At 40.6% G+C, this 144,179-nt stretch overlaps 1 protein-coding gene across 3 annotated transcripts; it reads right to left on the minus strand.

Annotated features, from left to right (window-relative positions):
- Positions 1-9,664: 9,664 nt before the first annotated feature.
- SNAP25 (synaptosome associated protein 25) lies at positions 9,665-93,826 on the minus strand. Of its 3 annotated transcripts, XM_004751557.3 has the most exons (9): positions 93,651-93,801; positions 84,943-85,011; positions 37,892-38,027; positions 35,949-35,990; positions 29,957-30,005; positions 22,998-23,115; positions 19,230-19,355; positions 16,220-16,364; positions 9,665-10,971 (listed from the first exon to the last, which is right to left on the minus strand). In XM_004751557.3, the coding sequence occupies exons 3-9, from the start codon at positions 37,961-37,963 to the stop codon at positions 10,903-10,905; spliced, it is 621 nt and encodes a 206-aa protein (XP_004751614.1). In that variant the 5' UTR covers positions 37,964-38,027; positions 84,943-85,011; positions 93,651-93,801; the 3' UTR covers positions 9,665-10,902. The 3 variants fall into 3 exon arrangements, with proteins under 3 accessions (XP_004751614.1, XP_004751615.1, XP_004751613.1); XM_004751558.2 differs by lacking the exons at positions 22,998-23,115; positions 84,943-85,011 and adding an exon at positions 23,290-23,407 and having other exon boundaries at positions 93,651-93,826; XM_004751556.2 differs by lacking the exon at positions 84,943-85,011 and having other exon boundaries at positions 93,651-93,825.
- Positions 93,827-144,179: the final 50,353 nt, after the last annotated feature.

Here is a 144,179-nt window from a genome sequence, read left to right on the forward strand (position 1 = left end):
TACCAGAGCCACCCAGGAACCCCTGTCTCCTTGATTTTTAATTCCATTTCCAGCCTTGTGACTCTGAACCCCTTCCCGCCTCCTTTTGTCCACAGGACTGTTAATGAGAGCATTCCCTGCAGCCACAACAGCCTCCATATTCAGAGTGGCCAGAGGGAGATGCCTGAGGGGAGAAAAATGATATCATCATTTCCTCCTCCAAACCAATGCCCTTCCCTTCTCTGCCCTTGTGTTTCATGGGGGCTTTTGGTACCAAAAGGGGGTTTTATTAAAGCACAGGGATGAGACCACTGGGCAGAAAAAGCTGTCTCGCAGGGCAGCTTGTGTGAACTTCACCTCTTCCCTTCCGCTGGCTTCTGGTGAAGTTCAGCATATGGGAAACATCAGAAAGGCCAGGGTTGGGAAGGTGGGAGGGAAGGAAACTCTGGTGTTTTATCTCCTGTTTCCTTCTACCACGTTGATGTAAGTTAGCGCCATCTTCACCCGGCAGTCTTCTCTGTGTAATCCAGCCACCCTTTCCAGATTCAGGGAACTGGTCCCTCCCCTCCTATCTTTGGAACTAGGGTTGGGAAGGACCCCTTACTGATGCTAGCCCCAGGGGGCTGCACTCTCCCTCCTCGTTTCCCTAAACCTGCTCACACCTTCATAAATAGTCCCTGTTATTAATAGTCCCTCTAGGATCCTGACTGTTGTGGGAAGACAGTACACCAGAAGAGAGGGATGATCTTGAACCCTGAACTGGAAGGACAGGAACTGCAAATTTGTGCCTGATAATTACAGACTGCCAAGCTGCACTACTCCCAGAAACATTTTTCACATCGGGATGGAATTGTGTGAACTATGCTCCCACTGACAACTGCACTTTTCCCCTTAAAATATAAGGTAAAGTCATGCTGAGAGAGGAGGAGATAAAAGGGTGGTGCAGGAGGGGTTCTTTTAGATCTGAAAGACCCCAGCAGTGAAAGGGAGAGCCTGATGAAGCTGGGGACTATAGCTGGTTGTTTTTACAATCATTTCAAAACTTCTTGTTGTGGTACAACGTATATGCCGTAAAGTGCACACATATCCTATTACATAGTTCTGTGAATTTTTGCAAACTGAACACACTCGTGTAATCAGTACGCATGTCAAGAAACAGGACATTTCCCATGCCCTAGAAACTTCCCTCGTGTCCTGGTTAACTCACTAACCCTTAACCCCACGGTTAAGGTAACCACTATCCTAAACTCCAACACTATTGATTAATTTATCCTGTCCTTAAATTTTATATTCATGGAATCAAATCAAATAATACGCTCTTCGTATTTCGCTTCTTGCATTCTACATTGAATTGGTAAGGTTTACACATGTTATTTCAGCATGTAGTTGTGGTTTCCTCATTTTTTTTTTTTAAGGATTTTATTCATTTATTTGACAGACACAGCGAGAGAGGGGACAGAAGCAGGGGAAGTGGGAGAGAGAGATGCATGCTTCCCTCGGAGCAGGAAGCCCAATGTGGGGCTCAATCCCAGGACCCTGGAATCATAACCTAAGCCAAAGGCAGATGCTTAATGACTGAGCCACCCAGGCACCCCAGTTTCCTCCTGCTTGTTGCTGTATGTACTACATGTATAAGCAACCATAATAGATTTCTTCATTCTATTGGTAATGGGGATTTACCTAAATTTCAGTTTGGGTCTATAATGAATATTTCCACACTGAACATCCTAGTACGTATGTGTCTTTCGGTGAACAAAAATGCACATTTCTGTTAGGTAGATACTTAGAAACAGAACCGTAAGTCTGTACACATTGAGTTTTGTAGATGCTGCCAAATGGTTTTCCAGAATGGTAGTACCAATATACATTGTCACCTGCTGGGCATGAGAGTTCCAATGGGACCATATGTTTTTATTGGTGACAGTCCAAGTAATTGTGTGATTTTTAAGCTGTGTTCCCAAGAGTCCCAGGTACGGGGGTAATCAGGCAGTTTGGGGTTTGTAGTCCAAGGCTGAAAGGTAGAAAATTGAAGCTGCCAACATAAGAGTGGAAACAGTCATGCCCTGGGGCTCTTGCCAATCTTGGAAGCTGAAGTTATTTCTAGAGAGCTTAGAAGAAGGAACTAGAAGTTTAGATGAATTTGAAGGACACAGGGAGAGATGTAAGCCCGTGAGAGAAGAGAGGTGTGAAATATTCTGTTCAAAGAATGAGTTTAGAGAAATGTTGGATGAGTTGAGACTGAAGATGAACAGCTTGAAAGAGAGTAGCCTCAGGCTGGAGGAACTTGTAATCAAGGTCACCTTGATGCCAGCCATGAGAGAAGAGAGGAGGGCCAAGGAACACAGGTAGGATTATTTCGAGATGATGAAAGAGAAGGAGCCTGCAAGTGGCTTGCCCCATGTCCTCCAGTCTTTTCAGTCACTATTTCTATTTAAAAGTTTCCTTTTATATTTCTTTCTTGTTCCCTTTTAACTAGTTGTGTCAATTCCGCCTGCATTTTCTTCTGTTACGACTTTGCTGGAATTGCTCAACCTTATCTTCTTTGGTGTTCCTTTTTCCCTTTCTTTCTCCTCATGCTGAACTTTCTAGCCCTCTGCCTCTGGGTCTTCAGGACTCAAAACGACAACAACAAAAAATGAAAACAAGTCTTCCTTATTACTTTTCTGCTATCATCTGAAACCTTGGCTCTGCCACCAGTATTTAGAACTTTATCTTTTCCATCTATTCTACAGTTGGCCTTAGCTATTTGTCCTCCAACTTATTCTGAAATGGTGGCTTTTAAAGGTTTTCTTTTATTTTTTGTTGTTTTGTTTTGTATTTTATTTTTTATCATTGGAAGGTCTTTCAAACAAAATCTCGGTTGAAACCCTATATAGGGAGCAGGAGAATGTGGAACTGTTGTAATGTTGTGAATGATGCTCCCTAGGGTTGAGCAGTATGCAATCTGTACAACTGTATGCAGTGCATGTAAGACATTTCTTTCTTTTCTTTTCTTTTTTTTTTTTTAAAAGATTTTATTTATTTATTTTTCAGACAGAGATCACAAATAGGCAGAGAGACAGGCAGAGAGAGAGAGAGGAGGAAGCAGGCTCCCTATGGAACGGAATGCCCAATATGGGGCTCGATTCCAGGATCCTGGAATCGTGACCCGAGCCGAAGGCAGAGGCTTTAACCTACTGTTTGGGAACCAGTTTTATGCAGACTTCAACCAGCTTCATACAAGTGTGAACTGATGGTGCCTTACCTCAGCCCCACTTCTCACTTCTGCCATAGAACTTCTTTTTCCTTGAGAAGATCCCCTTGACATATGTGTGCACAACCCAGAAACACAGGGCTGTTCCATGACTGAGCTTGACCAAAGGGAGATGAAAGTGGCTGGGTAAATCTCCCTTTTTTGCCCCCTGGAAAATTGTCCTGATGTGCATTTCTCAAGATTTATCAGTTGCTTCACAGGAATTAATCACCCAGGTGCCTAATTCATGCATTGGCTAATTCATGCATTCTTGCATTAGCTCTCCCTCCTTCGGCACTTCCCTCTCCTGCCACTCATTCCTGCTCCCTGAAATCACACTCTCAAATTAACTCCTTTGACTTCTTCCTCTGTCTGAGGCTTTGTTTTCTGAGGAACCAGCTGGTAACACCTCCTAACTCAACCTGCTGGGGGAGGAGAAAAGTACTTCCAAGGCACTCTGGTGATTCTTCTTCGTTTGAAATGAGTGTTCTGGAAGAAAGTTATATTGAGACAGTTAGTAGGGATATCTTGACTGAAGAACTGCTCATTATTCTTGGAGCTGGACACATTATTTATATTTAGGTGCATACATGAAAGTTCAGCAGGCAGAAATGGAAATGGGCCATTGTCATGGTCAGATCAATAGGTGTGGAAAACAAAGTAGATTTATAGTGGGAAGGTATAAAAGCTCTAGTCCCTTAGAGAATCTGCTTGGCCTAGATTGGAATTTTGCCTTTAATAACAGATGAGAATAAGGGTTTAGGTCTCTAGGGTTTTCTATCTGCACAGCCTCTGAAAGTTTAAAAACACACACCATTAGCACTTGCCTCATCTTTCCTAAACTGGCGGTTGTCACAGTTCCTTTAAAGAAGTAAGACAGTGCCTCGGAAGACAGCAGTCACCTCCCACACCCCCACTCCCCCAGACACCCAGGATACATCTTGTGTATACTTAAGCTGTCTCTGACACACATAATTTCTTTTTCATCCCTGAGTAATCAGTCTTCTTTATCCTCTTAGCAAAGAGAATGGTGTATTTTTGTACAGAAAAGATTGGGAGGAAAGGAAAATAAAAGAAAGCCCTTTCCCCCAAGAAATACCAGTATAAATTCCCACAAGGTAGCAACAAATAAAAGATGGCAAGGAAAAGCCACAGAAGCTTCTCGAATGAGGGTGTTTGTCAAGTTCTGGTTGAGGATCCAGTTCTATTTTGAACATTTTGAAATTGTTTTTTTCAAATTCTGTTGTTTAGGGGTTAATGACGGTACTGAAACCCTACTGCTGTGAATAGGAGGGATTAGTTTCTCTATTTCAGGATTAAGGTCAGTCTTATCATCCACAGGCTGCCACATCCTGTCAGCAATCCTCAATCCTACGATCATTCTGCTCACAGTTCTCAAATCCTCCCTTGGGCTGCTGGCCTTGCAGGGCCCTAGACTTTTTCTTTTGAATATTACTAAACGGGAAGATTATTGGCATGAGTCCACTCTAAGACACATGGGGGGCTCACCCTAACCTTTCATTTCCATGAGATTCTTCTTCTTCTTTTTTTAAAATATTTATTTATTTATTTCAGAGAGAGAGAGAGAGAGAAAGAGAGCACACAAGCAGGAGGGGTAGAGGGAAAGGGAGAATCTCCAGCAGACTCTGCACTGAGAGCAGAGACCGATGTGGTGCTCGATCTCATGACCCTGAGATCATGACCTGAAAGGAAACCAAAAGTCTGATGCTTAACTGACAGCCCCACTCAGATGCCCCATTTCCATGAGATTCTAAAGACACAGAGGAGAGTAGAACTTCACAGGCCTCTTTGAGGTAGCGGTTGATTGACCGTGAAGATAGCCATATTATTCACCCTTCTCTTTGCACTAGGACTTTGAAGATTTCCCCAATAAGAAGTGGAGTATATTTCCCTATATCTTGAATTTGAACTGGTCCTGTCACCAGCTTTGGCCGACAGACTGTGGTAGAAGCAATAACCATTTCCACTCTTTCTGACTTTGTCATGAGAAAAAGTCCCAGCTGACCTCCTGGAGAACATGATACTACACCATCTGCCAACTTCCAGAGGCTGAGCTGCCCAGGTGACCTGTAGTTGACCGTAGTCATGTGCAGAACCCAGCCAAGACCAGAAGAACTCCCAGCCAAACCTAGCTCAAAATGCCAAACTGCAGAACTGCAAACTAAATAAATATTTATTTTAAGTCATCATGTTTTGGGGGCAGTCAGTTACAAAGCAGCAGAAAACTACTACGGAGGGGTCCACCATATTTTATGGATCCTTTGTCCAGTTTGCCTTATTATCATTAATGGTATTGGCAGCCATGAAAACAATACATAATATGAGGAGTACAACTGTAGCGTGTACAGCTCATTTGGGAATAATTCCCATTTTGGACATGAGCAATTGCAAAATCAGTATTAATGTTCTTGACTTTAATGACCTACTAGATGTCAGAAAGACTGGTTGAACTTCAGTTGTGAAAAATTTAAAGCACATTTATCTACAGCAGCATCTTGGGGGAGACACTCAGAAGCTGGCATGTATCATAATGAGAATATATTGCCTGAGGTAGGGCTTCCCCAGGAGCAGACCCGAGACAAGGATTTCAGGGGAAGTAGTTTATTTGAGAAGAGATTCCAGGAAACATAGGTGGTGAGGTGGGAAAGAGAGAAGAAAAGACAGCCAATAAATAGTGATAAGTACCAGGCAAGGTATCACGTGAAGAACTGGAGATTGATTCTGCTGGGGAACTCTGGTAGATAGGGTAGAACACACAGCTCAAGGCTACCCCAATCTGGGGCGAAGGAAACTGGGCATCCATCTACTCACCAATCCCCATCCACCCTTGGTTAAAGACTGCTTCCCAGGGCATTAAAACTTTAGTGGTTCTGATGTTCTCTGCCCCAAGACAGAGAATTTGCTGTGTTCTTCACTGCAAACAACCTTTTGTGAGTAGAGGTAAGTGCTCAAGGGGATATGGGCAAGGCACAAGCAGTGTCTAGTAGAAGGACGATGGGCCACATTTTTCTGAATTGCTTGTGGAGAGAGGATCATGAACTTAAGACAGGAAGTCCGCTGAACAGAGTGGTCTTGAAGCTGTGTTATGGCAAGCAGCTGCAGGAACTAAGGATGGTGAGATGGTGGGTGGGAAACATCAGTTAGGGCTCCCCACCTGGGATTGGGACTCCTGAGTAGATACCTGGAGCTTTGGCAACTCATCCTGGAAGTAGCTGTGGGCTTTGGAGTTCATTGACTTGTTAATGGTTTACTTTTCTTTAGTTTCCTTGTTTCCCAAAGTCTCCTACATTCTAGGAGATAGATTTGAGTTTCAAATCCTAGACGGACAACTTGAGATATATGACTAACTTGCTTGAAGGTAAACTCATATGTCAATGACTGTATGAAGAGCACCCAGAGCAAGGACCTTAAAGTCAACAATTTCTCCTCTCCTAAGAGAAATTAACTTGATGTTCATCCCTTGCACAGTTTGCTACATCCTCTGGTTTGCGTCCTTCCTCTCTGAGCCAAGGATTTTGCAAGTTTCTTCCAGACAGTGTGGGAAATAGTTAAAACTGGTGTTGACTGAGTTGCAGAGGAGGAACTCCAGGATTATTAAATGACAAGGTATAGTCTTTATATTTGTTTTCTCACTCCCAACCCCTGCCTCTCAAATGAGTTCACTCTGGACATATTGCTCTGGTTACTCCAAACCTTGAAGAATTCTCTACTTAAACTTCACTTATCTGTGAGGTCTTCCCCAATCATTCCATCTTAAAATAACACCCTGTACACCTTCTGCCCTCTTTTTACTCTTCACTGCTTACATTTCTGTGTGACACGTACCATCTGATACACTTCATACTTGATTTGTTGGTTTATCTATCTCCCTTAGCTTGAATATAAATTCAATGAATGCTTGAGAATTTTCCCTGTTCCTTCTGCTGCCTCTTCCCCTCCCACTGCCCTGTGTACTCCCACATACTCAGAACAGGATCTGGCCTAAAATATCAATAAATATTACATGAATGAATGAAGGAATGAATCAAAGGTGTTCGCTATGACTTTTGACTAAGAAATCCAGCTTATTTGTCTTTGCTGCTCTTTGTGAAACCAAATAACTCCTGAAGTTCCCTGGCTGGTTGAATTGAGAGAGGCACAATCCTGGATTTCTCTTCCAAGATTCCCTATAGCTTTGAAAGTACACATCTGGTTTGAGTCACATCTACACCACTTACTAGCTGAAAGATCTTGTTCAAATAAACTATTAACTTCTTCTTCCACACAATGGGCTAATAATCCCCACTTTGCAACATTTTTAGGAGTGTTTAATTAAGTTGACATAAATAAGGCACTTAACACAGTACCTGGGATGTAGTAGATGATCACCAAGTATGAATCTTCCTTTTCTCTTAATTTCAAGGGCAGTCATCAATTGGCTGCCCAATCAGTGACACAAAGATTGGTAAAGTTGATCAAAGGAGAGGATGAGGGAGGATGTGAAAGAAGGAAAACAAATTAGAAATGGGAGAGGCTCCATCCTAGGCTGCTCCTAGGATCTGGGACCACCTTTTACCTTTCGGTTGTTTGTAGAAGGGCCATGGATGAGGAGGGCAGAAGATTTAGCCTTTCCCTAATATGTTTCTAATGTACTTCCTGAGTTGGTTCCTACCCAGAGCAGATTCATTCCCAGGGAGTATGTCCTCTTTTAGCCAAAAGGAACTGACTGCATAAGAGTTGAGGCTAGACAAACACAATTATTCAAGGAAATGGTTTTCAGAATGGATTATGTGATGGGCCTTAAAGCAAAATGCTTATATCTCAACTTTCATGTATCCAGTAGGGGGTTTTAATTACTCATACAATGTGGGAAGACACCTGAGAGGAGAAGAAATTTAGGACAGGATTTTCTAATATGACTCATACATTGATCCCTTAGCAGCTCTGACATATGTAAAGAATACTTATCTACTTTATCTTCTAGCAGTCTCTCTATGACTTTAATTTTCAACAAGAGATGTATTGTTATAGTCGTTCCTCAGAATAACTTCCCTGAGCATCTGGTTATGTCTAGAACTTCTTCTGAGGCTTGAGAAGAGGGTGAGGAACTACAAACAGTTATTGAGAGTGATGAGTTTGTCATCACTGTTTCCACTAACTTTTCTAGCAACCCCCCAGAACTGCTTTCAGGGGTGAAATTATCTGGTGGCCGATCAAGGCAACCAGAACAAATTCATCTGTATCACTATTATGGGGTAAAAGAGGGAGGCAGAGGAGGAGATGGAGGTGAGGGAGATGAAGGTGGTGATGGTGAAGGTGGTGGAGAAGGTGGAGGTGAGGGCATTGGTGGTGGTGGCAGGTGATGAGGCGATGCTGGTGACTGGGAAGATGGCAGTGATAAAGATGAAGATGCTGAAGATATTAGGTAAGATGAGGTAGAGGAAGTAGGGATGGTAATTGAGGTAATTGAGGTAGTAGTGGCAGTGGTGTTGGTAGGGCTGGTACAGGTACTGGTGGAGATGATGGCAGGGGAAATAGTGACAGAGGCAGTGATGGAAAAAATGGTGATGTCAAAAGAATTGAAAACATGCCTGTACAAAAATTTGCACATGAATGTTCACAGCAGCGTAACTCATAATAGCTAAAGAGTGGAAACCATCCAATGTCCATCAATGGATGAATAGATAAATAAAATATGGCATCCACACCATGGACATTATTTTGCCATAAAAGGGAATGAAGCTCTGTTACACGCTACAACATGGATGGCCCTTGAAAACAGGCTAAGTAAAAGAAGCCAGACACAAATCCATCACATACTGTATAATTCCATTTATATGAAATGCTCAAGAAGACAAATCTATAGACAGACATAAATCAGTGGTTGCCTATTGCTGGAGGAAGTGGGATGGGAGTGGTTGCTAATTGGTATGGGGTTTCTTTTGGGGGTATTAGAAATATTCTAAAATTTGATCACACAACTCTGCCAGTATACTAACAACCATTTAAGTGGGTGAATTATATGGTACATCAATAAAGCTGTCAAACAAGTGGGGGCAGCAGTGGTATGGTTGTGAAGGGTTCACTTTTGGTGCTGGGATTGGATTTTGGAGAGAGGAAGGAAGAGTTGATCGATACCTGATAAACCTAAATCTTTGTAGGGTCAAGCCTGAGTACCACAGATTTTTTTCCATAGCTGTTTTCTTCTATCTTCTGGAAAACTATATTTTCTCCCATAGCCAACACTGAATCCACACACAGCTATTTCTGAATGAAGCCAAGTGTCACCTGCCATTGGACTTGTGTCTAAGAGACATCTTTTGTTTTTTCCACACAGTGTTCTTAGCACACAGAACTGGCTTCTCAGGAGCAATGGGAGGGAGTGGCCAGACTTCCTCTTTTCACGTGAATGCGAAATCAGACGGAGTCCATGAAGAAATTAAAGCAGACATCTGGGGTCTATAATTTTTAATAATTTTAAACTAGCTACAAAATGTCAATCACTTCACAAACCGACAGAGGAGACAGGAGGAATTTAATATTACATGCTGTAATGATATTTATCTCACAGTTTATCTATATTTCATTCATTTATATTATTTTTTTTAAAGATTTCTTTATCAGCTACTAAATATCTCAGCAATTTGGTGTGCATAGCTCTAGATTAAGCAACAGAGAATTGTACTGATAACAAACCACAGGGGGAAATGGTGATTAGTAAGAGTCAGCCTTATAAAATTTACATCTCCACACGGTTTCACAGCAAGATTGCTTTCTCTGAAACATAGCCTTCAAAAGCAGCAAACAAACCCTATATTACATTCATTTGACATAGTTCAGCCAAACGTCTACTTTGCTGGAAATGATTAAATGGTAAGTGTGTCAAATCCATCTTTTTTTTAAAATTCTTTTTTTTAAAAAAAGGATGATCATGATTAGTAAGTCTATATATTGACAGAAAGAAAGTGACACTACTTCAGTTTTGCTGGTAGAACTTAATCTTGACAGTGTCTCAATACTGAGCATGCTTTGTTGTTGTTTTGTTGTTTCTGTTGTTGTTGTTGTTGTGTGTGTGTGTTTTCTCATCAGTATGCTACTGTCATGGAAAGATTTTGTTTAAGTAGGAATCTAAAAATCTATTTAGTTCTCATGCATAAATGCATAAATCACATCACTTTTAGTGCAATGCCTGTAATGTAATTCCACATTGTCTAATCATGAAATCATAAAGACAGATGACAGCCATGAGGAACCAATGACAGCAAATTTTGGGAGTTTCAGAGCCTGACACCCAAAGAAAGGACAGTGGCAGTAGCTCTGTGGAATGTCACAGTTTTACAAGAAAAATACTGTGTATTGAAAGAATCAACAGCACATTGAGCATTCCTAAATTGTTGTCATTCAGCAAATACCACTGAGGAGAGAAAAGGAAAAATGAAACCCAAGACATCTTATGTAGGGAGTTAGAGCCACCAAATGACTATTATATATAACTTTTGGAAAGAAAGAGACTCAGAAAGAACAAAAGACACATAATAGTTTGGGGAAGCTGATAATGACACAAGACAACATTCACAATGGGGGTGAACTGATGTGTGTATGTGTGCAGACCTACTAGGTAATACGATGAGAAAAGCCTGAAGGTGCTATCTTGCCCAACAGCATTTGGAAGAGAATACAGGTGGACACATTTAACCACTCCCCAGCATCTTTGTTGCACGTTGGTTGGCCTCATCAATTCTGGTTTTGTTGGAATCAGCCTAGAAAAAAGGGAAGAAAACAGAACTCAGGTTACCTTTGGACATTCTGTTCTTCCTTCTGGGTCTGTTCAAATGCCCCCTTCTTGAGTGAAGGTATCTTTAAACTTCTGCCAGAATTGACACTCTCTTCTTCTGTGATCCCAGAAACATTGCTTGTGGTTCTATTTGGACATGGTCCTACATCTCAGTACTCATGACTGTTTCACCCTACCAGAGAGCACCCTTTTGAGGACAGGGTTATATCATTTATCCTTCTGTCCTGGAATGACACCCAGTGATGTCTCTGGAAGGCATTCACATCTGTGGATTGAGTTGAATTACCACCATTTATGCAGTTGGGTTTGAGTCAGTGTCACGTTGGGTCATTTACATAACATCTTGGGGCCTTGGCTTGCTTTTCTCGTGGCTGGGACAAAAAAGAATCCTGCTAACAAGCACAAATATCTATTATATCCCATTCATTCAACCTTGACATCAAGATTGATATTAACTATGCGGTGTATATTATTATTAATTCCTTTGTCCAAATGAGGAAACCAGGCAGCATGGAGTCAGAGTCCACCTAGTAATCACAATGTTAATTATTATAGTATTGATGTCTGCTGTGAAAATGAAATGAGTCTGTACAAATAATGTGCTTGGAATATTTTTTTGCAAAGATTAAGTGCTCAATATATTTTAAGTTGCAATTACTGTTATTGAGTGAAAACTCGACTTTTTTTCAGGATGTTTAATAATTTTAAGCTCCATTTCTAAAGACTCACTCCCATGAGTTTGAGAATTGGCCTATTTGTTTACTTACTTACTTGCTTGCTTATTTAGTTTTAAGGAGGCTCCATAACGAACTGGGGGCTTGAACTCACAAATCCAAGATCAAGAGCCACATGCCCTACTGACAGAGCCAGCCAGGTGCCACTTACCATTTGCACTTTTACCATAATTTTGTGCCTTGACTGATCTCACTCTTTCAGTCACCTTTTTCTGTATATGCAGCGTGAAACCCAGAGCTGCTACCAGGATAGACTTTCAAACCCCAGAAAATGAACTATTCCCAACACCACTGAGAAAGGTATGAGTGAGCAAGCAGAGACAAAGATGAAGTTTCTGTGTATGCTGTTGTTTTTGTCTTATCAAGACTTGTAATGGTGTCTGCCCCTCTCTAGCCTGGAAAGAGGAACACGAAGCTGAGAGCCAGGACAGGGAAACTGAACTGCTTTTTTATCCACCTGCATTTGTTAATGATTACTGATTTTGCATTTACTAGGGTGCTTGGTGCTTTCCAATCTCCACCAAGCTGGATATACTTTATTTAGTTTAATTGTGAATTCCCAGCACATTTAGAATTATCTATATTCAACTATAAATTTGCCAAGTTAAAATAGAAATATTGCTATATTATTCATTATTCTGAATTATCTGGCAATGGTTTCCTACCATCTGTTTGGATAATCAAAAGTTGACTTTCAAAACAAGTTAAGATAGAGCATAATTTTCCTTGATTGTTTTGATCTATGGATTCATATTTTGGACTCTAGGTTCCTGATTTGGAAAATAAGTATTCTCTCCAATTTTATGTGGTTCTTAAATCTTCCCTCTTTAGCTATAAAGTCTATCAGAAATAAGGATACTTTGGTGCAAAGGAAAATTCTAGGCTCAGACCAATGTGAAATGTTTCTGCAGATTTAATTATGCTATTTTTCCAGGCTGAATACTAAGGAAAGTTCAAATGGGAAGAAATCATTAATTTAAAAATGGATGGCACATCTAGAAATGAGAATTCTAGAAACTTTTGCATTAAGAATACACTGGTGAGCATTCACCTGGTGGCGGAAGGGGATATTTTGAAGCAGAGCATGAGATTATTCTCTGGACATCGTCAAAGGATCTAAAACAGACCTATGTCCACTGAAGATCTGTGATTTCCACCTAAATTTTCTCTGAAGCATATAAAAATTCAAGCCCATATACCTTATGCAATAGGTACTACATCTTTATTATGTAACAGAAATCGCATCTTTTAGGAAAGAATCCTGAGGTAAGCTCCTTTTAGATGTCTCCCTGGTATTTGGAGAATGCCTCTGTGTTCATTCTTTTTATAAGCTTTAGGACTGTATTTATGGAATATACCCCACCCCAGTTTCCATATTTCTATTTGGAGAATCTTAAGCTCATTGGCGTACCCAAGATATGCCACATGATTTGCCCTTGTGAGAAAGCAAGGATGATCCCCACAGAGCCACTGAGAGAGTTAGAAGGAGATCATTAGCCCATCCTTCTGAACACTCTGGAAATCTCAACTTCAGACCATGGCAGTTAGCTTTTAGGCCCCTGCTCAGAATTCCAGAAGTGGCTGCTTGTTACCCTATATAGTAGCCCCATTCTTATCTGAGGTTTGAATTGTTCCCTTATTATCTTTCAGATGAAGAAATCAGGTCATGAAGCTGGTAAGCAGGAGGAAATGCCACTGGAACTGAAGACCTTAGTTTTCAGACGCTAGGTTTCCTCATTGATAGAATTCAAAGGAAGGCTAAATCTTCAGCCTCACTGTATTTCAACATGTGTGTGGCATCTACCACTGACAAGTTTAAAATTGAAGTTTGAACATGACTACTTCCTGAACAACATAAAGCAGCTAATACAACTTTCCCCATTTTAGTTTTCTGAAATTATACCATTTCAACCTTAGAAGACTGTACATATATACACCTTAAAGCAGAAAGCAAGACTTTTAAATAGACAAAGTAATTTCTGGACAGTCCATGGGGATGTATTAAAAATTACATTGTTTTGGACTTACAAAACTTTACTATCAATCCAAGTGATGAGAGAGGACGATGATTGATGAGGTAGGTTGAAGATTATTGTCAGGGGCCATGAGAAAATATGGGAGAAACATCAGAACATTTGCTTTGTTTGGTTTTTTTTTTTAATTTTTTAGTCATTTATTTTAGAGAGAGAGAGACAGACAGAGAGAGAGAGAGAGACAGAGATGATGGCCTGAGCTGAAACCAAGAGTTGGATACTCAACAGACTGAGCCACCCAGGTGCCCCAAGATTCTTTTTATTCTTAGACTGTAAGCCTAATTTACTGTTAGAGATGTAAGAGAAGTTTTATCACTGTTTCCTATTATCACAAGTGAGAACCTACATGAGAAGTTCGAAATCTATTAAAAACTGGGCAGCTCATAGGACATGTATCATTTGTGCCAATGCTGGGTTGAACCTGACTCTATCCAATGATGTTCAGATTCTGATTTTGGAGCTACGACAAAGACTAGTTATTCAAAGGCAACTAGACCCCCCTCTCTCACTTCTTAAACAATTCAGCACTTAAAGAATGACACAAACCATAATGGCTATTTCCAAACCACTTGCCTGACTTCCAATTACACATCATAGCTGCATACGTTTTTGCCCTTGTCATAAATTGGGCCCCTCTAAAAGCTCTCTTCCCCAGAGAAGAGAAGTAGAAGTGTGAAGTGGCAGAATTAAGATGCCACTTGCCTTTCCAGGAACACTTTTTTATGCTGAAAGTCCTACTCTATCAATAAAGATTTGACCCCTCTCTCTTAGTAAAATTACTCCTTCTGGAACTCTAATTGAGTTAGAGGTACATTATCTTTCTACATCTGTGAGTAAATTGGGTTCATTGACAGAAAGTGAGTACTTCTTGTTTTTTCAGATCATTTTCCTGATGGAAGATGGTTCTCCCATTGTTTCTTAGCTCATTTTTCTGGGCCGTAATGGGTTAGGTCAGCTTGTGTTGGCTCCAGCCCTTTTTGAAACTCTCAATACTGTCCTACAATCTATTGATTTGTGCAGCTTTAAAAGCTTTAGCATATCAAAGGCTCTTAACAATGATAAGTGTGTCATGACTTGTAAAAGTAAGCAAAGCACAAGCTTTTTGCCAGCAAACACTGACATTTGTGTAACTCCGTATCGATCAGGCAAAATATTATGCGATCAGGTATTTTTAATAGGGAGCACATAGAACACAATAGGGCAAAGCGTTTCCTTTATGTTTGCTCTTTCTGTTTTCAACTCAGGGGAGCATTCTTGGGTACCAAGAAACCCAATGTTTGCCCTTAGGATTCAAAGCATCCTTCTCTGCTTACTAAAGTGGAATGAATTGTTAAAAAAGAAACTCAGGGTTTTAGGCTCTAAACTTCAGTATCTCCCAGGGCATAAACTCATACAATGTAAGATTAGCCAACTAGAATTGATTATAGATGCATAATTGCCAATAAAGCTATAATGTATCTATTTCTTCCTGTTGGCATTTTGACATCTTAGATTATAAGCAATATTTAGGACTCTACTGATTGGGGAGGTGGCAGAATACAAGATCATAGCAAGTATGTCAGATTTGTATAATGTGGAATATTGGGTTTTGGTGTCCCAGATCTTTTTATAAAGGCTATCCAGTGTTTCTTTCGGTTCCCTTCCAGTCTCAAGCCCCTAAACCCACCCCTTCCCATTCTGTCCTCTTCACTTTTCCTTGTGCCTCTTGTTGACACCAGGGGGTTTTGTCTTCGAGCCACATCTGGTGTCCTTGTGTGAACTCAACTTCATCAGACTACGCTTTCTATTTTGAGATCTGGACATGTGAACTGTTGAACTGGAAATGGAATCTGGGCCTTTTTGAACTATCATTAAAGCGCTGGCATTTATAAAATCAAAGCTTATATTCATCTTCTGGTTAAACTAAAATAAGTATTCTTTCCCTTATTTCCTGATTCTATTCCTACATCATCTCTTGACAAGTTCCTAACTGATCTTCAAGACTGGATTTGATTTTTTTTGGAGATTTTTCCATTGCTTAACTCTTGAAATCTTTCCTCCTCTAACCCTACTTAGCATTTTATGTGTGGCTCTCTTGGCAAATTATCTTTCGTGTGGTAGTAAATTCAGCTGGAGGCTCACTGCCTCCTGTAGGCTGTGAGTTTCTTAGCAGTGGGGATGAGGTCTTTCTCATCTTCATCATCTCATGTCCTTTGGAGCCTAGCACAAGTCCCGAAACAGAGGTGCCTCTGAAGAAAACCTGCTAGATTAAATTCTACCTTCTTACGTACTTATATGTTGTGAATTTTTGTCTAAAAAAATAAAGGGGGTAAAAAAAAAAAATAAGGGGGAAATTTTCACCTATCAGGATGCCTGAATCCCATGTCACAGTTTGAGGGACTTACTATGCTGTTTATTTCAGAAGAAGTAAGAAACAATGGAAGCTTACTGACTGCCACAAGCTTACCTTCTCCATGATCCTGTCGATCTGGCGATTCTGTGTATCGATCTCATTGCCCATGTCCAGGGCCATGTGACGGAGATTTCCAATGATACCGCTCACCTGCTCCAGATTCTCATCCATTTCATTTTCTCGGGCATCATTTGTTACCCTGGTAGTTAAAATGCAATTTTTTAGCAGATAGAAAATGTGAAAAAATTAAAATACTATGGACCCAAAGCTCAGGGAAACTCTAGAGACTCATAGGTATCAATCCCATGCACCTCTGTTCAAAATGAGTACATTTTGGCTTTTATACATTAGAAAATAATTTTTATTTATTTAATCATTTATTTAGTAGGCTCCAACACAGTACTTGAAGTCATGACCCTAACATCAAGACCTGAACTGAGATCAAGTCAAACCCTTAACTGACTGAGCCAACCAGGTGCCCCTAGAATATAATTTTAATATCTATCTATCTATCCATTTATTTATTTATTTTTGGTAGGCAGTGAAGCAAAATTTACTGAGAGATAGCAAAATAATAGTACAGAGTTCCCAGGGAGGAATGGGACCTGAAGGGGTTTGCCCTTGGAAAAGAATTTTTAAATATCATTTCTGAACCCTTGCCTTTCTATTTTTAAAGAAGGTGGATTAAATAGATTAATTTATCTATTTCTCTCACTTGCACCAGCGTGTCATTTTCTCTCTGTGATCATATGTTTATCCCAATTTTCATTTTTTAAGAAAAAAATTATTTTAGTTGAGAGGATTGGGTCAGAGAATGAAGATGGGACTACTTAGAAACTGTATTTTTCTTTCTGAAATGTCAACCAAAGTCTCCAAGAGTTAAATTGAGAATCAAAGAAAAGGCTTCCTGTGTTAAGTCAGAGAATTTCTCTGCTCATTTTCTTTCCCATTTGAGACCAAAATCGCTGGGAAGAGTAAGGATAATTACAGTCTGCCCCTTAATCCTGCTTGCTCCCAAGAAACCCAAATGGAGCTATCTATTCAAGATGATTTCTACTTGCTCCAATTTCATTGCAGTGGGGGTGGGTTGGTGGCATTGCGAATAGGTGATTTTGTAGGGAAAAAAATGTGACGAAAGATTATTTTTCCAGTTTGGCAAGGAAGGGGTGGGCTCTCGAAGTGCCTTACCACCTTGCCATTTTTTTCACAGCTCAGCTTAAAAGTTAAGAAGGTAGTGACTCTTTATTGCAAATAGTAAGTATTCATTCTAGGATGTTCTGGCTAAGTATGTTTCCCACTGCAGATGGTGATAGGCTAAAAATGTTCAGAGGGGTTAAATCCCATCCCCCATGGTAACTCCCAGTGTAGACTGGCCCACAAAGGGTTTAAAGCAGCCTAAACCAGGAGAAATTAAACGGGAACTTCCTAGCTTGCTTACCTGCAAAAGAAGCTTATTTAAATGACTATCAACAGCTAAGGCATACTTCTGGTTCCATGATTCTCAATGCTGATTATATATTAGAATCACCTGAGAAGCTTAAAGAGCCCAGATGCTTGGGTCTCACTTTTTTTTTTTTTTTAAGATTTTATTTTTTATTTACGAGAGGGAGAGAGAGAGAGCCAAGCGAGCAAGTGAGTGGGAGGAGGAACAGAGGGAGAGGGAGAAGCAGACTCCCCACTGAGCAGGGAGCCCAATGCAGGATTGTGGGGCACGCCAGGACCCCTGGATCCCAGGATTATGACCTGAGCCAAAGGCAGACATTTAATTGACCAAGCCACCCAGGTGCCCCTCAGTACTGATGTTTTTTAAAAACAGCCTCAGGTCATTCTAATGTGCATCCAGGATTGAGAACCCTTGGTCTAGTTTCCCTGGGAGCAGATAGAAACAAGAATAGAATTGTCATCTGTGAGGCTTTATGTAGCTATCTGGACTTAATACCTAAGTGACCATGATCTGTTACTTGAATCTGGCTTATTGGCTAGTAACATCAGCTACAATGACCCAGGCATAGATAGATATACATCTCTGTACTACTCAAGCCACTAGGCACCCTAATCACTGCTGAGCCATAGTAGTGGCCTCGAAAAAAAGAGGTTTTTTACATTTTCTTTTCTTTTTAACAGGAATATTTGTCATTATTTCCTCTGTTTTCCAGTTTCCCGAAAGCTGATTTTTAGATAGGCAGATTTGTGTAATTTGAGATTTTTAAATAGGTCCTTAAGTTGGGTTTTGCTTCCAGGTCCCACAGGAAATCAGAAGTCAGGGATGCTTGTTATTCTCTATTTGTCTTTGCAGGTCCATTCTCTGACCTGTTTTGCTCTCTGCCAAGAGATGCTGACCTCTCTCAACTGCATCACTCAGATTCTCTTGATGCTCAGGCTTCTAGTAGGCTTTGGCAGATGTCCAGTGACATATTGGAGGGCAAGAGGAAAGAGGAATGGGGGCATTTATTTCCCTTTCTCATTTCCTGCTATTTTGCAACAGCTGCATTTCTCTGTAGTGGTAACTACTGTTCGGTTCTGATAACAGAAACTTCAAGAGTTTTCCTGCTATTGCTAGTCCACAAATGCTTTACCATCACTTGTTATCAACCTGGCCCACACCTCTGTAAACAATGTCTTTAATAAATTCTGTTCAATTCCATCTGTGGAACGAGACACCTGTTTACTGCCACATCGATGCCGGTCACGGTCATGTGACTCCCTTTGTCTGATGAAACTGCCAAACCCGACAAGGCTTGATAAGTGCTTGTACGTTGGAGCCTGCCCCTTTGGAATGCTGCCACCAACATGGGAGAAGCCAGGGTTCTGCTGGAGGAACCACACGGGGGAGAGTGGAGGCGCCCTGCCCTAGAGACGAGTGCCTGAGACCATCTAGTGCCATCGTGCATCCACCTGCATGAAATGAGGGAGCCCAGGAGGGGCTCGTGGCAGAACTGCCCATCCAACATACACATTCATAAGTGACCAGTAAAATGGTTGTTGCTCTAAGAACCACCCAGCTAGGGGTGATTTGTTACTTAACCATGGACAACGGCTATAGAGCTGGCTGCATGCGGCTCACCTCCGAATGAAGCCACCACTGATGGCCATCTGCTCCCGTTCATCCACCACACGAGCAGGCTGGCTGGCCACCACGCCGTCCTGATTGTTGCCCCAGGCTTTTTTGTAAGCATCACTTGATTTAAGCCTATGCAAAAAAGAGGGTGAGTGACAAGGCAAGGGAGTGGAGCATCAAGCTCACAACAATGGTCACCTCTTCAAGCGAAGAACCGAACCAAGCAAATGGGTTTTAATTCGAGGCATCAGAGAATACCGATATATCATGATCTGGACCCAAACAGTTGGCCACCACCATGCCTCAGCTACTTAGCATTTCATTTCCAATCGAGCCAATTGCAATTGTCAAGACTGCAACCTTTGCCCAAAGGTTGTTCTTGTTTTGGTCTGTTTTTGCAGTTTAGTTGGATTTAAGACAAGGATTAAGGTAGCTGGAGGACATTCAGTTCTATTTCAGTGACATGGTTATATTTTGAGACACAAAACACACAGAAAAACATACTGGCAGACAGACACATAACAAGACTGCCAAGTAGAGTGTGTACATCACACCACAGCAACACACTGTTACCAAGAAAAACATACTCGACCAAGTTTTGACACACCATCATGCAAAGATTCCCTGTTTTAATTCTTCCCCTAACGCATGTCTGGAACTAACTCTTCCAACTCTGCATGAAGGACATAAAGGGTTGGCGGTTGGCCAAGGGTGGTGGTCTTTGAGTTGCCTCGAGAATGATTTGAATTAGATAATATATCGGTACTTCCAAACAGTTACCATACATCTAGTTGATGTACAAACCTTTGTCCACAGAGACAAAAAGTAAAAGAGGCATAGTGAAATGAATGCAGGAAAATAGAAGAGAGAACAAGCCATCTAGCACCAGAAAAGGAAATCCCTCTACGTCTTCTTCATGCACCAGCTACAGGCATGAGTAGAAAGTGAAGCATTCTCATTTAAGCCAAACTACTCCAGAAGTTGGCCATTCTCGAGAAAGGCACTAGCAGGACAGTAATAGCCTTCATGTGGGTTTGAAACGCAGTTCAATAGCTTCTTTGTCAGGCTGGGGGACGGGGTGGGAGCGTTTACCAACTCCTATTTCAAGCTATCCTGGGATGTGGCAGGGGAGAGTGGTCTGGAACTGCTGTGGTCTCCACGGGCCATATTTCACTGAGCTGCCTTGGAGACAAACTTAAAATCCAGGCATACCTGTTGTGCCCAATAGAAACATGTGCAGCATATTTTGGTGGGTGTGTTGTAATTTAAGGCAATCAAAGATGTTTTTAGGTTCTTTGCATAGTAGAAACCACATGCTTTTCAGTCCAAAAACAAGAGAGCTTCCTGTGGTCCCATTTTCCTATTTTCTCTTATAAGACACCAGAATTTATGCCCCTCCCTTTTTTTTTCTTACACTGGAGTATCACAGCCATCTATTATAAACTGGCTCTTAATACTAATATTTGCAGATTGGGGACCAAGTAACCCTGGAATAAGCCGGAAAATTTTTACAAATGGAATTTCAGCAACTCCCACAATCTAGTGTATTATGCCATAGCCCTTGGAGCTGTCAGAAGTGTCTCTGCTAAAGAGCCACAGGGCCACTCTGTGGGACAGGATCCAAAAACTAATTTAATAGAGCTTAGAGTCTGGCTTTGTTTTCTTTCCGACTCCCCATTCCCTCCCTTCTCACATTACAAGAAGTTATATGGACCTCGTGAGGTTTTCTGCTATGTAAGATATCTGGTATACCATCTTTGGCAAAGTCAAGGGGGTGGGAAAGTTTGCGTTTCTGAAAGAAGGCGAATCACTGCACCCACAATGCTGCACATAGACTCACAGAACTGCCGTACATCTACCATAGTCCTTTGAAACATGCCGAGACAGGGCGAAGCCCTCACAGAGTCTGGGGCACCACCAGCCACTGCATTGTGACACATGGTTTTTAAAGCATTATTTACACACAATAGGGAACACTTCACTCAAGCTTTGAAGCTCAGTTAGGGTCTCTTGTGCCAACTACTATGTGGAATGCATAGGGGCCATGATTTCATCTGAACTTTAGAATTCATCCTGGGGCGGGGCCTGCCTCCATGCTTTCTCACACAGTAGATGAATGGGGAAATCGTGTCTGTGGGAATTCATCACAAGACAGGTGGAAATCTCACCTGGGGGGCAAGAGGCCACGGAAAAGGATATACAGTTAAGTCTTGACTAACTGGAATGCGTAGCCATGAGTCATTTTGGTGAATGGCACGACTTTCTTAATTAACAGTGGGCCATGGAAGAAAATTAGGTTTCAGGGGTGATTGTTGAACATCTGTTAGATTCTCAAGACACTTTCTTGCCTTAGAGTCTTAGGGTAGTGAACATGACCGAATTTTTCCTTGATTATGGTTTCACTTGGTGTGCCCGATGGCCTTTCCTCTGAGGATCAACCCTTATTGTTTGGTCCCCGTAGGTGTGGAAGTTACAGGATGTAGACTGCGCGATAGAAAGTGAACTGCCTAGATTGCCCTTCAAGAGAAACCATTTTAAGTTCCCGACATGATCCCCCAGCCATTTGTTCAACTGTCTCTTTTTACTAACAGTGGAAGGAAGCAAACGTATAAATACATTTGAGAGTTCCAGTCAGCTGGATTCCAGTTAATCAGGCTTTACTGTAGATCATTCTTTTAAAACAGTTTTAAATTTATTTGTACATCGAGCCCCTCCCCCTCCTAAACAGGAAGTGGGATATTTTAAATCAGCCTCAAAGTTTAAAGGATGTGAACGGTCGTATAATCAGCTAGAAATGACATCAGTTGCTGTTCTAAAAGCTAGGATCAGGAGAGCTTTTAGGAAAAAGGCTTCTGTTCAAAGGGAAGTGGGAGGGGTGAGGGAGGCTGGGTAACGGGTTTAATTTTCCAAATGCATGTTGGACAATCCACTCATGCATTTTTTTTTTCCACTGCTAGTCAAATAAGACTATCTTCCAGAACCCTCATTTTCAGGTTCCTTCTGTTGTAAACCTTTATAACCACATGTCACATTTCTGCTACATTCCAAAAAAGCGTTGCAGAACCTTGAGAACAGTTGAATGTTTTGTGATGTTCGTGCATGCAAAATCTACACATTTCAACATTTTGGTCAGTGTACAGGTAGATCTTCCAAGAGGAAGAATTTCAGAGGGATGGGTCCAATTTGAGTAAGGCCTGAGCACCTCTTGCTGAAGTGCTCGCAGCCTCTGTGCTGGGTGCAGTTGGGGCATCTACAGTCTAATCGCTGGGCAGATTTGGCAACTGGTGGGGCAATCTCTGTCATACTCTCTGTCTTAAGGATGCTTGCTTAGGCCAAATTACCTGTCTCTTTTGCTTCTGGAAAAATCCAATCTTGAACATAGGTGTTTCTCAACTTCCAAACTTACCCCCACAATCTTTTCTAGCTCTGCAATTTTGGCTTTTGGGGTGGTAGGAAAACAAAATTTCCTGGGTGCCTCTTTCTTGAGGCTCATCTCTGTCTCAAGGTACACTTTCTGGAAAATGTTGAAACGTTTGTCAATAAAAGTTGCTGACAGTGAAGCTTTCACTGTAGTATGCCTGATTTTTAATGCATCAACAGTAACTCCCACTAATATCATCTATGCTATGAGATGAATGCATTGGATACGGTATTGATCTGTTGTTCTGCATGCCACATACTCATCCTGCCTTTGTGCTTGGCAGGAATGAGCTTGTCAAGGCTTGGAGATGGGCCTTGGGAAACCAAAGCTTCAGGCAGGCAGGCAGCACCTACTTGTTACAGGGACACACACAAAGCCCGCAGAATTTTCCTAGGTCCGTCAAATTCTTTTCTGCTTCTTTCATGTCCTTATTGATTTGGTCCATCCCTTCCTCAATGCGTTCCAGTTGTTCTGATTAAACACAAGTATTTTATCCCCACAGAATGAAGCAGATGGAAAAGGACAAAGAAAAAAAAGACAAAACTTCAGACATTCACTTTGACATTAAAAAAGAAAAAAATCAAAAGAAAGAAGAAAAGAAAGAAAACTGGACGCCACAGATTAGAGCTGGTACCCAGTACCTACTTGTTACAAGGACATATGAAAAGGCCACAGCATTTCCCTAAATCTTTTAAATTTTTCTCGGCCTCCTTCATGTCTTGGTTGATATGGTTCATGCCTTCTTCGACACGATCGAGTTGTTCTGGTTAGGACAAAGGGATGACAGTGTGGAATGAATTTTTTGGGGGTTTCCAACAGAACATGAGAAATGACTATGTGGAGCAGAATTTGAAAGAGAAAGATTTTACAATGCATGGTCCCAGAGGATGCATTGCTGGAACCTGCTGCCGCCCTACCAGGCACAGGTGGAAGGAAATGAACAAAAACAATGCTTGAAATAGTTTGTAATTCAGACATGATGGGATGGGGTACGTGGGCCTGTTGGATTCTGAGTGTCCAGGAGAGAAACACAACCTATTCACTTATTCAGACACCAGCGAAACCCAAGAGAAAGAAAAACATGGTGTTAGTGTTTTAGGAAGTCAAGATGTCATGTTACTAGAGAAGGTACCTGCTTCAACTTTAAATATCTCTGTCTTTTGGTTTTAAGTATCCTCCACCAGGTAAGGGTAGTAAATAGAGTCAATCTTCTTTGGGGAAAATAACAACAATTAAGGTGATAATTAGCAATGGGTACCAGATCTTTTTTTTTTTTTCCCCTAGCTGTGGGCTGTTCCCTAGCCCAGAGACAGTTCTTGGTTTTGAATCCTTAACTCATAGACACTGCTTAAAAAAAAAAAAAAAACCAGAAAAAAAAAAGGCAACGTCAGCAGAGTCATGTTACAAGCACTGGGACATTTAAATTCCTCTCTTCATCCTATGATTTACTTGTTATGAAAGTTCTGGAAGGCATTTCACTTCTCTGCTCTCTGATTTCCCAGGCTCTACAGTGGAGGAGGGGGGCGTGTTAGATTCCAACCCCAGGCAGACAGCAGGGAGAACAAACACATGGGTGTCTGGAGGAGGGGTGACAGGCTGGAACACAGAACAGTTACCGAGTCATCTCTTCCAGCAAAGAGTGCATCTGAGACGTAGATCGATAGCCATAAAACCAGCTCATGCTTCTACGTTGCCATGGTTACGTTCACTAACTTGATTAATTTTTCAAAAGTTATGGCACCACATTGAGTAAATTACAAGTTCAATGAAGGGGTTTTTAGAATAGCTTTTAAGACCCTTAAAGGAAAGCAGCAATGTGATGTGTTGGCTGTCAAGTTACAGAACCTAATTACACTTCCATCCCTCTTTTCATCTACATTTCTATGCACACCTGCCTGTGCCTCTGGGAATAAAGTCTTGATTGGAATAAAACTGATAAATCTATTTCCAGTCTAAGGGCAGACATAATCACTTAGAAGAATTTCACATTAAATTGTCCAGTGGAAATTATCATTACAAACTAAGATAGGTTCCTTATTGACCCAAACTGGGGAGACTGTCCATTTGGAAAACAAGAGCCCACTGTGTTTCTCTCTAAGGGGGCTAAAGAATAGAATCCAGTTTAGAGAATCTGCTACCAGTGCTGTGCCCTTCAAATAAATGATGAAGGCAAGATTTAAGTGTCTCTCCAGCATTGGATAGCTGGGGAGAAAAACGGTGTTGTGCCAGTGAACTTCTGCTGGGTAAGCATAGGTCTAGTAATGTCTTTAAGAAAATCTTTAAAAGGACAAAATAAAATAAAATAGAAAGGATGGCAAGTCTTTACATTCCAGAAGATTTTGTGTCTTTATGAAGACTTCTTTCCAGTTCCCTTTAAAGAATGTAATAAATTAGCCTGCAGATAAAATTAACTATTGACTAGGGGGACTGATAGAGAGAGAAGGAGCTCAACATCGTCAAAAGGAAGAACCATGTTAAGTACAGACCGAAATCCCAATGGAATAATTGCTAATAGCTTCCTGGAGTGCTGGGTGGAGATGGGATTGATGGAGCATCTGGAGTCAGGGAAAACATGCTGCACTCCACTAATGACCGCTAAAATACACAGAATATGGCATGGGGGTACATATTCAGGCCTTTGTCCTTTCTGGGGAATTTTTCTGACAACATTTCAGGAGCACCACCTACTGTAGGCCCAGGGATTAGGAGGTAATAAAAATAAAATAAAAAATGTAAATTGATCCACACGTGCTGTGTTTCTGAACCAGTGAATTCAAATTAAAATATAAAAACAAACAAGTTGGCTGCAGTCGGAATTTCTGTGAGCTGGGTTCTATCACAGGTTGACAGACTATTAGGCAAAGGTCATAGCTAAGAAAGGGGTGCTGAAGCTCTTTCAGAAAACAATTTTATAGCTACCAATATTGGTTGAATTTATCACTTCAACACAATTATGAGCCAAGCCCTTAATATAAAAACTATTGTGGTGCCATTTTGTCATTGGTATTCTCACTAGTCATCTTTAGAGGATACCGTGTTAGGTTTGTGGGTGTTTGGTACATGGAGACTTCATGGCTTTTCAATGGAATTCTGTGAGGACATCGCTCAGGAAATGCTTGAAAATAACCAATATCTTCATTCCATCCTGGTGTGACCAGCAGCATCTCACCGGTTGATGCAATGTACTGCCCATAGTTGACTGCTTCTTACCTCTCTAGGGTGGTTTCTGGCTGTTTTCTGTCTATTCTTGGAGACTCAGGAGGACAATAATATTTTGAGTTAGGAGAGGCATTCCAGTATGATGATGGCACTATATGTTGAGGCAAGAGATTGTACTTTCTTTTGCCGTGTTTGGATGACTAGTTATTTATGAGAGATCCACCAATGTGAGGATAGTGAGGGATCTAAGTTTAGACATTTTTTTTCCTACTAATCTTACTTAAGGAAGACAACATGAGGCCCTTAGAATCCCCAACCTGGCTAAAAAACAAACAGTAAAAGAGTAGCAAGACGTCAAAGTTATTGACCCAGTGTACAAGACTTCATGAGTATAGTCAGTTACCAGATGCCACCTATGTGATTGCCATTATCCTTAGCATTATTGAACATTTGGAAATTCATTATGTAAATTTAAATAGTCACATGTGGCTAGTGGCTATCACAGTGGACAGTGCAGCTTTCATCATTTGTAACAGATATTAGTGTGTAGACTTTAGCAAGAGGAATGTTTTCTCCAATGCTACCTTGCAGTGCCATGAACCTTTTAAGAAAGTCAGTAGGCACTCTGGAAGAGGCCTTACTTTGCCCTTCCTCTGTAGAGGTCAAAGCTTTCACTGTTTAGCTTGAAGTAGATCCCATGGGATTTTCCTAAGGGCTGCATCTTCAGCATTAAAACAAACACATAACCCAGTAAAGACCAAAAGGAACAAGAGATATGGAGATGAAAGATTAAATCATCCCACATTAGTGATAAGGTGGTTTCATGGTGATTTCACTTCGAAACAAATTTTCTGGAAGGGATAAAAGTCCCAGGACTCAGTACATTTCCAGGGCCATCTGTCATGCTCAGTGCTCCTTGGTGTCTCTTGATACCTGGGTATAAAACAAGAATCCCATAAAGAATTTCTGAATGCAACCATTTAGCTGGACAACCTGGAATGGTTCTTTGGAAGGATGTCTGTTTCTTGAAACTCCTGTGCAGCTGCAGGAGAGAAGCAATCAACATTTTTGGTGCTGAGGCATAGACAAAATTAGGAGAGCATAACTGGAGAGAAATTTTAAAGCATCTAAACACAGCATATGCAGAATGAAAATGCATTTATCATGACAATGAAGACAGTTGTTGACTTAGGCTCATCCATCATTTTAAAAGGTCCTAATCACCTTATAGTATAAATGGAACATGTACCACTTAAGACCAGGCAGAAGCCACTCACTTTGTGGGGTTTTCCAGTTGTGTGTTTTTTCTCAGTATCATTGGGATCACCATGAATCTGGTAAAACCAAGGCTAGCCTACAAAATACGTTTACTGAGGGATTCAGCATTTACCGTGGTGTGGCCACAAATGAAATGTTTTAGCTGAGAATATTAACTATCTTTTGGGGGAAATCTATTCTTTTGCTTCCTTTCTCAGAAAAATAATATATAGATGTTCCTGAGAATCACTTGTGCTTAAGAATATATTTTTGTATGGAGATTCTGGCAAATTTTATCTCGAGAATCTCTTCATCAAAGTGCAATGAAATTTGCAACTCAATTTAAGCATGTTATTCACTTTCTCTCTTTTTCATTCCACATTTGTATATATTATTTTCCAAGTCTTTATGTTAATGTTTTATGGTATTGGGAAGAAAGCATTACTTTGAATCTTTCTCAGAACTTTCCTGCAATTACCTTTCTCCCTTTTCTGTCCCCTTCACATGAAAATTAATAAGGTGGAATTCCTAATTATTTGAGTGTATATGTATCAGTTTAACTCTGGAAATGAGGTACTACTCTTCCACACGGGCACCTGTGTGTTAATTTTTAAAAGTTATTTGCTATGTCCACAGTTTCAAAATCTGGGACATTGTTACATGGATCAAACCAGCAACTATTACAACATAGCAAATTTATTTGGGGAGTTCTGAAGACTGCCACTGCTATTATAATTCCTTCAAAACACAACTATGTCACTAGGCTCAATTATTTGTGTCTAAATCGTTAACAATTTGTATTTTAAAAATTGTGGGTAAGTGTTGGGGTTGATGTTCAATTATTTAAAAAAACTTTTTTCTCTTGATTTTTTAATTGGTTGGCATATATTTATGGACAAAGCTCAATACAAATAAATAATACAGAAACAAAAGTCTATATATGACAGCCATGATGATGTGCCCCTCAGATCTCCCTTTAAGAGGGAATTTGTAGTTACCTCACATGTCCAGTTGCTACACCTAAGGGATCCACCAAAGTCTTTTCATGGAGACTATGCTGTCACTGGGATGTTTCTAGTCATGAGCTCAGCCATATGGCTCAGCCATAGCCATAAGCACAATGGCATCACTACATTCCTTCCTACGGTGGGGCTGCTCCATTGGGTTTTCTTAGCCCCTGGACTCCCCATCAGCAAGGCTGACATTTTCTCAGAGCAGGACTGGAGTCTGAGGCACTTCCTCCCAAATCCTCTCTGCTCTGTTCCTCTTAACAAGTTGTTAGACTTGCATCAGTCAACAGCTTTCCCCATCTACTCCTACTCCTCTTCCCTTAACCCATCACAGGCATCCACAAGAGATCTCATACACTTCTGACTCAGCATTTACTCCCAGAGGACCCCAAATGATACCTTTTCCCAGTTCCTCCCTGCCTTGCCCTAACTCATCAGAAGGTGGTAAAGATTTATCTCATTTAGTGTAATGGTTGAAGAATATTTCTTTTATGGCTAGTCCATAATTCATTTGGTTGGTCTCCCCACTGACAGATATTTAGGCTGTTTCCAGTTTTACACTCTTAAACACAATAGCTGTCAATATATTTCTGCAGCATATAATTCCAGGAGTAGAATGTCTTGGTTAAAGATGGGTGTATATCATAATTTGAAAATATTAACCAATCATTCTTCAAACATACATATCAGTCTAAAGAGCCTATCTGTACATTGAAGATCTCTGTTTTCCCAAAATACTCACAGTGTTTATCAATTTTAAAAATTTGTATCGGTCTGTTAAAGACATTATTGTCAGTTGAAACATGGTTTCATATGTCTGTTTATAAACTGATAATTTATATCTTACATCAATTTGCTTGTAGGTTGTTGCCCTTTTCTCTGATCACTTGCAAGGTCTCTCTGTATTTAGGAAAATGCCTTATGTCTGTTATCTGTATGGCAATTCCCATGCCCCCACCCCATTTGAGGTATCTTTATTTTTGAAGTTTGTTTGTGGTGTCCTATGTTGTGAATAAATTTTACATTTTTATCTTTGACATTAAAAATTTCTGATGACTTCTAAGAATTTTCTAAAGTTTTCAACGACATAAATAAAGAAAAAATTCTCAGCAATTTGCTTGTTATGATAAGAATTCAGAATAGAATCAGCTAGCTAACTTGTGGCTAGAATTAAATAAGCATCACCATACCACAAGATATATTGAGACAGAAAATGTTATCCTTCTAGATTCCACTTTAGAGTATAAAGATGCTTTTCATGGGTTTTCTGATTTTCGTTGCTTTTAGCAGTTCCATAATAATTACAAAACAATTTAAATATTTTAAATGGTTCAATTCCCCATTTTCCAATGATCTCCCTCAGCTTATATCCTGTTGAAGACCTAAAAGGACCTAGTTTGGTTATTTAAGGAATCCTCATGATGACTTAGAAATCAAAACTGTCAGATACTGAAATAGGATGGTCACAAGAAATGGAAGTGATATATTATTCTCTCATTCTATCTAGGAATTACTATAAGAAGACTAAGTTTATGGGGAAAATTAGGGGAAAGGAGGATCAGAGAATTCTCAAACTGTCCAAAATACTATCGTTAAAAGAAAAAAAAATGACTTTTGCCGTAAAAATTATCTTACTCCAACATATTTAATAGGGAGAGTAGTGACATTCAATCAGTCATGAAGGCTTTAACATTCCCATACATCTACCAATCTTTTCAACAGAGAAAGGGAAAAAGCAAGATGGTGGAAACTCTAGTACCCTTATACTCATACTCATATATGCATATAAATATGTTCGAAGGACTACCTGTGTGTACACAAATAATTTTTTTAAATGCACTTTATTCAGATGAGGAATTGTTCTTACTGAAGAAATCTCAACTTACCTCCTTGTTCATCCAACATAACCAAAGTCCTGATACCAGCATCTTTACTCTACATTCCAATAATGGTAGCAAAGTTGAATAAAGAGTTAGAGAGAGAAAAGAGAGAAAGAGAAATCAGTAAGGGGACAATTAGCCCTAGAAATGGAAAATGAAGAAGGACCAAAGGAAAAAGAGGGAGGAAATAGGGCAAGGGTACTAAGGGTGCAGGAGGGACTCGGAAGTGGTCATCTGTGGACTTGCCCTATCAGTGAATCTTAGGATAGATGAGGGGGATGTGGCTCAATTTCCATGGTGGTAGGGCTGGGGTTGGGGCTTGGCATGGAATTGGAACACACAACTTAATATTATAGTGTGGTTTTATATTTGCAAAACAATAATGCCCTGTAGTTTCTATAACACCAACTATAAAAAGCAACCCTTTCAAAATCTTCTAAACTAAATCTTTGCTGGCATGATGGATCAGGAAGTTTCCCTCAGTGAATTGGGACTGGATGCCCCATTGGTAAGTAAAAAACTTTGGGGGTGAGGTGACTGCCTCACAATGGTTGAGAAATAGAGCCCCAAACCGAACTCACCCTCCCATTTTCCCTCTACGCAGAAAAGTTCTGTGAGATTTAGAAAACCAATGGCCAGATGAGAAATAAAGGCTCTCTATTCTGAAATCTAAAATTCTGCACAATAATAGAGTATGAGAAAATAATTCACCCACAAGCAGAAGTCTGGAAAAGGCAATCCTCATCTCACTCCACATGATCTAAACAAACCAAACACCACCTGAAATATTTGGTGATCGGAGTAGGATGTGGTGGGTAGGGGAAAAGATATTTGAATGGCTCATTCTTAAAAATCATCATTGCTGGGAGCTCAAACTGGTGAAGTAAAGACTTTTCATTTTACAGGGTGATTGTTAATAAGTATGAATAGGTATTGCTAACAGTTTGGATTAATTTGTTTTTCAAGGAATACTCATGGTGGTCCCTAGAATAAACTTGAATGGAAGACATTTCTCATGGCCCCATATATTTTCCACTGACTTATTTTAAACTGAGAAAGAGAGAGAGAGATATTAGTGGAAGTCCCCGGAAAGATTTAGCTTTGTTTTGTTCTGTTTTGAAATAGTATTTTAACAACTCAATAGGGCTTCTAAAATACAGAGCATTGAAAATGTTTTCTGTGAGTTTTATACACTCACTATTTCAGAGAATGGTCCAGAAAGGAAAAACCAAGTTTCCTCTGAACACATTTTGATAGGCTTCAGTTAGTGAAATTAGGAAGTCATTTGGAGAGCTTAGGTTGGCTTCCAGAGTCACCAACAGCACAAATTCTGGAGCCAGACTCGGCCCTGGGATCCTGGTGATTTCATTTCCTAGCTGTGGAACCTCAGGTAAATGTCTTAATTATTCTGTGCCTCAGTTCCCTCATTTGTAAGACAGCAATAATAATAGTTAATACCTCATGAGTTGTCATGGGAATTAAATGAAATAGTATGTGGCACATGCTAGAATGGTGCCTGGCCTAGAGTTAGAATGACATAAGGGTTTATAAAATAAATATCTTCAGAAAATGCATCTATAGCAGGATATTTGGCAAATGAAAAATATCATCATTACCTACTATGGTCAGAAGCTTCCAGAACACTACCTCCCAAACCTTAATATGCAGGCAAATCCCCTGCACAGGGAACATCTTATTAAAATGTGGACCCTGATTCAGTAGGATTGAGACAGACCCCGAGATTTTGCTTTCTGAATAAGCTCTACCATCTAATGATATTGCTGGTGCCGGGATACCTCTGGAGCAGCAAGATTCCAGACCCCAGGACACGTTTCAAAATCTTTTCTTTACGTGTGCTGTAAATAGACATTTGTTTACACTGGCCTGTGTTTCAACCATTTCTGTGCCCAGACAGGAACAGAAACAGCTCCCTCACTTCCCGGAGTATGTATAGGGACAAAACGAACTACAGAATGTAAAGACTTCTAAAATTTCAATTCCAGGGGAGGCTATGGTTCCAAAAAGCAATTAAGATAAAGTATTTAATTTGTATAAAATCTCCATCAGTTTGGAATGGGCTGCTGTGTTTGCTTCCTCAGAGCCTTCCGCTTTTTGCAGAATTCTCAAATAAAAAGGAAATATGGTAGGAGTTGCTGAGGTTAGGGAAGTGTTACGAATAAGTTCATACTCTGGGATCAGGAACACCTGGGTTTTAACTTCATCTCTGCCATCTGTAGCTGAGAGTCTCAAGCAAGTTCCTTAATCACTGTGTACTGCAATTTCCCCCTTGATAAGATGGAGATCAGAATAGTAGTAAAAGGTAGGGACCTACAAGAGTTAAGTTAGGTTATATATGTTTGACGAAGATAGCTCTGGGTATAGTACCCAGCATATAGTAGGCTCTTGATAAATATTAGAACTTACATTCGATTCCATTGTGTTGCTGACAGTTTTTATCAAAATAACTGGATTGTTCTTTGGGGAAACTAGAAATGTGAGGGAGGAGAAGGGCAGGGATGAGGACAGTATTTCAGGGAAGGCAGAATATTACTTTCTCTTATTCTTAAGTATTATGTTTTAATAGCTGGAAATGAGAGGAGGTGGTTCCATTTTTGTCTTAGCTGAATTGTTTGAGATGTTTAATTCTGTTTGAGATTGCTGGGAAAACTGTCACCTAAAAACCAGAGGATTTGTTTCATTTCTTTCTTTTTTCTTTTCATTTCTCTCTTTTTATTTTTCCTTGCTTGCAGATGAATCAAGACCATACCTAGAACATTTTTAAGTCTTTCTTTTGTCATTCTGAGATGCTTTCCCCCAAGTCCAACACATCTGAACTAAAACCAGGACTCTTCCGGCATTTCCTTAACTGAGAGAATTCCCAAAGGCCCCACATCTACCTATGTGAAAAGAACTACCCTGCTTCAAGTTTCCAGTTTTAGTAGAAAGTCTGGCATAACAAAGGCATGGCTTTAGAATGCTTATTCTCTTCTCATCGCCAAGGTGCCTTGAAAGATAAGTTGGGATGAAAAAAAAAATACGCTTAAAACATCCATGCAATGTTGAAGAACCTCAGTAACTATTACTCTGTGAAAGCTCTAGGTGGTGCTTCTGGTCTGGCCTGCCCTCAAGCAGTGAGGCTTTCTGGGGTGACTTTCCATAGCCCAAGACATTCATGTGTAGACTTCATTCCCAGTATGTAGTGTCCACAAAGTCAACTTTTTTGCCTGGACCAAATATTCCCTTCTTGAGGGAACATTCATGACTCTGTTACCAGAATTAATTACATGCTCCAAAGATAGGACTTGACTTTGGAGAGCTATGTTCATTCCTGTTTTCCCACATGATACCAATTTATATCTTCCCTCCCGCTCCCAAAGGGAGGCCTTCCATACACGTTTGTTGAAGTGCAGCCATCAAAAGAGCCAACGGGAAACTCGAAACTGGGAACCAAGTACTATATGATTTCTAATCTTTTTGCCTATGTGTGGTATCCAGTTTTTCTGATCTTTCCCAACTAACTTCTGTAAAACCTTACATTATCCTTGAGATGCCAATAATGGCACCTATTAAAAAGCAAGTTTCTATACCTGCCACTCTGTTACACCCTAATGTCTGTGAGGACTGGCACAAAGTCCTATACTGAGCTGAAAATGGTGTGGTCTGCCTTAGGGAGAGACTACAAATTTAGTATACTTTCCCGTCTTTGAGACTAAATTTCAGTAAGAATTCAACTCAATTCAAATTATATAGCACTGATATAGCACTTGGGATCCTGAGCAAGATCCTGGTATTTCAGTGCTCATATTTGCCAAATGATTTCTGCCCTTAATGAATATTTAATGCTGATTCCTTTAAAGAGAATTTCTTTTTTGATTGAAAAGCAGACTACCTTCTGAATAACCAATGCCCTAGACCTAAGGGGTATTTGACCATCAATATAAAATAACCCAGGGGGAAGTAAAAGCAATCAACCTATGCTAATAATGCCTTGCTCATAAGTTCCGAAGGCTACAAAGTCTAATAGCGTCTTCTCATTTATGAGAGGTAGGAACTAGCTTCCATCTGTTTCACCCCTTGTTCTAAGAGGCAACCTCATGCTTGATCAAGAAATCCTTCAGGAGAAACAAAAATTATGATTCAAGTATACTACTTCAATAAACAGAGCTTTTGAGAGTTTCTCCTCCCCCAGAATAAATTAGAACAAACACCACTTACTCAAGACTGGTCGACACTGTCTGCCATTTAAGAAGAGGCAAAAAAGAAGTTCATTGGCCCACTGACTCTGATGGATGAGGAACCAGTTCAAAGTAATGCATCCTAATGCATTTGTTCCACCACTTTGCACATTCTAAGCAGGGTTTCAACACTGCACGGGTAGACCAAATGGTGATAGTTCTGATATTTTAGAAATTTACTTCACGTGGGCACACACATAAATGAAAATGAAAAATGAGCCTGGAGTCTATGGTTGAAGGTCATAAAGACATATAACGTGTCAGTTGACATGTGAGTTCCCTTCAGGTCAACGTGAGAACTCACGTGGGAATGTTAAGAAGATCTGCCCCTTTTGTTTGTTCTCATTATGGGCTGAGGGACAATAAGTCAACTCTGAAAGCCTCGCCAGCACTCAGATTTTGAATACCTGCCTTCTCTTTGGGGGTCCTCAAGTATTTCTGCATGAGTGTTCCCAGAATAGAGCAACAACAACATTTCTCTTCATTTAGAGAAGGAAGGCTGCTTTCTGTGCTGCCAAGGGCTGCTGTGTTGGCCTGCCTTCCTGTGGGAGCCAATTTGTGCTACATGGCAGGCTCAAGTACTCATTTTTTGTGATAACAGGTTTCAGTAAGTGTACCTCCCACCCTTCCCTTGTGTCCTGGGGAGCTTACGGTGCCCCCTTCTCCCCACTCCTCTTGTGGCAAGTCACATTTAGCCAATATTTCATTTCTGGATATGAAGCTGAAGCTGCAGAAATAAAGGAAGATGTTGACTTCCCTCGCTTGAGGGACAGCTGAACTTCCTGTTAGCCTTATAACATTGATCTTTCTTTCCTTTCATGTCATTGCATAAGCAATTTACAGTAGCATGAGGCAAGTAGGCTCATTTAATCATTCTGCTCGAGAACACGCAAGATCTCTAAAAATGATAACCACACATGAATTGATAAGCAGTTTTAAAGCATAGCTAAAATAGCATTTCAATGAATAAAAACTATTAGACTTGTTTTATTCAGTTAAGATAAATATAGCCCATCCCATTCTTTTTCCACTTCATCTCTCCCAATGGGCAAGTTCAATTAATCCACTTATTCCTCCTGGTTGACTACTGCTCTCCCCAACTGGAATGAGCAAGCTTTATTGTAAATGCCCTTTTGATTCCATTATTGCTATCTGCCCTATTTTACCCATTTAAGAGTAGTTTGGGATTCATTAACGATGCCTTGCAAATGGATGTTCAATCCAGAGTCGGGAATATAAAAGAGTTTCTATATTTGTGTTATGGCCTTGAAATTCCTTTTATCAAAGAATTTTCCTATTACTTCATGAATTTTAGTGCCTGACTCTCAATATTACAGTTTCTGAAAACATTGTGTCTACAGGGATATATATTTTTAAAAGTCATATGTGTGGCTAAGTCAAAACAGAATGTCAAGATTAGATGTGACTTAGAGGCATCAAAAGCATTACAAATGAAGTTTTTATGTAAGTAATGACTTTATATTTGCTTAAAGTGATTCAATGTTCTATGATTTCTTAGGAGCATTTACTTGAAAATACCATCCTTCTCTACTTCCCCGACTATAAAGGTAGCCGGGGCTGGGAGGGAGAGAGGATCCTTTGATGGCTTTCTGACATCTCCTTCATTAATGTCAATTCCAGGTAGGCTATAATGGAATCAATGGAATCAATAGGATCATGGCCTAGGAAAAGGCAGTAGGGTCTAGGAAAAGAATATGCCAGCAAAAGGAATTAGTTTATTTTGAAACATGGCCACTCCTTACCTCTTCAACCAGTTGCAGCATACGACGGGTGCTTTCCAGTGACTGAGATTTAAAAAAAAAAAAATTATGAATGCAGGAATCAGAGGTCTTGGAAAATCTAAACTATTCTCTTCACTTGAGAGACACAAAGGGTTATTATCACATATTCTTTTAAGTTTGTAACTGAACACATTTTCAATCTATTTCCTATCAGTCTTTCTACATAATAAGATTCCCTAAAGCAATTACATTAAAGCTGATCTTCTAAAATCAAAACCATATGATGAAGCTGATCTTGATATCAAAGACAAAGTAATCTGGAAAAGATAATTTTGCATATGCAGGATGCATGAAAAATTATCTCAAATACTCAGAGGATTAATTTGGCCTCCTTGGATCAGGAATATTGAATTTTAAACACAAACATAATTTCTCATGAATTGAGATGAATCTAACATCAAGTTTCTTATAAAGCTCCTAGAAACACAATTGGAAGTTCTTATCAATACAAATTAAGCTGTCGCCTTAGGGTGAAAAAAAAAAATCAAGCATGTTTGAAATAACCAGCCTATAGGAGACAGCTACAATAATTATCTTCAGCCTTAGATAAGACAAAGTGAGATGGAAAGTCTGAAGTCAGCACTGGTCCCTCAGGCACATCATTGTCACTTTTTTCTCAGTTCCTTTGAAACTAACTACTAGACTCCAGAACGAGTGTGATTTCTCAAGGCTTTGTTTTTAAGTGACAAACTTATTTTGGACAAGATTCTGCAGGAGCAGGAAGAATGTTAAGTTTCCAGGAAGAGCTGTCAGGAGGCTGCTTGTTGAAATAAAATGGCTATAAGCCGTGGTATGCTGGTAAATGCTAAAATAAATGAATATGAATATGTGAATATAAAACAGATATGAATATACATATATGTATAGTTGTTATTTAAACTTATTATTTTCCTGATAGAAGGGATCGAGATCATAAAATTTATAGATAATACAATACACAAAGCCCTTTATTATAAATTTCAAGTAGCAAATTGATTCTCACAGAAAGCTTTTGTCAAGTTTTGCTGAACTCTTGTGTCCACTGCTAAGCAGGCAAAGAACAAGTGTAGTTCTGACATGAATGTCATTTGCATTAATGAGTAAGAGGAAAGTGAGACAATAAAGAAATGTTGGGACTTTGCTACTTTGTCAATGATGCAAGTGACTTCTTTGCTGAAGAGAAAAAATTTTTCAAATACTAGATTTTCTCCATTTTTTTTTGTGTTAATTAAAGAATAATGGCTAGAGACATGCACACTTTGAAGTTCAATCTCTGTTATTAATATTTTCTCCACTTAAGTTTAGACAGTCAACAAAACAGTAAATCAAATCCTGGTTGGGAGCATTTGCAGATTCCTGTGCTATAAACATCCTTAACCTGTCTGATTTTTGAACACAGCATGGCATCCCTGAAGGTGAATTTGGGAAGATGTACAGTAACACGCTGTTATATGGTATTCCTGCACTATAGTTGTAACACAAATCAAAAACTTTGAGAACATAGGTAATAGGGAAATATTTAAAAACTGATTGAGTTTTGAGTGTTTATTGCCCTTGGTTTTTAATATAATCTATTTAATTATCAATTTGTATAAGTCAATTTTAATACCAGCTTGAAAGATTCTGGAAAATGTAACAATCAGCTCTCAGAATCAGGCCAGCTCCAGACAGCCAAAGACAGCTTTTCTTAGGGGATCTTGACTTCTCTAGATTTCTAGGAATTGGGAGTTTCGGCTAAGACATTAGTTATATGTAGGTTTATCCACCCATTCCTATCTGTAGAGGTGTTAGGTGTATAGAAAATCAAAGTCCTACTCCTCCGTTTTTAAAATTGAGATGTTAGTAGACCTTTTCCACCTGAACCTGAATAAGACAAACTACTCAGCTCCCCATGTTTTGCTCCTTTCTCACGTCCCATTCCTCACCTCATCAGCCAGCTGGTCAGCCCGTCGCTGCATCTCCTCCAGCTCATTGCGCATGTCCGCGTCTTCGGCCATGGTAGTGGTGGGGGGGTGGCTGGGTCCTTGGCCTGGGGGTCAGTGATGGCTTTGGACACAAAACCTAGAAAAAGCAGATTTGAACATGTGAGAGTTTATGTAAGTGCGTGTCGAATGTGCAAATAGGAGAGCTAAATAGCCTACACTCTGTCTCCATGACTCAGTCATCTTCTGAAAGACAGAAGCCATACTCAGGGTTCAGTAGAATCTTGCTATTTCTCTAAAAGGTGCATTATACATACATACTTGCCAGCTTTACAATGGAGACAGATACCTGTCTACATATGAAGCATTTTTAAGGCACACCACCCAAGAGTTTGGAATGCTGGTGTCGAGGGATGTGGTTCTGGGTTAGTATACTTTTAAAAAAAATATTTTATTTATTATTTGACAGAGAGAGACACAGTGAAAGAGGGAACACAAGCAGGAGGAGTGGGAGAGGAAGAAGCAGGCCCCCCACCCTGCAGGGAGCCTGATGTGAGGCTCGATCCCAGGACCCTGGGATCATAACCCGAGCCAAAGGCAGATGCCTAATGACTGAGCCACCCAGGTGCCCCTGCGTTAGTATACTTTTAACCTCACATTTATTTTCTATTTTTATTTTATTTTAAAGACCTTTATTGAGGTATGATTGACATATAATAAATCCCACATATTTGAAGTGTATAGTTTGAAAAATTTTGACATATGTACACACACAGGAAACCATGACCACAATTAGGAAAACATATTCATCACACCCAAAATTTTTACAGACTCTTTGTAATCCTACACACCCACTCATCGCATCTCATCTTACCCCTGTGTTGAGACTACTGCTTATCTGCTTTCTGTTACTATAAATTAGTTTGCATTTCCTACAATTTTATATAGCTGGATGATACAGTCTCTACTATTTTTTGTCTCTTTTTTTTACTTAGCATAATGATTTTGAGATTTATTGTGTTGTAGCATGTATTAATAGTTAGTTCCTTTTTGATGTTGAGTCGTACTTCACCGCATTTAGAAGCATTTAGACTGTAGAGGCTAAGGGCAGGCCCTAAGTGCCTACAAGAATTTAGATAGAGAGAAACTCCTCCAGGAAAGGAGCAAGCACCATAGATAATACAGTATAACAAGAATTTGGGATGGTAGACACAGAAGGATTTAGCAAAGTCTGATTATTACAATTCCTCCCTATATTGCATTGTTTCTCTATAGCCCAGCAAACATTTATTTACCAACCAGTTACTCTTTTTTAATCTTTCTGTGAATTTTTTTCCTTTCCTTTGAAGTTCCAGACTCCTACCCTCTTCTCCTTAGTCCAGGATGACATATATACCTCATTTTGCCTGATTGCCTTTGGCACTCATATCTATGTGGATTCCCCATTTACATATAATTAAATTGGATTTTTCTCCTGTTAATCTGTCTCATGTCAGTTTAAGTCTAAGACCAGCTAAAAGAATCTTAAAGGATAGAGGTAAATTTTTCCCTCCCCAGCAAGGGAGCTAAAGGTAGAAAATTTTTAGTCTCCTTCCGTTGTTATCAGAGGCTGCCGAGAAGGCTTATGTGAGTATGCATAGCTATTTTTCCAGAAAGGGATGGATTCTTGTTTCTGAAATGTGACCAGCCCTTTCTTGGTTATACACCTGAAATTCCATATGATGCAAATTACAGGTAGCTCCCTCTGGAGCCAACCAGCCCCGTTCCCCTCTTCCTTTTTCCTTTCTTTCTTTCTCCTGTCTTCCCTTCTTTCTCAAATATTTATTGAGTATTTTTAAGATGCCAGGGCAGTGTTAGGCACTAAGGATACAGTGATGAATGAGACAGGTAAATTCACAGTTGTCATGGAGCAACAGCTTAATTAGGAATTTGGGAGTCAAATAAGGAAATTCAATTATTCAGGATGAAGCTAATTTTTTGGGTCACACCATACCTGCCTATGGGTCACAGCAGGCCTCCCTGAGGAAGTCATGTCCCCAGGAAAGGCCATCAGAGGTAACAAGATAAAGAGCCCAAGGAAGGGTTTGAGATGATAAATATTTGATACACTAAAACCTTCTCTGTGAGTAGCTGAAGTGTAGAAGGCCTGGGCTCTTGCTTTGTGGCTGAGATGGTTAAGTGGGCTGGAATTCTCCCTCCCTCTTCCATGGTAGTGCATGGTCATAGGGAAATGGCTGCCCAGTTGGGAATTACATTTCCAGTTCTCCCTGCATGGAGGTGGTATAGTTGGTAGAGATGGCGCGTGAGTTACAGTGGAAATGCTGTGCATCCCTGCCACGCGAAGGCCGTTCAGAAGCAGGCATTCTTTCTGTGTCCTCTCTTTCCCTCTCTACCAAAAAAGGCAGAGCCCTAGAGGATGGCCAGGCCATGAGACAGCAAGAACTTGGGCCTTGGAATTCCTGCAAGGAGGCAAGTTGAGAGTTAACCACAAAGACCTGAACCTTCATATGAAAGGACAGTGCACTTCTACTGTACTGCACTACTGTAAAGGTGAGCACTTTATTTTGTTACAGCAGTGGGTGTTACAATAACAAAGGCAGGCCAGAAGAAGCGTAGATCGGAATAAAAATACTGCGCAGGAGCATGAATTCCCAACTGAAAAACATATCTGTGTATGTTCTTCTATTTAAAATTGAAGATGGGAAAGGAACTTAGATTGAGGGCCTTGGAGCAATACCATGTTTAATTATTATTCATTTTTTAAAGACTTTATTTATTTATTTGAGAGAAAGAGAGAGCACGAGAGAGAGCATGGGCAGGGGAGAGGAGCAGAGGGAGAAGGAGAAACAGACTCCCCATGGGAGCAGGGAGCCCCTGATGTGGGGCTCGATCCCAGGATCCCCAGATCATGACCTGACCCGAAGGCAGATGCTTAACTGACTGAGCCCCCAGGTGCCCCCATATTTAGTTATTATTCTAATAATTATTGTTACTATTACTTGTAGGAGAAGGTTTTTTTTTTTTTCCCCAAAAAATAAAATGAAAAGTCTTCATCAAAAATAATCAGGTTTTGAGTCAGGCCCTCAATGAACTCATCTCCTAGGTCCGCTGCTATACTGCTTTCTCAACAGTTAAGGTTAAAGTCCTCTGGGATTTTAATTTGGCACATATTATTAGACTCTTCCACATGTATTACTCTTATGAAGTAACTCAGACTATTCAGGGTTCCTCAATAGGAGGAGTCCTAGAGTGAACCTTCTTTGGAGATAATAGATTTCACAGTTCTTTTATACCCAGTGGTTCTTGGGCAAAGTGACAAATGTGGAATCACAGTAAAAAAAAAAAAAAAAAGAAAGAAAAGAAAAAAAAAAGAAGGAAAAAGCTTCAGAACTACCTTCTACTTACCAGCATTTTTAAAAAAAAAAGGTAGTAAGCTTATATTAGGTTAGTTCTGTGTGTAGCCATTTAAAATGTCATCAGAGCATCATACCATGAGCCTGCTGATTTTTATTTTTATTTTTTAAAATATTTTTATTTATTTATTTGACAGAGAGAGAGAGAGATGGAATACAAGCAAGGGGAGCTAGAGAGGGAGAAGCAGGCTTCCCGCTGAGTAGGGAGTCCCATGTGGGGCTCCATCCCAGAACCTTGGGATCATGACCTGAGTTGAAGGCAGACACTTAATGACTGAGCCACCCAGGTGCCCCAAGCCTGCTGATTTAAAAAAAAAATTACTTATTTGAGAGAAAGAGAAAGAAAACATGAGTGGGGGAAGGAGGAGACAGAGGGAGAGAATCTCAAGCAGACTTCCCTCTGAGTATGGAGCCCAACATGGAGCTCAATCCCATGACCCTGAGATCATGACCTGAGCTGAAATCAAGAGTGCCATGCTTAACCAACTGAGCCACCCAGGTGCCCTGAGCCAGGTAATTTTTGAACACCAGATCTGGCCACCATAATATGTACTCATGATATAGAGCTCTATATGCTTTGTGTTTTATTTAAATACATGTCTACACTTTGGAAATTAGGGATCTAGAAAGCAGAAACTGGAAGGAATTTACATTAAGCCATTTCTGAACCTTGAACTAGGCAGAAACAAAATTCCTGTGTTCTTCTGGGTGGCTGGGATCTACACTTCAGAATAAATGGTGCATCCATGGAAATGTGGAGTAGATTGTGAGCCCTAGCTTAGTGGAGTGGACAAGAGCTTGCATAGATGGTTGACTCTGGCACTAGGTTGCAGGCTCACTCTGGGCAAGTTTATCACCATCTCTGAGCCTCAGTTTTTTTCAACAGGGCACATAATCCTAGTGTCATAGGCTTTCTGAGAGGAATTTAGTATATATTTTTTACTTTTATTTAAAAAAAGTTTTTTCCCTTAGGGAGAGACTTTTATTTTTTAATTTTTATTTTTTACTAACATATAATGTATTATTTGCTTCAGGGGTACAGATCTGTGAATTGTCAGACTTACACAATTCACAAAACTTACCATAGCACATTCCTTCCCCGATGTCCATAACCCAGCCACCCTACCCTCCCATCCCATTTACCTCCAGCAACCCTTGGTTTGTTTCCTGAGATTAAGAGTCTCTTATGGTTTGCCTCCCTCCCTGGTCTCATCTTGTTCCATTTTTTCCCTTCCTTCCCCCCATAACCCCCTGCCCTGCCTCTCAAATCCTTCATATCAGAGAGATCATATGATAATTGTCTTTGATTGACTTATTTTGCTTAGCATAATACCCTTTAGTTCCATCCATGTCATTGTAAATGGCAAGATTTGGGGTTTTTTGATGGCTGCATAGTATTCCATTGCATATATATACACCACATCTTATTATCCATTTATCTAGGAAGGAACCTAGATCCTTTCCATAGTTTGACTATTGTGGACATTGTCGCCAAAAACATTTGGGTGCACATGACCCTTCAGATCACTACACTTGTATCTTTAGGGTAAATACCCAGCAGTGTGATTGCTGGGTTGTAGGGTAGCTCCATTTTCAGCTTTTATAGGAACCTCCACACTGTTTTCCAGAGTGGCTGCACCAGATTGCATTCCTATCAACAGTGTAGGAGAGATGAGGGGAATATATCATAGAAAGTTCTGATCAACCTTGTTCGTAACGACCTGGGGGCTTCATATTCGGAAAGCCTTGTTTGTTTGGGATAAGCCTGTACCCTTTGCAAAGAGTGGAGGAAATCTAGTATTTGTTAACTAGGTTTCCTTTCTAACGGCTGGCCAGGAGGCACGTTGCTGAGGTGCTGAGCCCTACAGCAGCCTGAAACCAGGGAAACCAGCAGAGTGCCCGAGCCTGCAGTCCTGAAGCAACACCTCTCACAGGATTGCCATGTGGAGACAAATAAAAGCATCTTCTCTCCCTGTTCTCTATCTTTGTATTTTGCTGCTGGGTTCCTTGGGGGATCATCTTCATTCACTCTAAGCAAGCAACTGACCTTTCCTCCTAATAAGTTAGTTTATTAGAAGGCGGGTCCTGTTTTTTCCAAACTAGAATATGATTGTTAGTTCTCTCTTCCAGCTCTATTTCCCGATGGTGCTCGCTCTTGCTCTCCCTTTGTCTCTCTTTGTTTCTGTCTCTTTATCTTTCTCTGTCTCTCTTTCTTTCTTTCTCTGTCTCTCTCTCTCTCTCTCTCTCTCTCTCTCTCTCTCTCTCTCTCTCACACACACACACACACACACACACACACACACACTCAGGTCTCATGGGTTTCCTTGGCAATTTCCTCCAAAAGTTGCTATTCTCAACCCCTGAAAAACAGCTGTAGGGCCCTCCCCACCCCCCACCCTGCCCCAGCTTCAATTTGACAGCAGCTGACAAGGATCTGGCTGATGGGCTGTTGGTGTGATGGCAGAGAAGCCATCCGGTGGATATCTTTGTTTTCAGCCCTTCCACGGTCTCCCCAGGAGCTCCCGCACCTTAGCCCTGCTCTAAGAGGTGAGGGATGTCTGATCTGGGAGGAGGTCCAAGGCACATAACGATCTCAAGTGCACAGCATTTTCAAGCTGAAAAAGCAGCGTCCACACCCCTGAAAAGACTAGAGGGAGAGTAGGCATGGGGTATGTCTCCAGATCTTCTGTTGGGATACGTCATGCTAGTGTTGGATACATTTGCCCCACAAGCCCCAAACCCAGGCATACTAACCTTCTAAGTGATAGCACCTGCAGAGGCCTACTGATGTTGATGAACCCCAAACAGATCAGCTGAAAGGATGGTCCTAGTGAAGTGGTTTTCAGTGTCCAGGTGGGATAGCACAGTCACTCATATTATTAGCACATTGAACCTTCAACATGCATGTCGCTTGGGCTAATGCTGCAAGTTAAATGAATTAGGAACAGAGCCACTCCAAACTATTCCCTGGGCCTCTGCTATAAGATAATCTCCCATTCTATTAAGGGTCCAACAGTATCCTATTATCTCAAACCACCGGTGTTTAGTAAAGGATCTGGCCCCTAGTAGGTGTTTAATTCATGTTAATTGATTCGTTGAGTGAATGAACACACTGTTCTGATGCACACACCCCCCCCCTCCCACACAGGGGGCATTTAATGTTCCCAAGTCACCAGTTTTCCAGGTATGGTCTAGAGCAGTGCTTCTAAAACTTCAGCGGGCTTCAGAGTCTCTCAAAACCTGGTTAAAACGGACTGCTAGGTCCCACGCTCAGAAATTTTGAATCAGTTGTTCCGAGATGCGTTCCCAGATTCTGCATTCCCAACAAGTCCCAGGCGCTGCTGCTGTCACTGGCCCACAGACAGCTCTGATACCTAGGACCCTATCTCCTGGAGTGTTAGCGAGTGTCACTGGGTGAGCGGGGGAGCGGGTGGGTTCTGCAGGTACCCAGACTCTGGGGGAGACCAGAGGCTCAACCAGGGACTTTAGGGAATTATGGCCAAATCCAGTTCATTGCCTATTTTTGTACTGGCTGTATGCAAGGACAATTTTATATTTTAAATGGTTAAAAAGACTCAAAGAAGCATAACTTACACATGTAAAAAGAGTATGAAATTCAAGTTTTAGGGCACCTGAGTGGCTCAAATGGTTAAGCGTCTGCCTTTGGCTCAGGTCATGATCCCGGGGTCCTGGGATCAAGTCTCGCATCGGTTGCCTGCTCGGTGTGGAGCTTGCTTCTCCCTCTGCCTCTCTCTCTGTGTCTCTCTCTTCAATAAATAAATAAAATCTTGTAATTTTTAAAAAATATTTTATTTATTTATTTGAAAGAGAGAAACAGTGAGAGAAGGAACACAAGCAGAGGAAGCAAGAGAGGGAGAAGCAGGCTTCCAGCTGAGGAGGGAGCCCAATTTGGGGATCAATCACAGGACTCTAGGATCATGACCTGAGCCGAAGGCAGACACTTAACCACTGGCTACCCAGGTTCCCCATTAAATAAATAAAATATTTTTTTAAAAAATTCAAGTTTTAGGGTCTATAAATACAATTTTATGGACACACCCATGCCCATTGGGTTCCCTCATGTCAATGGTCCTTTCAGGGTACAAAGGCAGAGCTGAATGGTGGCAAGAGACCATGTGTCTCTCACTGTTGAAAATATTTATTCTCTGGTGCTATACAGAAAACATGGGCTGATCCCTGGGTTAAATCAAGTTAAACAAAAAAATCCTTAAAGCATTCCCTCTCAGTCTTTATACCCACAGAGTACTGTACATTTCTTGTAGAAAGACACATTGTCTATATTTGTCTGAAGAAGCCCCTTCTTGTGCAATGGGTTTGTATTTCCTGGACCATTTATTTTTTTATTTTTTAAAGATTTATTTATTTGAGAGACACAGAGAGAGACAAAGAGAGCACATAGGGGCAGAGAGAGAGAGAGAGTTCCAAACAGACTGCACCAAGCACAGAGCCCAATGCGGGGCTCAATTCCAGGACCCCGAGATCATGACCTGAGCCAAAGCCAAAAGTCAGATGCTCAACCGACTGGCGCCCCTGGACCATTTTTTAATTTAACATGTAACATGAATTTGCTTTTGGCTGATGATTTCTACAGGGTTTTAGGACTACAAATTAGAGTTAATCCATGTAATTCACACAAGGTCCTGGGATGCCTGTGCAGACCTCACAGAGATTCCTAACTCCCATGACCACCTGCAGGCCAAGGTTCCCGGCCCCAGCAACAGCACTGGACTGCATTAGAGACAGAAACACCTGAGAAGCTGTTGCTGTCACTGTACATGGTACAAAGTAAGCAGGGTGCTGCTATTCCTTAATGTCAAGTATAATTTGGAAAGTTCTGTTTTCTCATGTGGCACATAAGTCTATAAGACTAGCATTAGACATGGGGCAAGTAAAAGGCAGAGACAACCCTTTCTTGCCTGTCAAGAGGGTTACTTATTTTCATGCACTAGGCTAAAGCTGTTCTCTCCATGCAGAGTCTGGGACTCAAATATGGGATTAGGACCCAGGAAAAGAGATGAGCGTGGAAATAAGGGATGTGTGTTTTTAGCACATTTGGCTATTAGAGATATGGATAGCTATTATTCTGGGGACACTGGCCATTAACCTAAGCATGATAGGGCAGGAACATATTGGAAAAAAATGTAATGAGAGTATGCCATGAGCTGACATCTATTTCTCTTCATGCTTTATCTTTTAATTAATACAACAAATCAACAAACCCCCACACATCGAACACCTACTGGCTGAAATCATCCCCAAGCTGAAACCTACAACTTGGTGTCTTCTCACACTGCTGATAATTGGAATGAAGCCTCTTCGGGGTCATCTCTTTCTTCTCCTGCAGAACCTGCCTGCTTTCTAATGGAGATACACTTTAAAATTCAACAAAAGTTTACCGAAGACTCACTGTGTTCAACCAAGCCCAGAGAAGAACAAAGGGACTTTATAAATTAAATTGGACAACTCTCCTTAGTTATTGATAAAATTGCACTAACTGGTACTGAGGGCTCTTCGCTGGACCCTGTTTCAAGTGCTTTTCATATAATAATTTACATGATCCTTCAATGCCATATGGTGCGCATACTATTACTATCCCCACTTTGCAGATTAGAAAACACGTTTAGAGGTAATTCTCTATTAACCACACAGCTAAATTTCTATCAGAAACCTAGGTCATTTTCTTTTCTTTTCTTTTTTTTAAAGATTTTATTTATTTATTTGACAGACAGAGATCACAAGTAGGCAGAGAGGCAGGCAGAGAGAGAGGAGGAAGCAGGCTCCCTGCCGAGCAGAGAGCCCAATGCGGGACTCGATCCCAGGACCCTGAGATCATGACCTGAGCTGAAGGCAGAGGCTCAACCCACTGAGCCACCCAGGCACCCCTGGGTCATTTTCAAAAGTATCATTTCAAAGCATATTTATTCTGAAAGCACATTGTGTGGTTATTTTTGTCTTCTAATCAAAAACTAAAAACTTTTTTTTTTTTAGTTTCATTTATATGCTGAAAAATAACATAGACTGGTTTGACAGGTATATGTCAGGATACCCCAGCTTTCGAAATCATTTATCATCTCTACCTATGCTTTTACTCTCCAGTTCTTCCCCTCCCCATTTTTAGCTTATTTTAATTCTCTTTTCCTCCTAGAATATGACTGTGTTCTCTTTATATCTTCTTGAATTGACAAGAGATTCATTTATTTCACATTTTTTGGTACAGCATACTTATTGCTGTAAAATTGTTCTCTATGTGTTATTGTGGCTCTATCCTAAAAATTTGGGAATATAGTACAGCCTTTGTTATTTATTTCTAAATAGCTTTAAATTTGAATGTTAATTTCCTCTATTCTCATTTCTTCTGTTTCAAGTTTAATTTGAAATAACTCAAGAGTTATTTGAAAGTATGGTTTTAAAATTTAAATAATAGAAAAAAATAATAGACGTTTTTTGCTTGTCATTTCTAATTTTATTTTCATCATGGTCATTGACAGTGGCCCATATGATTTGGTTTTTGAAATCAGGTGAGATTTCCTTTGTACCCCAGTGCATGGTCAATTTCTGGTAATGTTTGATTTGTGTTTAAAAAGAAATTCTAGGGATGTCTGGGAGGCTCAGTCTGCTAAACGTCTGTCTTGGTCTCAGGTCATGATCCAGGGGTCCTGGGATTGAGCGCCATGTTGGACTCCCTGCTCAGTGGGGAGCCTGCTTCTTCCTCACTCTCTAATCTCTGCTGCTCTCCCTGCTTGTGTTCAATCTCTCTCTGTCAGGTAAATGGATAAAACTTTAAAAATAAATAAAGAAATAAATAAGTAAAAAGAAAGTCTGTTCTATCTCTGACTCTCTCTTGCTATCTCTACATCAAATCAAGCTGAAAAGGCAGGTTTGTTATCAGATGCCCTGAAATCTTTAGTCAACTTGATCTACTGATTTCCATGTAGTTAAGTCCCTGGCATTACTGTAGCTTTATCAATTTCTTCTTCCATTTCAGCTCATTTCTTGCTTTTTGTATTTTGCAGCTGCATTGTTACATAACAGTCCCATGATCGCTACTGTTTCATAATAAATGGTAGTTTTTATGAATATTAAGTAATAGAATTGCACCCATCTACCCCATTTCACCACATTATTGATTGATTGACTGAAGTACAGTTGACACATATGCTACATGAGTTTCAGGTGTATGGCATAGTAACTTGGCAAGTCTGTACGTTATACAGTGCTGACCACAAGTATAACTACCCTCTGTGACCACACGGCACTACAATCACATCCCTGACTATCCATACCGTACCTTTCATCCCCATGACTTATTCATTCCATGACAGGAAGCCCGTGTCTCCTATTCCCCTTCACTATGTTATTTATGCTGCACAACCTTGGTCAAACTCAAGGGTCAGGAATAAACGAACTGGCCCTATTCCTTCTGTCGTCTAAAACAAACCCAAACAGCCGCAATAACAAAGCGGCATCACCCCTGTAAGATGGGGGATCTCTCATATGGCTCATGACTCAGAATCAAACAGTAGAGTCACCTGTTTTCTTTGGCTTCTTGTCCTCACTCGAGAAGGACCTCGTACTTGGATATGTTTGGAGGCAAGATCTCTTTCCCCAACTACAACGATAGGAGAATGCAATCAAGGATGAGCCTACTGCCATTATTTTTACTGGATGGAATTTCTTTTGAAGATAATGGAACCACAAGACCCAAAGTGCCCATTCTAAGGGAACAGTGAAGTGCAGTTATGGCTGCTGGGACAAGTCCCCAAGATTCCTCAAGTGTATCAGGAGCATCATTTACTCTGAACAATCAGAATTTGACCCAGGTTCGAACCAGCCTTTCTCAAATAAGAAAAATCAGCTGCATTTATTCCAACATTCTATGTCATTATAACTATTGTTGTCTAAATATTATGCATAATAATCATCATTTACTGAGAACTTGCTATGTGCTAAGAAATCTATATAAAGCTGGGGGTGTTTCATATAGGAATCCCCAAACCTTTGCTACTCCAATGGCAGTTCCCAGACAAGCCACATCAGCTTCATGTGGGAGTTTGTTAGAAACGCAGAATCACAGTGGTGCCTGGGTGGTTCAGTCTGTTAGTGTCTGCCTTTGGCTGAGGTCATGATCCCTGGGTCCTGCGATGGAGCCCCGCATTGGCTCCCTGTTCAGCAGGGAGTCGGCTTCTCCCTCTGTCCCTCTTCCCCTCCCCCCACCTGCTTATGCACTCTGTCAAATAAGTAAATAAAATCTTAAAAAGAAAAAAAAAAAAAAAAAGAAATGCAGGATCATAGTCTCTACCCCAGACCTCCTGAATGAGATCACCTTCTGAACAAGGTCATCAAGTATCAGAAGTTTGAGAAGTGCTGCCCCAAACCATGTTATCTCCATATTAAACAAGAAAAGATGAAGTACAAGTTGGCTCAATAACCAGCTAATATCAGAAGGTTAGTGGGAGAGCCTGAGAAGTCCCCAGTTCGGGAGCCAGACTTTGGGGGAGCCAGACTCTGGGCCTGTCTATGCTTCCACTACTGCACCAAATCCCATGATTCCACTTTGCCCCCATTCTACATGACCTGCAGACTTTCAGCAGCATTTGCTTCCCAGCAGATGGAAAGCTCCATGGGCCATGGGTTCCAAATGTCCCCCAACAGTGTCTTGTACTCAAAGGATGGCCAAACTGGCTAATTTCCATGAGACAGTCTTTCCTTCAGATAACAAAGTGTAGATGCTTATCAGAAAAAGCACATGGAGACTTTCCTTCAAATAAGAGTCCATGGGGGTGCCTGGGTGGCTCAGTGGGTTGGGCCTCTGCCTTCGGCCCGGGTCATGATCTCAGGGTCCTGGGATCAAGCCCCACATTGGGCCCTCTCCTCAGCAGGGAACCTGCTTCCCCCTGCTCTGCCTGCCTCTTTACCTACTTGTGATCTGTCTTCCAAATAAATAAATAAAATCTTAAAAAAAAAAAAAAGAAAGAAAGAGTCCATGAAGGCTAAGACTCATTTAAGATGATTAGAGCTGGACAGTCCTGATAAATGCTTCCTCTAAAATTGATAATAATTAAATTATGTGTCTTAATGCCAAACTAAGGATCAGAGGAAATCATAATTTTTAGCAAGGTTCTATTCATATTTCTGTAATTAAAAATGGTCAGTTCTTAAATCTATGTTCATGGTTATATAAGTTCTTCAAAGTGTGGACTGGACTCAGTTTCCTGTTCTTCTATGTTGGATATTCTTGTACAGGAAATTCAATTTCCCTCTCTCTTCATAGTGGGCACTACTGATTTTCACAAATTGCTTAGTTGAATAAAAACAATTTTTTTTCATATATGAAGAACAAGGGGCTCATAAATAAATGGATTTACCACCTTCCTTCCATTTTATGACCATGATCTGGCTCACTGATAAGTCACAGTGCTCACAATAGCACTTTTCTGTAGCATGGTCTAAGGACTCCTCACATCTAAACCTTTTTGGTTGCTTGTAAAAATGCTGACTGCCATTCATACCGCCTATGGAAGGAGACAGATGAAGATGGGGCTATAATTTGCATCTTCTACCACAATAGGTCCTTCTTATGTCCGATAGAATGGGAGGAGTCATGTATAGCTTTGTGTAGCACTAAAGGGCTTTGCAAGTGTCCAGTGGGAAACTCTGGTAATTCTATAATAAAACCATCTAGAAAGGCAAATACGTGGCTATTGTGATCTGAGAAAAGGTGGCCTCCTTTTCTTCCCACCAACTTCTTCTCAATAACTGATGACACAGAACGGGCTAGGTTAAACACTATGAATGCATTCCTCCCAGGAAAATTTGCCATAAGAACCATCTCATGTGAACAGCTCACAGTTATGTCGCTGTTTCCCAAGTCTCTCCAGGGGAAGCCAATGACCACCATTACCACTCAGTGCCTTTCAAACTCAGCTTCCTTATTTTCCAAACCACTGCACCCCGCCCCATTTCTACATGGGATTCCGTGTCTGTACATCTTGGTATATAAAGAAATACAGTCCTGAACTGGTTTCTTTGCAAAAGAAAAGTCTGACTTCCCGGTGAGACCCCTCCCTGAGCTATTCTGGGCATAAGGACAGCATGGTGGGTAGGCGGCATCAGCTTGGTTTTTGTTTTTTAGGGTCCTGGTCTAGGACCCTAAAGCAGCCAGCTCCCATGCAGCCAGCTTTTGGCATCTCTTAATTGCAACAGGGCTGCCAGCCACAAACAACATTGACTATGCCTAAATCTCTCTTTTTCAAAAGTGCCAATGTTTCCTTTGTTTTCAAACGCAGCCAAATGGGTATTTAGCAGCGGAGGTTTGTATTATGCTACAGTTATGGATTGTTTACTTGGGAGCCAAGCACTGAGGACTCACTGACAGGGAGAGAGGGAAGGGCAGAATGGTATTTCATCACTTACTCTGATCCTACTCAAAGCAAACCACAGTAATCGGTTCAGCCATTTAACCAATGTTTATTAAGTGCGACCCCAGCACCCCATATTCAATTCAGTGTGCAGCTGGAGTAGAATGGCCACCTGGAAGGGTTGACTCTAGGACCCTTGTTAGCGGCCTTTTGCTTCCAGGTCTCTTCCTCCATCTTGCCTAGGAGGAAACTGAAGATGTTTGTATTCCAAGGGACCTGGCTGGTTCCTGGGAGAACAGTGATATCCATGCAGGACTAAGCAGATCCAAAAGCACAAAGACCTTAATTCTAATCAAAACAAACTATTTCTGTGCCCACAGGACCAAATCAACAGTTGTTGGCTGCTATTATGTTTCTGTTCACTGATAGTCTTGCCTTCAGTAAGGGATGTTGGTGCTCTGTTTGGCCCCCTGAGATCCCCCTTACTTGTTCCATATGGGCATCCCTTAATTTTGGTATATTTCACTCCTGATGCCCCGCTAGGACCCTTTTTCTAAGAAGCCCGCTAAGGCTGCTTCATCTGATCCGCTGAGAACTATCAGTGCCTGAGTCTTGCCAGGGCAGACCTATAGCTGGTGACTCAAGGGCACAGCAGAACAGAAGCCCAACTGCTTTGACCTTAAGGTGAGGCATGAGGTATAATGGACCATCCAAAGTTTCTCTTGGAGGTTATGCCACATCTAAGACCTCTCCTGAAATTGTTCCACAGCCTGCTTCCTCTCCATCTCGCTGTCCTGCTTCCTCCTCTCCTTTCTTTTTTTCTCCTGGTGTCACTTCCTTAATAAATCTTGCACATACATCCTTGTCTAAGGGTCTGCTTCTGGGGACTCCAGCCTAAGACAGCTTCCATCGGCTTGAGAGTTATATTTCATGAAGTATGGATGACTGTAGACCAGGTACAGAAAAGAATGAACACATCATTGCATCAGGAAAGGAGCAAAGGCAGGAGCAGAACAGAAACTGCCTCTATTCCCAGCCATGCCAAAGAATACGGTAAGTTCCAGCTGGACTTACTTGGATTTGAAGACACCACAACCAAAACACCAAAGAGTGGCTAGAACTTGAAGGTTACTAGACCATCATCACAGGAGGAAGGAAAGCTCAGAGAGGTAGAGTAGTTTTTTGGTGGTCATATCATCATCTGGGACCCACATCTTTTAACTCCCCTTCTAGGCCTCATCTTAAGGTACTACTGAAACCGCACATATCAGGAAACCTGGAGGGAAGGGACTAGACTGATGTGGGCTCATTGAAGGTCTTCAGAATGTATAAAAATACCACAACTAATGCCCATGTGGCCTGTGCTTTTTTCTGCCTGTTAAGTTGAGGCAATTGCTCTATCTGCCATCATATCATCTCTCTACTAACAAAACCAAAACTGTAGTTTCTGCTAGCTTAGATCTCTTCTGGTGGTACTGATCTTGGTATAGAATGTTTTCTCTACTGAATTTAAAAGGAGGCATATGAGCTCCACGGGTTTTCTCTAAGAATCAGTAGTATTTGTGTTGTTAAACTAACTGAATTTTGGCATTTTCCTTTTGGAGACATAAACAGCTTGACAGATGAATGACGCTGATTACCACCATCTGCTTTCCTAGGAAAGGTACTCATGGTGAAGACTCCCAAAGCCGGGTCCTCCACATCCTAGACCTGTTATCCATGTGAATAGTTTGTTCAACTCTTATGTTTTCTGCACAATTAAAGCATAAATGCACACCAGATTGTTAATTTCATCCTTTTTAAAAATTGGCTCTAATGGACTCATGTTTCAAACTTGACCTCATTCTAAGTAATAATACCTATACAACCAGATGTTTGATGTGTTAAGTATGTTTTCCTACTATATACTGAAATAGACACATCACTACTCAAATTGTTTAAAAGAAACTTTATCAGACTCTTTCAGAAGCCATTTTGTGTGTGTGTGTGTGTGTGTGTGTGTGTGACAGAGAGAGAGAGAGAGAGAGATAGATACCTGGGAGTTCATTGCTTTACAAATGTAAAGGGAAGGGCCACCCACCCATATTCTTGCCTACATTTGCACATGTTTGACCCACGTAGAGAGGACAAAGATAGGCAAAGGAGTTTGGCAAATAGTGGCTCTGAGTTTGAGCAAAATCTAGGGTGTGGTGGCCAGGGCACAGTAGTGGAACATTAGTGTATGCGTGTGTGTGAATGTGTGTGTGTGTGGGTGTGGGTGTGTGCGCACGCACGCGTGCGCACAGTTGGTCTGGATCTATGCTCTTGGCTTAAAGTTTAAAATTGGTCCTTTATTCTATTTTAATTAAGCAATTCTCTTGCTCACCGGCTCTCCTACCTGAAGAACTTATTAAAGCTGAGATCACTCATGTAGTAAGTGGTTCTGTAACGGTGTCTGATAATTTGCACTTCTAAGAAATTCTCAGGTGATGCCACTGTGGATGGTACAGGGAACACACTTTAAGAACCATTTCTCCTTAAGTCAATCAGAGAAAGACAATTATCATATGATCTCCCTGATATGAGGAATTTGAGAGGCAACGTGGGGGGTTTGGAGGGCAGGGAAGGAAAAAATGAAACAAGATGGGATCAGGAGGGAAACAAACCATAAGAGATTCTTAATCTCACAAAACAAACTGAGGGTTGCTGGGGGGTGGGGTTATGGACATTGGGGAAGGTATGTGCTATGGTGAGTGCTGTGAAGTGTATAAACCGGGTGATTCACAGACATGTACCCCTGGGGCTAATAATACATTATATGTTAATAAAAAATAAAATACCCACCCCCCCGCAAAAGGAACTATTTCTCTTAACTGATCTGACTACAAGGTCACCTGAGCCCTGTTGCTAGAATATCCTTGCATCACCCTGGATAAGCCTTTTAGGCAAAGTGCTAATTGGAGTGCCCATAAAGAAAGCTGGGGTATCATGCAGGTAGAATAGGTTGTTCAGTTAGGATTGTGTCTTCCTTCCCAATAAATACGTGCATGAAGTGAAGAATTCATCCTGAGGCTTGTTTTCCTTGAACATAATACCTACTCTCAAAGTCACGGGAAAGGAGACTACAAACTTCACCTACTCTAACTACTAAAGGCTTCAAATATCTATTAAATAACTACAGACAAATACCAAATTGGCAGAGATCAATTTACTACAGACACTGAGGAAATAAATAATAATAATTTAAAAAATAAAAAATAAAAATAAATAGAAACATCAGCACTGGGAAGTAGTTATAGGTGAATAAAGTTTGTCTCAATAAAGAATACTGAAGAAATTTGTCCAAAGTTTAGGTTGCAAGCCTTCAATGAAGGGAATTCCTGCTTCTTGGAAATATATGAGGAAAGGCTAGTGGCCGGTGGTGGTCAAGATTCAGTTAAGAGGGCGCCTGGGTGGCTCAGTGGGTTAAGCTGCCTTCGGCTCAGGCCATGGCCTCAGGGTCCTGGGATTGAGCCCCGCATAGGACTCTGCTCAACAGGGAACCTGCTTCCCTCTGTCTCTCTGCCTGCTGCTCTGCCTACTTGTGATCTCTCTCTCTCTCTGTCAAATAAATAAAGAAAATCTTTTAAAAAATTTTAAAAGTTAAAAACAAAAGATTCAGTTAAGAGAGAGACACTGGGTTTCGTTGCAAACCTGAGGTTGCTGGATCCATGAAAGAAGTTAAGGTGTAGTTATGATATTGATGCCACAAGCATGGATCCCCACAAAAGAGTAGGTTCTTTATAGCCAGGGGAATTGGGGTTCGTTGATTAGTCAGAGCAAAATCTTTAACATGCCTCTCAGTATCTACTTCTTCCATAGGCAGTCTTGAAGAGGCAGACTTAGATGGACCTAATTCTACCCTCTTGTCCTTTTGGGGAAAGGTTTGCCATGCAGGAGCGGACACCATCCACTTCTGGGTATTAAAGGATCCACTGTGGTTGTAAACAAGGAAGATGTTCCCTAAGTAGACAAATTCCAGGGAGGAGCTGGCTCACTTGCAAAGTGGCTTCACGGAGATGAGAGGACCAAAAAATGGTGATTTTTTTAGTGATTATTTCCCAGATGAATCTGACAATATCATATCCAAGAATATAGGCATTCACCCTGGACTTTATCATTTTGACCTTTGATGGAAATTATTATTATTATTATTATTATTATTATTGCCTTAAATAACAGTTCTGCTATGTCTCCCCTTGAAGCAGCCAGGAGCTACAAGCACACTCCCACTCTAAAAAAACTCATCATGTACCAACTTACTAACGGATTAAGCTAAGAGACTCATGGAAAATTATTTGGTCTAAAAACAAATTCACAGGGATGACTGGGTGGCTCAGTTAGGCAACTGCCTTCAGCTCGGGTCATGATCCTGGGCTCCTTGCTTGGCGGGGAGCCTGCTTCCCCCTCTGCTTCTGCCTGCCACTCTGCCTGCTTGTGCTCTCTCTCTGACAAATAAATAAATTTGTTAAAAAATCTTTAAAAATGAATTCACAGCAAGATTTCTTTAAAATAGCAAAGCTCTGGGCTTGCATTCTAGAATGTTTCATACTGTTAAGTACTTGACAGAAAGAATAGGACCAAAAAAATAAAAAAGTCCTACCAAAGTGTGAGGAGCCCCAGCTGACCTCAGAAGAGCTCCAAATGATGATAAAGTGTTTCTGAGGTGATTGTGTTAAGTCACTGGGAACAGAAGACTGATTTATAAAATTAAATCTACCCAAATCTCCAGTTGCTTAAGATAGGTAACTAATGTGACTATAATTACCTCAGTCTATAAATTTGACTTCTTCAGTTACTCTATCTGGCACTCACTATCATTAATATGGAGTGGATTTAAGAAACACTTTAGATGAGACCTTGTGGGCAGAGGGCCTGGGGACTTTTTTTTTTTTTTTTTAATGAACCAAGAATATCCAAGGGAAGGAATCTTTCTGTGGTTAAATGATAAGATTTTCATGCTGGATAAATCTCTACTCTATGAGTATCCCATGTTCACTTCCATCATTCAATGTGTGTTTGATTATTGCTAGTTTCAAGATACAATTTCAACAAGTTAAAAACACAATTCTTATAAAAAATATAGAATGAATATGTGTCAATGATTTACTTAACTCATTAATGAGGGAACCAACTGATGATAATTGGATTCAAGGATAACTCATATACAATAATGCTGGAATGAGATTTTTGAAAATCTCATTTTTGAGAAAAACTTTTATCTTTTCTACCAGACAGAAACATTTACATTTTTAGCACATAAAAAAAATCTTCAAGTTAGGGAACATGTAAATTCACAGAGTAGGGAACCTGATCAAAAGTCAATATAGGGAGATCATATGATAGTTGTCTTTCTCCGCTTGGGCTTAAGTGGGTACGAGAAGAATAAATGAAGGAAGATGGGATTGGGAGGGAGACAAACCATAAGTGACTCTTAATCTCACAAAACAAACTGAGGGTTGTTGGGGGGAGGGGGTTTGGGAGAAGGGGGTGGTATTATGGACATTGGGGAGGGTATGTGTTTTGGTGAGTGCTGTGAAGTGTGTAAACCTGGTGATTCACAGACCTGTACCCCTGGGGATAAAAATATATGTTTATAAAAAATAAAAAATTATATTAAAAAAAAAAGTCAATATAGGTTAAACCAAGAGAGTTACATAATCTGTGAGTGGGTCCCTTAGACCACCATCCTTTGCCTTATTCCCTAGTTTAGGATAACTTTTTTTAATAATAGAAAGGGTGAGTTTTTCCTTGGGCACAATGCCATTATATGTGGTGGCAGTCACCAGATGAACTTCCTGCTTTGGAAGGCTCAGTGGTTAGTCATGCTTTCTCCCAGTGCATTTGGTGAAGAATCTTAAACATCTTATGCCCACAGTTCTCAAATCTGGTGGGGGAGGAGTGGGGCACATCAAAATCTCTTGAGGAGCTTAAAAAACTCCACATGCCAAGCCAACACCCCAGACCAATTCAGTGCGAATCTCTTTAGAATGGGTCACAAGCAGCAGTATATTTTAAAGCTCTTCTGGTGCTTCCTTTTTTTTTTTTTTTGCTCTTCTTAAAAAAATTGATTGATTGATTTTTTAATTAACAGATAGTATATTATTTATTTCAGGGGTACAGGTCTATAATTCAGTCTTATATAACACCCACTGCTCATCACATCACATGCCCTCCCCAATGTCCATCACCCAGTTACTTCATCCCCCCAACCCCCTCCAGCAACCCTCAGTTTGTTTCCTAAGATTAAGAGTCTCTTAGGGTCTTCCAGTGATTCTAATATACACCAAGACTGAGAACCACTGTATTAGAATCAATATGTGTGTGTACATGTGTATACATAAATTATTTTAAAATTAGGATCATACTAACATTTATTTATACTGTTTTTAAACTAGTAATTATATCCTCAGAATTTTCATGAAAAACATTGCTCAAATACCATTTGATTATTTTTATTTATTTTTTCAAATGCCATTTTAAAAGACTGTATTGTGTTTCATCGTATAAATGTATTATGATTTATTTGGCTATCTCTTATTCCTGGATGTTTAAAGCAATTTTTTCTTTTCTGTCTCTCTCTTTTCTTTTTTTGCCATTATAAATTAGACTGCCATGAACATATTTATATAAAAATTTTATCTACATCTTGGATTATTTCCTTACAATGGATTCTGGGAGTGGATTTACAGGCCAAAGAAAATAAATGTTTAAAGACATCTGAGACATGTCACCAAAATGCTTTCTACAAAGGCTTATTAATGAATACTTTTAAAATGGTAATTTCCTCCATAATTTATTTAGAAAATGCTTGCATATTCCAAGAAGAGTTAAAAATTCTTTTTTTTTAAAAAAAGATTTTATTTATTTATTTATTTGACACAAGTAGGCAAAGATCACAAGTAGGGAAAGCGGCATGTAGAGAGAGAAAGGGAAGCAGGCTCCCTGCTGAGCAGAGAGCCCAATGTGGGGCTGGATCCCAGGACCCTGAGATCATGACCTGAGCCGAAGGCAGAGGCTTTAACCCACTGAGACACCCAGGCACCTCAAAAATTCATTTTTAAAAGTATTTCTTAATGGACATTTTAAATTTAAGTTTAATTTAATTCAGCTAAAATTTATTTTAGTGTGTATATGGAAAGAGTTAAAACCCCAGTTTGATATTTTCTCCAAACAGCTCCTTTTCCCAATGCTATTTGTGGAATAATTCATTCGTTCTCCATTAGTTTATGTAACATAACATACGTAGGTTAGTACTCTTAACCAGAGAACAAACTGACAGCTACCAGAGGGGAAGTGGGTGGGGGGATGGGGGCAATCGGAGTTGGGGATTAAAGACTGTACTTATCATGATGAGCACCGAGTAACGTACAGAACTGTCATATCACTACATTGTATACCTGAAACTAACACTCTATGTTAACTATACCGGAATTAAAATTTTAAAAAATATGTAGGTTGGTGAACTGTACTTTGTAATGGTGGATAGACTCACAGATGCACATGAAAGAGACTGACACTTGTAACAAACTATTTTGAGTACATTCTTTTCTAAATTTTAACCGTTAGTATATTTTAGAGTGATCTAGTTGTGGTTTTAACTCTCACTCCCTTACAGAAGTCTTAGGTGTTAAAAAACAACTCGAAAGCTCATCCTCTCTAAGATGGCTTTAATCTGTCTACAAGCAGCTTGTCGCTTTGCCAATAACAGACCTGCCTAAATCCATCTGTTCTACTTCAGATATTCTCCCTCTGCAATATTGGTTATATCCCTGCATCGCCTATGAAGAAAAGGTTTTTTCCATGGAATGTCCCAGATCAACATATTATCAATTCTGAATTGAGTGGAATCCATTTTTACGTATTTTTGTTTGTATTTATTTATTTTTAAATATTATTTCTATAATCATCAGAGTCTCATTATCCTATGCTTAGTAGCCCCATTGAAAATCAATAAAGGAAGCCTAAAGTCATCAAAGACAAATCACACAACAGAAAAGGAAGCCAGAATTACACTCAAGAAAGCAGGAATACTTTCAGTGAATTCAGGACACAAATCTTCTCCTTCCTTACCCACAAGATTCCTCTGTTAGATCATAAGAAGTAGACTTGTCTACTAAGTTTTTTAATGAGTGTACCTCATCAGCTATTGTTCTTTTTTAGCTTTGTGGTGTCTAAATTCAAAGAAAATAAATTTATTTTATTGCATCTCTCCTACAGACAGGCAATATACAGACCACTAGTGATTGCCTATTACAAAGCAGAACAACGGACTTCAGTACATTTCTACCCACAAACCTCTGAAGGCAGAGGAAGGCATAACATCACCCCTCTCTTCCAAAGAGAGGAGGGGGGGTCTGTGTGTTGCTGTTCCAGAAGCTGGGAAGAGCTTATGGGGACCAATTCACCTTCACCCACCCAAACTCTGTCGTCATCAAGAAATTATTTGCACTTTGGAAGGGTACACTCCCAGATGGTGGACAAGAATTAAGGGTGTCATCTGTGGTCCTTTAAGTGATCAAACTTTAAAGTGCTTTCCAGCGCCGGGGTCCTTGTCAGACCATCTCGACTTCTGGAACTCTAGCATGTTGGCAGCTATGGTCATTACATTCACGCAAGGGCCCACTGGGACTCCATAACCTGACCAACTCAAAAAGGCAAACTTTCAGGTTTTTCTTTTACCAAAGGCCTGGCTATGGGCTGCCCTGACACCTTCTAGGGAAGGGATCCCTCCATGTCACTTCAAGTACTTCCGGCTAGCAGGGGCTGTGCTACAGAGTTCCAAGGTGCCTCAGCAACCTTTTCACTTCAAGTGAGGAAACAGAAGCCTCAGACCCCCTGATGTGGCTGAGCTGAAGGAGGAAAGCTGAGGGAAGTTTCCTGAGGTCAGTGAAGCACAGATCAGGCTGATCTTTTTCAGAAGTTTCTGAGGTTCTGGGGCTGCCCAGAGCATGGGAACATCTTTCAGTAGGGCAGGCCTGACTAACCCTTGGGAACATGAGTTTTCTCTTTGGAGGATTCTGAATGGCTGCTTTCCCCCACCCACTCAAAGTTCCATGCCTTCCTTTCCTGCTTTCCCTCCAGCCCTCAGAGTGCTTATAGAGCAAGCAGCTTAGGATGAGGCCAACGGCTCAAAGCAAGCCCTAGCTTTGTAAAAACTTCCTCAAGTTCTTGCAAAGATACTTCCCTAAAGGAAGTGAGGGTAAGGGGAGGAGGTGGTCCTGGGCTGGCTTCTTCCAGGAGTCAACCTGAGCCAAGAATCTGTGTCTAAGAAGTTTACTAGGTAAGCCCCCCACTGCTGTCCTGGGAGACCAGGGAGGGAGTGGAGGAAGTAAACCTAGAAAGGGATAGAAGCCAAGCAAGACAAGATCATCCTGTGGGAGCTCTGAAACATACCTTCAAGTATGTCCCACCTCAGGGCCAAGGTGCTGGGCTTTTGGAGTTGTTGGTGAAAGTCACTGAATGTGGCAGGGAGACAAAAATTCCCAGGCATTTCTGGAACTCTATAAGGATGAGGCAATCCTCTATGGGGTTATACACAGGCAATCCTTTGCATGGGGAAAGTCATAGGTTGCCTTTAGCAGCAAAACCTGCAGCAGAAGCTCTCAAGTGGGGTGATAAGAAGGATCCAAGGTGAACTTATGTGGCGGGGGGCTACAATGTCCACTGTCAGAACCCTCTGGAGATAGATCTTGCAGCTCTGGGCTGAGCAGTACCCCAGAACTAGAGAGAAGCATCTTGCCAAAAGCAGGTGGTAAGCCATCTGTGGGCTCTGTGGGAACATGAGGGTACATCCTGCTTAGGGAACCTTGCCAGTCAGCAGGGTGGAAGGCCTGGCCAGGTCGCCCTGAAACCTCCTGGCCAGCCTCTTTGTGGGTGTCAACACCTTTTTGCTAGTCCCACGGTGTGAGTGATATGTAGATCACAGAAGGTTTTTGTGTCATTCAACTGCATTTGCTTCTGCCAGACAACCCCAAATATTGAAGTTACTCTTGAATGATCCCCCCCAAAGGGAGAATTGCCCTGCATATGAAAATTACATTTCAACCCTCACCACTCTGAGAAATTCAACAACACTCCTTGGTCTTGCTTAGCATCCAGGACCCATAGCTACTCAGCCACTCATCCAAAGGCCCTAATAAAAGGGACGATCACTGAGTTCTTAGTGTCTGTCAAGCCCTGTTTAGAGCCTTGGATGTGAAAACTCAGTGTAAAAGTTCCAGTAACTCTGTATGAGATGGGGGCCTTTACTTGTTTCCATTTTATACATAGGAAACCAAGGCACAGAGGGGTTAAGCCGATGGCATGGGGTTCCACAGCTAGTGAATGGCAAAGATAGGATTTGAGCTAGAGGGCCTGAGTCCAGAGTCTTTGCCACTGACCACTGAGTTACAGTATGGTGAACATACAGCCCTAACCTAAGTGCTTATGAATAGTTTCTGGATGTGAAGAAGTCAGAATTCCATCAGGATTCAGTTCAAGGCCTGGTGAGTGAATTCCAATTCAAAAGTTAGATCCCACTCTGACCCTTGTTTACGCTTCTTATAGTTCAACTGGTGTGAAATGAGAGGTAAGAGGAAGGGAAAGGACTTGGTCAAGATCATGTAGTTCGTAGTATCCAAAGAGCCTTATTCTTGGTCTACGGTCTTTCTATCCAACATATTGTCTTATTCAGACTCTTCATTGAGATATTTCATTCCTTTGAAACAATGACTAAGAACAGTTAACATTTACTAAGTCCTTAATGTAATATATACCAGGTGCTTTGCTAAGTACTCCACATGTGTCATTTTATTTAGTCCTAGTTACATGCCTATGACATAGGCATGTATTAATATATTCATTTTTTTTCAGATGGAAAATCTGAGCCTTACGTGGGTTTAAATATTTTGCCCAAGGTTATACAATTAGCAAGTAACCAAACCCTAAATCACTTTTATTATAGAATCAATTGCTTTAATTAGTGTCAAGAGAAATTATCCAAAACTTGGAAATAAAGCAAAAGGATCATAGCATCTTTTTAAATCATACTGAGACCCTGTCTTACAGACTCACCCAAAGGATCATCTATTTTTCCTAAAGGAATGTGCCTTTGTTTTGCTTACTACTTTTTTTCTCTCTCTCTTTTAACTGCTTTATTAGGATATAATTGATGTATAATAAATGCACATATTTAAAGCCTCTAATGTGATATATTTTGTCATATCTACATTGCCATGAAACCATCACCATGATCAAAGTAATAAATAAATCCATTGCTCCCCAAATTTTTTACTATTGGTCTCAGTGGGAAACCAGACTATCAAGTTCCATGTTCCTTTCCTGAAGACTGGGCAAATGACTTTCATCCAGTAAAGATGCAAATGATTTCTCTTTGGTAGAAAAGATAATCCCAAGTGTTACAGTTTTACTGCCCTATAGGACATTAATCAGTCCTCTACTTAGCTAAGAAATTTATTTTAACACACCTTTCCTGACTATCTATATAAATCTTTGCTCCTCAAATGCTCTGTGAATGGACTTGCAGCCTCCTGTTACGTTAATGATGCAAAGGAACCTTTGGCATATATCCATTGTACGTTGGTAGGGGAAAGTCATGTTTTAACTCTGGAAATTGTATTTTGCCACTCTTGAGTTTGCGGTGTGCATCTCAAAAGCAGTTGTTGTATTCTTGTTTCCACAGGCCCTTCCAGAGAGCAAATCCGGGCACATGTAACGATGGTAGAGCTCTACATGGTTTTAGAAGACCATGTCTGCCATGTTAGAGAGCAAGTTTGCAGTTCTCACTCATTCTTATTTGGTATATACTGGTGGAGTGACTTGGCCAACACGGTGTCCACAGAATTCGTGCCTTGAGTCTGTCTGAGTTCCCATTCCTTCCATTCCACGAGATTTGAGACTTCTTTTTTCTGTAGCTACACAAATATCTAAAATCTCCATAAATTTGCTTTCCAGGAGGCAGGTATCACAGGCAGACAGGCTTTCTGGAGCCTGCAATCCCCAGAGCTAGACCCTCAGGGGGATGTGAAGAAAATAGAAGATTTCATGAATAACAAAATGTTAAGACGAAAGCCACCAGAAAAGGTTAGTCTGCTTTAATCACAAGTGCAAACACGGCTTCCTTCAAATAGATTTATGTGTTGCTTTTTGGAGGTAGCAGCAGGCTTGTTTAACATTTTCTAAGGAATCAGATCTCATGCTTATTAATCATTTGCTCCCTCAGGAGCAGAACTGATGAAAATGCTTACCGTTTTCACTTTGACTGTGATTCTCCAAACCCCTGTCATTTTGCTTGCCATAACCTCACCCCTCAACCTTGCCCTGCCTCTTTTAGCTGTCTGGCTTCCATCCCACTTCCAAAATTCAGCACAAAGGGCATCTCCTGGAGGAGTCTGGTAGCCGTAAGGCCCCTCTGGCCTGCCAGGCACTCTTAGGAGTCCTGTCCTGGTATGGTTGACCTTGTGCCACAGTCCTCTCCATCTCCCACTACCCTAGGACAGGTTCTCAAAGGATACCCTCTTAGTGCCAGTGGCTAGCAGACAGAAATCATTGAGTAAGTATTTTTGAGGACAACAATCATAGCTCACACTTCTTTTTAACATTTTTGACACGATGCTGCATCTCAAACTTGAGCAGGCACTCACATATATGTTGCTTAATTCTTTCCTGCAGCTTTCCGGCACCAATCTCTTTGACCATTTAAGGCAAGATGTTCTCAACTATTTTGAACATGTTAGTATTTATGAGATAGTCCAATAAGCAACTTAAGAAATTACACACACACACACACCCACACACCCACACACACTCATTCACCAGCTTCAGTATCATAGAAGGGGAAGTACTGAGGGCTTAGCAGAGATTCAGGTGTTAGAGAAACACATTCAGGTTTCTTTCCCAGAGAATTTCGAGACCATTCTTGGCCATTTGGATGTTATTTTTGTGGGCCCTGATTAATGCACCCAGAAAAATGTAGCCCCATGCAATATTTATCAGTGGCTCTGGGTCTAAGCAGATCGAGGTTTATCAAAGTCTCCCACACATGGAGTCATGAAGCTCTGTCTTGCCCTCTTCAACTTACTTAGACTCGACTGGCTCCTTCAGAAATGCCTGGGACACCAGACTCGGCACTATTTCAAACACAGTTTGTGGGCTTTGGTTGAAAAATAAATTTTAGACGTAAACAGTTTTCTGAAGAAAATGAATTCCCTAATTAAGAAAATAGCATTTTTACTTTATTTTTGTTAGTATTTTATTTAAAGTTTTTATTTATTAATTTGACAGCGAGAGAGAGAGAGAGAGTGCACAAGCAGAGGGAGAGGGAGAAGCAGACTCTCTGCTGAGCAGAGAGCCTGATGTGAGGCTCGATCCCAGGACCCTGGGATCATATTCTGAGCTGAAGACAGATACGTAACCAACTGAACCCACCAAGATACCCCAAGAAAATATCATTTTTTAAAATGTAAGTATAAACTCAGAGATCTTAAAAAGGTCTTAAAAGTTAAAGTCAGGTTATTGTTTTTTTTTTCTTATGAAGTATATTGGCTGAAGGACTGCTAAATTGGCATATGGTTAAATTAAAAAAAAAAAAGAAAGCTATACTCCATCTAGCTAGAACATCATGAAGGCTTGGTGATCACAGTTTCCTATTTTGTTTTTGTTTTGTTGTTGTTGCTGTTGTCATTGTTGTTGTTTTCTCCCCCTTGTAAGAAACCTGGCAAAATATTACCAGGCTCTTAGATATTTAAAAATAGCACAGAAGCTTTTGGAGCAGGTTCCTTTCTATAGTTTCAAAAGGCAACATCTTTGTGCGTTTTTTTCTCCCTTTCAGATCTTTTTTGATCCGAACAGTTCCATTAGATGTCCGTACATGGAGGATGCTGGGGGCAGAGCTCATAGCACTACCCATCCCAGGACTTCCCAGCGGGACCCCCTCACCAAGGAAATGAATAATAAAGAAGGAATGAGTGTAATCTCTGCATCTCACAGGACAGCCTGGCTGTCACAGAGGCTGCATCTAAGTTCTGAATCATCTCCTTGAGTGCTAGAGTCACAACAGAAGAAAAGCATGAGCCATAAAATTCAGTGAAAATTGCCCATTCATTGTTTTCCATGAGAGTAAACTGGACATAGGAAATAACATAGAGTTAACCAGCTGTGTGTCTTTGGGTTGTTTACTGAACCTCTCTGAACTTCTACCTTTCCATCTATGAAGCAGAATTAATAGGACATACCTAACTGCTGCTGTGAACAAAACTATACAGTGTGGTTCGTGGACCAGTAGCCTCAGCATCACCAGGGAGTCTGTTAGAAATGCAGGATCTGGACACCTGGGTGGCTCAGTGCGTTAAGCACCTGCCTTCAGCTCAGGTCATGAGCTTGGGGTCCTAGGATTGAGTCCAGCATCAGGCCCCTTGCTCAGTGAGGAGGCTACTTTTCCCTCCATCTGTCGCTCCCCCTGCTTGTGCTCTCCCTCTCTCTCTGACAAATAAAATCTTGAAAAGAAAAGAAAAGAAATGCAGCATCTCAGGCCCCACCCCAGACCACCTGAGTCATAACATCTGGGGGTGGGGCTTCGTAATCTGTTTTAACAAGCCCTCTAGGAGATTCTGATGCACACTGCAGTTTGAGTAACAGTGAATATGACTGACAGTAGATTCTAATGGTTAAGAATGGTTTAAGGCATAAACAATGAATCTTGGAACACTGAAAAAAATACAATACAATACAATACAATAATGGTTTAAGGAGTGAGGTTGCAGTGTTTCAAATGTTGACTCTACTACTTACTTTCTGTGTGAGCTCAGACAAGATGTTTGGGCTCTCTGAGCCTTATTTTCCTCATGACAGAAATGATGGCTATTGTAAGAATTAAATGAGATAATACAGGTAAAATAGCAGAAAGCCTGAAACTCAGGGCTCAACAGATGGTATCATAGATACTTAAATACAGAAAAGAACAAAGCCAGTGTTATACCACTGAACCAGGGGATCATGAGTGAATATTTTTTTTCTTTATTTCTAAACTTCTCTTACATGTTTATTTTCTGCAATTGCCATGAATTGCTTTCATAAGCAGAAGAAGAACCATAAAATGATTTGTGTTGAAGGAAGACAAACATTAACAACTGAAGTAGATGAGGTATTGGGTTTGGCTAAGGAATATTTCATGGGTTGTTATGTACACATACCCAGACCCTTATCTGTACAGCCAAGCATAACTTTTACTGGCTTCTGAACATACATGTGTGAGTTTGATCATTCCCATGCAATCAGTTAGGAAGAACATCTTAGACCTCATTACCCATAGGCATGGGCTCAAGATAGACTACAATGAGCTGTCCTCCATCCCTCTTTGTATGCATGCAACCATTAGGTAAACAAACCAGACAAGCCCAGCAGATCACAACATAGACCATCATGCGATAAGCCAACTTAGCTAAGGCCACTCTAGACCAAGAAGTTCCCAGTTGACTCACCCGCTGAGCACAGAGTGAGCTCAACCAAGACTAAAAAAAGGAGCCCCACTGAACTCAGCCCAAACTGCTGTCTTGTAGAATCAAGAGTTAAATAAACGAATGATGTCTGAAGCTACTATATTTGGGGATTATTTGTTACCCAGGGAAAGCTAACCAAAATACCGGGTATATCTCAAGAGTTTGCTACAGTGTCATCATCCATACCCAGCAGTCAAAGTTCTTTCCACTCTTTTTTATGTTAGGAGTTTTACAGGCAGTTGAACGAGCAGTATGAGTAAGTAGCAGGCGGCAAGTAGAGCAGAAATAAAGCATGCTTGGAAGGCAAGTCAGTAATGGAAGGTGCTGTCTTCACATCCTTTAATGAAAGAAAATAGGCCAAGAGGAAAGAAAAAGAAGACTGACTTAATATAAATTTTTCATATGGCATATCAGGAACAACCGGTAATTCTATTCTTAGCTTTTTCCTCTATTGAAGCTGAAATTTATTATCAGGGTAATGTCTATCTTGGTCTGAAAAAGAATACTGAAGTCGTGGCCAGGACAGGAAGAATGTAGTTGGCAAAATAAAATGTTGTCATCCCCTTTCATCGCAGGAAGCTAAAATAAAAAAGTCAATGCAGGGCTGGACCCAAATGTCACCACCAATCTGCCCAAGTGATTCTTGGTGACACATCTTTACTGATCTGCTGATGGCTGACAATTAATGAATCCTCAGGAGCAGCAATCTGGGCAGAAGTAGGGTGTTCTCTGAAGCTTTAGGGAGAAAGAAAATCCTTGCCTTAGCTGTTGAAATACTGCCTAGTGTTTTCTAGCTTTTGGGTCACAGATTTTAATTAGACGAATTAATCCATCTTGAGTACCTAGAAGCACCACAGTTGACACACAGTTGACTCACTGTGTGCCAGGCAGCGTCTAACCTCTCTGTGTGTGCTAATCCTTACAACAACCCTATTATCCTCACTCCTATTTTACACATAAAGAAACAGGAACAGAGAGATTAATTAGCTTCCCCTTTCATCCAAGGCCAGAGTGCCCACCATTAACCAGATCGCGACCAGATAGCAGCACAGTGCAGGAACGCTGCAGAGGTTTGATAAACACTGTGTTTGACTTAGCACAGAAGCCCTAATAGGGATGCTGTGCCTGGGGGCGGGTGAACCTCATAGCATATCCATTCTTTCTGGATTTCAAAGGGACACTGAAACTCTTTACAGTTTAAAAGGTGGCAATTTAGTAGATTTGTCTGGAAAGTGACTTATCCCCCACAAGCAAGCAGTTTTCATTTGGGTTCTGTGTGTAGATGATGACAGAAGTACCCCCTATACACACCCATCACGGTTAAGGTAGCTTGCCTCTATTCTTTCTTCTCTGTAAAGTGTTTTAACCAAACATCAACATTTCCTGGGCTCGGCATCTTTCAGTCTTTATTGATAAGGAGTATCTCGCAAGTGCAGTTTTCTCTCCTTCTCAATAAATGGGTCAGCCCCCTTTAACTCCTCCCGTCTTCGACTCCCAGCCCACATACCCTTACAGACATGCACAGAACATGCATGCCTATCATTCTTTCTTTTGCTCTAAACCAGGAAAATTCAATGTGAGACTGTTCTTTAAAGTATAATGGCCAAGAATCCATTCAGAATCCAGCAAAACCACCAGAATTCTGAGTTTTCCCAGCAGGCTTCAGACAGAAATGGAACCAACATATTCAAGCATAAAATGAATTCCAAATTGCTCCACTAAATAACACCAGAGCAGGAGAGTGCTCTTTACCTGGGCTGAAGGACATGCTGCTTTGAAGTCTTAGATGTCAGTAAAGATACGTTTAAAATTTCAACCATGATGTGAATGAACGTACTTTTATTCCTTGCCAATTTTGGAAGCAGGAAGTCAATTTTATATGGGGATAAGATGGAACAAAAGAAGAGACATAGCTTGTGATTTACATGTACTCCTGAGATTTCAAATATAGATACAGCTTCAAATATGGAAAATATAAGCAAGCCATAGTACCTTCTCATAAATTTAATTATAAATCCATTTAAAAGAACATATTGAGGGGCACCTGGGTGGCTCAGTGGGTTAAAGCCTCTGCCCTCAGCTCAGGTCATGATCCCAGGTTCCTGGGTTTGAGCCCTGAATCAGGCTCTCTACTTAGCAGGGATCCTGCTTCCCTTCCTCTCTCTCTGCCTGCCCCTCTGCCCATTTGTGATCTCTATCAAATAAATAAATAAAATCTTTTTTAAAAATAAAAAGTAAATAAAAGCACATATTGAGGGACACTTGGGTGGCTTTATTGGTTAAGTGTCTCAGGCTCTTGAGGTCAAGCCCCATGTGGGGCTCTGTGCTCAGCAGGGAGTCTGCTTGAGATTCTCTCTCTCTCCACCTCTCTGCTCCCTCTGCCCCCTCCCACCCCACGCTCAGGATGCACACTTTTTCTCTTAAAAAAAAAAAAAAGACCAAAACATTAATGTGTGGAATTTTTTTGTGTGTATATATGTAAAAGATAAGATGGCATTCTTGTCACCATTTCGGGTGCAAGAATATGGGTCTGGGACATACCCAGGGTGAGGACTTAAATGCAATACTTCAAAATCCAGAGAAACAGCCTTTTTTTTTAGACTCAAAGATTCAAATGAATATTCGTCTTCCCGGAACACATTTTGATAGCTCATCTAAGTTCCCCCAATCAGGAATTTCCTTTGCATTACTAAACTCGCGACATAAAAATGAAGTAGGGTGGGTTGATTTCCTTAAGTGTAGAAGACAAAGCATAGGGGGATGTGGTCTGAACGGTCCAGATTCTTTGACGCCAACCATCAGTTCCAGTTACTGAAAGAGATGTCCTGCGCACTCTGATCTCCCTAAAATCAAAGACATGCCAGATTTCCCCATTAAAGAAGAAATCAAGAGAGGTAAGAGAGGAGACTTCTTAGGGAAAGGATGTCTAACATCAGCTGGTTTTGGGGGAGAATCAATGTTCCTTAATCTTTCCAAACACCTCCACTCTCCTTCCCTTACCCCACCCCCACTTGCCTGGTATGTCCTGACTGAAGATTTCACAGATATTTTCCCTGACTGGGCTCCCTTCCCTAATGCAGCCAAACCCCCCCACCCACCCTTTTAAGCAGCATCACTACACTCACTCATACACTACACTCAACATACTTATTGTAGCATCTGGTTGTGGTTACCAACATGGACCTGAGAGTCAGACTGTCTCAATTCAAATCCTGGCTCTGCTACTCACTCTCCATGTGTCTCAGTTAGCCAAGCTCCTTCACCTCACTGAGCCTCATTTTATCAGTAAAATGAGTACATAAAAATACTCATTTTATCAGTAAAATGGGGATAATAATAGTTGTTACCTCATAGGATTTTTATGAAGACGAAGTGAGGCAATATTTATGAAAATGATCAGTACGATGCCTCGTGTATGGTAAGTATTAAAGAAGTGTTCATTTAAGAGGTAAACATTCCAGAATGAGTTATGTAATATCTCCCTCTCACATGTAAGTTTCAACATAGTGTTTCACGGCACTGAGGTGCACTAGATATCTCATTCACAAGGCTGGAGTGGGGAAGGTATTACTAGTATTATTACTACTGTCAATAGTTAACACTTATCAAATGCTTGCTCTATGTCCAGCACTACAGTCAGAACTATATGGGTTATCTAATTCATCTTTGCAATAACTCTTAGAAATAGATACTCCATTGACACCTGTTTGTCAGATGAGAAAACTGAGGCTCAGTAGGGACTAATCACCTGCCCAAGGTAATAAGGCCAGGAAGTACTGGCTCATTCATAGGGAGTTGGAGGAGTATGCCAAGTTCTGGATCATTTGAGAAAGTTCGCACAGTAATGATTGGGAACCAAGCCAAGAGATCAGGACAGTATGGTGGCCATGAAAATGTGCCCTTTAGATTTTTGCCTGGAGGTAGGGCTTGATTACCACCTCCTCCCACCCCACACACATAAACACATAAACCTTGATGTTGGACTAGACTCAGTGACAGGTTTCCAAAGATTAGAATAAGAGAAGGGAAAAAAGACTAACTTGAGAGTACAGTCACCTGGCAAACGCTATCCTGGGTGAATAATGAATTTTAACATCACCCTTGACATCATATGGATTTGCTAAATGTGAGATGATGGGTGGGGCACTTTACTTCTGCCATATTCTTCCCCAAAACCCACAACCCCAGTCTAATAATGAGAAGAAGAAACAAACCCAGATTGGATGACATTCTGTGGGTACCTGGCCAATTCTTCTCAAGACTATCAAGGTCATGAAGAACAAAGAAAGATGGAGAAACTATCACAGGAAGGAAACGGGGAGACACAACTAAATGCAGTGTGGTACCTGGACTGGACTCCAGAATAGGAAGAGAACATTAATAGAAAACCTGGTGGAATCCATCTAAAATCTGGAGTTCGCTTAATGTCAATTTTCTAGTTGTGACAAAAGGTACCATGACAACGGCAGGTGTTAACAGTGGGAGAAACTGGATGAAGAGTATTCCTTCGTCAGGGGAGAGGTATGCTATCTTCACAACTTTCCTGCAAATCTAAAACTATTCCAAAACAAAAAGTTTATTTAAAACTTCCCCCAGAAGTTGTGATTTGATCGGTTTAGGATATGGCCTGGCTTTGGAACTTTTATAAGATCTTAAGCAATTCTGATGTGCAGATAAGTTTTGGAAACTCCTGGTCTACATTCTTAAGAGCTACACAGTTGAGCACTGAAAGCAGTTTTTAAGTAATGCCATGTCAAGGTGGTCCCACTCCCGAGCTACTGGCACTTTCCTGTGATCATAGTGCAGGGGTTCCTCCTAGACCTATACTCCTTGTGAACAGGCCACATCTACTCTCAGAAGCAGATTTAGATCTCTCTGGTGGGAGACTCTGGGGGTACTGGGTAGGTGGGCCTACTCCTAATCTTCTTCTACATTAGCTAAATGGATATTTAGGTGTAACCTTTGTAGAACCAAACTAAAATGGAGTTACTTATGTCAAGGACAAAATGGAGCTGGTTAACACAGATGAGTTAAGGAAACTTAACCTGACCTTACAGGAATTAACAGTTCTTCTCAGAAATCAGCAGAGGATCTAGCCAATCCCCCAAATTCCGAGTCTGTTCATGCCATCTCCGGACTCATTGTTCCCCTGACTCAGCTCCCCAGGTAAACTAGACCACGAGGCAACCAATCAGCTGAAAAAGCCAAACAGCTTCTGTATTTATCCCATAAAAATCCCTCAGTGTGTGGGGAACTTGGAACTCGCTGTTCCCACAGCCTTGGGTTTCCTGGCTTGCAGGTCACAAGCCTGTGAGATTCGCTCATCTCTCTGCTTTGTTTTATTCTGTATGCAGCTTGGTTTTTGACACTTTCCAGCATGGGCTGAATTTATTCCTGAGAAGCTGGGTGAATGGAACACCAGTAAATCAATTCGTATTTTAAATGCATAGTGGGAGCTGACTGTTTAAAGGTTTTTTGAAGAGAACCTGTGGGTAACGAGAGCTTCCTTCTGTAACAGGTCTCCCATGTTAGCTCAACTCATTTATTTTGGAAAATTTGGGCTCTAAAGTTTTCTTGCAGCGAATGCTTCATGGCCTGGTTATCCCCCCCTCCCCTCCCCACGGTCCACTGGGGGAAGTCATGGCTGCAGGAGACACCTGCCCAGATCCTTGTTACCCCTACCAGCAGGGGCACCAGACCCCCAGATGTGCAAATACCTGCCTGGCTCCTGCCTCAGGACTTTGCATCAACCTTTGGAAATACTCTCCCCACCATCATGGATCCCTCCTCCTCTGCAGCTTAGCTGCCATCTCCTCGGAGGGGCCTTCCCACCTTACCCGATTTTAACCTCCTGCCTCGCATGTGACAAACACGTGGTGGATGACAGAGGAAAGAAGGGAGGTCGGATGGCTGCTAATGAGAAGCTATCTGGTTCAACCCACCACAGGCCCATTGGGGCTCTGGAGGCATTGCCAGGTCGCCTGTAGGTCACTGAACAGAGAGACCACCCCTGGCCCTGACTGTAGGCCCCTCCCCCCGCCAGCCTGCCCCTGGAGACCCGTCCCAGGCCCTGACTTTCTGGACAAGGCCTCCACCACTCTTTCTGGCTCAAAGCAGCCCAGCTTTTGCAGGGTTCAGAATGCCGAGGACCCCACAGGCACGCTGACCTCCCGTGAATGGGGTGGGCAGGCCCAGACCTCTTGTTTGGCCCTATGGAAGCTCAGCAAGGCTGCGGGACATCCCTAGAACCCCCAGCGGCTGCTTCGCACAGGCGTTTCCATAGCTCACGCCGGGGACACCCCCCGCCGCAAGCCTGCCGTGATTGCTGGCTCCACAGAGCGATTGGAGCCATTGGCATCACTCTCCAGGACGCTGACAGTGAACACTGAAAGTCAAATCCTCTAGAGCCCCCTGCCTGCTTTTCCAGGGCTCTGCGAGCCTCGCCTCTTCTGGAGCGATGATTGTGGATGGAGGCAATCAAGGTCAGGAAAGTGCACGCAGGCCCTAACTCAGGCCAGCAGGCAGGTCTGCAAACATCAAAATTACCCGGTTCAAAAAAACGAGGCCCGGCCGCTGAGAAACGGTCGTTTGGGAGGCCCCTGACTGTGCATCCAGGTGCCGTCTGGAGTAGGAGCATGTGGCTGACTGATGGAAGAAGAACAGGGCTTCCCCCTGGCGTGGAGGGCGGAATTCTAAGATGGCTTTCGCAATTCCTACTCGCGCCACACAGACTCTGCGTGGAAACTCCTCCCATTGATGTGGGTGGCTTCTGTGAATAGGACGGGATGTCACTCTGTAACCAGGTTAGGTAATATGGAGAAGGTAAAGGAATTCTGCATGTGTGATCAAGGTTCCCAAACAGTTGACTTTGAGATCACTGGTGGGCCTGGCCTGATCAGGTGAAAGCCCTCCCAAGAGGGCTTGGCGGGCCTTCTAACGAAATCCTTCTAAGGATATCCTGCGGCTGACCTGGAAAAGGTAAATTGCAATGTGGTGAGAGATCCTGCGGGGGGACCAGGTGGTGAGGACCTGAGAAGGATTCCAGCCTGACAGCCAGCCAGGAAACCAGGCCCTGGGTCCTACCAGGCAAGGAACTGAATTCCACCAACAACCTGAATGAGCTTGGAAGCGGACCTCAGGCTCCTGATGAGAACGCAGCTCTGGCAGCTTGTGAGAATCTGAGCAGAGAGCCCAACCATGTCGTGCCCACAATCATGACCAGTGGAAACTGTGAGATAATAAATGCTGCTTGAAGCCTCTGGGTTTGCTGTCATATGACACAGCAGGAAATAAGAAATGCTTCTGGGGGCGCCTGGGTGGCTCAGCGGGTTAAGGCGCTGCCTTCCGCTCAGGTCATGATCTCAGGGTCCTGGGATTGAGTCCCGCATTGGCTCTCTGCTCAGCGGGAAGCCTGCTTCCTCCTCTCTCTCTCTGCCTACTTGTAATCTCTCTCTGTCAAATAAATAAATAAAATCTTTAAAAAAAGAAATGCTTCTTGGGTTCCAGAAAGGCCTCTGTGCATTCCTGGTATAGTCTCCTGATATCAGAGGGCTTCTACCCCCTCCTATCTCCCTCTCTTGCTCCACTTAGGGAAGCCTTGTGGGTGTTGTGGTATAGGGTGGGGGTCTAGTTAACAGGTGTTAATTTAACAAAGCCACTAGAGTATCTTTACTTGTTAGTGAGGGTTTTGGGGTTGAAGGCTTCCCAATATTTCTTCCAGGTTGACCGTCCCTGATTCTGCGACGTAACCCCCACACGGGGGCACAGAGTTGGCACAGCACACCATGCATTCCAAAGGGCCTAGTGAGTTGTGGCCCAAGATGGGGTTCAAAACTACCCTAAATGCCAAAGGCCCCTATTTTTCCTTCTCTGCTAAAACACTTTGGATTTTTAAATGGTCATTTAAAAATGATCTATTTGGGGGCAACTTGGTAACTCAGTCCATTATATGTCTGCCTCCCGATTTCGGCTCAGGTCCTGATCTCAGGGTGGTGAGATCGAGCCTCACATCAGGCTCTGTGCTGAGCATGGAGCCTGCATGGGATTCTCTCTCCTTCTCCCTCTGTCCCCCCCACCCACCTGCTCATGCTCTTCTCTCAAAAAATAAAAAAAAATTAAAATTAAAAATTAAAATGGTCTATTTGGATCCATGGTATACAATTTGCACTCACAGGTCTACAACAAGCCATTTTCCATCACAGACCTCAGCCCCATTCTTTCACTTCTTGTAGTTTCAACTTTATCTTCTGGTTGGTTCTAGGAGAGGTGGGCAGAATGGGCTGCTCCCCGGTACTGGCCCCTGAGCACCAGAGATAGTACTGGCGCTGATGCTCTAGGATATTGTTTTTCGAAAAGATCGTATGTGTTTCATGAAGTCAGACATACTCTCTCCGAAATGGTGCCGTGCAGCATTGTTTTGCACCCCACCTGCCCCCTTTATGTTCCTTTGCCACCTGGAGGCTGAAGCTCTGTGTTTACTGCAGAGTGTCCTCCCCAAGACAGCAAAAGCTGCCGCCTTCCTCCCACTCCCCTGCTGGCAGGCTGGAATTAATTATTCCCTCTCTTGGTCCTCACCTCATGCCATTCTATTTTTAAAATATTAACAACAGTAAATTGGGACTTGCATTTTGGTCCGATGCTCAAAAACAAGCCATTTGCTGCCTGTTTGCATGGAGTCCCCGGGGTGAAAACTGAAATCAGCCCTCAAGTCACGAGATGTCAAAAAGAGATGGTTCCCTGATTCCTTCAGCAGGATATCGGAAACAGCAGGACCTGCCAAAGTGCCGACACGTGCTGGTTGAAGGAGAACAGATCACGGGTGGATGTAAGTTGGGGGTTGTTTAAAGACCTAGAGAGTCAAAGACGTAATGAGGTTGGAGAAAGCGGTCACCATGGCCAGGGTCAGGGGGTCTGGAGGATGGGAGTGACAGCCCCCTGCCCTGAGAGAGGGTTTGCAACACCAAAGAGGTTGGAGGTAATTCCCTGGAACCAGCTTGAGAACTAGAGATGAAAGAACAGGACAGACAAAGAAGAGAGAGGGGAGAGATTCTGGAAGATGGTGGCACAGCAGCTGGGTGGGGTTGAGGCTTCTCTCAAATGAGGAGAATCATACCCTGACCTAATTGGGTGGTGGTTTACCATGGAATGGAGTTGAGACTTGAAGGTGGACCAGGATGGGGATCTTGGCTCTGCCATTTTCAGGCTGAGGGACTAGAGGTAATTTATTAACCTCACTGAACCTCACTTTCCTCATCTGTAGAATGAAACCAATAATCCCTCCTTGCAGTTTGTTGTGACAAGCAAATGAGATGATGTTCCCCCAAACCTTAGCTTACTGCCTAGCCTATGGGTGTGAGTGAATGGTACCCAGTAGGAGCCCAATGAATATGTGTTAAATAAACACAGGACTAAATCATCAATGCACCAAAGCTCAAGACAGGTGTTGTGATGCTTGAGGTATCTGGAGGTGACAGTTGACACAGTGGTACCAGCCATTCTTAATGCCCCACCTGTATCTCCTTGGCCCCCACCTTTCCTGTACATTCCGAGGGTTACTCAAGCTATGACTCCCTACGATGGGGATTTCTCCAGTCTCAGGTTAGGCTGGGCTTCCCACAGGGCTGGAGGCAAGTTAACAGCCCTTAGCCAATGAAGGATGGGAGTGCTTCACAAATACTCGATTCCTGGCCTTTCAGATGAAGCATTCTGGGACTGAGGCCCAGCAGGTGGTAACCTGCCCATACCCACCTCTGCGCTGACTGCCTCCTCATTCTCTTACTTCCCTGCTCACCTACCAGCCTCCCCTAGGATCGCCTCTCGAATACGATATGCATACTAACACTCTTCAGAGTCTGCTTCTGGGAGGACCCAACGTGAGATAGCACTCTGACTCAAGAATTTAGAAACCTTTAAGTTGTGCGTGTGTGGTAGGAGAGCTCAGTAAAGATGTGGGTGCAGGATCTAAAAGAGAGAACAATTCTTCTGCTCGGGGTCTGAGCTTCAGGAGTCTGCCGTCTGATATGTGAAGTGAGCTGAGAAAATGTACAGCAGGACTCAGAATGCTCTTTGAAGTGTGGGACTAGACAGCTGGGTGAGTCAGACATCCCCTGCTCATCTACGGAATAACTAAGACGAGGGCTCCGGTGGGACCTGCTGGGAGGCCCAGCGCAGGTGCCTGGCTGGTTTTCCATGACGCAGCAGCACAGTTGAAAAGCCTTCAGGGTTTTTTCCACTGCCTCCTCCCTTGGGTTCCCATTTTCAAAGTGCTCATTGGGCAGAGGACGGGCTGAGAATTGTTTCTACCGTTATGGGGAGCTCTTGCAATTAGAGCAGAAAGAAGAGTTTGCTTAAACAGGGGAGGGCTTCTGGAAGGAAAGGAAAAAAAAAAAAAAAAAAAACAAAACAAAAACCTTTCAAATACAACTGCCCTCACCAAGGCCAGCCCAGGCAAAATTTCAGATAAAGAAATGTTGGGCACCTGGGTGGTTCAGTTGTTAAACGTCTGCCTTTGGCTCAGGTCCTGATCCCAGAGTTCTGGGATTGAGCCCTGCATCGGGCTCCCTGCTCTGCAGGGAGTCTGCTTCTACCTCTCCTACTCGCCCTGCTTGTGTTTCCTCCCTCACTGTGTCTCTCTCTGTCAAATAAATAAATAAAATCTTTAAAAAAGAAAGAAAGAAACGTCATCACCAAACAATAAGAAGGTGATATTTTTTTTCCAGTCTGAATCCAGAAAGGCTTACTCATCCTCAATGTTCAGAGGAGAAAATTTTCCTTTTGCCTACCTCGTGAATTTACCAGACATCTGGGGCTGTGGTTGTTTGCTCAACTTGGAGAGATGTAGCAAGATGTTCCAGGTGCCTTCTTGACCCAAGGATATCTAAAACTTACGCCCAGGGGCTCTAAGTTTGGCAGGTTAATAATAAACCATGCCTAAATTCCCTGATTTTAGTGGCATTTGGTGGGAGTTGTCGAGCCCCAGGATGGACAGGCAGAGCCTGGTGCCTATCCTGTGGTAGATGGAGGGCTTTCCTCTGTCTAATGCTCCCAAGTTTGCCGGGAGCTGTGGTAGATAATTTTGCAAAAATGGTTGTTAGAACTCCCCTCTCGGTGTCTGTAGTTTCTCCCATACTGACTCTGTGCTTGGCCATGAGACTTTCTTTGGCCAATGGGACAATAGCAAATGTGACCTAAACAGACTTGAAAAGTGCTTCCATATTGGTGCTCACCCTTTCTGTTTTCAGATGATGAGAGATATGTGGTCTAGTTACCTGCCACTCAAGCCCACACCCAGTACCAACCTCCAGGAACCTCCAGGCAGTACCAATTCATGGAAGTGAGGATGTTACAGACCGACAAGACCCCAGAAATCTACCAGCTGACTGAAGAAGCACCTGGCTAACCCAGAGGCCCAAGAACAATAAGAAATTGCTGTTTTAGGTTTGGAGATAATTTGTTACACAGCAAAAAATAACTGCTTTGGGGAACCCTAGGTATCGCCTGTGCCCACATGACATGTAGATCAACCCTTCTTTCCTCTCCATTGGCTTACTCCCACCCCCACACTGGGAGTATTGGAGGGGGTCCTGAACCCTGATGTGGTTCTCGAACCCAGTAGAAATCTCAGATGTCTTCTAGGATTATGCCATGGTTGTTACAGATATCTCAAAATATATATTCTCATCACCACTTGAAATTGTGGTTGTTGTTAGACTCTCCACCAAATATTGCTATTTTATATTGTACTTTTTAAAAGATCATGTATTACTATATCACAAATTATAAAAAAAATTTTAGTAATTGTATTTCAATACAACTTGTTTCTTAGGAGATCTTACATATTCTATTTTATACATTAAAACAATGTCATTCTGCAAAGGGATTCATAGCTGTCCCCAGATTGCCAGCAGGGTCAGTGGGAAAAGCAAAAAGCTAACTGTATTCAGATTTTTAAAAAGTAAAAAAATTGGTTGGTCTATTTAGTGCAATTTATTTGCCCCATCTTAGCTCTCAAAATATTGATTTAACTTATGAAGACATCTTGAGGGAAGAACTGTGGCAAAAGAATTTTGCCACAATTTGCCAAGAAACTTCTTGTATTTGGTTCTGGCAGGTCACAGAACCACCAAAAATGCCATAACTTTGGCAGGCCGCAGAAGAAACTCAAATGTCTCTAGGATAGAGGAAGATAACAGAACCAAGTGGACAACAAGGTATAAAAAGTTTTATAGTGTTAGGCTCTATGGCAAATTGGAGGGCACATATGCTGCCTTAAGGCATTCATTTTTTAAGATATCTGCAAATCCAGCACTGGGCAAGTAAAGTAAGTTTTGGGGTCACATTAAGCCTAAGGCCACTAGTTCACCATCCATGAATTAGGAACAGAACTGGACATCTGGCTAATCTTCATCCTTGAGCTGGCCCTGCCTTTGACTAATTTGACTGCCTTCTTCAGGGCAGTCAGATTCTTCTTCTTCTTCTTTTTTTTTTTTTTTTAAGATTTTATTTATTTATTTTACGGAGATCATAAGTAGTCAGAGAGGCAGGCGCAGAGAGAGAGGGGGGTGGGAAACAAGCTCCCTGCTGAGCAGAGAGCCCATGCGGGGCTCTATCCCAGGATCCTGAGATCATAACCTGAGCCAAAGGCAGAGGCTTTACCACTGAGCCACCCAGGTGCCCCCAGGGCAGTCAGATTCTTAGGCCCCAGTCTTCAGATCTGAAAAATGGTTATTTTTTTGTTTTCTTTTACCATCTTTCCTGCCAGAGATGCCATGAAGTTTTAAAAATTAGGTCATAGCAGGAGAAACAATTTGGAAAAAAGAAGCAAGTGTCACTAAACACTTACAGGGTGAATTAAGACAGGTGTTTGGTAAGTGACCTGATAAAAATTATGTCTGTGTATATAGGACATATAATATGACTTACTATGTCTGCCAAGAAACTGGTTCTTCCCCCAATCAAATCATGTGGTTCCAGCCTCCAAGTCCTATTTTCCTTAACGCTTCACATTCACAGCTGAGGGGTGTAGGTGAGCACTTGCCCCGAGCTGGATCAACCAGGGTCTTTCCCCAAGATTTCTGAACATGGGGTACAGGAAACAAATGGCAGTGCCTTTTCCATAGTGGATGTGTAGGAAGAACAAATTGGGAGCCACGTTTCTGGTACGTGGAAGGAGGAACTGGGTTTTTCAAAGAGAAAGCAGAATCAGTACTCAGAAGGAATCCAGGACAGGAGGGAAAAGCGTGAACCTCCATAGTAAACCTCTGCTTTTCCCATGGTTTGGCTCTTCAACATTTACTTGCATTCTCTGAGCCAGTCAATCCCCATTTTTGCCCAAACCACTTATATTTGGGTTTTTGTTATATGCAAAACCAAAAAGACATAAGCCATACAGCCATCCTTTTCAGGAAGCTCTGCCTGGCAGCTGAGGATCATAAGAATGTTCCTTCCTTGCTTTTATAGACGTTGGGTCACCATCCGAGGCTGAAGGCCTCAGAGGGTAACAACAGACTGAGAGATTTCCAGCCTGGAGTGTGGCCCCGTGCTGGAGAGAAAACGTGAAAAGAGGTGAAGGCAGAAGTGGCAAGGCAGGCCAGGGCAGCGGAAGCAGCACTCAACCGTGAGCCGACAGCCCTGGCTGCAAACACTTAAGCTGCGACTCTGGTAAGTCATTTATCTCTGGGCCTGGTCATGTGTCATTTTTAAAAATGCCATTTGTGAAGTCTGCCCCAGCAACCCCAATGTGTGATTCTACACAGAAAAGAAGGGCAATGAGAGCCAGCAGGATCCTTTCCTTCCTCAAGGGCAGTTGGAGCTGGGGTCCAGAGCAGAAAATAAGAAACTGCAGGGATGTATGAAAAGCGGTCATGTCACCTCCTTGTACCTGTGACAGTTTATGGAGGAGACCAAAAGAGGAATGGGAATTCCTCCATGGGAATGGCTGTATCGTTTGCACAGTGGGTACATTTTCCTCTCTGGTATCCTTCAGGCTGGAGCAGCAGAAAGAAGAAAGGGGCTCTCTAGTCATCTGGTGCAATTTTACATTTTGAGAGGTTTTGGGGGGCAGATTCTAGGAGCAAGAGATTGAGCCATTGTTGTAGGGGGAGAAAAGCAGAAAAAAGAGCCCTGCATCTCCCACCTAAGACTCTTGTCCTCAGTAAGTAGAGACTTCTAGCCAGTGGCCCAGGATAGCTCCTCTCTAAGTTCCTGGTCACAGCTTTTGTGAGGCAGAGACAGTGAAAATACCTCATCCTCATCGGACCCTGTTTAAGATGAATGTGAACCCTTGAGGAGCTCCTAGATCGCTAGCACGTTAGTTCTCAAACTTGAGCCTGCCTCAGAATCACCTGGAGGGGATGAAAACACAGACTCCAGCCCTCCCCACTGCACTGGAGTTTCCGATTGTGTAGGTGTGGAGTGGGGCCTCAGAACAGCATTTCTAACAGCCTCTCCGGTGACGATGATGATGATGATGCTGGTCCAAAGACTCTCGCCTAAGAACCAGTGTCCTAATGTAATGGGTCACTGATTGTGGAGGGTCAGTAATACTGCACTTAGGATCTTAAGTTCAAAGTTTTCTCTCGTATTAGCCAGGTGGAAGAAAGAGGAACTTTTCTGATGTTCAAAGACTCATCAATTCCTACTTTGTCCCTTAAAATGGGAACCTCCTCTCTTTGGGAAGACCAGTACAGGGAAGAGACCTTCTACCACCCCCTCCAATCCTTTTCTTATTTGCCCCAGCTCAAGTACTCTGTGAGATAGGAAATGGGCAGTGAGAAATCAGAGCTCAGGATGGCTCCCAACTTTCTCTCTCCCAACTTGGTTTTTTCTCTCAGATTTGTCTGCTCCAAGCTACAAACCTCCTGAGAAAGATTCTGTGCTTTGGGAAGGATGGATGGAGAAGGAAGGTAGGACCTTAGGTTTTTAGATGTTCTGATTACACATATCTCTGCAGCCCTTTCTCCCTTAGTGGGTCCCAGTGTAGACTTGGAGCAGAACTCATCTGATTCCAGCTGCTGGTCCTAACCATTTTTTTCCCTAGTCAGGCTAAAACAGAAAGCCTGATATTTGGATCACTAACCCCAGTTAATGTATCCACTGGTTCATGGAGAGGGGACGGGCAGCACTTAGCACCTTGAAAGGACCTTTATCAAACAGTATCCTCTCTAAGTATAGAAAATAACACCCACCACGTAGAAGATTGCTGTACAAATTAAGTATAATACTAGCTACATTAGGGAGTGCCTGGGTGGCTCATTTGGTTAACTGTCAGACCCTTGATTGTGGCTCAGGTCGTGATTTCAGGGTCCCAGGATCTAGCCTCTTGTGAGGCTCTGTGTTCAGCGCTGAGTGTGCTTGAGATTCTCTCTCTCCGCCCCTCCCCCTACTTGCACATATGCTCTCTCTCTCTCTCTCTCTAAAATAAACACATAAAATATTAAAAAAAAAAAACTAGCTACTAGTATACTAGACCATCCTATACTTGTAGTATACTAGTAGTATACCAGTATAATAGACTAAAATATAGTAACTAGTACATAGTAGATGCTCAAAAGACAATGTGAGTTTCAAAAATTTTCCCCAAAATCTCTCCTATCCTCAAGGTCTAGATGCACAGGACTGCTCCCAAAAGCAGAATCTGAGGTCATGGCCATAGGCAGGGTTGCTTTGGGGGATCTGGAACTCGGAAGAAAAATCATTCTGTGAATGCGACATAGCAGCATCCATTTTGCAGATCATGTAACACACCTATGCAGGTTTTATATTTATTGGCTTATGAATAAAACTAAAGCTTTTGACAATGAGGTGAGATAGGCCGGAATCTTGTGCCCAAGGCCGCCTCCAAGAAAACATCTGTGTTTGCACCTCTCTGCTTGCGTATTGTATACACATACAAAACACACACGCACGCACACAATATTTAGTAAGGAATCCAACCCTCCCTGACAAAAAACCTCACACAAAGCTGAATACAAGATGAAGCCAACAGATGTAGCTTCGGTAACGATTCACAAAATAGCTTACAGCAAATTTCTTTTTCTCAAGCTAAAGAAGAGCAGGAAATTTTGCATACCATCTCTTTTTAACTCATTAAGGGCCTTAAGTCCCCAGGCACCAAGCAAAAGGGGACCAGTGTTTAAACCATAACTGAGCCTCTTGTATCTCCAAACGCTATCCAGAGACTCACAAGTCCACTCCATAAGCAGAAATGCTCTTCAAAGGCATTTTTAAAAATCCTCCCCCAAGTAGAAAAACCAGACTGTTGACACATTTTCCCATTTTATCATGCATGCTGTGCAAACTAAGATATAATGATACCAAGACCTATGTCTTTAAGCAAACTCAACATTATAAAGAGGAAAAGATGCATACGGTCTTCACATCATCTGCAGTAAAAAACACTGAAAATCTGGCATGGCAAATGATGGCTACTAGAGCATGGTAATAACAGCTTTCCTCCTCGATTGCAGAGTGATGGAAGGAATAGATCTTGACAAGCATTAGCTCCTTTAAGTCTCATGACAACCACGTGACATACGTAAGGCAGCTATTGCTTGCTTTTTATAGACGTGAAAATTGAGGCTCAATTCAGGTTACATAAATTGGTCCGGGTCCTATAATTGCAGTGGCAGAAATGGGCCAAGTATGCAGCCATTTCTCTCAATGCAGTGCTCAAGGAGCTTGCTGGATACTTTGTTTCTCCTGGTTCCCCATACTACCATATCTCACCTGACTTTCTAGCCCAGAGGACTGAGTTTTTTTGGATTTTGCTGACTCATGTTCTACATGTCCAGAGCATGCTTTCTGGTAGATCTCAACGGATTGTATGCAACTGATGGGGAAAATTCATAGTTGGGAAAAAACACAGGCTTTGCAGTCAGAGATGAGAATTTTAAGCCCTTTTAAGGTTGCCATAGAGATTCAATGAGAAAATGTATGCGAATGGTCTAGTGTACCATACCACAGTCATTCCATAAGTTAGTTAGCTTTTTCTTATGTTCGTCAAGTGGTAGACTTGTTTGCAGCTGGAGAAAGTAGGGTGCAGGGTAACTGACCCATGGTTTTAGACTTGTTTCATGAGAAGGGCTGGGGAAAAAGAAATGCAAAATCCAGTCCTTAGCTGGTAACAGCTTTTTTTTTTTTTTTTTTAAAGATAAATGGGAGTGATTTACCACATCATGCCTCAGTTTATTTTTCTCTCCTAGGCAAGAGAACACTGGATGTTTGAAAGGAAAAGTTAGCATTTGCTGGGAAGCCAACTCAACCATGCCGCCATTCTAACAGAGAAGCAGCAAATACGTAAACCAGAAAATTAAAGTTGGCTGAAGAACCACCACTCTCTCAGTGACTATGATATGTGTGGACAGCAGAATCAAAAACATCTTTTTCATCTTAGTAAAAAGTAAAGAATTTTAGCTATGTATTTTATATATGTCAAATAGCTTGGCTCTGTATGTAATTTGACTTAAATCACTCATAGGCAATGGCTTTTCATCCCTGAATACAAACCTGCTTTTGGCCTCACTTTCCTTGAGAATCACCTGAGTCTTCATTAGCATTTTAACCCCTGACTTATAGGTGATAAAAGAGCAGGTCAGAAAAAAGAAATCATTGGCCAAAGTTTGGCAGCTAGTTGAGGTGAACACAAGAACTTCGTTGGCACCAAACTTCATTCCAACAGTTAGGGTGAATATGCATTCCTGAGTTGTTCTGATCATAACATTTGGTTAATAAAAGGAGGAATTACTTACAGTAGTAGAATTCTTTTTTCTGCAAAGGGGTGGTTGGTAATCCCATTCACTCATTCATGTCCTGTATACCTGGTGTGTGACAGGCACTGTTACCAAGGATTCAAAAATGGTTAAACATATTGCCCTTGCTCTCAAAGATTTTATAGTCTGTTAAGGAAGAAAAATGCATATGTAATTACAAAGCTATGTGAGAAATCATATAAGGGAGATGGGAGCATTGCTCATTGGGAAGAAAAGGTACATTTCTAAAGGCAAGAGTTGGGAGCCTAATACATACTTCTACTTGATCCTGAATCTTTGAAACCTTGTTTCATGACAGGAAGTTCCCAGAGGAGGTAAGTGGATTGGCTTGGGAATTACTGTCATCAAGAAATGCTGCTCTTTCTCTCAGTCACCCTATTCTTACATTGTTCCATGACCTTTACAGTCAGGGCTAGATTTTCTGACTGAGGAGGTACCATGTTCTTCAAAGCTTGACCTGTTTCCCCCATGACTGGTGGGAAGGATCTATAAAGATAGGTGCCAAAAGACTGGGATATATGCACTTAAAGGAAATGTTAGTGATATCTTAGTTGATTGCCATGTCCATAGAGACAAATTTATGTAAGGGTATATCTTAGACATTTACTGAATTCCTTGATGACTGAGGGTGTTAATACATATTCTGTTTATGATGTAGCAATCCCTCTATGGATACTGACCACTCAGTAGAAACCTTCAATCAATTGCGCATGTTGAATAGAGAACCAAGTTCTTTTCTAAGTTGGGTTAATAATCTTAGATTTAAAAAGGGATCCTATGTGAAACACGTCTTCTAAAATAATAACATGTCAAAAGGGCATGCCCAGAAAAATGCAATGAAGGCAGAAACGTGCATGCTTTATTTACTGCTCTATCTTCGGTAATCAGTACAGTGTTTTCTGGCACATGACAGATGCTCAATAAATATTTGTTGAATTAATTAATTAATGAAAAGTGCCATGATGACGGCTGATTTAAGTTTGAGGAATACTAGGGAGAGTCATCTTAGAATTGGAAAAATTGGGTATGTTCAGCAATTTCCCTGGCCTAAATCAGGAATGCTATCTTGATTTCTAGTGTTACAGTGAGTTTACAAGGATTTTCCAATAAAATAAAAAATTCACTTGACAGGACTATTGCATAGTCTTCCTAGCAGACACATGAGCATGTATGTCCCTCTAATTTCTGTTTATCAATGGATAAGTCACGGTCTGATTTACTTGGAGCTGTCAGACGGATCTGGGACTAACTGCAGAGAAATTCAAGAAATGCATGGCTTAGCAACTTTTCAGTCATTACTTTTTTGAAATTGTACAAAAGATGAATATAAAGAAAGGAAATCAGCAATTTGGTCTGAGAGTCCCCATCGCAAAGGAATTCTGTCCAACTTGCAGAATTCTCAGAACTACACAAATGGATTTGTCTGAAATAGGAGCAGGGCCAGAGTGCAGTGCAAATCTGGCCTCAGGGGGGCACCTCTGAGGCTTTCATTTTCAGAAGTGCTGACGACCAAAGAACAGAAGCCACTGGCTCAAGCCTGCAGGCATGAAGAGTCATCTCCCAAGTTCAAAACCTGTGACTGGTGGGATTTGGTTATAGGAAGCGATGGAGAAGTGATGAGACCAGGTGGTCATTTTGTAGAACCTACCATTTTAGTGGGAATAGAATCTTGTTCTTCAAGTATAAAATGGACTGTTTTGGAGGATGGAGGAGGGGAGGGAGCCGAAAGCACAAACACGAGACACGAGAGCATTAACCATCTCTGGGTACTAGGAACCAAATCAGGTCAACAACAACAAAAACCCCAAAGCAGGAGAAAAGATTAGTGAGTCGTTTGAGTTCCCACTTCACAGGAAACACAATTTGGCTTCCTTTACTAGCTAAGAGGATCATGTGTATTTTTCCACGACCACGGAAAGCCCATCCATAAAGCCAGTGCTGCTGTCATACAGCGTCAATCTGGTAATGACACTGTCATTTACTTTCAATTTCTCTAGAGTGATCACTGAGCATTTAAAAGGAAACACGAACCCTTCCACAGGATTGTCCCCCATCTCTTTTAGGGGATACAGATCTGTTCTTATCATCAGTTAAATTGCTGCCGAGGCTAACCTCTGAGAGACAGCAGTGAAGAAATCAGTTAAGATTTCCTCTTGTCATACCATGCTTTACTCTGGTAAAACATTGCAGGAGGAATGGGATTTTAGCAACAGGGGGGAAAACACAGCTTTTCGGGAGCATGGGACTTCAATTCACACGTGACTGAGTTTAATTAATAAACATTGTACTGCCAGCTGCTAGCCTCTGAACTATAAATCTCAGAGGCTTTAAGGCTTCACCTTTTCTTTGTCCCTTGACCTTTAAGGTTTTTTTTTTTTTTAAAGATTTTATGTATTTATTTGACAGACAGTGATGACAAGTAGGTAGAGAGGCAGGCAGAGAGAGAGGAGGAGGCAGGCTCCCTGCCCAGCAGAGAGCCCCATGCAGGGCTTGATCCCAGGACCCTGAGATCATGACCCTGAGATCATGACCGGAGCCAAAGGCAGAGGCTTTAACCCACGGAGCCACCCAGGCGCCCTCTTAAAGCTTTTTTAAATGTTATTTTCCCTCTCCACCCTTAACCCATCCATCAAACTTGATTAGTTTTTGAACTAGCTACTAATATTACGTGATTCAAATCACATGGAATTGTTATGGTTTAAGTACTTAAGAGCTCACAGATTCTAGGAAAGTGTTTTCCTTTTTTCCAAGTGGCAGAGGAAGAAAGAGGAGAAATGAAGCAATAGTAGCTAATAAACTGCTTTAGGTCTAGAAAGGGATAAAAAGAAAAACAGCAACCGCCAGTTAATTAGGCTGGGAAAAGAATTATAAAAAGTTTAGGCAGGTTGTAGGAAACAGTCTGTGCCAGAGAACAATAAATCTGATTGAGAAGGGTGAAAGGTCCCCAAAACACTGATGGCTCAGATCAGGGCCTTGAGGAAAAAGCCAGGATTTCTGAAGTCTGACCATAAGACTTCAGAAAGATGATGCGAAAGAAATTCCTGGGAGGGGGGAAAAGAGAAAGAGAGAGGGGGAATGAGAAATTGAAGAGGAGGGAGACTGGATGTAAATTAATCTCATAATGGGGGTGGGAGTCAGGTCAGGTACTGAAGCAATGTTAAGGCAGGGCCTGCTGAGATCAACAGGTCACTGGAACCAGACCTACTATCCAGAGTTTGCAGCACCAATTTCATTAACTTCTGAATAGTACAGATATTGGAAAATATTAGTCCAGATCTGCCATTCTATAGATAAACAAACTGAGTTCAATGGTGGTTGAGTGACTTATGTAAAGATAGGGGGACTCCCAAACAGGAAATTACAAGCAGATGCTTCAGGGCTAGAACTGGGTCTCCTGGCTCCTGATCAGCATCTTTGCCATCATGCCCTGCAGCACAATCTAGGGGAAAAGATATTGGAAAAGAAATCATGTACATTCTCTGGGCCTGATTTGGCCGATACGAAAAATGTGGATGATGCAAGAGGTCGCATAATAGACAGTTAATGGCTTAGTCTCTGGACTCTGCTCTGTGATCTTAAGCAAGTTTCTCAGCCTTCCGTTGCCTCAGTTTGCTCATCTGTAAAATGGAAATAGTAACGATACCCTGAATACAGGGTTGTTATGCAGATTTACTGAACTGGTACAGGTAAAAGCTTTTAGAATTAGTGGCTCACTCTTCTCCCCCATAAACCTATTCTGATTAATCATGGCTTTGGGTATCTGTTCTACATGATAGCTATGGCTTACTAAATGTTATCTAATATCATATATAAACTCATCCTATAACTGTGGTTTGCAGTATTCATTTAGAAATCAGAAACTGGTGGTACATTTATATTGGGTGAAATGCTTTGAAATCCTTGTGAAGAAAATTATGTAGCAGTGAGTAGCTATTATCATTAGAGCAGTGATAGTAATTCTGACACTGCAGCTAAAGTTCTCTGGAAATTTCCCTGAAATCTCTTCCTCCTTTTACAACTAATTATACTTTAAAACCCTTTCTGCACTCATCATGTTCTGCTTCCTCAATGCTATACAGTGTCTTCTCCCTCCCTCTTGATACTTGGAAGGCCCTCTGCATTCACTTTAATAACCACCAGTTTGACCTCCTCTGAAACATCACTATTTCCAAATTCCCCCCCAGGGAATCGTCTTGGAAATCAACATGTTATCCTAAGGATGTCTCACCTGCCAGTGTTTCGGTGAAGAACAGATGAGCATAGTCCCTCGACACTTCCGCATGAGAATTGAAAGAGCAACAAGATCTACGTCTGCAACTGCCACTTATTCGTCCGCATGGAGTCTCTGACTATTTCAGTTCAGCAGTTCTGACAGCATTTGTAATTCTGAAGCTCTGCTGTGAGAGTGGTAACCACAAGATTAAAAATGAAATAGGTATAGTTCAGACTTTGAGCTAGTCCTGGAGTAAGGAGACTCAGCAGAGTCCGCTAGGATGGTAAGGAAAGAAATAGGCTATCTGTCCACCTCACCTCAGTTTTCCAAAATTTTACTATAGATTTTTTTTTCTTCAGATTTTAGCTACTTGGGACTGGTTGTATATGTCAGGCAGCCTGAAACATGCACAGAAAAACTGGCCTCTATTTTCATTCAGCCAGCCAGTGTTATGTTACAAGGCAGAATGCTCCAAGGATGCAAGAGAGTGCTCTACAAGTCTATTGTGCATGTGTACCTTCTGGGTGCCTCTCATTCCTGGTTTCTTGACCTGGTTTGCAATCTTTCTGGTAGGTGCTCATCTTGAATAATTTGTCCTAGTCAATAATGAAAATTTGAACCTTATCATTAACTTCTAGGCAGACTCATAAGTCCACGTATATCCTGAGAAGGATCTTAAAGGATGCCTAACTGAGGATTTTTTTTTCCTTCTAATTAATCATCCTTTATACCAATTTACTCCCCTCTATTTCTGGAGGAAGGCAAATGTAATCCATTCTGGAAATAGCAGTTCCCAGATGTTAAGAAGGATCTGGTTACTTTATTATATCAGCTTCTCCTCTGAAATTAACTTTAGAAAATAAAGCACTAAATCATCAACTTGGTATTCAAAGCCTTCCATAGAAGGCTTCAAGTCTCTGTTCCAGCATATTCCCAAACATAAGAGACTCACTACCCAAATGGATGGAAATTTGCTGTCCATAACTTGGGTCTGCCTTATTTGTAGTTCTGCCTGTGCTGTAACTTTTACTCAGCAGATGTCCCCCACTTCTCCAACCTCCAAAAATCAGCTGATGTACTGCCTTCTTGCTCAGATCATTCTAGTTCAATGCAATATTGTCCTCCTTAGAATTTACCTTCTTTATTTCTGGTCACACTCAGTGGGCAAATCATTATATATTCCCTTCATGATTTTTCTTCCACTATTTTATTGTATTTCATTCTGGTATTATTTATTAATTTTTGTTGTTTATTATTTTTACTAAGATTATTACATGCTAAACTTATTGAGGTCAAAGACCATATAAGCATGAGACTTTATATCCTCCATGGGGTTCATTTATGTATCTGGTGCTCATTGATTGGTCAGTATCTTCCTATCACGTCGGTCCTTGCTGACAAGGGATGACACTGCAGAAATGTATCTACGCTGAGGCTGACAACACCAATTTTCTTACCTTTATAGAATTGAGAAGCAGCTTCGTAATGTGAGAGAAATGGTTTTTTCATAGTACATCATATAAAAGAGCAGATTTATCTATTTTTATCCTTCATGTCTCCACTCTCAATCTCTTTCTCAAGTTATCTTTTATTTCTACTAATCATCAAAACCTACACGTTCTGCTGAAGGCTGGCTGCTATGGGAAGAGGTGCCACTGGCAGAAATATCAGTCTTCTGGTTGATAAACACCACTCTGGGGCTAACACTTAGAGTTTAGGAATTCCATTAGACAAGCTAATTAAGGGGCAGTTTATTGTGTTTGTGCATGTGTGGTTGTGCATGTTTAACAAAGTAGGAATAAAACTGTAAATTCTTGGGAGATTTTTACCATGGAGAGGTTAAGAAGATTATAAACTGTTTCGCATTCTGAATGCCAAGGTGATAATGCAGAAAATGCCAATGAACAAACAAGCAGCTACCATCGGAGGGTCTGCATGAATGTTTCCTGGCACATCCTGATGTCCATCTGCTCCAGCCTCTTCTTGCCGTATTGCCCTGGATGTTTAAAATTTAAAATAGAAAATCTCTTCATTTTTTTTTCTGAAGCTTATCAATAATATAAATGTTCAATTCATGCTTTAATTATGTTTTTCTTTAATTTCTCAGTACGCTGTTCTAGAATTAGCTCCATAATTGTGCACATCGCCACTTCTTTCCAGATCTTTGCCCTTTGCCAGCTCCACTGCGGTCTTCTACCTCCACCCCCCCCAATCCCCCCAGTCTTCCACTAGCAAACAAACCCAGCAGTAATTACTAATGTCCAAGCACGTAATTCTGGCAGCGTTAGGCTTTTTCATTTGACGCAACTACGCAGAGCTGTCTGGACATGCAGCATGAAGTCAAAGCATTTTTAAAGACTCCTACTCATCTTTTCTCCCCTCCTCCCATCACTAAAACACAGTTGTTTATTTCGCTTGCAGATTGCAGAGTTATAAAATTTTTTCATGCACTTACGTGTCCCTGAATATTAATTTTACAACTATACACAGTAATAGATCAGTATATACTCATATGGAAACACATGGTTATCCATGAAATAGAAAAAATTTGGAAATAAATAGCCGGCAGTGAAAGTACCTCCTCTATATTGACAGGGCATTTTAGGAGCTCTAGTATAGAAATGATTGGAGTTATGACTTACAAAAACAATCCAAGATCTTATTGTGAGGCTTTTCAAAGATTCATGACAGTGTTTCTTTTAATGCGCTGCATAGATTCCTACCTATGACGCTGTTACTCTTATTTAACAACTATTCAAATAGTACAGTTTTGCTCCTGGTGATTTTATGCCAATTTTAGTTATATCAAACAGCAGGAAATATCCCAGTGGTAATTTTTTTCACTCAGAGGCCCCAATCCTCAGAATAGAAAATGGTTAAAGTACTTATCACTGTCTCAGCAAAATCCCGCAGTGCCGTAATAGAAATTGCAGTAGATCTTTAGGTCAGAGTCTGGTTTCAATCTAACACCTGCATTACCCTGAAGGACACAGTTGGATTTTCCTGAGGAAAACCAGTCTTAATGATGTTCAAATCAGAAACTATCGGTTGAGATAACTAAGGTCCATAGGAAACACTTCCACTCACTCTGAAACCATGGCCAAAGAGATTAAATCTATACCCTGGAGGACCTGTAATATTTCTCAGAGATGTATTTTTGTGAGTATGTGCTTATGTTCATGCCTAATTACAAGGATGGGGGAGAAGGAAGGGGAAGAAGGATTTGTTCTTAAAGTTGATTCTGCTTAGTTCAACTACCCCCTCTTTTTTTAATCAAATAAAAATTTATATGGAAATATCATGTTGATGATATCTATATATATACCTCATTCATGCCCACTGAAGGTCTGCAGACAAACTCTGTGTTAAAAACAAAACCCTTGATATCCAACTGGAGGATGAGTGCATATATTTTTTTTTTAATTTAAGAAATGTGTTTATTTTTGACCTAAAGGGGGGGAAGGGGTAACATGAAAATTTCCATAAGTAGACTTATTTTTCTGAAGCTATGAAGGAGCTGAGGATGGAAGAGGTAATTAATTACCTGCAAAGGAGTCCTGTGGGCAGGATTTATTTTTTTCTTTTTTAAAATTGTTAACCTACTATGCCTTCTCTATTAGGGAGTCTCTGTGAGACCGGGATCTCAGAGAGGCAGTTTGGTCTCCAGCCCTAAACACCCAGCTCTGGCCGGGCATCTCTGCTGCGGGTAGATGCGGCGCTGCTGCTGCCGGACCGCTGTCCGCGGTGCTGAAAGGTCGCGGGCGCCCTCGAGGGCCCTCGGTATTGCTGTCCAGGGTGCTGACTGCGGCCCGCCGCAGTCCCCAAGGCGAGCCCACCCCCGCCAGCCCTCCGCAGAGCCCTCCCACACAGCACGACCCGCCCGCCTTCCGCCAGCCTGCAGTTGACGTGAAGCAGGCGGCATAAATCAAGTCCGCGGGGCATGGAGGCTGCAGCTCAGCTTGCCCGGGGCGGGAACTCCCCCTTCTGCTTTCGCCTCCCCAGCGCCCACAACCTGCCTGTTCCCTAATTCTTCCCTGGATAATAGCGCCTTAACGACAACAGTCAAAATAACAGGGTCAGAACGACAGGGTTAGTTTGTTTTGGTCTATAGAAAACAAAATAAAAAACCTAGCAGCCTAAACATCTCTGAAAACTGCATCGCAAAATGGAAGAGAGAGAGAGTCCCACTACTGTTTCGAAAGAGTAAGTTATTATTCGGTACGTATCCTTGCGCTTCCTTCCCATCGCTCCATCTGCAATGTCCCCATTCCTCCTTTCCCCAAGCAGCTCACCTAGAAAATACTTTATAAAGCCCCAGACCGGAGCTATCCCAACGCGCACACACGGAATACCGCACCCTAGGTGCACAAATACTTGTATTTGCCCAAGCTCACTTGGTCTCCCTGGCTGTGGTCCCCTCTGGGTATGCAGCCATCCAAAACCAGAACCACGTCCCGAGGTGGAGGCTCCTTACCTTGGCTTCTTCAGAGGGTGGTGTTCGCCCGGCCCCTTGCAGGTTGCAAGTGTGGAGGAGCCGCCAAGCAGGGAGGGAAGGAGAGACAGCGCCTGACCTCCCCGAGGTTTCGTCTTCAATGCAACGTGAGCTCTGCCCTCATCAAAGATGGCCGTCCCTTTTGACGTCAGCAGCTTTTAATAGCCGTCTCTGGGAGGGGCGGGGAGGAAGTGTGTTGAGGGGAGGGCGGAGGGAGGATGGAGGCCGGCGGTGGGAGGGGAGGAGCCGAGTTGTGCCGAGCGCTTGACTCAGCTCCCGGTGCGCTATACTGCAAACCTTCGTATTTCAGGGTTTATTATAAACACCTGAACGGGCCGATTCTTATTCACACCCGGTGTCAGGCAAATACATTTATCTCGCGACTGGTTTTCTGATATTCTTTGTGTGTCTATGTATATGTATATATGTATCTCTCTGTTATATTGTGTTATATATGCGACATATATGCGATTATATATAATCCCTCCACCCCCCGCTGAATTGTCTTTGGTTGAGTCATAGAAGGGGAGGGGAAGGCAGAGGAGTAGAAAGAGGGGGAGAAGGGAGCCGAGGGGACTTCAGCTGCAATGTGTTTTTTTCTAAAGAAGCGGCTCTGAAGGGGCATCCCTGTCAACCCTCACCAGCTCCATATATGGCAAGGCTACGTGGGCTGCTATTTTTATGAGTGATTTCTTCATTTTATCAAAGCAGCATCGAGCGCTTGGAGTTTGCATTAATGTGGTCAGTTGGGGAGACAGACTCGTACACGTTATTTTAAAGTACGTCAGAGCAATTATCTCTGAGAGATACAAAATGAATTGGGCGAAGGGGGAGGGAAGGGTAGTTAACCCGACCAGCGTGGGTTTCCTGGAGTTCACGGCTTGGAGTTGAGAGTTGTTTGCTGAGGGCAAAATAGATGACGCTGTTTTCGGTTGAATATGCAACCGGAGCCTGGGGTTTTATGTTGGGTTTCTTAGGAATAGTTCGCGGAAGCGCGTACACACCTTTTAGAACCGTCCGGACTTTCAAGGGGAATGTGGAGGGCTGAGGATTCAAGGATCTCTGGGACGCTACAAAAATTCTGGTGGTTCATTCAGTGCGCAAACCTAGGTACCAGTCGAGGCCGGGGGTGGGCGGGGAGGGGGGGATTGCTGACGCTCGAAACAGCGTGAGCGGGAAAGGCTATTTGGCGCTGGTCATATGAGAGATTAAAAATAATAATCGTAAAGAAATAATCCTAACTGTCCTCCTTTGTTGTGCTTTAGGCACCGAGGGAGAGCTGGTGGTGGGGTATGCAAATGGTTTCGCGGTGGCAGCCTCTCGGATGATTCACAGGTGTTGGGGAGGCTGTCGCGGGGTTCTCCGCGGGGAGGGCGAGCTGGAGAGTGCGTGGGAGGTGGGGGACCTCGGCTGAGGAACTGTTTGTACTTTTCCGGGAAGGGTGCGATTAGAAGTCGTGCCTTGCAATGTTAAAACTTGATGGCCTCTTTCAGGCGATGGAAAATCCTTCTCTCGGATCCGGAAAAAACAACACACAATCCCCAACCCTGCCACCACATCCACACACCCACCTCGCGCTCTGGCCTCAGGGCCACGCTCAAGTTTTTAATGGCAAGCTATTGGAGAGAGAATCCCAGGAAAAGAAGGAAAGGAGGAAAGCAGAGTTGTAAAGGGGACGTTCATAACTAGCAGAGCTGTAAGAATTTAATAAAGGTTGCTTTTAGTTGAAATAAGTACAAGTCATTGTTTCTTAACGATTCCCTGACCCAAAGGGTATTTTGAAATATTAGTGTTATTAATAAAAGTTAACAAATAGTGCTTTGGTTTTTATTAAAGCAGGATTCCCAAAACAAGGCATGTTGCTGAAATTTGTCTACTTAAATATTCATTAAACAATAAAGATTCTTATACAATAAAGAAGAAGAAGATCTGCATGGTCCTTAGACCCTTAGTTGCCAATAAAACTGCTAGTTATGGTTCTCACTTTCATGATAAAGCAAGTTGGAATGGACTGGGAGAAAGTGGTGACAAAGGCAAAGTCACTTCAAAATCCTTTATAGTCAGGATTACCCCCTGCCCCCCCAAAATGTGACACTAATTTAGCATGTGGAAGTTTCTTGGAGAAAAGCCTACAGTGGAGAGAAAGGAAATATATATATGGCCCTCATACTGAAAGTCATTCATGCAGAAAGTTTTGTGAAAGAATGGAGGAGGTGGGGGATTTTCCAGATTTAATAAATAAATAGAGGAAGTTTGGCAACATGTAGACTCATACGCAGACAAAAGTTATGTGGCAGTCACAGGGGAGGACTGGCTTTGTATTCTGAATTTTCAACTGCTAATACCCACATTGACATCTTTAAATATTCCACCTATGAGGAGAGAGTCAGACTGATTCAGAGCTTCACAGAAAATTCCACAGGCCCACAGGATTAACTTGTGGTGGTAGCATTTTCCTCTCTCCTGTGCTTATGAATGATACTGTTTAGGATTTTCTTCATCTTGCTCTGGGAAAGGTAACAGAGTCTAATTTAAGAAACAAACACTGGATAAATTTAAGTCTATTAAGAATGACCAGATAGCCCTAAATGTATTTTTAATATAATAATGAGATTTTCCCCCTAGGATTTAGTCATTGCTTGATTAAAAAAAAAAAAAATCCGTTGTCCTCCTTGCCAGTAGGGAACCAGCAGATTCAAATTATTATTCAGGGTCTATAAAGGCCTAAACCACACAGAGAAGGAAGGTGATGGAAAATTTGCTTTGAAATGATTCAGCTGCCTGTGAGTTATTTCCACAAAGAACCAATAGGTAGAGTAACTAAAGCTTAGGAACTCATTTGATGAGTAATGAGAAAATTACCTGCTCTGCTGGATGGATATTTACACACTATGCTAATTCAGTCTCTGAAAGCTTTTTCTGGTACATCATGCCCCCAAAGTTTTCTAGTTTGTAATAGCTCTACATCCAGGTAGCTAGCTTATATTTGTCAGGTAAGGAGCAAGATGCATGATTGACTAAAAAAATGACTTCAAAAAGTATCATAATCAAAGTTTCTTTTTAAAGACTTATTTTTATTTATTTGAAGTGGGGAGGGGCAGAGGGAGAGGGAAAGAGAAACCCAGGCAGATCCTAAGCTCCATGAGGAGCCCCACATAAGGGCTCCGTTTCACAACCCTGAAATCATGGCTTGAGCCAAAACCAAGAGTCAGATGCTTAACCGACTGTGCCACCCAGATGCCCTAATAATAAAAGTTTTCATAAAACTTCCTATCATATGATCTTTCCAAAGTCAATTCACAAGTAGGTTAGCTACTTGCTCAGCTCAGAAACCCCCTCTCCAAGGTCTACCTTTGGGATATGTCTATCACCCCATGATAATATTTGAAAAGACCGCAAGGGCACAAGGCTTGGGCACAGGAATATACAATTTAACAGATCAACTGTTTTGATTCCTTGATTTGTTTTCCACATGGCTTATTTACCGCTTTTTCTTCATATGTCCTTCTAGCCCTTACCCCAGCCCCCACACCATTTACAGGTAGTGAATGAATAGTACCTAGTGAAATTTCTCAGTCTAAACTCCCCATGATTTCTTGTTCCCTAAAGCCACTGAGGTAGGGACAGACCCAGGAATAGTGGTTTCTGTTTCTGGCTTGCCATGTAGAGAAGGAATAAAATCGTATACCCAGAGTTTTAAATCACATTTTGGTTTTTTACTAAGAACAACATTGTAGGAAAGAATGAGAGTGCTCATTAGCCAAAGGCTAGGCGCTTCCACACTTCTATCCCTTAATGTATCAAAATTATAGGCTCTATTTTGTAAATGAAGGTATCCTAGAACCCTCTCTAATGCCAACACATGCCTGTGGTCAAGTAGGAAGGAAGAACCTTGTGTCAGTTTGGGACAGAAGAAAGCAGAACAGAGTCAAAGTAATGAAACCTTAAAAAGGCTCTTTGAGAGGGATCACAGTATTCCTTCTGTCAATCTTTTAAGAATATTGTTCCGTCAGCTCTCTGTACGTCAGTTATCTCATAGGTAAAATGGGGACAATAATCATAGCCAACTCACAAGGAAATTGTGAAGCACTTAGACTCATTACATAGGACACCATGGAGCATTGGTTAAATAAAATAAATTGATCAATTGATGAGACTCTTAAGTAATGACACATACCTCAGCTGCTTTAATATGGAGCGTTTTTTTTTTTTTTTTTTTTCCATTAGCTGCTAATTAGATATGTATAATCCTCTGGGCCTTGGTTTCTTCATCTGTATTCATTCATTTATTTACTCAACATCTAAAACCATCCACATGATTGGCACTGGAACATACTCAGGTTTAGGTAAAACAGAGGAAGGAATCAAGGATTAGAGAGGTTGAATAACCTGACTAAGGGCACAGTTAATGAATGGTACAGCTGGAATTTGAACCTCATGGCCCGAGTTCATAATCATCATGTTTATTACAAACTCTTCCAGCTCCATCAGATTCATTCCCTCTGTATTAGGGTTCTCTGGAGAAAGAGAAACAGAACCAATAGAATGTATACACACATGCTTACACAGAGGTATTCTCTCTCCCCTGCCCCTCTCTGTATATATGAAGAAAAAGACTTACTATACGCTCATATGATTATGGAGGCTGGTAAGCCTCAAGATTTGCAGGATGAGTCACAGGCTGGAGATCCAATAGGGCCAATGGTGTGGTACCTGTCCAAAGGCTAGCAAGTTTGAGACTCAGCAAGAGCTGTTGTTTCAGTTTGAAACTGAAGGCAAGAAAAAGCCAATGTCCCAGTTTAAGGGCATTCAGGCCGAATAAACTCTGTTACTCAGGGGCAATTCAGACTTTTTATTCAATTTAGGCTTTTAGCTGATTGGATGAGGACCACCACATTAGGGAGGGTAATTTGCTTTAGTCAGTCTACTGATATAAATGTTAATCTCATCCAAAGATACTCTCACAGAAACACCCAGAATAATGTTTGACCAAATATCTAGGCATCCTGTGACTCAGCTGACCCATAAAATTAACTATCACATTATCCCTTTATAGCTAACCTCTCTGCCTCAACATACTGTGGCTTGTGTATGACATTTTTCATTAGCAGCCTCAGGGGTCCATTTGCGGATGGAATGAGTCTATGGATTACCCGCCACAAGGCTTGGTTGGGGTGAATTCCAAGAAAGGGATCTAAGCTGGCAAGATGATTACTTGGAGTAAACAGAGACAATATAGTCAAAGGAAGAGTGCCAAGTACAATCAAGGAAGAAATTCAGAGATCAATACCAAATAAGGAGCATAAATAAGAATTGGGTCAAGATGATGCATTCAAAATATAATTGAAAGAGTCAGCGAGGGAGATCAGAACAGAACAGCCCGGTTTGATCACTGGTTTTCAGGGAATGATAAAAGATCTTAAATAGGAAATTATTCTAGGAGCCAGGAACTCCGGTAGTAAAAATCAGGTTGAGATGGGTATAGGTGAATAATTCAGGATATGTTTTGGAAGGGACGAATGATATCTGGAACTATTCTGTCAGTCTTGGCATGAAAGGCAGTGACATTCTGCCAGCTAACACACACCAGAGCGTTTTTTCACTTTAATATCTCAGCAGGTAGCATCAGTGATCTCCTGGTCAAATCCAATGGACTTCCCATGTTTCTTAACCTCTGCCTTCACCTGGTACTCTCTAACACTCATTCCATTTCTGAAAGTGTTTATGAAGTGGCTTCACCTCTGGTCCTCTCCCTTGTCCTCATTTTCCATAACAGATGAGTCGAAGTAGCAAAATTGTGATGCCCAGCAGGTTAAGCTGTATATTTCCCTGAGCTCTACACAAGCCCTTTGGGAGCTCCAGTTGTCATGGAATGTGTCCTGACTCTCCACTATGAAAACTTCCGTACTCTAAAGCAAAGAGTAGAAAACTCAGCAGCTCACATTTGTATACCCTGGTACAAATTATAAAACACTATCATCCACATGATCTCATTTTATTCTCACAATTCTCTGAGATATTTATAAAAGCAATTATTATTTTATTTCTAAATGAATACATGAGAATTCTTATTGATTTTTTTCCAGACTCCTGGAAAGTACAGACTTCTGTATTTTCCATGGTACATCAAGAGAACCCAATGTCCTATTCCTTCCTGCACATCTTGTCTTAAAAGAATATGATTCATACCCCTGATTTTAACCATTGTTTTTATGTGTATGACTGTTAATTTTATATTACCAGTCCCATCTTCTCTCATGAGCTTCAGAGTCATATTCCTAGCTTCTTACTGAATACTCTCATCTGCAGGATCAAGGCATCCTCAACCTGAACGTATATATTCATCAGTTGATTTCCTCCACTCTTCTTCATCTCTTACATTCTTAATTAACAATCTCAGCAGGTGTCCTGTTTGCTAAATTAGCATTCAGAAGTATCTTCATTTCATTCTCCTTTTCTAGATGAAAATCTTGTCTTATTTCACTGATCTGTTTCCTATGCACATCTCACCTATGAGAAATGTTGCTCTATTTTCAAAACATTTTCTAAATCCAACCACTTCTCAACTTCCACGGTTGAAGCCACCATCATCTTTTCACTTGGGCTACTACAGTAGCCTTCTGATTTGCTTTCTTGTCCTGATTTCTTCACATAGCTACCACAATGGCACTTTCAAAAAATAAATCTTTCTAAAAAAGGTTAAATAGCTCCTATCACATTTAGAAGTCCTTCTCCTAACCTACAATATCAGGCTCCTGGTCACCTCTCCAAATTCATTTCCCAACGCTCTCCCTTTACTTACTCCATTACAATCACATTAGCCTTCTTGTTCATTAGACAAACACACACAGTTCCACCTCAGGACCTTTGCATTTACTATTACCCTTACCTGAAACACTCTTCCCTGGATCTTCTCATATCTAATTTCCTCAAATGCTACTTTTTCAAAGGAATTTTCTCTGACAATGCAAACTAGCTAACCTTGTTAACCTCCAATTCACTATCATTATTTCTCTTACCTTGAATTATTTTTTTCATAGCACTTCTCTCCCCTTGACATTACATATTTGTAACAATTTTCAATGACATTAGCTTTTCCTTTGAGTAGAGTATTTTTGTTTCTAAATAATATGCAGACATTGTTAATTCTTTATTCATAAAATAGACTATCATTTTACTTTTACTTATTACTATGACCAATGATAATCAAGCTCTCTTACATTGCTTTTTTCCTTCTTCCCAACCTCTCAATACCATGGCTTTTTATTAATCACTCAATTATTAAAATGAATAGGTTAGCATTGTTCACTGATAAATTAATCCCACACAATGAATATGATTCTTCTTTTGCATAATTTCCCACTTACTTGGAGAAGATTTTAAGAACTTCTATAGAGGACAAAAAGATGGTTGCTTACAAAGAATCATGACTCACATCGACATCCAACCTCTCATCAGCAAATGTAAATGGTAGGGGACAATGGGATAAATCTTGAAGTGTTAGAAACAATAGTAAGTTGCAGCCTATACACCTTATTAAGCCAAAATGTTGATAAAGAATTAAGGTCAAAATGAAGACATTTCCAGACATGTATGGAATCAGGAAGTCTACAAATGAAAATATTTTATGAGGATTGCACCCCAGCAAAACAATCCACAAAAAAAAGAAAAAGAAAAAATCCACAAAACGCGGGAAACCTAGGGATTTAGTAAATGTTAGAACTAATGTAGGATTTCTTTCCTAGGATCAAAGCTAGGAAGCAAGCATAGAAATAAATCATTAAAAATCAGATCATTTAACAAATAGTGTAATTTAAAAGGTGTATTAATCTGACATTGATCTCTTTGAAGAACAATAAAAATAAAAGTGTCTTATAAATGCCGGGAAAAACACACTATCCCAAATATTTTTTGTCCAAATGTGACATAATTTTGAGCAATTTTTGATGGAGCTTAAAGAAGGAGCTTCCATCTATCTCTTTTGTTTGATTATTTTCTTTGTGTGAAGATTTGGTGTCATAGGAATATTGAAAGACTCACTACTTGGTTCTGCAGTGAATAGTATTACTATCATCATGATGCCATGAATGCTATATATTGGTTTTAAAGTTTATATTCAAGCTGTAGATCAAGCACAAGAGACTTCACTATGTTTGCCTAACAGAATATAAATATTATGAGCCCTGTCCTATAAAAATGTTGGTAGTACTGTCAGAATGTGGTAGTTAAAGGAGGGAGCTGAGGAAGGGACAAGGTAAAGAGGTGTACCTTAATATATAAGCTCCAACTTACTCATTTTTTGTGGTAAAGGGTTAAGAGAATTACTATAAAGTTGATAGAAGAAAGAAATAAAGTCTAATATATTATGTGATTATATATACAGTTATATACAAAATTATAAAATTAATCAACAGAAAACCAAACTTTAATAAAAGAAACAAGTTTTGAGTGTTTGAATGAGAGAAAGAGCCAATTAGATCTAATCTTTAGATCTTATCTTTTTTTTTTAAAGATTTTATTTATTTATTTGACAGAGAGAGATCACAAGTAGACAGAGAGGCAGGCAGAGAGAGAGAGGAGGAAGCAGGCTCCCCGCTGAGCAGAGAGCCCGATGCGGGACTTGATCCCAGGACCCTGAGATCATGACCTGAACCGAAGGCAGTGGCTTAACCCACTGAGCCACCCAGGTGCCCCAGATCTTATCTTTAATAAAAGAGAATTAATACATATTATTCAAAGTTCATAAATCAAGTAATAGAAGTACATAATTTAAAATTAAAGTTATAAACATGAAGAAAATTTTAAACTGACACATTTAAAGGTGATTACTTTGGGGAAGAATAAAAACTAAGATGTGTGATTTTATTTATTTTTTAAATTTTTCATTTTTTAAAATGTGACTATTACTCTTCTTAAAAAGAATAGAGATAGCAAAATTATAAAATTCTTTCAAAATGCTTTTTTAAAAAATTTTATTTATTTGAGAGAGAGAACATGAGTTGGGGAGGGGCAAGAGAGGAAGGAGAAACAAGCTCCCCACTGAGCAGGAAACCAGACAGATGTGGGGCCTGATAACTAGACCATGACCTAAGCCGAAGGAAGGTGCTTAACCAGCTGAGCCACCCAGGTGCTCCTTTCACAATGGTTTTAAGGAGGCACTTGGTTTGGGTGGCCTGCAATGTTCTACCTAGAGTGACTATCTTATAATGCCTTAGAAGTTCTAAAAACTTTTTTGCTCACTCTGTTAAAATGCTATCCACTTTTGTAGTGGAGACCAAAAATAATACTGAAATGTATTTTTAACTCTTTTGTTTTTCTGGGTAATGCTAGAGAAAGAGTCTGGATTCAAATTGAAAAGCAAGATGTAAGAGCTAACATCTGGGCAAGAGACCTGTTTGAGTCAACATCTCAATAATGTAATTGTGTTTATGGGAGAGCCACTTTTGTGATGGTGGAGTAAGACCTCCAGAATTTGTTCCTCTATAAAAGCAAAGAAATCACTGGCAAAAACAGTCAAAACCAAATTTTTTTTATTGCAACTTTTTTATTTCAACTTGGTTAGATTTTAGTTCTTTTATTTCTCCAGAAAGGGCTTTTATATCTCCCGAGAGGGTTTCTCTAATATCTTCCATGCCTTTTTCGAGCCTGGCTAGAACCTTGAGAATCATCATTCTGAATTCTAGATCTGACATATTTCCAATGTTTGTATCGATTAGGTCTCTAGCCTTCGGTACTGCCTCTTGTTCTTTTTTTTGTAGTGAATTTTTCCATCTTGTCATTTTGTCCAGATAAGAGTATATGAAGGAGCAAGTAAAATACTAAAAGGGTGGCAAAGGCCCCAGGAAAATATGCTTTAACCAAATCAGAAGAGATCCCAAATTGTGTGGGGGAGAAAGGGGATAAAAAGAGGTTCAGAAAAAAAAAAGAAACAATTAAAAAAAGAAAACAAATAAAGAAAAAAATATAAAAAAGAAAAATATATATATTAGATAAACTAGTTAAAAATGTTAAAAAAGAAAAGGGTAGAAGTTAAAAAATTTAGCAGAAAAAGGAAAAAAATAGAAAAAAAATTAAATTAACTGCAAGACTAAAGAATCATGGGGAGAAAGCCATGAATTCCGTGCTTTGCTTTCTCCTTCTCTGGAATTCGCTGCTTTCCTTGGCATTGAAACTGCACTCCTTGGTAGGTGAACGTGGTCCTGGCTGGATTTCTTGTTGATCTTCTGGGGGAGGGGCCTGTTGTAGTGATTCTCAAGTGTCTTTGCCCCAGGTGGATTTGCACCGCCCTACCAGTGGCTGGGCTGAGTAATCAGCTCAGATTTGCTTTCAGGAGCTTTTGTTTCCTGAAAGCTTTCCGTAGAGTTCTGGAGGACAGGAATGAAAATGGCGGCCTCCCAGTCGCTGGCCCAGAGGAGCTGAGAGCTCGGGGCTCCACTCCTCAGTGTGCCCTGAGAGAATAGTGCCTAATTACTCCCATCTCCCTGGCCTCCAGCCACACTCCTGCTCACTGAGCCGGTTCAAGGTAACCCCGAGCTGAGAGCTCACTCCTTGGCTCTGTCTCCGTAGCCGGCTTCCCTGTTCTAATACCTGCAAGCTCTGTGACACTCAGACACCCCTGGTCCTTCTGTGACCCTGCGGGACCTGGGGCCATGCTGACCTTGCGTGGGCTTCACCCAGGTTTAGCCTCTGTAGAGATGTCCTTCAGCGGAACAGACTTTTAAAAGTCCTGATTTTGTGCTCCGTTGCTCCACCGCTTGCCAGGAGCCGGCCCCTACCCCTGTGGTCTATCTTCCCGTTGTTTTGGATTCACTTCTCTGCCAGTCCTACCTTTCAGAAAGTGGTTGATTTTCTGTTTCTAGAATTGCTGTTCTTCTTCTCTTCAATCTCCCGTTGGATTTGTAGGTGTTTGCAATCTTTAGATAAGCTATCTAGCTGATCTCCTGCTACCTGATGTAGTCTCAGACTTCTACTTCTCCGCCATCTTGACTCCTCCTCAAAACCAAATTTTTTAGAAGTCTGGAAATTAACTAAAGGTTTACAACAACTTGAGAGCACTTATTTGAGAAAGATGGCTAGATCTACGTAAGAACAGCAAATTTTGTACCACTTAACTTTCTCTATTCCCACTTCTCTTTCTTCAGTTCTGTGGTAGCCTTGAAAACCTAGAGGCCTAGAAGAAAATGGAGGGGGGTATAATTGGTTTGGAGCTTCCCAGAATCCCTATCCAAAGAGAATTGTCACTGTTTTACCTGTGCAAAATTTCTCCAGAATTTACCACTCTCCATGCTTGTCTTTGATGTGACTAAGAACTCAGTGTGAACAGTGTTTTCCCCATGGCACTTGTCAAAAACAATCAGCAGCAAATGTTTAACATAGCAGCTCCCTGAGGCAATGATGATCATTGGGGCAAACAAGGTGCTGGAAAAACACTTGAAAGGAAATCCTGAGAAATGAAATGTACGTAGAGGCTTTGTAAAACTTCAGTAAATTCCTGGGAATCTAGAAATTCATAGAGATGCATAGGGATGTACACATGCCCAAGAAAGATCTGAGAAGGCCCTATTCTCTACATGACCTTGAGATTCTGCAAAAGTGGGAAGTAGAGACTAAGGCAGTGTTGGAAACTGCCCACTGGAGTTTTGAAACACCACTCTAGCACACAGACAGAGGTTCTCTGCAAAGATTGTGAGAAGTTTTGGTTCCAGGCATTTGAGGAAATCTGTCCATTCCTAGCTGATCACTAAGTTAGCTGAGCAAAGACTTCAGACCACACACAACAAAGAATGCACACTTTACACAAGTAGTTCGGAAAATCACCAAACTAACAAACAGTGGCTGTTAAATGCTGTGGGTACTGGTGACAGCAGAATCTTATCTCAAGTTTCTACATTATACTATTTTAAATGTACAGTTTTTAACTAAATATTGAAACATGCAAAGATATATGGCCCATAAGCAGAAGAAAAACTATCAGTAGAACTTCCCATGAGGACACCTAGACATTGGACTAACTGAACAAAAAATTTAAATTGGTGATTATCAATATGTCAAGAACTTAAAGAAATTTTATTTAAGGAACTAAAAAGAAGTATTAGAAAAATGACTTAATCAAATATAAAATATCAAGAAAGAGGTAGATATTATTTTTAAAAAGAAACAACTAGAAATTCTTAGAGTTTAAAAGTATGAAAATTGAAATGAAAAATTCACTAGAGAAAGACAAGAGTAGATTTGAGCTGGTTGAAGAAAGAACTAGCAAATTTAAAGGAAGGTCAATTAAAATTATTCAGTCTGAGAAACAGAAAGAAAAAGACTTTAAAAAATTAACAGAGGGGTGCCTGGGTGGCTCAGTCAGTTAAACATCAGCCTTTGGCTCAGGTCATGATTCCAGAGTCTTGGGTTGGAACCCCTTGTGAGACTTCCTTCTCAGTGGGGAGCCTGCTTATCCCTGCCCCTCCCCACACCCCTACTTGTGGTCTCTCTATCTCTCTCAAATAGATAAACAAAAAGAATCATGAAAAATTAACAGAGCTTCAGAGACAAGTGGGACACCATCAAACATACCAAATATGCATAAAGGGAGTAAAGAAAGTAAGGAGAGAAAGGGGTGGAAAGAATATTTGAAGGAATAATGGTCAAAACTTCCCAAATTTGGGAAATTACATTAATTTAAATATTTAAGCAACTTATTGAACTCCAAGCAAGAAAACTCAAAGAGATCCCCACATACATATAGCATGGCCAAACTATCAAAAGGCACAGACAAAGAAAAAAAAAATCTTAAAAATTGTAAGACAGAAATTATTAATAACATACAAGGATCCTGGATAAGTTTAAGAGCTGATTTTTCATCATGAAGTGTAGAGGCAATGATATGATATATTCAAAGTGATGAAAGAAAAGTCTTTCAACAAAGAATTCTATATGAGCAAAACTGTCTCTCAAAAAGCAATTAAGACGTTCTTAGGGATGCCTGGGTGGCTCAGTTGGTTGGACGACTGCCTTCGGCTCAGGTCATGATCCTGAGTCCCGGGATCGAGTCCCGCATCGGACTCCCAGCTCCATGGGGAGTCTGCTTCTCTCTCTGACCTTCTCCTCGTTCATGCTCTCTCTCACTGTCTCTCTCTCAAGTAAATAAATAAAATCTTTAAAAAAAAAAAAAAACGTTCTTAGATAATAACAACAACAACAATGGAGAAAATTTGTTGCTAGCATAACTGCCTTACATGAAATACTCAGCCACAGGGAAACCACTAAGAAAACAACTAGAAAAATATAGTATAAGAAATGACAATGAAATTAAAATTGTACATTAGAAAATATCTAATAAGGCAGTTGGAGGAGTAGAGGAAAAAATATATAAGACATATAGAAAACAAATATCAAAATGAATATATCATATCAAAATGGCAGACATAAATCCTACCTTATCAGTTGTATTAAATGTAAGTGGATAAAACCCTCCAATCAAAAGGCAGGGATCAAATTGGTCAAATATTTAACTATATGCTGCCTATAAGAGACACAGTTTGTAGTCAAATATACAAATAGGTTGAAAATTAAAAAGACAGAAAGAAAATAAGCAATGCAAACAAACATAAGAGAACTGGACTGATCATACTAATAAAAGATAAAATAGATTTTCAGACAAAAGTTGTTACTAAAGAGACAAGGAAGGACATTTTATAATAATAAAAGTGTCTGGGGCACCTGGGTGGCTCAGTGGGTTGAGACCTCTGCTCTCAGCTTGGTCGTGATCCCAGGGTCCTGGGATCAAACCCCACAACAGACTCTCTGCTCGGCGGGGAGCCTGCTTCCCCCTCTCTCTCTGCCTGCCTCTACCTACTTGTGACTCTGTCTGTCAAATAAATAAATAAATAAAATCTTTTTTAAAAAAAAGTGTCAGTTGGTCAAGAAGACATAATAATATATAAATCACAGCAGAACCACAAATAGACTGAAGGGAGAAATAGATAATTCAACAATAATTGTAGACCTCAATTCCCCACTTTAAATATAGACAGGAGCGCTTAAGAGAAGATAATAAGGTTCACGGACTTGAACAACACTAAAACACACTAGACCCTGGCAGACTTCCATATAACGTTCCACCAAACAACAGCAGAATACACATTCTTCTCAAGTATGCATCACCTCTTCTGAGCACATATTACAGATCTTTCTTTGCCTCCCTTTTATAAAGATATATGAACCTTGATTTCATTTAAGCCTCACCCCAGATAATCTAGGATAATCTCATCTCAAGGCCTTTAACGTAATCACATCTGAAGACCCTTTTTCTAAGTGAAATCATATTTACAGATTCCAGAAATTAGAAACCGGTATCACTGGGAGACATCATTCAGCCCACTAGTGGAAGCTTTTAAAAAATATGTATGCTTGGGTATCATTTCTAGAAACTGATTTCTTTGGGTTGAAGTGAGCCCTCAGCATTCATAATGTTTTTAAAACTTTCCAAATGTATCCAGTATTTCAAACTATTGCTGTGGGTACGTCATAGATAAGCTGATGAATAGGAGTTAACTTGTTTATTTCTTTTTGGTTTGCTCTGCCCACTCCGTCCTTTAATAAAATCTCCTTCTCCTTTCAACATGGCAGTGGAGTTAACCTGTTGCCTTGGTAGCTTCAACTAAGAATGGATTGTCAGGTAACTAATTAGTATTAAATTCATATTAAGTTAATTCATGTTTACCATGCTAAAAAAATCAAATTAATTTTACAAAGAACTAAGGTGGGATTTCAGACACATTGCCTGGTGTGTCTTAGAAGAAATCTTATGGGGAAAGAGGTGACATTTTCTGGTATAGGGGAGTTGCAGTGTACCATGGAAATCACTCCAGACAGGGATCAAGACTTATTTTTATTTATTTAACAGCAATATATAAAATGTTATATGTTGCTGGCATAATTTAAACACTTTACAAATTTAATTCCCCTACAACATCAGGAAGCTTGTATTATTATAATGCCCACTGAACAAATGAGTAAACTGAGACACAGAACAGTTAAAGATCTTCCCAAGGACACCCAGTAATAAGTGCCTGTGCAGCCCAGCTCCAGAGCAACAGTGTTCAAACATTACCCACTATTCTTTTGTACCTTCTCAGTTCTATTGTGTCCTCTCATGTCTGCTCTGCTATAGCCTCACTGTGTGGTTTTTTGAAAACCTGTTAACCTCTCTGGGCTTGTTTTTTCATTTTTAAAATAAAAATTCTTTCCAGTTGGAGGTGGATATCATTCTATACATAGGGTCCAACCAACTGCTTTCTGACTGATAGAGGCATTCTTTTATTTTTCTGTCCCCTGCTTTTTCTATTAATCCATATGCTAGGCTGTCACATTCTGTGAGCCAAGGACTGAAAAACATGAGTATCTTAGAAAGTCCAGGCTGGAGTAAATCGCTGAAATAGTCTGGTCTGTTCTTTTCACGGGTGAAAAAAGCTGAGACAGAAGAAGAACTAAAGACCGGTCTTCGAACTTCCAGGCAGCAACTGTTACCATTTGTGTACATGAATTACAGGTAGGGATTTTTTAAAAAAAAAGATTTTATTTATTTTGAGTGACAAAGAGAGAGAGAGAAAGCATGGACAAGTTGGGGAGGGGGGCATAGGGCCAGAGGGAGAAGCCTACTCCCTGTTGAACAGGGAGCCTGATGCAGGACTTGATCCCAGGACCCTGGGATCATGACCTGAGCTGAAGGCGGATGCTCAACTAACTGTTCCACCCAGGCACCCTAGGGAGATGCAAAGCCTCACATCCTGCATTTTTAACAAGCTCCTAAGTGATACTGATACTCTTGGTCCATACTTTGAATAGTGAAACTCTAGATAGAACTCAGCACTTTCAGGTCTATGTTACACTTGGAAAAAAATTATGTCTTCCCAAATCTCTAGGGACGTGACCAGTATTATCTTAGGAAACTCCATTAGGCTTGTGACCATGGCAACAAGTACAATTACAAACATTATGGAATTTGGAAGTTGGGAAATGATCATGTCACAGGTGATGAAGAACAGAAGAGACAATGGAAGCTGAAAGTTGAGGACTTATTTGGGGTTAGCAATCTTGGAAGATAGGGTTTATGTTACTTTCAAGTTATAGAAACCCAAATTACAACAACTTAGGCAAAAAGTGGAACATATTGACACATGATTAAAAAGTCTAGGGTCAGGTCTGTCTTCAAGCAAAGCTGGATCCAGGTGCTCAAATAATGTCATCAAAAATTTACCTCTTATCATCTATGTGTTGACTTCATTCTCAGACCGACTTCACAGGTTGTAGTCAACAGCAGAAAAGAGCATGCCACTTTTCCAATAGTTCCAACAAATATACCTGATTATTCTTTTCATTGGCCAGCCCCAGGTTATGTGCTTCTTCCAGAACTAGTCACTGTGGCTAGGAAAATATTGTGCTCTAATAGGGTATCCTGGGTCAAAGTCCTTTCCCAGAAATGATAAATCCCATCCAAAATACCTGGGCTGGGAGTCAGGGAGGACCGTTGTCTCAGAGTGAGATCAACAGGAAGGGAAATGCATGTGGAGTAAGCAAAAATAATAGATGCTCGTTCTAGAGATTAGGGCCTGTTGAGCAACTGAAGGCGTTAAGAACTTTACCAGGAGGTCAGAGGCAAGCTCAGCAAGGTGCTGGGACTTGAAAGGTTAACTCACCTACTAGCACAAATCTGCCTAAGGATGCTATTCCAGTGGTATGACTCTATTTTGATTCTTGATAAAGAAGTGGTTCTCAGGGGCTCCTGGGTGGCTTACTTGGTAAAGCATGGGACTTTTGATTTTGGCTCCAGTCATGATCTCAGCATTATAAGATCGAGCCCTGAGTTGGGCTCTGTGCTCAGTGCAGTTTGTTTGAGATTCTGTCTCCCTCTGTCTCTCTGCCCCTCTCCCCACTCATATGTACTCTCTCTGTCTCTCAATAAAATAAATAAATAAACAAACAAACAACAAACAAACAAATAAATATATAAAATCTTTTTGAAAAATGTTTCTTAGATTGTGATTCAGGAATTGTAGGGTAGAGTCCAAGAATCCACATATCTAACAAACTCCCAACTGATGTTGATGTTGCCCGTTCATGCACCACATTTTGGTGTGGTACTGTGCTGAGGTATCAACTTCAATCTTTTCTAGCTATGGTGTATTCCCAAGCTGTTTGCCCTTCCCTTGAAACAGTAGGGGCTCAAAACTTCTTAGGAGGCTCTGTCCTGCTGTCAGCCATCTCTTTCAGGGACAACATGGGGAGGGAGGCAGCCTTTCTGTCCGAATCATGGGCTTTCTCATTTCCCTGCTGCAGGCCTATACAGATTTAAGGCATTGAACCAAAGAAGGTTTCTGGCTTAGGGTTCAGAGAAGGTTACTTTGTTGGCTCATGGTCAGCATTTCATTCAATAAAGAAGCCAGAGATTACTCTACTTCCTGCTGCTCACTTATCATTCTTTGGCCCTAGACCGGAGAGATTTGCCAAACCCCAGATGACTGCAATTGCATGAGTGGCCCTGCTGAGGCCAATGCAAATGAGCAGAACTGCCCAATTGACCCACAGGTTGACAAGCCATACCAAATGACTGTTTTGGCCACTGAGGTTTGCAAGACTGCATTATTATGGCATTAGATTATTAAAAACCTGTGTGAACTTGGGCAAATTTTTAGCTCTTAATCTCTTCCTGTGTAAAATGGGAATATACTTACCTAGAATTATGTGAATCTTAAATAAGGAAGGTGAAAAACTTAACACAGTATTCCAATAAGTGGCAGAGTTAGAATTATGTTTTGCCTTCTAAAGCTGGTCTTTAGAAAGCCTTATGGTGAAAGAAATGTCCTTGTAGAATAAAGAAGAAATCATGCGAGAGACAGAAGAGAGAAAGAAACCGTGATCTCTGCTTGGCATCAGGCACTTTCCAAAGTCCTTATATGACTTTATAGCATTCTATCTTTCTTAACAACGTATGTGCTAAGTTTTATTCCATTCTTATAGATGAGGAAATCTCATGACTCAGAAAACTGAGCTGACTTTTATCAGTCAGGAAACTAGTAGTGGAGGTGCTTGGCTAAAAACCCTTATGTCTTTTCCATTCTTTATTTTTATTTTTTAATTTTTTATTAACATATAATGTATTCTTAGCCCCAGGGGTACAGGTCTGTGAATCGCCAGGTTTACACACTTCACAGCATTCACCATAGCACCTACCCTCTCCGATGTCCATAACCCCACCAACCTCTCCCTACCAAGCCTTTTCCATTCTAATGAACTTGCTCTTTCCATTGTGAAAACCTGATTCAAAACTTAATCACATTACACTTTTTATTAAAATATTGTATAAATGGCTCCTACTACACAGTAAGAAAACTGATGTCGTAGCTAAATCATTCAAATTTCATTTTTGCTTTTCCCATATGACTTAATAGATTTTTCGTCTTTGTTTTTAGAATCAACCTTTCTTTTTCTCTCCCTAAATCTGTCTCTGTGTCTTCATCTCTGTCTATCTTTGTGTCTCTCCATCTTTCTCCTTGCTGCCTTCAGATGTCTAGTTAAAATTCAAGTGGAAGAAAAGTGACTCAGCAAGCTGGATGTTAATCTCAATGGTTTATTTTTTCTTAAAAGGAAAAAATCATCTTAGCAGCGTATCTAGAAAGAGGGGAATGAAATTTTAAGCCTTTGTAGGAAAAACATCTTAGAAATACACAGCCTATAAGCATTTTTTTCTTCAACCAGACAGGAAAAAGAGTTCCCACCTCAGAGCAGAACTTAAATAAATGTCTATATACCATTTACACTCGCACAAACAAGTTATTCTTTCTCCCTATGTTTAAGACCTATAAGAAATCAGGGCTAGGATTGACTTTGTCAAATTTGATCCCTTGCTTCTAACTCTTGATCTGCACACATATAGCTTTTCTATTTTTATTCACAGAAACAAAAGGCTCAGAACTCATCGTTTCCATTTTGAACCATATGACCTGGATTTAGGTGATGTATTGATCACAAGAGGCTAGCTTATATTGCAGCCATAAACACCCTCATGTTCATAATGGCTTAACATAATAAATGTTTATCCTTTCACTTGCTACTTGTCCAATACAAATTAGCAGGGCCTTTATTCATCATAATCACTAATGGATTTCCACTGATGGAAACTCCAGTGTGGGCTTCCATGATTGTCAACATGGGGAGAAAGGAGGAATCAGCCAAGCAGAGGAATATAAATGCTAACACGAAAGAGACATACATCACTCCTGTTCATATTTAATCATGCAAACCAAGTCATCTGGCCTCTCTTACTTTAGGGGGTGGTGAAGTGGAATCTCCTATATTCTTAGAGAAGTAGAACTGAAATTTTTGTGAAGAGTCATAATAACTAGTCCAGATGCCTCTCTGATGATCAGGTAAGATTCTTGCCTCTCCTGGACCAATAATAGAATAGGTTCCTGGTCAATTCACTTTCTCTCTTGGGTAGACGAACTTCTCTTGGGGAAAAAAAAAGCTTATTATACAGCTTACAGGTTCACATGTATAAGGATTATAAATATTTCAGTGCTTTGAATATTATAATATAGAATTTTATTTTTAAAATGATATGTACTTGGAGATTATACCCTTAAAAATAGGCAAGGTTCTTTTCAGTTCATTCTTACTTCTATTGTTATCTGAAAAGGGTCTTATATTGCTTGCTCTCTGTCTGTAGATTCAGGAGATAATAGATTTGTGATTTTATTTAACCTTCAATCTATAATGATGCCTGAGCTCCAGGCAGTGAAAACTTTACTCATATTAGAAATGCAAAATTTAACTTTCCAAGGTGGACAGACCCTTCAAATATGTAAACTTTATTTTAAGAAACTGCATGTATATGTCTAAATTATAGCAAAATATAGGTCCTCTTTTGATATCTTAAAAAGAGTTTTTCATATTTTCTACCAAATAGAGTTAAGATAACTTGATCTAGAAAGCTGGACACACTATATGGAGGCAATTTCTAGAACATTTATATCCAGTAGAACTTTCTGTGATGCCAGAAAATATTCCTTTTTTTCTTTTATTCTTTTTTTAAATTAACATACAATGCTTCAGGGGTACAAGTCTATGAACCATCAGTCTTACACAACTCACAGCACTCAACATAGCACGTACCCTCCCCAATGTCCCTAACCTAGCCACCCTATCCCCCCCCAATCCTGAACCCCCAGCAACCCTGTTTGTTTCCTGAGATTAAGAGTCTCTTACAGTTTTTCTCCCTCCCTGGTCTCATCTTGTTTCATTTTTTCCCTCTCGTTTCCCCCATGACTCCCCTACTCTGCCTCTCAAATTCCTCATATGAGAGAGATCATATGATAACTGTCTTTCTCTGATTGGCTTATTTCACAGAGTTACTCTTTAGTTCCATCCATGTCATTGCAAATGCCAAGATTCCTTTTTGTTGGCTGCATAGTATTCCATTGTATATATGGCTCACATCTTCTTTATCCATTCATCTGTTGATGGACATCTAGGTTCTTTCCATAGTTTGGACATCACTGCTATAAACATTGGGTGCTTGTGCCCCTTTGGATAACTACATTTGTATCTTTAGGGTACATATCCAGTAGTGCAATTTATGGGCCATAGGGTAACTCTATTTCCAACTTTTTGAGAAGCCACCATGCTGTTTTCCAGAGTGGCTGCACCAGTGTGCATCCCCTCCAACAGTAGAGGAGGGTTCTCCTTTCTCTGCATCCCCACCAACACTTGTCATTTCCTGACTTGTTAATTTTAGCCATTCTGACTGGTATGACTGGTATCTCACTATGGTTTTGATATGTATTTTCCTGATGCCGGGTGATGTTGAATGAAAACCTTCTCACCTGTTGGTTGGCCATTTGGATGTCTTCTTAGCAGAAATGTCTGTTCATGTCTTCTGCCCATTTCTTGATTGGATTATTTGTTCTTTGGGTGTTGAGGTTGATAAGTTCTTTATAGATTTTGGATACTAGCCCTTTATCTGATATGTCATTTGCAAATATATTTTCCCATTCTGTCAGTTGTCTTTCGGTTGTCAGTTGTCTGTTGACTGTTTCCTTTGCTGTGCAAAAGCTTTTGATTTTGATGAAGTCCCAATAGTTCATTTTGCCCTTGCTTCCCTTGTCTTTGGCAATGTTTCTAGGAAGAAGTTGCTGTGGCTGAGGTCAAAGAGGTTGCTGCCTGTGTTCTCCTCTAGGATTCTGATGGATTCCTTTCTCACATTGAGGTTTTTCATCCATTTGGAGTCTATTTTTGTGTGCAGTGTAAGGAAATGGTCCAGTTTCATTCTTCTGCATGTGGCTGTCCAATTTTTCTAACACCATTTGTTGAAGAGACTGTCTTTTTCCATTGGACATTCTTTCCTGCTTTGTTAAAGACTAGTTGACCAGAGTTGAGGGTCCATTTCTGGTCTGTCTCTCTATTCTGTTCCATTGACCTATGTGTCTGTTTTTGTGCCAGTACCATGCTGCCTTGTTGATTACAGCTTTGTAATAGAGCTTGAAGTCTGGAATTGTGATGACACCAACTTCGGTTTTCTTTTCCAACATTCCTCTGGCTATTCGGGGTCTTTTCTGGTTCCATATAAATTTTAGGAATTTTATAAATTTGTTAAATTTTACACATTTGTTCCATTTCTTTGAAAAAAATTGATGGTATTTTGATAGGGGTTGCATTAAATGTGTAGATTGCTCTAGGTAGCATAGACATAGTCACAACATTTGTTCGTCCAATCGATGAGCATGGAATACTTTTCCATTTCTTTGTGTCTTCCTCAATTTCTTTCATGAATACTTTATAGTTTTCTGAGTACAGATTCTTTGCCTCTTTGCTTAGATTTATTCTGAAGTATCTTAGGGTTTTGGCTGCAATTGTAAATGGGAGTGATTTCTTCCAGATTGTCAAGTTTGCTGGTGTATAATTGCTCATAATATGTTCTTAAAATTGTTTGTAGTTCTTTGGTGTTGGTTGTGATTTCTCCTCTTTCATTCATGATTTTATTTATTTGGGTCCTTTTTCTTTTCTTTTTGATAAATCTGGCCAGGGGCTTATCAGTCTTTTAATTCTTTCAAAGAAACAGCTCTTTGTTTCATTGATTTGTTTTACTGTTCTTTTGGCTTCTATTTTATTGATTTCTGCTCTGATTTTTATTTTTTCTATTCTCCTGATGGGTTTAGGCTTTCTTTGCTGTTCTTTCTAGAGCTCCTTTAGGTGTAGGATGAGGTTGTATACTTGTGACCTTTCTTGTTTCTTGAGAAAAGTTTGCATTGCTATATAATTTCCTCTTAGGACTGCCTTTGCTGTGTCCCACAGATTTTGAACAGTTGTGTTTTAATTCTCATTTGTTTCCATGAATTTTTTAAAATTCTTCTTTAAATTCCTGGTTGACTCATTCATTCTTTAGTGGGACACTTTTTAGCCTCTATGTATTTGAGTTCTTTCCAACTTTCCTCTTGTGGTTGAGTTCTAGTTTCAAAGCATTGTGGTCTGAAAATATGCAGGGAATGATCCCAATTTTTGGTACCAGTTGTGACCTGATTTTTGACCCAGGATGTCACATATTCTGGAGAATGTTCCATGTGCACTAGAGAAGAATGTATATTCTGTTGTTTTGGGATGGAATTTTCTGAATGTATTTGTGGTGTCCATCTGGTCCAGTGTGTAAATTTAAAGCCTTTATTTCTTTGTTGATCTTTTGCTTAGATGATCTGTCTATTTCAGTGGGGGGGGTGTTAAAGTCCCCTACTATTATTGTATTATTGTCAATGTGTTTCTTTGATTTTGTTATTAATCGACTTATATAATTGACTTCTCCCATGTTAGGGGCATTGATATTTAAAATTGTTAGATCTTTTTGTGGGATAGACCCTTTAAGTATGATATAGTGTTCTTCCTCATCTCTTATTATAGTCTTTGGCTTAAAATCAAGTTTGATTGATATAAGGCTTGCCACCCCAGCTTTCTTTTAAAGTCCATTAGCATGATAAGTTGTTTTCCACACCCTCACTTTAAATCCGGAGGTGTCTTTGGTTCTGAAATGAGTTTCTTGCAGACAGCATTTCAATGGGTCTTGGTTTTTTATCCATTCTGATATCCTGTGTCTTTTGATTGGAACAGTTAGCCCATTTACATTCAGTGTAAATATTGAAAGATAACAATTTAGTGCCATTGTATTGCCTGTAAGGTGACTGTTACTCTATATTGTCTCTGTTCCTTTCTGGTCTGTTACTTTTAGGCTCTCTCTCTCTCTGCTTAGAGGATCCCTTTCAATATTTCCTGTAGGGCTGATTTGGTGTTTACAAATTATTTTAGTTTTTGTTTGTACTGGAAGCTTTTTAATCTCTCCTTCTATTCTCAGTGACAGCTGAGCTGGATATAGTATTCTTGGCTGCATATTTTTCCTCATTTAGTGCTCTGAATATATCATGCCAGTCCTTTCTGGCCTGCCCGGTCTCTGTGGATATGTTTGCTGCCAATCTAATATTTCTACCATTGTATGTTACAGACCTCTTGTCCTGAACTGCTTTCAAAATTTTCTTTTCGTCACTGAGACTTGTAAGTTTTATTATTAGATGATGGGCTGTTGACCTATTTTTATTGATGTTGAGGGGGCTTTTCTGTGCCTCTTAGATTTTGATGCTCATTCCCTTCACCAAATTAGAGATGTTCTCTGCTACAATTTGCTCCAATATACCTTCTGTCCCCCTCTCTTTCTTCTTCTTCTGGGATCCTAATTATTCCTTTTTAAAAAAAGATTTTATTTATTTATTTGACAGAGAGAGAGATCACAAGTAGGCAGAGAGGTAGTCAGAGAGAGGGGGAAGTGGGATCCCTGCTGAGCAGAGAGCATCATGCGGGGCTTGATCCCAGGATCCTGAGACCATGTCCTGAGCTGAAGGCAGAGGCTTAACCCACTGAACCACCCAGGCACCCCTAATTATTCTAATATTGTTTCATCTTATGATGTCACTTACCTCTTGAATTCTCCCCTTCTGGTCCAGTAGTTGTTTATCTCTCTTTTTCTCAACTTCTTCATTCTCTATCATTTGGTCTTCTATATCACTAATTCTCTCTTCTGTCTCATTTATCCTAGGAGTAAGAGCCTCCATTTTTTATTACACCTCATTAATAGCTTTTTAAATTTCAACTTTTATTTTATTTTTCCAGAAAGGGATTCTCTAGTATCTTCCATGCTTTTTACAAACTCAGCTAGCACCTTGATAATCGTCATTCTGAACTCTAGTTCTGACGTCTTACTAATGTCCATATTGATTAGGTCCCCAGCCATTGGTACTACTTCTTGTTCTTTTTCTTTGAGGTGAATTTTTCTGTCTTGTCATTTTATCCAGATAAGAATAGATGAATGAGATAACAAAACACTAAAAGGGTAGCAACAACCCCAGAAAAATATACACTAACCAAATCAGAAGAGACCCAAAGCCAGGGGGAGAAGAAAAGAAAAAAACTATATGTATACAAAAAATAAGCTTAAATACAATGAAGGGATAGAATATGACTATAATAATGAAATTTTAAAAGGTTTTTTTAAAAGGTATTGATAAGATAAAATAGTTTAAAAAGGTTAAAATAAGAAAGAAGAAAAATTTTTTAAAAAGAGTAAGAAAAAAATAAAATTAGCAAAATTTAACTTTGAAAGACTTAAAAATCATGGGGGGGGAAAGCCATGAATTCTGTGTGTTGCATTCCCTTAACTCTGGAGTTCCACAGTTTTCACTGATCAGTGAACTTGGTCTGGGCTGGATATTCAGGCTAATCTTCTGGGGAAGGGGCCAGTTGAAGTTATTCTCAAATGCCTTTGCCTGAGGCAGAATTGCACCGCCCTTGCCAGGGGCCAAGCTAAGCACTCAGGTTCACTTTCAGAAGCTTTTTTCCCCTGAATGCTTTCCTTAGAGCTTTGGAGAATGGGAATGAAAATGGCGGCCTCCCAATCTCTACCTAGAATAGCCAAGAGCTCAGGGCCCCATTCCTCAGTGCACCCTCTGAGAAAAGCAGTCAATCCCTCCCATCTCCCTGGCCTCCAGCCACACTCCCTACTCACCCAGCCTGTGACCAAGCCAAGCATTTCTATCTCCAGTCCACAGCCCTGTTTGGAGTCTCCAAACCTAGCAGATTCATGCATCACTCCTGTGTCACTCCTCCCAGAGGAGGAAGGAGGGGGTCTCCCTGGATCTGCCACCTGTTGGGTCCCTCCTCAAAGAACAGTGGCTTGACTGTGCCTCAGATCACAATTTTAGGTACCCTGAGCTGAGAGTCCACTCCTCATCTCTGTCTCTGCCACGGGCTTCCTCCCTCCAATCCCTGGCAGCTCTGCCACACTCAGGCATTCTCCGTCTTTCTGTGACCCTGAGGGACCTGAGACTACATGTGTCCCCGTGAGGGCTTCACCACCCACTTAACCTCTGCAGCGATGTTCCTTAGTGGAGCAGACTTCTAAAAGCTCCAATTTTGTGCTCTGCTGCTCTCCTGCTTGTGGGGAGCCAGCCCCTCCCCCTGCAGTCTCTCTTCCCATATGTTGCCTCAGATTCACTTCTCTGCATGTCATAACTTCCAGAAAGTAGTGGCTTTTCTGTTCATAGAATTACTGCTCTTCTTCTCTTCAATCTCCTGTTAAGTTTGTAGGTGTTCATAATGGGTTGATAACTATCTAGCTGAACTCCTGGGACCCAACCATATTTAGGTTTCCTACTCCTCTGCCATCTTGCTCCTCCCCCACCAGGTCCTTTTACAACAATATGCAATGAAACTTTCTAACAGGGGAATAGAGTACAGCATTTCCAAAATGTATTTGACCATGAAAGCCTTTCTTCTAGACAGGATGGGTATTGAAAATGGGTTCTACACTGTATTAATCTTCAAGAAGTTAGTTTTTCTTTTTGAGACCATAAATTATACAAATGGATATTATAATTTATACTGTATCCCTATTAGCATATTTAAATACTTTTATATGATAAAAAAAAGAATAGGTAGGAAAACATATTTCCTCTTGTCATTCTCAAAGGGTTGGTCTCTGAGGAAAGGTAACTTAGCTTGTCCAGGAACACCTGCGGGTCACCTGTCTCCACAGCCACAGGGCTCCACTACCAGCTCTGGGAGAGGCTGTGGTCCTATCTCTCTCGTACTTCGTACTTTTTTTTTTTTAACTGGGAATGCCCAACAGAGCAAAATACACAGCCTGGGCACTGTCAACCAACTACTCTCCTGGGCCACTCTCAGGTGGAGTTCTAAAGCAGTCAGTCTCCCTTCCCAGTACCCAGGTGTGGAGATCCATATGCAGAAGATGTGAGAAACAGCTCATTTGGAGTTGGAGGCAATGGGGGAGAAGAGGTGCTGGTTTCAGAGCTAGCCCCTCTGGAAACAGAGCTTGGAGTGGTTAAAAGCATTCCCAGGAGAACACCAGGGCTTCCCAGGGTCCCTGCCATGGCAGCACTTGGCACACTGGCCTCGCCAGAAAATATTCTGTAGCTACATTGTCCAGTGGGGTAACCACCAGCCACATCTGGGTGTTTGGCACTTGAAATGTGGTTAGTATGATTGACAAACTGCATCTTAAATTTTGTTTAATTTTAATTAATTTGAATTTAAATTTTAATAGCCGCATGTGGCCAGCAACTACTGTATTTTATGGTATTTTTCTAGAAGTTGGGTTTTCAACAAATGTTTATTATTATTCAATTTAAAAACCCCACTAAAATGCATTCTTAACTTGAAATAAAAGAAGCTCATGTATGCATCCCTGGTCTGTATGCTGAAAACGTGAGAATCCCACAGGAATGTTTTCTAATTGTGGGGTATGGGCATCTTGGGATTCTGGCAACCCATAGAATCACTTCTTTGGGAGTGGACTCTGGGTTAGGCCATGCTGAGTGACAGTGTTGGACCATAGGACAGGTGGTGGGAAAGTTAGTTATTTTCCTAGAGCAGAACTATTATGTCAGTCATTGTGGTGGCCCTGATACCTTCTCTTGGTAAAGCCATGGGTTCAGGGAGGAGGCCTTGCCAGCTTGTGCTGAAAAAGATCTGAGCTTCACAAATACACAATCATCTCATTATTTACTTCCACTATTATTCTTTCTTAATACTGGTGATGCTCAAAGTTGATAGCTTTACCTCTTAAAACCCCATTTTAGAAAATCTTCCCCACCTTCCTGTGCAATGACAATTTCTTTTTCCTCAAACTTTTCTGAAGTATTTAGCAAACATAATTCAGTACCCTCCATACAGACACAAATATCAAACCTTATAGATCACCCTTACTCAATACAGATATTTGGGAGTGAGCACTGACTATCAACTTCAGGACAAAGAAATTGGGTTTATCTTCTTTTTTCTGATTTGGCCAGGATCTCCAATCCTTAATAGGTGCCATCCACTGTGCTGAGCCCTGAGGGTATAGAAAGGAAGTACACAAGGTTCCTCTTTCCAAAAGTCCCAGCAACTAGTGAGACATAGATATATAAACAGTTAATTCATGATAAAACATAGTAGTAGTATAAGGTACTTCAGAACACAGGATATGCAGTGACACATGGGAATATTCAAAGTGAGATTAATATTTCCCTTAATTACATGGAACTCAGAGAAAGAAATATTTCCAAAAATGTTTATGGCAGAGACTGGCTCTATACTCTCCAATCCTGTTGCTTCTTTCTGGGTCTCACAGGCTACATTACCCAGGCTCACTTTTATTTTATCTGAGGCCATGTGACAAGACTCTTGCTAATTCATCTGCCCAAATTGATATGTCTCCTATAAAAACTCATGTTTTATCCTTCATGTTCTCTCTTACAGAAACCATGGAAGCCAAATACAGAGAATGGTAACACCATGAAATGAATGGAGCTGGGGCCTTGAAACACTGCTTGGGGGAGACACCGGGAAAGCCACATAAATCCAGTTGGACCATTATGTGAGAAATAAGCTTTTATGGTGTTAAGCCACTATAATTTGGGAACTGTTTATTATAGCATCAATTACCCTTACCAATACATTGTCTAATTGGCTTTAACTTAGATATCAAATATAATCACAGGATTTTAGAACTTAGAAAGCTCTCAGTCTATTTAATCTCTTCATTTCACAGAAGAAGAAAGGAAGAGACTTAAATTCAGCCATTTTGGGGCTATAACAAGACTAGAATCCACTCTTCCATTCTCAGGGAAAGGCTGGCTCTATCAGGTCAAAGTTGCCTCTATTAGTCTATATGTACTTTTCAGTACTCTTGTATGATTACCAGTGAAACAGAAACACACAGGTTGAAGTTTATGGAAAATAAAACTTGTGTCTATGAGGAAAGGAACAACGAGATTTAGCTAAAAGTGATTTATTTTGATATTAGCATATTTAGGTTTTTTTTCAAATACTGAATTTAAAACACAGTTGGATATATTTATCAGGACAATTTTAGGTTTATTATCAGAACTGTGCCTTATTATGTTTGTTTTGTTTCGATATGCCTGGTATTTAAGTTTATGCATTGTGAGGAGGCCAGAGGCTGAAATTCGTAGAGTATAACATATGGGTTCATCAATTTCTGAGAAAAATAGTCTGTAACCTTGCCGACCTTCAATGTCATGAGATAGAATTCTGAGTTTTCTAGTCCATGGACTAAATCTATGGCACTTATACTTTCCAGGATAGAGTGGGATCAAAAAAAAAAAAAAAAAAAAAAAAAAAAAAAAAAAAACCCCAAAACCTATCACACAGGATAATTGAATGCTGCAACAGTTGCTATTGCTTGCATGATCAATTTCCATTCTCCCCTTCTATCATGGATACCAAATCTTGATGCATTTGTGTGGCGAGAAACCTAGCCCAGGTGATGAATGGTGATGGATGCAGATCAGATGTGGCAGTCTTGGTCTCCTTACCAAGTGACTTGTCTAAAAGTAGGAGTAGAACTAATTATGGCCAATGAAATATAACTAAAAATCTGCTGGACATTTTTGGGAAATATTTTGTTCTCTGCTAAGAAAGAGGTACTGAGGAAAACCCTTTATTGTCTGTCCCTTCCTTCCTACATCTGGATTTATTTTCTTGAGGATGTGACTCTAGGAACTGCAGCCACAGTCCAAGGGTGGGAAACAACTAATTATGAGTTGGAGCGTTTTTTTTTTTTTTCCTGTATCCCTTTACAACACTCCCTCTTGACCAGTGCACACTTGCTTCGTTTTCAAGTCACTGGAATTGAGGGATTAAGGTTTAGGCCCTGTATATGCTCCTAATAGGTTAATTTGGTTCCAGTACCCCACTCTTTCCCTAATAAATTAGCCTAGCTACCACATTCCCATCTCTTTTGTCTGCACTGAAAAAATGGTTATACAGATAAAATTTTCCCTCAAGTTTCCTATTTTTAAAATTGGGATAATAAAAATCTATCTGATATTGATATTGAAGGGATTGTATTAAATTCATTTCTTCAACTAGTATTTACTGAGTGCCTGTTGTGGGACAGAAATTATGGTAAGCACTGATGATATTAAATTAACAAAGTAAAGACAATCTCCAGCTCTCATGGGACTTCTGATCTGGTTGTGAAAAAAGGAAAAGGGAGGAAGGAAGAAAGGAAGCAAGAATAAGAAATTGAAATAATTTCATTGAGCTGGACCAGATGGGCTGATGGAAGAAAACAAGTGTATCAGGAATACCACTTGAAAGTGTCCACAGAAGACAACACAGAGGTGATGAGCATTAACCTGAGGAAGATGTGATGGAGCCCACCAGGTCAAGAACAAAAAGCAAGCGAAGAGGTTTAGAGCCAACAGAACAGCAAGAATGGAAGCCTCGAGATGGGAGGAGTTTGATTGTTCTGGGAGAAGCAAGAAGGCCAATATAGCTGGAATGTGATGAGTTAAAGAGAGAGTGGCAGGACAATGGCAGGGACTTAGTTATGTAGGAGGACTTCATAGGCTGTGACAAGAAATTTAGATTTGATTCTAAATCCCAATGGGAAGTCTTTGAAGAGTTTTAAGTAGTGACATGATCTTGTAGGATTTTTAAAGTCAAAACTGGCTTTGGTGTGAAAAGGGGTTAGAGAGGTTTAGCAGTAGGGAGTAGGGAGGGGAGATCAGATAGAGGTTACGGTGGTGTTATAGGCAAAAGATGGCAGAGGCTTAGACTGGGAGTAGTGATGTTAGAGGTGCTGGGAAGAAGTGTAGATTTAAGACAAATTTAGAAAATAGAGTCAACAGGATTTGCTGATGGATTGTGTTTGAGATGTAATAGCAAAAAAGAATTAAAGATAACTTCCAGACTTTGCATTCGAACATCTCGGTGTATGGTGGAGCTACTTTCCAAGAGGAAATGATTAGCAAGGGGAGGCTTTGTACTTGGGGGTAAAAATCAACAGTGTAGTGTACTCTTGGTTTTTTGTTTTGTTTTGTTTTGGTTTTGTTTTTGATTTTTAAGATGCCTATGGACAATTTATATGGAGATATCAGGCTGGTAGTTGAATGTATGCCTATATATAAGTCTAAACTGGTATATCAGTTAGCTATTGCATGTAACAAACCACTCCAAAAGTCAGCAGCTTAAACAATAATTATTTGTCATGCTCCATTTCTTCAGGTTGGCAAATCATCTTGTATTAAGCTAGGAGTCTTATTTGGTCTCACCTGGTTTCCCTAATGCATCAGCTCTGGGTTGGCAAGGTGGTTTGGTGCTAGGGTTGGTTGATTGTCAGTTGTTGTAATGATCTCTGTGGTTTTTCATTCTTCAGTGGTGTGCCTTGAGCTTTCTCATATAATAGAGGGAGAGTAAGCAGAGCCTGAAGTTCACACCATCACTTCTCCAGTATTCTACTTACCAAAGAAAGTTATAAGGCCAGTCTAAGTTCAGTAGGTAGGGAAACAGACTCCACCTCATCATGGGAGCAGTTGTAAAGTCACATTGCAAAGGTATGGCTACCCAGAGACCATTAACTGGGGCCATCAATGCATTAACTGACTAAATTATAGGTTATAATTTGAGAGTCTTCAGCACGTAGATGTTAGTTTAAAATATGGGAACAACTGAGCTCAGCTAGAGTGAAAAAGTAGATGAAGCAGAGTCTTAAGAAATTCCATTTGGCCAGTGAAGGTTGGGGTCAGCAAAAATACTTAGAAGGTCAGTGATGTAGGTGAAGTAAGAAATAGAAGCATATAAAGAAGAAACTGACATGTATTAATGTTTAATAAATTGAGTCTGAATATAGCTCATAGTCATTTGTCGAAGCTGTCCTCAGTTCAGGGCATTTAACTAGGTCTGTGATAGAAGAAAACGAGATCTAAACTATGGTCCTACTGTAGAAACCATATTGAAGTATAATTATTTAGTTGGAGAGAATAGCCTCATGCTTACATAAAGTTAGTAACAATATAGGACGATTATACAGGAGTTTCTCAAGAGTCCATCACTGAGGATCTTTTAGCAAGATAAAAGTCGGTCCTTTGGCTGGTTACATGGATGCTCTGTTTGTGAAAAGTTCCTCAAATCATATACTTATTATTTGTGTAATCTTCCATGCATATGTTATACTATAAATTTTTTAAAAGATTTTATTTATTTATTTGAGAGAAAGAGAGAGAACAAGCCAAGGGAATGGCAGAGAGAAAAGCAGACTCCCAGCTGAACAGGGATCCTAGGATCCTGGGATCATGACCTGAGCCAGAGGCAGACACTTAACCAACTGAGACACCCAGGCACACTAAAAAGTTTTTTTTTTTTTTTTTTTTTAAAGCTACCTCAGGGGCACCTGGATGGCTCAGTGGGTTAAAGCCTCTGCCTTCAGCTCAGGTCATGATCCCAGGGTCCTGGGATCGAGCCTCGCATCGGGCTCTCTGCTCAGCAGGGAGCCTGCTTCCTCCTCTCTCTCTCTGCCTGCTTCTCTGCCTACTTGTGATCTCTGTCTGTCAAATAAATAAATAAAATATTTTTAAAAAGCTACATCATCCCTCTTTATTATTAATACTTATAGTTGTTTAGTTTAAGTCAAATAATAAAAGTCTTTTCAGAAGATTTTTCTTTTGTTATATTTATTTACATATATGTGATATATTCACATGTGTCTCAAAACCAAAATTTAGAAAAAGAGGCTTGAGGATAAACAAAATAAAATTCTTTTTCTTCTTATAAGTAGTTCAATCGAAATAGATTTAAAAAACTTTTTTCTAAATAGTTTTTTTAATGTATTTTGTCTTTTACCCTAGCTTAAATGAACCCCCAAATGTAAAAGGAATTTAGTTCTCTACTTCAACATGCATTGTATTTTTAACACAAGAGCAAAAGAAATTCAGTGAGAAGATGGCTTTTTGTTATAAATTTATGCAAACAAAAAGTATAAACCTCTTCTGGTAAGACAGCTGAAGAAAAAAAAATTGGAACAGTTAGAAAGAAAAGAAGATCTTGCGGGGTGGTGGGGGGGGAGGCCAAATCAGATAGGGGCTGGCTTGGAAAACTGGAATGAGAATAAATTGGCTGGGCCAAAAAAGAGAAAGTAGCTTTTAGAAAATTACCTACAGAAATCATCATACCATCTAAAGTTGATTCAGACGATTTAGGGATGCTAGGGAGGAGGATGGCAGAATAGCTCAAATCTTCAGAATACTTACTTCATGTTCTATGAAAAGATGACATGTAAGCAGATCTCATATAACTAAAGCAACTGAAAATTATTATTTGCTGTCTATCTATAGTGTGGGAGCATGGTCAGTGACTGAACTCTCACATTGCTGGCTGAATGCAAGGCACTTAGACATGATGAGATATATGGACCCTTAATTCATGACGGAACTGGGCCCTAGGGAGACTAAATAATTTGCCAAAGGCTAACTGAAGAGCTAACAATGCAGAGATAAAGGGTGGCTCTGAGTCAGTCACCTTAAAGTCTAAACACACGGGCTTACTGAGTTCTTATAGGTAAACCATGCAAACAGTGGACTTTGTGGAAAGATTCAGTTGGTGAGGACTTTTTTTTTAATCATATTGGGCAGGGAGTATGACCAGAAGCAGTGTGAATGCCAAAGGAAATACTTTATAACGGGTACCAAATTCTGAATGTGTCAGTTAAAAAAAAAAAAAAATGGCCACAAATTCTTCAACATGCCTTTTACTGAGAGTTTGGTGGTCAACATTGCCTCCCTTGGCTCTGGGTTGGCTTGCGACTGCCACCTGAAGAACGAACTGGGAAGCAAGCATAAAAGCCAAGACACCCACTCGGAGCTGTTGTTGCCATGCAGAATGATGGTAGCTTGGACTAGGGGAGAACGATTCTGGAGATGGAAAAAAAGCAAAGAAGTTCTAAATACATTTTGGACATAAAATTAACTGTACTTGATGGCAGAATTGATATCAGAAAGTATGGCTTGTGCAATTAAACAGTGCTAAATTCCCTAGATGGGAAAAACTAGGCATGGAACCCATAAGTTCTATTTCAGGCATGTTCAATCTGGGATGACCATGAGATATTTTTTCTGTTGGTGGTTCTATGCTAAGTGGGCAATTGGGTTTATGCCTGGAGCCACAGATGAGATAGAAATAGAATTACACTTATTTTACAAAAAGGAGGTTTGGGGTTTGTTTGTTTGTTTGTTTTAATTTGAATTATTCTTATAACACAGCTTTCTATCTGCCTTTCTCCAAACCTGTGAATCTCAATAGTCCCCCGTGCTTCTTCACACAACACTGGGGTCATTTAACACCATCATTGTTTTTGTACCTATGAAGATTTTCTTCAGTCCTTTTATTTTGTGAAGTAAAGCAAAGGCCAGCCAAATTTCTGGGTTTTTAGTTATAGCACTAAAAAAAAAAAAAAAAATCAAGCTTAAATGGCTCCACACCATCCACACCATACATTTCAATTTCACAGCAGCCTCTAGGAGTTCAGGAGAGATATGGGAGACTCAAAGTCTGAGAAAAAGGTGGTGCTTCTCATCAGTGTTGCCTAAAAATTCCTGTAACTCAATGTGGCAGATTATATCAGTTTTTCATTCCTCAAAGCCTCAAGGGATGACTGATCTTCCAGACCTAAGAACTCCCCATGGAACTTTAGTACTGGTTGGGGCCCACCTCCAAAATCCACACTGTCCCCTTTTCAGAATTACCATTATTTTCCCACTAGGTCATTTTTATTCCCTGAAGCTTGTTAGTCTGACCCTATTAAGTCATAACTTTGGAAAGATACACTTGTTTAACTCCCTTTTTTGTTGTTGTTTAAAGATTTTATTTTATTTTATTTATTTGACAGAGAGAGACACAGCAAGGGAGGGAACACAAGCAGGGGGAGTGGGAGAGGGAGAAGCAGGCTTCTGGCAGGGCAGAGAGCCCAACACGGGACTGGATCCCAAGACCCCGGGGTCATGACCTGAGCAAAAGGCAGACGCTTAAAAACTGAGCCACCCAGGCACCCCTCTTTAACTCCTTTCCTCAGAAATAATTTCCACCATTTCTGCAATCTTTGTAATTTATTCTTGTCGTAGAAAATCAAAATGCTAAAAAGAGTAGAAAAGGATACTTTCCTCCAAGATATGTCACATGCCTATGTGTATTGATTCCTGCCCTTAGGAACCTGAGGAAGACCACATTCGTAACATAATGAGATACGTTCTATACAACAGGGCAGGAAAAGGGCAGTTAGTCAGTGGCAATAATTTTGCCTCTTTAGAAGACTAGGACAATATTATTATCAGAGGGAAAAGTAGCATTTCACAAACGGTTATGATCACAGACTCTGGGGACTGACCAATCTGAGTATATAATTCTACTTTGACTCTTGGGTGGCCGTCTGACCTTGAGGACAATCGTTTAATATTCTTGTAGAATGTTCTTCTCATGTAAATTGTTGCATTTCTAGTTCATCTTTACCCTTCAAGTCTTAGCTCAGATGTCCCTTATCTTGGAGGCCTTTTCTGCCTGCTCTCTCATTTAAGGAAACCACCCCCATCTCTGGCTAATTATTCCCTTAATCATTACAGCATATATTATTTCTTTGTACTCATGAAAATTATTTGTAACTGTCTTATTTTACAATGTTGGTTTATATGCTTGTTTACAATTTAATTTCTCCTTTATCCTTAGTTCAGAATAGGTGCTCAATTAATTAATGGAATGTCTGACCAAGGCCAAAATCACCAGCCCCTCTGGTAAGAAAACTCAATCCAATTATTTGTTTCCTCTGCCAAGCACTATCCAATAGAAATATAATGCAAGTCATTTATGCAGTTTTAAATTTTCTAGTCACCACATTAAGGATGTAAAAAGATACAGATAAAATTAATATTATAATGTATTCTGTTTACCCAACATATCATTTAAACATGTAATCAATGTAAAAATTATTAATGAGATATTTTACATTCTTTTTTTGTAGTAAGTCTTTAATATCTAGTATTTGACAGAACATCTTTATTCAAGTGTTAAATTTTCATAGGAAATCCTTGATCTGTATTTCTATTTCATAAAATTTATGGTTGAAAAAAGAGATTCACATACCTATGTTGCTCCACACATGCATAAACGTTTCCCAGTACTTGAATCAAGTATCAGATTTTAAATGCAAGTTTAAATAAATTAAAATGAAATTAAAAATTCAGTTCCTAATGATAGTAGACACATTTCAAGTATTTAATAGCCACAAAGAGCTAGTGGCCACCATTTTACAGCTCTCGATAACTTTGCCAAATTTTTCTCATCATGGTTTCTTGTGGAAATGTGTCCTTAAAATCAGATTATTTTATTCCAAAAGGAAGAAGAGAAAGGAACTAGAACATATTAAGTAGAAATATTTGTCAGGAACTTCAGCAAGGATTTTCAAAATAACCCTTCTAATAAGCCTATGAAGCTGGTTTCACCATCCCTGTTTTATATATTAGGAAAATGAAAGCTGACAGAAAGGGAAAACTTGCTATAAGCACAAAGCATCTTTCTCTCCAGTGGTTTCCAAATGAGGGAAGTAAGCACAAGGGTACACCCTCTCAGCATTCTGTCCTCTCTGTGTCTTTCTCTGCACTACACCAAACATCCAAAAGCATGCCCAGTGTCTTCTGCTTAACATAAGGCAGGCTTTCTTTCTCATACTCATTGAAGAACCTGGGGAAGACTGGTCACAAGTGAGACCCTATGCACAAGGAATAGACTCAACTTCCCTCCTCCCCCGTTAAAGGGTGCTTGAAGGTAGTGCTCCTCCTTGAAGGTAAGGAGAGCACTGCCTACCTCAAAACCAAACGCTCTCTAGACAAAAATGTATATCATTGCCCGGTGTTCTATGGGAAAGACTCTGGGTTTGGATGACCTCTGGGCAGGTGGAGACTAAGTGAACTGCAATCACTTAAAATCATCTGCATCTTTAACTTGGACAACTTTCCTTCTATCCTCCTTTGGAAAAGACAAATTTGTATTCAAAACAAATTTGAGGGGCACCTAGGTGGCTCAGTGGGTTAAGCCTCTGCCTTTGGCTCAGGTCATGATCTCAGGGTCCTGGGATTGAGTCCCGCATCAGGCTCCCTGCTTGGCAGGGAGCCTGCTTCCTCCTCTCTCTCTGCCTACCTCTCTGCCTACTTGTGGTCTCTCTCTGTCAAAAAAATAAATAAAATCTTTAAAAACAAAACAAAACAAATTTGAGATGCCCAGACATCATCTGTGTTTATGTATTCAGCTTCTCAAAAGAGTTTAGGAGGGAAATTTTTGATGACTTTATATGTCTGAGATTACTAGTTGACCCTCCACTCCCTTTGCCTTTCATACAGTGATAGAACATCTTATTTTTTAACTGGGCATATATACTTCCCCAGAGAACAAAGTCTATATTTCTCAGCTTTCCTTGTGGCTAACCATGGTCATGAGACTATATTTGGGCCAATGAACTGTAAGAGGAAGTATTGTGTGAGGCTGATGGGAAGTTTCCTTAGAGAAGTTTCCTCAGTGTCTTCCACCACAGTACAGGTTGGAATTCAAAGTTGATGGCTAGAATTTTAGGAGCTAGATTGAACCTTGAGGTGGAGGCCATGTGACAGGGGTAATAGATCAATAAGATAAAGGAGCTTAGGTCTTTGGTATGGGGGAATGCCAAATCTGCCCTGGGGATCTAAATCTAGATTCTACTTATGTGAGGGGGATATAAACTTTTGTCTTCCTTAAGGCACCATTGTTTTGCATTTTCTGTTACATGTATCTACACCCAAATCCAATGCTAGCTGACATTTTCAAATAAAAGGCACTGGTGGAAGTGGGACTTCTAAAACAAAAATGGCTAAAATGGACCAAATATTAAATGGGATGTGTGAGGCCCCAACTGGCCTGGTCATAATGAAGATGTACCTAATCTCTGAGCGCATCACCCATATTTATTCAGGATGTGATGTACTTCCAGTAGGCCCTTAGATTAAATACTAGACCAGAGATTTGCCACAGCATTTTTTCAGATTTTTTTCTTTTTATCATTTTTTTTCCTTCTGATATTTCTTGCTTTTTGTTTTATTTTGTTTTGTTTTGTTTGTCTCTCCCCTTTTGTTTCCCCCAGTGTTTCTACATTGGACTTTCTAGTGTTATGCTTCACAAACATGCAGGGGGAGTATTTTTCTGGTTAGAGAAAGATAGCACAAGGGGTGGACAAGAAGGATGAAAAGGATGGCTTTCTGGACTGTCAGAGTGATCCCTAGAATGTTGGCCTCATTACCTCAGCCCTGCTCAATAATGCATGAAAGTCACACACAGAGAAGTACAAACGTAGGAAAAAGACTGGAAAGATGTGTCCAAATTGAGGGCAATGGTTACCCCTGAGGAATGGGGTAGAAGTAATACCATACTTTTGAATTAGCTGCTGTTTTTTCCTTAGAATGAGGATTTCTTACCCTGTAATTTGAGACATGGAAATCACAATAGGTTCACGGGCAAGGGATGGTAGTGATGATAAGGTCATAGAAGGCATGAAATGTTTATCTCTGTCTCTGTCCAAAGTCATTCAAGGACCAAGACCATACTCTGGAAGACCTTAGCTCATACTGGATCTGCCCTTGTGCCGTCTAGGAAATTTTCTTGTCTTCTTAGTCAATACTAGGGAATTATTGCTGGGTAGACAGTAGGAGCAACTCTGGGCCAGGCTGGGGCCATCTGTAGATAGGATCTCCACAGACTTTTAGTCAAGTACTTATTGCAAGTACTTGTAAATGAATTCACCCTCATCTAGTTACCACATTGTTTTCTGAGCTTTCTGAAATATTTCAGGTCCTCTTATGATAGGCATTTTGCTATTCTTTCTTCCAAGAACCCTGTTCCCTGTCTAGCTTCATGATTAATAGTTGTTATTAAATATTGATTGCATTAATAGACACAGATTTCCATCTCTCTCTCTTTTTTTTTTAAAGATTTTATTTATTTATTTATTTGAAAGAGAGAGAGAGAGAGAGAGCACAAGCAGAGGGGAAAGCCAGAGGGAGAGGAGCAAGTAGGGACCTGAGATCATGACCTGAGCCAAAGTCAGATGCTTAACCAACTGAGGCACCCACATGCCCCCATGCCTCATTTTATCCACAACATTGGTTAATGACCTTCCACACTGATTCTGGGCCAGACCATGATGTGTTCGATTAATGAGATAATAGCCACCTTATTGAAAAGTACATGTGCATCTTCATTTTCTCTCTTGGACCCTTGTGCCATCAAGAGGACATGCCTGAGCTAGCCTGCTAGAGGCATGTGAGAGATACATGGAGTAGAGCCAAGTCATCCCAACACAGGCCACCCTAGACCAGCCAGCTGATAACCAATATGGCAGTAGATAGTTGATGTCTGAGCAAGCCCTGCCAAGATCAATCAAGACTGATCCAGGATGCAGAGCTTCCTAGTAGAATCACAGGCTGATGAGAAATAACAAATGGTTGTTATTTTATGACACTTAGTTTTGGAGTGGTTTGTTGCATAACAATAGCTAACTGATTCAGTAAAACCCTTTCTTCCCTACCTGCTCTCTCCCATCACTTTACCACAACTAGCTCTGCTGTTTTGTGACTATATCAGTTAATTTTTTCAGTATAACAAACCACCCTCAATTTTTTTTTTTAATACAACAAAAACCATTTATTCATGATTATTCATGAATCTGTGGGTCAGGTATAGGTTGAACTTGCCTGTTCTTGGTGGACTTGCTCATGTATCTGTGGTCAACTGGAAGTTTGGCTTGTGCTGGCTGATTTATTAATGGTGACACTGGGATGATTGGGATCCTTCTCTATGTGGTCACTCATTATCACATGTTATTCATGTGATGACCACAGATCTCCAAGAGTAAGCAAGAATGGCAAGTCCCAATGTAAAAGCATCTTTTAAGCCTCTGTTTATATCATGTTTGCTCTATCCCATTGTTGGAAGCCAGTCACATGCTAAGCCCAGAGTCAGTGTGGAAAGGTACTACCAAAACATGTAGATACAAAGAGTCATGGAAAAAATTGGGGTTACTGGGCAACTGATTCACCATAGTAACATCACATAATTCTTTTTGTTTTTCTGAGCCTCAGTTTCCTCCTCCAAAACACAGAGATAATAATAGTAGCCTGTGTAAGTTGAATTGTATCCCACCAACAGATGTAGAAGTTCTAACTCCTGGTACCTATGGATAGGACCTTATTTGGAAATAGGATCTTTGCAGATGAAATCAAGTTAAGATGAAATGATTAGAGTGGGCCCTAATCCAAATATAACTACTGTGCTTATAAGAAGAGAAAAACACCAGATGAAGACAGAAACACACAGGGAGAGTGCGATGGAAGAATGGAGGTAGGTATTGGTATGATACAGCTGTAAGCTTGCAAGTGCCAAGAATTGACTGCCACTACTGGGAGCTAGAAAGAAAGCAGGAAAAATTATTCTCAGAGGGAACATGGTCCTTCCAACACCTTGATTTTGGACTTCTAACCTCTAGAACTGTGAGGCAATACATTTCTGTTGCTTTAAGCCACCCTGTTTGTCGTGCTTTGTTATGGCAGCCCAAGGACGGTAAGAGAGATCCCAACTCCTCTGGCAATGCTTTTTAATAAGGGTCAGTGAGAACAGTGGCCGCTAGAGGATGGACTTGGGTCCTACCAGTGGTTATTCGGAGATAATGCTTATCCCATCTTATATTGGGAGGAAGCTCTTCAAGTACATGTGAGGTTGTACAGTGGCTGCAGCATCTAAGCTTCCTCAGGTCTCTGGTTTTAGAGGTTTTGGAGTTTTCAAGGTCAGAAAAGGCCAGCATTGCTTGTCCTGTCAGCTTCCCTCCTGGTTTGTGGTCAGTTCCCCAGGCTCCTGACAGATATCCCCAGGCTCCTGACAGATACCCGCCTTGGCCAGTCCTTCAGCATGAAATGGGGCATGCCTGCAGGGCCTGGGATAGTTCCCTCTGCTGAAGGAGAAGCCCTGCTCTCAGATTGCTGGCCTTGTTCCCAAGTAACTTTAGCTCCGGGAACATTCCAGGAAAACAGAGGCTAAATTTAATCTTCCTTACCTTGTGATTCCTATTCTGTGTCCTCCGTTCAGACTCTTATGCAGGGAACTTGCTTCTGTACATCGCTAGAAGCAGTAGTCGTTGTTTGCAGCCAAAAACAAGCAGGAAAAAGCTCCCCTCTTCTGTGGGAAGTCTTACATCTCCCCAGACATTTTATAGGGCTAGGTACAGGAAAGTGCTCCCAGAATGCACCAGAGATCTCCCAGAATGCTCCCTGTTGCCTCTTACCTCCCTAACATTGTTCATTCTGTTCTCTTTGAAAGAGAGGACTTTCTACCATATGTAACTGTGGAAGTGGTCCTTAAGGTTTGAGAACCTTAAACCATGGGTCAGAATGGAGAGACCACAGAATCCAAGACAGAAGACCTGAGTTTGAGATTCATATTTAACACTTACTGTGTGTCTTTGAGCAAGTCACTTAACATCTCTGTACTCAGATACTGCTATCATTATTATTATCTGGTGAAAAGAGTAATTTTATTCTGAGAATCCACTAAGATAATGTATCTGAAGATCCATTAAGAGTTGTTTAATTTAGAAAGAGAAAAAAAGTTTATCCATTCATCCATTCATTCACTCATCCAACGAATAATTACTGGATGTCTATTTTTGTGCCAGGTCCTCTGATAGATATTGAAGATGAAGTAGTGAATGGTATAGCTGAACTCTCTACCCTCATGGTTCTTACATTCTAGTGCAGGAAATCAGAAATAGACTAGCAAGGACATAAATAGGCATAGTTACAAATAGAGAGATAATTACAAATTCTAATAATTTCTAGGAAGGAAGTCAATATAATGGTGAACTAGAGAATTACTGGGGAAAGTAATTTGGACTGGATGTTAAGCAACATGGACAGAGTTGACATTGTCTGAAATTTGAAAGGTTTAATCTTCTTTGCCTGGAGGAAAAATCAGGCAGGCAATGTGATGTGCGTTGGGTTTTTTGTTTTTGTTTTTGTTTTTATTTTTGTTTTTGCTATATTTCTGTAATACATTCTGAATCTGTTTGTCTTGCTGCCTTTATACACTCCACTCACTGGCTTACTGGCATTTATATCTTCATGAGGATGGCAGATGCCCCCTGGACAGATGCTGAGTGTCATCATTATAAAGGGTGTTCTGTCTGGTAAACAACAGTTTAAAAAGTTAGCTTTTGTTGACAAAGAAAAAAAGAATTTTAAAATCTTAAACCTTTCCTTTACATCGTAAGGGGAATTGGAGTTTAAATACAGGGTTTCACAATAAGCCAGAGGTAGAGAGAATTTAGTGTATATTTAAAGAGAAGTTTCAATGAGACAGAAAGGAGTAGTAAGTTTCTCACTACTAAAAGGGAAGGAGAGACAGAAACTGTAGGACAAGAGGTCAGATAAGAACATACTGGTTCTTTCTAGTAGATATTTTTTAAAAAAGACCTTTTTGTGGGTTGCCTGGGTGGCTCAGTCATTTAGGTAACTGCTTTCAGTTCAGGTCCTGGTTTTTGGGGGTCCTGGGATGGAGCCTGGGTTGGGTACCCTGTTCAATGGGGAGTCTGCTCCCCCTTCTCATTCTCTCTCTTGCTCCCTCTCTCTCTCTCAAATAAATAAAAAAGGTCTTTTAAGAAAATGCTTTTGAGGGGCACCTGGGTGGCTCAGTGGGTTAAAGCCTCTGCCTTCGACTCAGGTCATGATCTCAGGGTCTTGGGATCGAGCCCCACATCCAGCTCTCTGCTCAGCAGGGAGCCTGTTTCCCCCTCTCTCTCTGCCTGCCTCTCTGCCTACTTGTGATCTCTGTCTGTCAAATAAATAAATTAATTAAAAAAAAAAAAGAAAACGCTTTTGAAATGTGTTTTTAGGGAACATTATTGTTATAGAGCAAACATCCATAGTGTTTATCTTCTTATTGGTAGAATGAAGACTTTTTTAGAGTCTTTACATAGTCTGTGTGACTAGGGAAACTGAATTTACCTCCAGTAACAGGGGTGGAGCGTTAGTCGAACCAAATTATGGTGATCTCAACCATCTTCATGGCAGTTGGTTCAGAAATGCAGGCTTTTACCAATCAGCACAAGCCATTCTTCTGTCTACTCTTACTTGTTTTGAGTTGGTCCAATGAAAAGGAAAAAAAATTTAATATAAGATTACAGAGAAGTGCTCTCACTCTCTCTCCCATTGGTGATGCAGGAAGCAGGCTCCCAGTATGATTTACAGGCAACTTCTGAGCTAGCAGGTAAACAGTTTTAGAATGAGGTCAACAGTGTAGCTCTCAGAATGAAGAGATGGAAAGAACCCATTTTCCAGCAGATAATGTGATATCACTAAGGTCTTGAACCAAACAATCCTAATGCTAAACTTCCTCTTTTGTGATATAATAATTTTATTTCTCTAATCTAATTTGAGCCAGACTTTCTGTTATTTAGAGCCAAAAACATCTGAGATAATACAATGGGAGAAATAACCATACTGTTTTGGAGAAGTGCCAGTGTGGAGGGAATTATGTCTCAATTTTAATGAACAGATCCAAGGAAAATTTCAAGATTATTAGAAGAGTCCTATGCCAAAAAGAAGAGGTAAAAGCAGAATAGTCAAGGACACATGGCAAGATATGGTTAAATCTTCAGGGAAGTTTATACCACCTGCTTTAGCCTGAGAATGCTTTGTAAGGCATTCAGAATCCCTTGTAAGCCCCAGGGAGTATGGGACAGAGGGGCACATATGATAATTGAAGTAGCTGCCTTATGACCTGAATCAAGGGGATCCTTGTAGTAAAGGATGTGGTGATTTTGTAGTAGAGGGCATCAGGGTGGGCCCCTCAAGATCAAAGTTGAATGGAAATCATTGCCGTGTCCCAAGGAGGAGCATCACCATTAAGACCCCAAAAGTAGAACAATTCAGCCAGACCACATCATTACATAAGACCCATCAGCACTGGATGTAATAAGATCAGAATTTTGCGAGGTAAAGTGAGACAAATTTGAGCTCAGTGGGAGTCAGCAGGGAACCACACGTAAGAAAGAATGTGAACTTCTACCTATACCCAAACCTCATATTAGAAGGGTAGATCAGATTATGAGACCAACTAAGAAAGAAGGGATACAACCTTGTTAGAACATCTAGAATTAGAAGTACTTAATCATTTACTCAAATGTGATTGTTTAATTCATTATAATAGCTTGCATCATTTGCCCTAATTCTTTGCCCATCTTATATCCATGTCTTTTGTCATGTGACTTCATAACTCCTCTTTCTAACAAGGTAGGGTCTAGGGCAGAGTCTATTTCCATACTCCTAAATCTGACTCTGGAGTTGGCCATGTGACTTGCTTTAGTAAATGGAATGAATGTGAAGGGATATGTCCTTGTTCTATGCCTAGGTCTCAAAAGGCCTTCTGTGCTTCCATTTGCTTGTACTTTTGTGTCTGCCCCCATCACGAAAACATGCCCAGGCTTAAGGGTTATATGGAAGACAGCTGAGTCACCCTGGTCATCCCCAAGCTGAAGTCATCTTAGATCATCTGACAGCCAGACATCTCAAGATGTATTAGTTTTCTATTGTCACTCTAACAAATTACCATAATTTTAGTGGCTTAAAACAGCACAAATTTATTATTATAGATCTGGAGGTCAGAAGCCTAAAATGGGTACACAGAGCTCCCCGTTCCTTCTGGAGGCTATAGAGGAGAATCTATCTCCTAGCCTTTTTCAGCTTTTAGAGGTTGCCTATATTTCTTTGACTCATGAATGCCTTCTCCATCTTCAAAGCTAGCAGCATAGCATCTTCTCCTGTATGACCTCCTGCCAACCTCCTATAAGGACTCTTGTATTTATGTCAGGGCCACCAGATAATCAAAGATTATCTCTTCATCTCAAGATCCTTAACTTGATTTCATATTTGCAAAATCCCTCTCACCATGTAAGGTAATATATTCACAGGTTCTGGGGATTAGGGCAGGGACACTTTTGGATACCATTATTCTATCATACCAGTCATATAAGCAATTCAGACCAATACCAGCAGATACAGATGTGTGAGAAATAAATACTCATTGTTGTATGCTGTTCGGGTTTTAAGACCATTTGTTTTCTAGCATTGTTGTGTCTGTCAATCGATAAATGATACATTGGGGCAATTGAGCTGTCCTTCACTGGTGAATTTAGAACTATAACCTGTCATTAGTTAAAACTAAAATCACAGAAGGGAGTGCCTAACCTGCTCAGTGGGTGGAGCATGCGACTCTTGATCTCAGGGTTATGATGAGCTTCACGCTGGGTGTAGAAATTACTTAAAAATAAAATCTTAAAAAAAGAAAAGAAAGAACACCACAGTACAAAATGAAAATGAAACAGTAAAGAAAGTTACTTTCCTTTCTTTTCTTTTTCTGTCTTTCTTCTTTCTCTCTCTCTTTTTACTTTTTTATTATGGGGAAAAAGAGGACATATAGAACAAAATAATATAAAAGAATTAAAAGGCACTTTCAATCATACATTTTTGAGATCATTGCTATCAATATTTGGGTTCATATCTATCCAGAAAATTTCAAATATTCAATACTTGGAAATTCTATTCTGTGACTTCCAATGGAATGTTGACCTGACCCAGGAAATCTCTCCTTCCATCTCAAACACATAGAAATGCCAGAACAAATGTACTAGAAAACAATAGGATGAGTGCTAGAAGGTCAGAGTTAGTGCATTACTAAGACTTGTACTATTTGGAAGAAGGAGAAAGATGCAGATTAACTTGAGATTTCCTTTTTTTTTTAGCGAGAGAAAGTGCACACTAGTGGGGTGTAGACAAGGGTGCATAGAGGGAAGGGGAGAGAACCTCAAGCAGACTCCATGCCTAGTACAGAACCCCACATAGGTTTTAACCTCACCACCCTGAGATCATGTCCTAATCTAAGCCAACATCAAGAGCTGGATACTTAACCAACTGAGCCAACCAGGTGCCCCAAACTTGAGGTTTCTTAAGTATACATCTTAAACCTTTAAGGTTAACCACTAAAATAGTATAAACAAAATGTGGCATCCCAACCAATATAAGAAGCCGAAGGAGATGGATCCAAAAAATTCAGAGACAGGGAAAAGAAGCAAAGAGAAATCTCCAAAATGGAATGCACAAATTAAGATGACAGAGAGTACAGATATATCAGTAATTAAAATAATAAAAATCGATTACATAAAAAAATTCATCTATTTGCTGCTTTCCAGAGATGTACAAGACCCAGAAAAGTTGGAAACAAGGAGATGGAAAAGATGTTTAATACATCAGGCAATTATGGAAAGAATGCTGGCCTTGCCCATGAACAAAGTCACATACAAACTGCAACACTGTTCATATGGAGAAAACAAGGAAGTAACCTGAACAGCTGTAAAAAAATGGAATGGATAAACAGATTATATATTCACATGATAGAATGCTATACAGCTGTTACAATGAATGAACGAGAATCATATGAATCAATATAGACAGATTTTAAAAATCTTCAATGGAAAAAGAAATAGATGGAACTAGAGCGTATCATGCTTAGCGAAATAAGTCAAGCAGAGAAAGACAACTATCATATGATCTCCCTGATATGAGGAAGTGGCGATGCAACATGGGGGCTTAAGTGGGTACGAGAAGAATCAATGAAAGAAGATGGGATTGGGAGGGAGACAAACCATAAGTGACTCTTAATCTCACAAAACAAACTGAGGGTTGCTGGGGGGAGGGGGTTTGGGAGAAGGGGGGTGGGATTATGGACATTGGGGAGGGTATGTGTTTTGGTGAGTGCTGTGAAGTGTGTAAACCTGGTGATTCACAGACCTGTACCCCTGGGGATAAAAATATATGTTTATAAAAAATAAAAAATTATATTAAAAAAAAGAAATAGAAAAATATTACATTCAGTCTGATAATATTTAGCCATATGAAAAAGCAACTCCATATATTTCCCATATGTATGTGGCAAAAATATAAAAATCTGACTGGGTGATATACATCATATTTATGACTGTTTGAAAGGAAAAAAGATGAGATAAATAGAATAAACTAGACTTCAGCTTTATTCTAATTACTTTAATTAAAATTCTGAAGGAGATATAATTAATTAATGTTTGTTTCATCATTCCCTCTAATTTGCTGTGATCTTAAAAACATCTCAAAGTACAGTTCCTTAAAATAGAATGAGAGATATTTTCTCTAAGGCTTTGTTCAGTGCCAAAATTCTGATACTATTATCATAACTAATAAATAAAGAAAAATAAGGAAAAAAGGAAATTTTAGTGTTTTGGAGTCTTCAGGCAAATATTAAGCATTATTTACTATAAAAATGGGAAAATTCTAACTGTCTCAAAATAATAAAATTGGCACACACCTTTTAGGGCAGTATTAAACAGCTATTAAATTCAGGTTCTTAAGAATTATTTCATGACATGACAAAATGTTCACAATAAACTGTTAATTAAGTGGGGTATAAAACTATATATGCATATATATTTATAAGTACATATACACATATAAAATTTAACTGATCTGTGGCTGCTGGCATTATGGGTAATACTAGCTATATTTTCTACAATAAGTATGTATTACTTTTCAATTAAAAAATTTTAACTGAAGAAGGCTAGTTTCATTACAATTGTAAATGCATAGGAGTCATATAGTTTAAATAATAAGAAGTCTTTTTTTAAAACTAAGTGACAAGTGTTAATATGCCAACTCATATTGAGTTACTTTCTGCCTTTCCCTTCCCACCTAATGGCCCATTCATTGTGGATTCAGGATAGAGAAAGTTCAGCAGGATGATTGGGACAGCTGAAGAAGCCAAATGTGGCAAGCACAGCAATCCTATACTCACTACTCACATCCTACCACTGGGAGAATAAGGGGACGGGCCAGTATAGACATTTTTATCTGATAGATATTTAGATTCTTTCCAAGGCTGAGCCATCCTTGTCTCCCAGAGCATTGCCATCCAGAACGCTGAGGCAGCACAGCATTTACCCCAACCAATGCTTCCTCCTGGCTAAGAATTGGATTGCATCTGGCTTTGGGATAGGTTTTTCCAAGGATGGTCTTCTTCTCTGGTGTATACACCACCCCACTCCAGATTTTGATACTGAAACAAAGAATTTTTCTGTTTTTCTGTAGAATGCTATTGATTTTATTGTGGACCCAAGAGAAGGAGCTTGCTGAGTTTGACCATTTTACATCTGTCTTAAAAAGCCAACTTGGAGCGCTGGGGGCCTAAAAATTAGCCAGTTGGAGACTTCTGTGAAGTATAGATTTAGGTGACCAACATATTTCAGTTACTAACTCAAACAAGCATCCAGGCTGCCAACCTTGCTCCTTCTCAAAGCAAAGATGGCCTGAGAGACCAGTAAAAACACAGATGGAAGAAGAAAGGACACTTGCCTCCCCGCACACAGATGGCAGACGCTAAATGGTTTGCCTCATTGTCACTGATGACATTACTGATATTAGTAGATAACAAACAGCATTAAAATGTCTTCACTCTAATAAACCCATTGGGGGGGGCGCTGATTTGGCACCACAATATCACTTGGAAACTGGCCTCTGACTAAGAGTAATTGAATCACTGAGACTGCTTGTCCCAGGCTTAGGACTGGTGCTTTAAAAACTAGGGGTATTTCTTTTCTTCATAACTAAATTTTCTTGCATTTTTAGTCTACAGAGGCCCCGAGATGCTTGATTGAACTATTGTACTTCCTATTGCCACCGCTTGGCCTGGAAATGAGATTGCGCCCAGGAATGGTGGAAAGGGGCACCTGTTTAGGGTCCTGCTTCTGCCCCCCAGCCAAGGAGCTCTGTGGATGCCTACCAGACTATTAATTTGATTGGTCTTCTTGGAAGCACAAGCAGCACACACCCTGGGGCTCTGCCCGTTCCCAAGAAAGGACCTATTTACCACACACCTTGTTTTGCTGACTGCAAGGTTCTTGTTAGAACATGTTTATTGCTTCTTTAAACACTGGAATAATCTTTCTAGTGGAAGCTTGCATATTCTTTAAACTTTTATTGATACAGATGTATATGATGAAGAGAGCAAAGACCAAACAACCACTCAGAGGCTGTTGAGTAGGGAACAATCTTTGTCTCTGTAGTAGAAACATAAAAGACAATTATGTAATATATATATATATATATAAATACATATAATTTTATATATAATATACATATTATATATGTGTATATATAAATACATTTGTTATCTACTAATACATACACACACACATATATATATATATATACACAAATGTGTCTATATAAAATTTTTGGTAAATAGCAATGATCAGAGAATACAAAGGGTCACAATGGAGTCCAATATAATTAAAAAGCAATAGTCAAGGAATATAAGACTCTCAAAAGAGTCCAATCTTTGGACAATGCGAAGATGTCACCACCAGCCACTTTACCATTTGCATGTTCAGATAAATAATGAGGAGTAGCTGTGGAAGGAATGATGTTGCAAAAACCTTCTTCCATGAGGAATACTATGCAGCCATCAAAAGAAATGAAATCTTGCCATTTGCGATGACGTGGATGGAACTAGAGGGTATTATGCTTAGCGAAATAAGTCAATCGGAGAAAGACAACTTTCATATGATCTCCCTGATATGAGGAAGTGGAGATGCAACATGGGGAGTTTGGGGGGTAGGAAAAGAATAAATGAAACAAGATGGGATCGGAAGGGAGACAAACCATAAGTGACTCTTAATCTCACAAAACAAACTGAGGGGCGCTGGGGGGATGGGGGTCGGGAGAGGGGAGTGGGGTTATGGACATTGGGAAGGGTATGTGCTGTGGTGAGTGCTGTGAAGTGTGTAAACCTGGCGATTCACAGAACTGTACCCCTGGGGATAAAAATACAAGTATGTTTATTAAAATTTTTTTTTAATATTTAAAAAAAAAAACCTTCCATGAGACTATTTAAAAACTTCCATGAGGGTCAAGAAATTACATAATAGGCTTGATCTAGCCTTTGACTGTGTATTTCTCACTCTAGAGCCAGACATAGCCTGATTTATCATTTGCCCGTAACAACCCAAGTGTTAGAAGACTCTATTGTAGACCACTCTTGGCCTGGAAGAGAGCAGTGTGGCTTCTGATGCCTTGGAGACAAATGGAAATCTTTACTATACATTTCATCAAAGATATAGCACAGGGGCTTCTCACAGTGAGTGGCCCAGAAAACATTGGGACTATCCTCTCCAGGTACCAGGTATCCTCTCCAAAGTCTCCCAGGAAGAACATCTGGTAAACTTGCTCCCTTCACTTCCACACATCCCTTTCAGCATCACGTGGCTTTCCATTTCATCGTATCAGAATCTCTGATATGCCTGCTGGAATTCCCAGCACATTACACTATGCTGTACTGTTGTGCTTTGGAGAATTATCTCCTTTTCCATTCTGGACTTGAAGAGAAATTGCAGTAAATACAATTCTGTACTGTGGTAAAAGGCAGAATGTCCTACTTTTAAAGGATGGGTTACACAGAGTGACTCACTTCCTAAGAATGCAGTTATGGAAAGGGAGAAAGAAGTGCCTTTACAGTGGGGAAACCTGGCAAACACTACCGTAGTCAGGTGATTGAGGCTAACATCATCAGTGATAAGTCATATTGATTCATGATATGATCTGTTTTTTAAAATCCCACTTTGCTTCTGTAGTCATTCTCCATAAACCCATAACCCAAGGCTAACTATGAAAAAAAAAAAAAAAAAAAAAAAAAAAAATGGAAAGACATTCTACAAAACATTTGACCAGGACTCCACAAAACTGTCAAGTTTATACAAAAAAAAAGGAGAGTCTGAACAAGTGAAAACATAAAAGCTAAATGAATGTGACATCCTAACTGGGATCTTGGGACAGAAAAAAAAATCATTAAGGAAAAACCAATGATATCTGAAAGAAATATGAAGTTTGGGGAGTTTTGTCTTTGTTTTTGAGAAAAAGGATGACTGATTTTTTTATCATGTATCTACTAAAGGTACAGAATTTGGTCGTCTTGCCAGGGGACATAATGATT

This window comes from Mustela putorius, unplaced genomic scaffold (genome assembly GCF_011764305.1).
Source record: "Mustela putorius furo isolate JIRA1106 unplaced genomic scaffold, ASM1176430v1.1 tig00000874_pilon_pilon_pilon, whole genome shotgun sequence".
Classification (NCBI taxonomy): Eukaryota; Metazoa; Chordata; class Mammalia; order Carnivora; family Mustelidae; genus Mustela; species Mustela putorius.

Coding starts and splice junctions, on each gene's coding strand:
- SNAP25 (XM_004751558.2), bottom strand. CDS start 37,963: ATGGCCGAAGACGCGGACATGCGCAATGAGCTGGAGGAGATGCAGCGA. Junction 19,356..23,289: donor TTCATATGTCCTTGTAACAA/GTAGGTACTGGG, acceptor TTTTTTGCATAG/GCTTAAATCAAGTGATGCTT. Junction 10,972..16,219: donor TCGACAGGATCATGGAGAAG/GTAAGCTTGTGG, acceptor CCTTTTTTCTAG/GCTGATTCCAACAAAACCAG.